This window comes from Megalobrama amblycephala, linkage group LG6 (assembly GCF_018812025.1).
Source record: "Megalobrama amblycephala isolate DHTTF-2021 linkage group LG6, ASM1881202v1, whole genome shotgun sequence".
NCBI classification, from domain to species: Eukaryota; Metazoa; Chordata; class Actinopteri; order Cypriniformes; family Xenocyprididae; genus Megalobrama; species Megalobrama amblycephala.
In genome coordinates, this window is record NC_063049.1 from 4,359,972 (window position 1) to 4,504,150 (window position 144,179).

A 144,179-nucleotide genomic window follows, 5' to 3' on the forward strand; every position below is an offset into this window, starting at 1 on the left:
GAGGAAATGCTTTAGATTTCATTACACTTGATATATTGACTTGATATAATTATAATATAATAACTCTATTTAACTCATGCACGTGCACACATTGAAAAAATACACGTGCTGAACACCCCAAAATGGCGATTGAAATTAGAATGCAACATACACGCAGCAATGCAATTCTAAAACACTTCTAAAACACTTTTCAACAATATGTGTCCTACATGAACTCAGTATTTTAGCCAGTTAAACATTTTTATAATATCATAAAACACAAACCATACATGTCACACGATCAAACTCATTATTTGGTTTTTATAATCCTCTGTGGATTAAAATACAATTATAAACACGCTCCAACTCTTTGTATAACACCTGCCAATTCACCCAAGTACCATAAAATTAATATTAATTAATATATATATAATTTATATTCATACCTGAGAGAAACATGAGAGAACCAAAGTTAGATGTGTTCACAGCGGCAGTCAGTTTATTACTGAGCGCGCCGAACAGGGGTAAGTAGCTCTCTCGCGTGTTTCAAGTGCACACAATGCACCATCTAGTGGTGTGGCGGCGTGATGACAGATGTTTTACTGAAAAGTTCTAATTTGTAAATGTAATAAAAAAAATAAACATAGGAAATGTATTCACATGTTAATAGGGGGGGTTCAAACTTATAAATTATTATTTTATTTTTTTTAACCCATTACATAAGCTCTGGCTTCGTGTGGACATAGCCTTAGACAGCTCACCCCTCCAAGATAACTCAAAGGTAAGACTTGAACCACTGGAGTGCGGTTCCCGAGATGCCCTTCGAAATGAGTGTTGACAGGAGGATCTGCTGGTTAACGGTGTCAAAAGCAGATCCAGCAAGATGAGTACTGATGACTTTGAAGTTGCTCTTTCCAGAATGTTTTTGCCAATAAAATAGTGATGATTGATCCTTGAGCTTTATTCATATTTTTATCATTATCATTATTTTATTACATTACTGGAATTTCTTTCTGTCATTGCTTTTATTGTGTGTTTGGCAATATCATGTCAATAAAGTACATTCATACTGACAATGTAAACACATAAAGTCATCTAAAACATGTATATTATATAATTACACCAGTAGATGGCGACCAATGACTGAATATGATGATCTGATTCAGCTGGAGGAGCACATCCTTCCTCTGACATCAAATCAGTGTCCAAATGACAATAATATATGGCTCTATGACATAAAAATGACAAGTTATACATTCAATGAACATTCAGTGGTCATCTCGAATCTGCTTTTCTCTAGTATGTATTGTAGGAACCGTGGATGAAGGATCCGGTAAGGACTGGTGGGAGAGGGTTGTATTGCTGGAATTTAGTGACCTGGAATAGAAACTAAACTTTCGCATGAGTCGCCGGTCATTCACACGTTTGTGTAGACTGGTAGAGGGATTTATGTCCCCAGAAAAAGAGACCGTCAGAAATCCAATTCCATTAATTATGCGTGTTTTATACAAACTCAGAAGCTGTGCGAATACTTCGCAAAGTAGCAGTGGAAATGCATGTCTATTTATACAGGAGTGTAACAGGAAGTAACCAACGAGCAAGAGTCCAAGTTAGTATTCAGGAGAGGGCTCCCTCCGGTGGCTGGATGAATGAGTACCAGCCTCCTCCATTACAGCAACATTCTTGCAAATTTTTTTTTAGTAAACTAATTCAGGTTTAGAGCATACACACAACTGAAGAATAATTTTGCCTTTCTCTGGTCCTCTTTTTAGTGTCTCAAGAACATCGAAGGAGAAGAAGTCAGGCTTCAAATTCTTGGTGACCCTGTCTACCCCCTCCTAGATTGGCCAATGAAAGACTTGATCAACTCTCCTAATTTGACCCCAGCACACAAGTCATTCAATGTGTACCTTAGCTCAGTCCAAGTGGGCATTGAAATGGCTTTTGGTATCCTTAATTCAAGATGGAGGGTGCTTCTTAAGAGGACTGACTTCCTCTTCACATTCACACCAGCTATGATTGCTACCTGTTGTGACTTACACAATTTCTGCCGAAAAAGAAGCAGATTTCTGTAACAGCAATGGTCTGGGTGAAGGAACTCAATGAGCCCACAGTAAAGTCAGCCAGTGCACTACCAGGAAACTGCTACTGGAAACACTGCAATGGAGGCTCTAACTAGATATATGGCCAAACACCTTCTGCTTCATAAGGCACCTTTTTTAACATATGTATGAAACACACCACATATAACACTTAGGTACATGTTTAATAAAATTCAGAATATTCAGAAATCTTCCATACAAAACAAAAAGGAACAAAAAAGTGGCAGTAACATTAAGGCATATGTGAAATTACATTCAAAATATTTCTGAATCTCAAATCTTAAGTTTTTAAACAAACTTAAGATTCTTTTAACAAAACTGTGCCTACTAGTACAAAATTTGGCATCAGAGAGCCTGTACTAGAAACAACAATCTATGTCTGCATTTGTGTGTATGGTTGAGGTAGAATGTGTGATTGTGTGTGTAGGCTATATGTGCACTTGGGTAAAGCAATTATACTCGCACATTCGGATATCCGTATTAAATAGCCTTGTTCACACTACATTGGACATTCACAAGTAAATATGCCATTACAGTATTTCACAATTGCTAAAACACATTTCTTGAAACCATCACTCATTTTCTCAAAACATTAAACACAAATCCAATCTTCAAACTAATTTCACAAAACTTCTGACTCTTATGGCAAAATCAAACAAAGCTTTCAGATCATACACACATTAAGCAAAATATAAACACATACAGATCATTCATTAGACACTACATTAAAAAATGGAAAACACAACATCCAGAACATGAGGTTACAGAAAAAAAAGTATATTGTAACACAGTAAACACATTTTGCCATTACATAAAATGTATAGAAATCACAAGTAATGTGAATTTAAAGTATACTACTGCAAGTAGAGTATTATATTCAATATTATATAGTATTGAATGTCTGTATATACAGTACTTACATACTGCAAACATACAGCAGTCTAAATGCAAATGACTAAAAGGTCAAAGAAAACTCTAAATGAAAAGCATGATACAGTACACACACACAAAAACAAAGTTCAGAGTCAGTGAGAGATTCATTCTGCTTCAGCATCACGTCTTCATGTTGGGTCCGGCCTAAATCAAGTCAAGTCACCTTTATTTCAATTGCAATTTATACTACACAGATACTAGTCTAGTCTAGTATAGTCTAATATAGTCATAGTATAGTATAGTATAGTATAGTATAGTATAGTATAGTCAAAGCAGCTTTACAGTGATAACAGGTACATGATGATCAGTAATGCAAAGAGGGTTCATTTTGGCTGTACAGCTCTAAAAGAAAATAGTGTCATTGTTCAGCTGAAGTCAGTTCAGTGTTGTTTCACTTACATTGTAAAGACCATCAATTATTATGTAAATGACTGTAATTATTTTCCTCTATAAAGCAGTTCTGCAGAAAACAGTGATGTCATCATCTAGGCTAGCTTAATTCAGTTCTCATCCTATAATGTCAGTACTGTCAGATCAATAATATTGTTGAATATTATTGAATATTGTTGAGGACATTTTCCACATCACAGGCAATGTCGTCTCTTGCCAGGCAAAGGGAAAAACCTGTACCGGATCCAGCCTTGACAGCCTTGTCTCCACACCCCTTGCTCTTTCTCCTCATCATCCTCTTACACATACTCTCCCTTCTCTACTTTTCAGATTGTTTTTCCCTCTATTGTTGGTATCATCATTCAGCACCTGTGTCACCTGTGCACTCTGAACTGACCTATATTTTATACAGTTGATTTGATCACATCATTAGAAATAAGTGTGAATAATTTTGAGTCATTGTGTTTAAAGGATGATAACTGTGCTGTAGTTGTGTTTAACTTTTGCCACATGTATTCACCATTTTGCAGCACAGTGCAGAATGTGTTTTAGTGAGTAAAAATGTGTTTAGAGTTTTGCAAAAAGAGTGGATGAGATTTGCAAACAGTGTCTTATCTACCTGAACTTGTTTAAGGTTTTGCCTACAAAGTGACTGATTCGACAAATGGGTTTAGGCCACTGAGCATTGGGTTCAGAGAATGGGGTTTAGTGTTTTAGCAATTGTGAAATACTGTAAAACAATACTTGCCTATTTTGATCAACTGTGAAAAATGTTGTAAGTTTACAATCGTTGGTTGTCAATATCATGTCGCTGCTTAAAATTCGTAAACATTAATTTATTGCACATTTATTGGAAAGTTTGAATTTATCAGAAGTCCGAATGTGCGAATATAAAACCAACTTTACCGAAGTTATATGTGCTTGTATGTTCATGCATGTGTGTTTGCGAGCAAATGTGTGTGTGTTTGCGAGCAAATGTATGTATGTGTGTGTGTGTGTGTGTGTGTGTGTGTGTGTGTGTGTGCATGGCTGTATGATTTTATGTGTTTTTGCATGTATGAATGTCAATGCATTAAGGCAAATGTAACAATGAACAATGTAACTCAGAAAAACATGTGAAAAATGTCATGCTGTTTGAAAGGCTTACTTGTAGCTGTGTTGTTTCACCTCGGCCCCTTCAGTTGTTGTATCAGTTAGCATGTTAGCATGTGGATATATTTTATCCAACAATACCATATCAGTTATATATTTGTAATAACATGCAGTCTTATTAAAAAGGTGCCGCTCTCCCGGTGCACTCTTAAAAACACGAGGTAAATTAATTTACAGTTTTTCATCAGTTACAAAAGTTATTTTGGACTGAAACACTAATTATAAATGTGTACGTTAAACAATCACTCATCAGTCTGTCTCTGTTGTATATTAACATCATTGCATGCATTTAAACGTGTTTTTCACTTATATTTCACGTCTCTACTTAAATGTGTATTTTATGTAGTATACATTTCTTTGCAATTTTGTGACCAGGGCTTTTATTTTGGTGTGGTGTTGTGACGTCATAAGGCTGCGCCACGCTATGCTGGGTCTGTTGTGAATCGGCTGAAGAAAGGTTTGTGGATTTAAACATATTTTTCATACAGATATTTCATACAGTATTCATACAGAGGCTGCAGTTTCAGGAGCAATACTGTTTTAAAGCACTTATTCAATTATATATTTGTATTCATTTTCAGTAATGATTTATTGATTTAATTGTTTAAATGTAATTTCTACAATTATATTTTCTCCTAACTCTAAACCTTTGGTAGCCCTTAAAAATAAAAATATTTAACCTCATTTGTCATGCAAAATGATATTAAAGCTCAAACCTTTTTAATATTATGCAAAGCTCAAACAAGTGTATTTCATGACAAAGATTGTCAGTCACTGAGTATGTACGTATTTTGAATAATGTTTTATGGTTTGATTTTCATGTTTAGCTGCGAACACACTCTGTTATGATTGGCTGTGATTTATGATTGATTTTGTCATCTTGTAGCTTTGTCACATCTGTTTAGAATGAATAAATCAATATTGTATAAACTATCAACATTACTTCTGAAGGAAAAATAGTATGGGTTTTCTGTCTTCAGTTTGCAGTAAAGGATAATTGGGAGATAATTGATCAATTAATTTCATGATAACGATATATATCTCCATATACGCTTTCCTTTTTAGTGTTGTGATGCACACAGCATGTGTTAAAGCAAAACATTAAAGGTAGTAAGGATTAAACCTCTTTTCATTACACAAACAATGAATGTATATATAGCTTGGCTAAAAGTTTTAAACAGCTCTGGAAATATTTCAGGATACTGAAATATAATTAATATAAATAGTACAAATAATCAAATGTAGAAATCTGTAACAATTAAAAGACTAACACTAAAAAGAAAATGAGAAGGCAAAACCTTATAATTTACTGCTATAAAGTTATTCAATCATTTAGACAAATTGCATTTATATTAAACAAGTTTTCTTTTTAAATCAAATTATAGGCATGTGGGTAGACAAAATGACCTCAAAAGTTGCTTATGGAAATCCTAAATAAAAATTTCAAAATTAAAACAAATTTGATTTTGGTTTTTAGACATTAGTTCTTAAAAATAAAATAAAATCCAACCACCTTAAGAACATTATTTAATTGAACCTGAATTTTTTAGATCATTAAGCTAAATAACTAAAATCACTTAAACAGTTGGAAATCAAGCCTAATGTTATTTGAATAATTAAAGGTGCCCTAGAATTGAAAATTGAATTTACCTCGACATATTTACATAATTAGAGTTCAGTACATGGAAATGACATACAGTGAGTCTCAAACTCCATTGTTTCCTCCATGTTGCTAATATACTGCTTAATGTGGTTAGAGTTCCCATTGTTTCTTACTGTATTAACGGAGATCAGAGTCATGTCGTTATTTTCATTTTTAAACACTTCCAGTCTGTATAATTTATCAACACAACTTCATTCTTTATAAATCTCTCCAACAGTGTGTAATGTTAGCTTTAGCCCCGTTAGCCACACATACTATCAAACTCATTCAGAATCAAATGTAAACATCCATATAATACATGCCATACTTACATGATCTGATATGCTGCATGACGAACACTTTGTAAAGATCCATTTTGAGAGTTATTTATACCAGTACGCTGACTACTGAACTTGGGAGCTGAATGATACGCACCCAGATACTTGCTTTGGAATTATTTTTCTTTGTGTTAATTATTCTCATCCTAAACATAACAAATTGTTCAAACACACAGGAACTCCTGGAGAAGCAGCTGAGATCTCGTGACACACTATTATAAAGATGGCGTTTATTAAAGAGGAGAGTGAAGACATAAAGATTGAAGAAGTGTTCAGCGTGAAACATGAAGATACTGAGGAACAAACAGGTTAGTTTCATTTGATCCTGGCCTTGGGGCCTGATGTTATAAGTATCGCTCACGCACAAAATGGGCATTAAAATGTGCGTATGCAATTTTCCACGCACATGTCAAGGTTTATAAGAAATGAAGTAGGTGTAAATACTGTATGTGCTCACCGTGCAGACACTTTAGATTAAAAAGTCAGGATGGACACCAATTCGTGCTTGAAGACAGGCTTTTATTCTGTTGACAACATTAAACAGCGGTGATCAGATTCGCAAATCACCCCCGTGCGTGTTCGCAGCCGTTCACTCTCTTGGCTGGCGCGAATCTAAATTACCCTACCGGAACCAGTTCGTTCTATGGGTGGAGTGTGCAGGTTGAGTGCAATTAAAGGGGCCATACATGAAAATGTGTAGCAAGTTGAAACACCTTTTTAACCCTGTTACATGTACACCTTTAACCCTTAAATGCATGACTGTTTCACCAATCATTATTAACTATTCGGGTCTTTAGTGACCCGGATCTACATCTAACACGAATAGATCTCTACCTGCCGCGATAATATAAAACTCCTCTGATATTAAAGTAACAATTAGGAAGAATAAAATAAAGCATATTTTGTAACCTTTCGGAGCTTAGAAGGGCTCATTTTGAGCAGATGTTTTATGTCATCATCACTGTCCTTTTCAGAGCTCATTTCCCAGTACTTTCAGCAAATTATAGCTTTGACAATATGTTTGAGATTGCGAACATGAGCCCATTCGCAATCTCAAAAAAACTACATGTTCAACATCTTCAAAATCAATATTTTGATACCAGATCAAAAGATCCAGATCCATCAAGTGACAGTGACACTAATATTTGATTGCTTTCAGTACTTGCACTGCAATAAATCGCTGAGCCATTTCAAGTTTCGCTAATGATACTTCCTATTCTCCTGTTTTCTGTCTGAATAAAATGTCACTTTATCATTGTATATCAGACATTGCAATGTGGAATAAAGGTGAATTCCACTTATTCCGTCATAAAATATTCAATTATTGTTGTGCAGAAAAAAATATACATACACTTATACGCAACTCGGGTCATTGGTGACCCTATACAATTTTTACAAAATATGAATGGGAAAACAGGCATTTTTTTATAATTTTATGATTTTTTTTTCTTGTTTTCTTATTATATTGTTTATAATTAATTGATTGAGGAATACTAAAAAAGTTGATGTCTATCTTTAAAAACTGAACGAGGAGGAGGGTAGTGAATGACGTTCCGGGTTGATAAAGACGCAAGGTATGCGGGTTAAATGCTCATGCTCCCCGCCCCCAAGCTTGCACCTCCCATTATACATTGCATAAACGAGGTTCACACAACGAAGATTCACTCTGCCAAAGCAGATCGCTTGACTACATAGACAGTATAATGATGGACACTGAAGGACTCGCTCAGTGATCGAACAGTCCATTGGATAGAAAGAATTTGAAGTAAATGTTAAGATAAGGACTTTTTATTTTTAGAGAAGATATAGGTTTTATTTTTAAAATGTTTCATCAGTGATGTTCTGAGTCAGACAATTATTTGAATAGCTCCAATGACACAGTAGACTACTGTACAACCTCTGGTAATGGTAACCCCTTTCATGGTTTTCCCAATGTTATGAAAAATTCCATTGTATTTGAAGGATAGAATTTGGAGGAAACGGTAAGATATCCACGTTTCATTTTTTAAATGTTTTGCCAGTGACGTGAGTCAGACAATTATTTACACTGCAAAAAGTAAGGTCTATCTGTACCATTAAAAATCTATAAATGTCCTAAAATACGTTTACCATATTGCCAAAAAGTATAAATTTGATTAGTGTAATTCAGTTAACATACTATTTGGCCAGTGGAAATGATGAAAATTTTCTTTGAAATGTATTTTATACAATTTTGATTGATCTATTCTAAAACAGGGCATGGATACTGAATGGGGCCCACCAACCACATTTAATATAAGCACCTTAAATACTGTTCGATCATGATCAACCCAAATATGAAATAAAGTTTGTACCAACACAGATAAATGCGTAATACCAGACTATTATTGAACAATATGAATGGGCAAAAACAACAATAGGCATAAAGGCAATCAACACTGCAACCAAACTGAATTTTGGAATGAAGAACCCTTATCTGTCCATTGTCCATCCAGACTCCCAACTGTCCTTGGGTGAATGTCCTTTGAACTTAATGATGACGATGATTTATAGTTCAGTGAGCCTCAAACAATAATCCAACCTGTTAACCATCCACCATGTGCTTCCCCACAAACGCTTCAGTCCTTGAGTAGCGAATAATCCCAAAAGATCCACTATAAGGTTCTGTGTAGTAGACCCCCAGTGGAAATGCTCCTCACATCACTGTTGTACATATTAGTAGTATTTAACTACCAAATATAAAGAGTCATGATTGAGCTTGAAACAATTGTTTCTCAATCTGGACTCTACTGTGTTGGGGATACTGGAAGAGAAAACCATGCTTTCTTTTCACCAAACAGATCTCCCTTCCTCTACTACCTCACCTGGATTTAAGCTAGTGGAGGAGAGCACTTAGTGGTACTGCAACCTTCTAAACCCATAGGAACAGAACTATGGACTGTTACATCGTAAACATAGAATTGGATGCACTTTGAAGTGGTAAAAGATGATCCAAAAAAAAAAACGTATGATGCAAGATGTGCCAACAGCTCATGTCCTACCGCTCAACAATGACAAACACTGCAAGCGGCGCAGTTCTGCCAGCCAACATTAACAAGCTTACTAATGTTAGCTGACTAGCGCCCTATTTAAAAAGACCCAAACGGACACAGGCAGATCGCGTGAAAGACTGTATTTTTATTTTTTTTTATCAGGTAGGGGAAAAGTGATTTCAAAACATTCCAGCCGGTTCTAATTTGATTTTTGGATGCTGTGAATGTTTAGCTAAAAGACTGCCACTCCAGTTTAGCGTTTATTGTCTCTGCAAAAGACAAAGTTGACAATTCTGGCTATACTTTTGTTATTTTAATAATTTCTTTAATTTTAATTTATTTATTGATCACTCTGGGTTATCTAATTTAACTATTTGTGGTTTGTGTTTTGAATATATGTTCCCCTGCTAAAGCTTGCTCGCGCAGACAATTTAGCCAATTTAATTTGATTTGTCGACATGTGAAATGCATATCTATCTGCAGTGTGGCCTTTCTGCAGTATATATATATTTAAGGTTTATTAAACCAAAATGTACATCGTGGCTGTGAATGTTTATCCACATTGCCTTTAATTTGTTTAAAAAAGATAAAATCATTGTCAGTTTCGTCTATCACTTGACAGGCAGTTTGGTTGCTTTATTAGAAAGTTGTTTCTCTGTTTTGTGTGTGAAAGAAAATAAAAGTTGTCTTAAGCCGCGGGTATAGGCTTCATTTTCCGTGTCCCGCTCCATCTCGTGCACAGTTCAGCACGTGAACCTTTCAAAGTCTGTGCGCAGACTCTGTTTTTCAAGCTCCCCCCCCCACCCCCCGCCCCCCAACATATATGATTCAACTATCAGTCGAATATAGGCAGTCTGATTCGAATCAGATTTGACTATGTAAATCCATAGTCGGGGAGTGTTGTCAGACGTATTTGTACGATAATTTTGACCTCTGTACGATGTACAAACAATAATTAAAAAAAACCCATGATGTATGATAATTTCAGTATTTTGTGACACTTCAAATGATGGTCGTCGTTATAAATCGGCTCATTGATCTAGCTGTGTGGATCCTCTACGTCAGGGATGGGCAACTGGCGGCATACGGCCCGCCATGTCTTTAAATACGGCCCGCTGAACCACTCGGGTGATCCATTTAAAACAAAGTAAGTAATGGAAAGACTGCGTTCAGCAAAAAATAATAATCATCATTTACTCACCCTCAGTTTGATCCATACCTGTATAAATTTCTTTGTTCTGTTGAACACAAAGGAAGATATTTTGAAGAATGTGGGAAACTGAACAGTTCTGGGGCACCATTGACTTCCATAGTATTAGTCCCCAAAGCAACCTGGTTACAAACATTCTTAAAAATATCTTCCTTTGGGTTCAACAGAACAAAGAAATTTATACAGGTTTGGAACAACCTGAGGGTGAGTAGACAGAATTTTCATTTTTGGATGAACTATCCCTTTAACATTGCTTGTCAACTGAAAACAATGTTTCCCCATTAGTATTTCAGTTCATAAAGTCTTTAAAACAAATTACATTAATTATACATTAATTTCCCTTAATAAAAAGTAAATGGAGTAAGACAGCGTAAAGGTGCAAGTTGCCCATCCCTGCTCTACGTCATGACTGTAAGGCCGGGTTCACACCGCAAGCAGCAGCAGAGCGGAAGCAGAGCGTTAGCAGCACGTGAGCATGAACTGCAGCTGCAGAGACGCGTGAGTATTCACACTGTAAGAGTTTGTACAGCGTCACAGCAGCGGCTCAAAGCTACATATAAAGTGAGCATTTCTTTACAAAGACAGCTATAAATTTGTTTTTATAATTGGTCATTGTTAAACTTGATAGTCTTGAAAGCTTGTTAACATGCAAGGTGTACAACACTCACATATAAACATAAAATAAATACAAAATAAATAAATAAAAGCCTTGTGTCATCCATTGCTGCACACAAATGAGGTAAGCTTTGTGTTTTACATCATCTGACGCATGAACATGTTTACAAGACTACAAACTCGGCGAAAAAGACAGCAAACTCGGGTTTGATTTGGGTATGCAAGAGCCTATATGGCTGTCTGTGTAATAACTAAAATAATGTTTATATATCATATTTTCTGGCTAGTTTAGTTTAGTTTTCTATAATATACCACACTTTAACCCAAACTGAATAATTTAAGACAAGTTTAAATGAGTAAATCTTCTATAAATGTTTTAATATTAATTTTCTTTCCTGACATACTTCAATTCTTGTTAAAACACACTAGATATGCTTATTTTGTGCATTTTGAGCACTTTTTGTGTGAAATCATATTTATTTTGTCCATCAAAGGTGTACTTTCACTTTAAAGGTGATAGAGAGGATTTTTTTCACCGACTGAGAAACCAAAGACTGTTACTGAGTTTTTGAAATGAGCGCATGCGTAAGAACAACCCCCCTCCTTCACAGCTCATTTTGAGGGAACGCCTCCCAAAACTCGTGCACGAGTGTTTACCACCGGCATTCGCTGTGTCGTGTTAGTGGATTCATTATGTCGGACTCACCGCAGGTAACTCATAATCTGCAGTTGTTACTCCTGTCTCCTGACAAAAACATTGCATGCGGCGCCTGTGGAGGGTGGAAAGTTACTGGAGCGCGCAGCCGCGCACGTCTCTCACAAGGAACGTCATGGCAGTGATTGACAAGCCAGAGGGCCAATCATCGCGTAAACGATTGGCTGATGTTTTTAAGGCCCTACCTCGTGCACAGATGATGTATATTAATATTATTCCTTTCAGTGCACCTAATAAATAGTCTTTTATCAGTTAGTAAAGACAGTTTCAAGTAATATTGCAAAAATGTATAAAACAAAACATCCTAGTTGGCACCTTTAATTGAGCGTTAGCAGCGCAGCAAAAATAGACCCAGCACCGAAACGATCGCGGAACTGCTTCTGCTCTGCTCCTGCTACACGCTGCTGCGCAGCCTCTACGTGTGGTGTGAATGCCCTCATCTGTTAACATGGGCACTGAAGAAAATACGCGCTGCTTCCGCTCTGCTGCCGCTTGCGGTGTGAACCCGGCCTAAGGAGAACGTTAACTTTGTTAGGCATGTCTTCCATCTCATCTCCGTTACGTCTTCTCGGCCAATCATCGTGGATAATGACTCTCTCTCACGAGCTCAAGTTAACGTTCCTTCCGCGGCACTTAGGTCAGTTGTTTCCCACTAAGGTACGCCTAATTATTTATGTATTGTGGTAATTTGCAGTTCATGAGTTGTTGGTCTATAGATAAATAGCTGTATTCTGTACATTTGACTCGTCATGTCACCCTTATTTATACAGCTCTTTTTAAAATGCAAATTGTGTCAAAGTATTGACCTTATTCCTGACTAGCCTAGCTGCGTTTCGAATTATGGGTTCCACTTCCAGTTTGGGGAACTTCCATTCAAAAAGACTGAAACTAATCGTTTCAAATCATAAGGTTGTTATCCGTCATTTTGACTGAATGAGCTGTCAATGTTTCTTTCATGTTTTATTTTCAGACATCATGAGAATAATGTAATGCTTGGTATTTTAACGTAACATGTTATAACAAGAATATCTATTTTCAGTCGCTGCTTTCTATCCTCGTCATTATTTTCCTTTGTCTTTTTGCATACCGCTGTGAAAAAGGACAACATATACTGCACATTTGTGGTCTTTTCTCCCAATATAATTTACGATATATCCCATTAATAATTCACTGGAATGCAAGAAGAATCTCTCGTTTTTCTCCTCAAAGCCTCACGTCTCTTTCCAGGTTTGTTTCACAGGTAAATACAATTTATTTTCTGTAAAAATGATGGAAATCACTTTGAAATAGTATCACGCAATGTTTATGAAAATTTTTATTAAGGAAACTTATATAATATAGATATAGTTATATTTAACTCGTACATTATTGCTGTGGAAAGAATCACACTTTTTCATGGTCTGTTGAAAGTACCTTGTTGATGTTTTTACACTTTTAAATGTCCTTTCAGTGTTCGTTGGCTGAAGGGCGAGTAGATAATGTCATCGCATTTTACCCAGTTTAAAAATAAAACGCATTACTGCGTTCATAGACCGAGTCTATCACTGACTGTTTACAGCTTAACGGAAGTTACTCCCATAATTCGCGCAAAGCGTCATGGGGCATTGGAATAAGGTGAATAGCTTTACAGAGATAGAGGGAACATAATTTTGGCAGCAGCTAAAATAGTTTGATTGTCCAGCTTATGTTAGTTCAGTATTGATTCTTTCCGTTGTAAAAATAAATAGTTATTAATTTAGTTAATTTACCTACACAAAAAAGTCGTGTACGATAATTTTGTTCCAAATACGATAATTTTGAGCTTCTGGTACAATAATTTGACATTTCCAATCTGGCAACACTGACCCCTATACTGAAGTAGCAATAACAAACTTGCATGGTTAGTTTGAATCTTGTAGTAAGAAAGAGTTCTTTCACTCTTCTGGAGGAGCACATGGCTGGGGTTGGTGGTTTAGGATTACAGGCCTGGCAGGCCCTTAGGCCTTGGCCTAAAGAGGTCACCCTACAGGGCGTCACTCCATCCAAAGAAGCAAGAGAGAGGGGAGGAGAACTGTGCGCTGGCTTTTAGCCTCTGGTATTGGACATTCCCCCTCTGGGTCAGTCAACCATTTTACATGAGCTCCTGACAGGAAAGTTTACAGTCCTTTGTGTTTCTAGCAGGGGATCTGCACATTAACTGGTTAAGTTGTTTTGGAGAAACTATTAAAGATTCTTGTAATACTGATATTAGGGCTGCACGATATTGGGAAAATGTGCGATATGCAATATTGTTGTTGAATATTGCGATAACGATATTTCTTGCGATATCACATTTCCCTAGAGAAATGCTAGATTTATTAGCTATTTAAAAAATTGTAATGTAATGATCATACTAAAATAAACAGGTAATAGATAATCTTCTGATCTAATTAAATGCACTGTGAACAAAGGCAATTAAACAGTCCCCATCTGGCTTTTAAAAAAAAAAAATATTTTTTTTTTTTTAACTGTCAAGGTGCAAACGTTTAGACTTTAAAACACTATGAATGACTGAAAACCTCAGCACATATTCTGATTTCTGGTTTGCCGTTACCATAGACCTGCAAACACAAAAAAAGTGCATTACTCTCAAACATTAGTTTTTTATTCACATGTAACCATTTGTTTCAGCATCTTGAAACAAAAAAAAGAGCATTTTAACAAAATATTCTCTTTCTTGCCTGTTTTTTTAAATAAAAATATACTATTAAACAAAGTGTACAGGCCTTAAATAAATTTGTATTTAGTGGAAATACTAACATCGTCAACATCCACAAGAATAAAATAATTAAGTATTAACACATATTTCAGGACAATGCAATGCCATATGTGCTTAACAGTGAAAGGAATTTTATTTCAGGTTTTTTGCCAGGAAAACTAGCATATTGACCTTGGTAGGTTTTAAACATGTGCGTTGGCATGTCACAACATTTCCTGCTGTACTAAAAAGTCTCTTTGAAGGTGAACTAGTTGCAGGTATACAGAGATACTTTCTGGCTAGTTTACTCAGGTGTGGGAAGTTGACCTGATGGAGTCGCCACCAAGTAGCTGTTCAGTTCCGCCTCCACAGCGTGCGATGGTACCATAGATGATGGAGCTGGAGATGTCTTGAAGAAACTGCCCAGAGATTTTTTGGCCTTCTTTGGGATGACATCTGATGGACCCATGCCCTGGTGATCTTGATTACTTAGGCTTTGCTCCTAAAATAGAGAAATAAAGTAAATATTGCAATCAAATCTAGTAATAGTGCATTATTATAACTTACTATTGTCATATAAACATTTACCTTTGACACAGTTGCTTCAATTTCAGACATCACCCTGGCACTGATGTCTGACACCTTGTCACTGCTGATGTAGCCGACCTTGAATCTGGGGTCCATAAAAGAGGTCATGTCCAGAAGTTCTTGAGTTGCTGGGTTGTCGTACTTACTGTTCATGTAGTCCAGAATCTTCATCTTTATGGACTTTGTTAAATCACTGTCTTCTTCCTTTGCAGCAAGAACTGAGGTGTTCATCAAGTGAAGTACAGGTTTCACATACGAAATGCTTACGTAACTTTCACCTGACAGAGCATCTGTAAATTCTTGCAGAGGCTGCAATGCCTGGTTTATAGACTCAAGTACATCTAGGTCCTGCCAAGAAGGAACCAAATGTCTTGACTTTCTGTTTGCTGACAGGACGTCGCTTATGGCCCGCTGCTGCTCCAGAACTCTCTGAATAATTTTTTGTCTCAAACCCCACCTTATAGGGCATTCTGTGATGAGGAAGTGTTCCGGGAGGTTGTGCTCTTTTTGTGCATTTTTCAGGGCCATCTTCTCCTTCCAGCTGTGGGAGAAATGTCCCACTAATCTTTTGCAAAGACCAACAGCTCGAGTAATGCGCTCATCACCTTTAACAGCATTTTCTGAAGAGAGAAGACAAAACATAACAAGAACATACAGGGTTAAATAACATGGCAATATTATAATTACAATTTTATATAACAGAATTTGAGATAGAAAACAGTCAGCTACAATTTACTATATATTTCCTAAATAAACATTTTCTTAAATATTATATTATAAAAAAAGAAATATTGGTAACACTTTAGAATAATGGTCATTAGTTAACATTAGTTCATGTATTAACTAACATGAACTAACCATGAGCAGTTCATTTGTTACTTAATTTGTTCATCTTTGTTAACGTTAGTTAATAAAAATACAGCTGTTCATGGTTTGTTCATGTTGGTTCACAGTGCATCAACTAATGTTAACAAGATGTATTAGTAAATGTTGAAATTAACAAAGATAAATAAATGCTTTATAAGTGCAGTTCATTATTAGTTCATGTTAACTAATGTAGTTAAGCAATGTTAACTAAAGACCATTATTCTAAAGTGTTACCGAAATATAATCTAAAATATAATACCATGCCTATATACTACATTCAACTATACAATACAAATAACTATACCTTTTTCTGTTTTCATTTAATTATTGCACATATAAACAAATACTCACCGATGGCCAAATGCAAGCGGTGACCAAAGCATTGTAGTTCGACCCAATTGTTAACTTCGGTAGCTTTCACCACATTAGCGCCGTTGTCTGTAGTAATGGACACTTGATTCTCTTCTTTTAAGTTCCAGCTGGCTAAAACTTCCCGCAGTCCATGGGCTATGTATTCACTGGTGTGGGATTCGGGGAAATATACAACACCCAGACAACGTGCTTTTAATTCAAAGTCTTGAGTAAGAAAGTGAACGGTAAAGCTTGTGTAGGGCTCAGTTGTACGACTGGACCACAGGTCAGTGGTGCTAGCGTAGAAGTCCACTTGACGCAGCTCGGCGCTCACTGTCTTCACGCATGTGTCGTACATCTGTGGAATTGCGACTTGAGAAAACAAATCTCTCTTTTTTTGCTAAAAAACGCGTGACAGCTTCTGTTAATTCCCTGTGGCGTTTCGACGTTTTTTCATAAGGAGTTACATTTGCAAAACTTTGATCAATGCTTGTCTGTGTGACTCTGTTTTTTTTACTTGGCATTTCTTTAGCAGATTTGCGCTTACTTTTGAAGTCATTATACAGCTCCCTGTGGTTGTGTTCCAGGTGACTGTGGAGATTAGTTGTATTTCCTCTCGACGTGGCCACAATTGTTCAGCATGACTTACACAGTACCTGCATTTGTGACACGTCTCCTCTCTCGAAGCCAAAATATTGCCATATTTCAGACGTACAGTTCTTTTTAGCCACAAGTTCTTCGCTGTCATTATTTTCCTCGCTCATCTCAACTCCCGCCATTAGTTTTAATTTTCCACCATCTGCTCTGAGCGCTCTGAGCCACTTGGTTCCTCTTACTGGGTAGGCGGGTATAAGGATAGTAAGGCCCCATCTGATTGGTCAATTTGGATAAACAGCCTATGCATGCAACGCACAAATGCTTGGCACATTTTTTTTATTATTATTTATCGCACCTCTCTGCGATACGGATATCGCATATACTATTATCGCGATAGCGATAATTTTTCGATATATCGTGCAGCCCTAACTGATATGTTGCACAGGTATTTGGTACATTTAGAAAGACAGTTTACAAATATCAATAAAAATATTATGATATCATGGATCATATCATTTATTTTTGCCCCATCTGCCAATTTTCACTATTGTCCTAACTTGCATCACAATACCTTCATAAAGTCTGATGATTCAGCTGTGCTGCTCCAGACGTTAATACTGGCTTGTCTAATGCCTTGAACATGAGCTGGCATATGCAAAAGTTGGGGGCGTACATATTAATGATCCAGACTGTTACGTAACAGTCTATGTTATGTTGAGATTCGCCTGTTCTCCAGAGGACTTTTGCACAAATCAAATTCACATAAGAAGGAGAAAACAATGGTGTTTGAGACTCACTGTATGTCATTTCCATGTACTGAACTATAATTATTTAACTATGCTGAGGTAAATTCAATTTTCAATTCTAGGGCACCTTTAACACACACCACATCAACATCAGTTTCCAACCAGATTAACATTAATTAAAATAAAATTTCCAGCCTGAATAGAGCCCCTCCATTTGAGCCAACCTATGGCCTATTTAGCTAAATTCTGCCCTTTTGTCAGCTTTGGCATTGGACAAGCAAGTTGGCTCTTTCAATTGATGCATCTTTCCTAGAGTTTGGGCCTAATGACAGTAAAATCCTCTTTAGACAATGAAGGGTTTTTTTGTGCCTAAGATGCTTTCCACAACCTTCAGAGCACAAGTCATAAGGCTCACTATTCTCCCTTCCATTGTGGTCTGGGCCCTTAGGGCATCTAGCCAGTTCTGGCAGTCAGAGCAGCTATTTGTGTGCTCTGGAGGCCATTCAAAGGGTCTGCTAGTTACAAAGCAGGGATTCTCTCATTTGAATAGTGGACGCAATAGAGCTGGCTTGGGCTTGCAGTGCCCTGCAGGGATAACAGGAATGAGTATTTGTTAACTTGCTGTGCAACTATGCTTGCACACGTGTCAGTGCTGGAATGGAAATGCAATGGAAATCAGCGTGGCTTGAATAGGCAGTCGGCCATGTCTGTTTTGTCAGGCCGAAATGCCATTTGTTTGTGCAGGTGCACAGACATTAACCAATGAGGCTTTAGTATTAAGATAGAAACTTATTTTTTTCCCCATAAGCATCAGTAGCTGACATAATACTTGTTTCCTGTTATAGTCAGGGAACCAACGTTTCACTACGAACCGGAACATTTTAATTGTTTTAAATCAAATTTATGCAGTTTGGCCTACAAGGTAAACAAATATTTTTAATAGAAACAGCTAGATCTACTTATTTTTTGACTCAGCACATCACTAACAAAACAACTTAAAAAATAAAAACCAAATATTATCTAAAAACTAAAGTCCATATTGTAACGAAGCGGGACTCAAGCAAAGATCCATTTGCAGCTTTATTGAAGTTAGAGTGGTCGTACAGGCAGGGTCAGACAGGAGCAAACAGGAATCTCAAGGAACAGGCAGAATCGTGGTCAGAATACAGGCAATGGTCAAAGGCAGGCAGATATCAATCACGGAACAGGATAACAAGGCAAGGGTCAAAGGCAGGAATAGGAACAGACAGGGAAAGAGGATAAACACAGGATAACGCTTGGAATTGACACACAGGGTAATCAAGACTTCGCCGTGAGGTGGTGTGAGTGAAAGTCCTTTATAGTCCTGGTAATGAGCTGCAGCTGGGTGTGGTGATTAGTGTGGAGTGTGTGAACGTGACTGGCAGAGAGGATGATGGGGAATGTAGACAGGAACAGACGGTAAACATAACACATATCTTAACCATTTCCTTCAAAATCTATCTTTTAAATTACAATGTTTTTTTTCATAATATTGGAAAGACCACAAAAGGGGTTATAATCAGGCTTATGTCTGTGTAAACCTGAATTTCTCCCTCTTACTTTTGATCTGATTGAATAAAAATACATCTTAATACAAGGTAAAAAATCGGTACTTGGTTGATTTAGATGTGTTGCTTTGTGCCAGTAAACTAGGGTTAACTTGTATTTGTTTCTGTTTTGCTTTAGACCTAATGCAGCTGAAAGAGGAGAGTCAAGAACTGAAGGAATTTGAAGTGAAAAATCATTATAAGAAAGATCATGATTTCAGAACTGGAGAAAAATCTTTTAATTGCTCTATCAGAAAGAAGGTTTCCTCAGGAAAGAGACATCTGAATACAAAAACTATTAGAGACTTTACCTGTCAACAGTGTGGAAATACTTTCAGTCAAAAACGAAACCTTGAAAGCCACATGAGAATTCACACTGGAGAGAAGCCTTACACCTGCCAACAGTGTGGAAATACTTTTAGTCAAAAACGAAACCTTGAAAACCACATGAGAGTTCACACTGGAGAGAAGCCTTACACCTGTCAACAGTGTGGAAATACTTTCAGTCAAAAAAAAAACTTCAATGTCCACATGAGAGTTCACACTGGGGAGAAGCCTTACACCTGCCAACAGTGTGGAAAGAGTTTCACTCAAAAATCAAGCCTTAATGTCCACATGAAAGTTCACACTGGAGAGAAGCCTTACACCTGCCAGCAGTGTGGAAAGAGTTTCACTCAAAAATCAAGCCTTAATGTCCACATGAGAGCTCACACTGGAGAAAACCCATTCACCTGCCTACAGTGTGGAAATACTTTCAGTCAAAAAAAAAACTTCAATGTCCACATGAGAATTCACACTGGGGAGAAGCCTTACACCTGCCAACAGTGTGGAAATGCTTTCAGACAAAAACAAAACCTTGAAGCCCACATGACAGTTCACACTGGAGAGAAGCCTTACACCTGCCAACAGTGTGGAAAGAGTTTCACTCAAAAATCAAGCCTTAATGTCCACATGAGAATTCATACTGGAGAAAACCCTTTCACCTGCCAACAGTGTGGACAGAGTTTCAGTCGAAAACAAAACTTCAATGTCCACATGAGAGTTCACACTGGAGAACTCTCTGCAATCTGTGTGGGAAGAGCTTCTCACGAAAAGGAAATCTACAGATTCACATGAGAATTCACACAGTAGAGAAGCCGTTCACTTGATCAGTGTGGAAAGACCTTCACAGACAGTAAATGCCTTAGGAAACATGAAATAACTCACACCAGAGAGAAGCTTCACATGTGCCTTCACTGTGGAATGACATGCATAAGCAATGCAAGACTGGATTCACATAAGAAGTCACACTGAAGAGAAGCCTTTCACATGTCTTCAGTGTGATGTGAGTGGAGCCTGGCCCATCACGGTTCTTGTTGTGGCAAATTCGATGTCTCTGTGTCCCTTCAGTTCTGGTCTCGAAATAAAACTCACAGAGTCGAAGTTCCAGGGGCCTCATGTACAAAGACTTGCGTTGAATTCATTCTAAAACATCGCGTACGGACAAAGCTGAAAATGTGCGTACGCACAAAAAAACCCAGATGTATGAATCTCTGCGTACGAAGGATCCCACGCATATTCTCTTTGTACATCCCAATTAACGTAAAATTGAGCGCACATGCACGAGCACAACACCCCACCCAGTCTCCTCCCTTAATTAAATCTATTTAAATATGTTAATGAGTCCACTTGGGCAAAAGAAAGCAGTAAGAAAATGGCTAAAGCAAGCGGCAAGAAACGAAACTTTACAGAAAGTGAATTGGAGGTGCTACTATCAGAGTATCTACTATCAGTAGAAACGAGAAAAAATATTTTATTTGGAACTTTGTCCTCCGGAATTAATAACAAAAGGAAAAAATATGAGTGGGAGAGTTTGGCTGATGCCGTCAATGCGGTGGGATCTGAAAGTCGCACTGTAAATGATCTTAAAAAGAAATGGTCTGATATAAAGGTGGACGTTAAACGGAGAACTGCTGCGCACCGACAAAGTGTGGGCAGAACAGGCGGTGGTAAAGGGGTCGATGAACTTACACCCTTTGAGCAGAGAGTTGCCTCTATTATAGGTGACACTTTACTCTCTGGAGTAGTATCTGCTGCTGTGGGAGACTCGGATTTACTGCAGGACTGCCACGAAGGTAACCAATTTCTCATTTGTTTTTACTTTTGGTACACATAGCTTACCTATTTAATTTTCAAATGCATGCAATGTAGCGGACCAAAAGTACACCAGAGATTTTACGTATCCATTGCATTTATGGCAAATGCGTGTACCCATTAATAAGGAACAGACTCAAATCACAGTTAACATGTGCCTGTGTTTATTTAGACTCATATGGTGCAACAGCCGGAACATCCATTGGCACGCACTCAGAATCCGCCCCTCCTGAGCAGCCAGCGTCTCCAGTGTTTCTGGAGTTTCCAGTGCTCCCCCCAGTGCTGAGGCCCGTACGTCTGGCCGTGTCTTGACGCATGCAGTTCTGGAGTCACAACAGCAAATCGTTATGGCCATTGGAGAAATTAACAGTCACCTGAAAAAGATCACTGACGCACTCACAGACATAAGCCACTCATTAAAGGAATTGGTCAAAAAACGAACTTCGTCTCCAGTTACCATTTATATTGTCGCAATCACATGTTGATGGACCTGAATGGCTTGTTGGTTGGGCTGCACATACATTGGTCCTGGGTCAGGGTCATCTCACCAAGTGGTATGCCATGCCTGTGTGCGACACTGTGCAGCACACCACAGGCCAGCACAATGCGGCATACCTTGTCAGGGCGGTATAACAGCATCCCCCCAGTCCTGTCAAGGCAGCGCCACCGACATTTCAGCTGCCCAATCGCCCGCTCTACAACTGACCGAGTGCGAGAATGGGCATCATTGTATCTGCGCTCTCGGTCAGTTTGTGGGTTGGTGAGGGGGGTTAACAGCCACGTCTTTAGTGGATAACCGCGGTCTCCTGAAGGGTTGTTGAATAATTAAATGCAAATAAATACAAATAAAAAAGTACTATTAGATAGAACCATAACTTTAAATGCATCACTCACCAAGAAGCCACCCATCGCGTACCCTGCCAGCTTGGAGCCTCATCCCAACCATGCTGTTTGTAAGGATGTATGAATCATGGGTTGACCCAGGCCACCTTGCCACAATATTTGTTAGGCGCATTTGTGCATCACATATTATCTGCACATTTATTGAATGGAAATGTTTCCGATTCACATATGCAAATTCATCTTCAGATGGCGCCTTTATAGCAATGTGTGTGCAGTCGATCGCTCCAATTACATTAGGGAAACCGGCTATCGCTGTAAATTGCGTTTTAATGTTTGGCTGGTCAACTGCATCATATGGGAACCTTATATACCTGGTAGACATGCAGATGATCCTGTCCCATACAGCTGGCATTGCGCGGCTCAAAGACGACTGGCTTATTCCTGAGCGGTCTGCCAGTTCCCTTTGGAAAGAACCAGTTGCAAGGAAACCAAGTGTTGTCAGCACCTGTAAGGGAACGGGTATTGCGTGGCTCCTCGCTGTCTCTCTCTCTAGATTCGGACCCAACTCAGCACAGAGTTCCAAGAGGATAGCCCTTGGAAATCTGAAACGGCTGATAAGCCAGTCATCATCCTGGGCCAGAAAATCATTGTGGTCCCTAAAAACTCGTTCTCTTCGGATTCTGCCATTAGCAATATCCTCTAATAAGGCCAAAGCTGCCATTGCCATAGACTAAGGGTTGTATCAATTTGCACATGCTTTTATATGTTCTTACTTAATTGCATAATTGATAGAATATTCCCATAAGGCTTGTGTGACAATATATGTCAATTATTTTATAAATTGCAAATTAATAGCAATGCTTCCCACAGGTGGTGGTGCGATAGACTTGTAGAACAATTCGTTGTGTAATGTTTGCAACTTCACTTCATTGCCTGTAAGAGTCGCCAACGGACAAAAACAATGAGAAATATACGTACGCCAGACATGAAATTGGCGTGGAGAAACGCACATTCTCGTGTTAATTTCAGTGTTAGTACATCCGACCGTGAGCGTGAAAGCTGGCATACGCAAAGTTTTTGTGCGTACGCAGAGTTGATACATGAGGCCCCAGGTCTCAGAAGTATTTAACTTTATTGTCAAGCATCAAAATGAGATGCCAGCTCCACATCTGAATCTCTCTTAGCTGGGTCACATTTTTATACATTTTTCTTATCTGTTACAGTGTGAGATCCACCCCTACAGTTATTTTCCATGATCTCATTTACGGGGGCTCTCCTCCCACACCTCTTTCCCATGTACTCCCCGACGTTTCTACCATAGTCATTTCACTAATATAATTGCAGGTGTTGCTTATGTAAGAGACATTTTTCTTAGTAAGGGTGACCACCTTCTAGAGCCCTGCGCGGGACTGATTTCCTTAACCCGCACCCGCCCGCTCCCCGCAACCCGCATGCTCCACTCCTGCCCGCGCCCGCAATGTTTGTGTCCACTCCCGCAGACTTTCTCTCAGAGCTTGTAAAAAACAGGCCTAAACAAATACTCTCAGACTAAATTCATGAACTTGATTGCGTTTAAATAAGATGAAGTAGCTGCAAAACCAGCGCACCACACGTGATAAAAACATTGTTTTTTTTTATTAGCGTTATAAAACATTAACCGTTAAAACAAATCCACAACTAGCGGCACCTCAGTTTTTAAATGCAGTTTACTGCATAGCCTATACTCACCGAACGATTAACTAAAAAGCAGTTTAAATAACAGTTTAAAGGTGCCCTAGAACGTTTTTTAAAAAGATGTAATATAAGTCTAAGGTGTTCCCTGAATGTGTCTGTGAAGTTTCAGTTCAAAATACCCCATAGATTTTTTTAATTAATTTTTTTAACTGCCTATTTTGGGGCATCATTAAAAAATGAGCCGATTCAGGGCTACTGGCCTTTTAATTCTCGTGCTCCATGCCCACGGAGCTCGTGCTTGCCTTGAACAGTGCATAAACAAAGTTTACACAGCTAATATAACCCTCAAATGGATCTTTATGAAGTGTTCGTCATGCATGCGGCCTGCATGCGTCGGATTATGTGAGTATTGTATACTGTTAACGGCTAATGCTACACTGTTGGAGAGATTTATAAAGAATGAAGTTGTGTTTATGAATTATACAGCCTGCAAGTGTTTAAAAATGAAAATAGCGACGGCTCTTGCCTCCGTGAATACAGTAAGAAATGATGGTAACTTTAACCACATTTAACAGTACATTAACAACATGCTAACAAAACATTTAGAAAGACAATTTACAAATATCACTAAAAATATCATGATATCATGGATCATGTCAGTTATTATTGCTCCATCTGCCATTTTTCGCTGTTGTTCTTGCTTGCTTACCTAGTCTGTTGATTCACCTGTGCAGATCCAGACGTTAATACTGCCTTCCCTTGTCTAATGCCATTCATAATGTTGGGAACATGGGCTGGCATATGGAAATATTGGGGGAGTACATATTAATGATCCCGACTGTTACGTAACAGTCTGTGTTATGTTGAGATTCGCCTGTTCTTCGGAGGTCTTTTAAACAAATGAGATTTATATAAGAAGGAGGAAACAATGGAGTTTGAGACTCACTGTATGTCATTTACATGTACTGAACTGTTGTTATTTGACTATGCCAAGGTAAATTCAATTTTTCATTCGAGGGCACCTTTAAGTAAATAAGCCAAAGGACAATACGAAATAACTTTAACTTATAAAATAAACACATAGGACTTCCAAAGTAGACTAGATACTTTAAACAAATTAAATAAAAAACGAAATAAATAATATAAATAATGCCTTGCTTAACAGGCTATTGCAAAAAAGAAAATAATACTTATAAATAAATAAAAATAACGTGGCCTACTTAAACAAACGAATGATCACCGGGCTGCATTGCTTAATCCATATTAGCCTACTATGAAGGAAATGTATATTGCTGACTGACTGTGGTCGCAGACTTGTGCATCTTTCTTCCATGATCCGCCCACACACACGAATGCCCTCTCTGACGGTGCACTAGATCGAGAATGCTCAAAATAAAACGTGCAAATTTTAGAATTGTTTCCAAGTGTCTGACTGTTCTTGCTTTGCTTTTGTCAAGTAAAGAGACGCTTTAATTTTCTTCTCAACTTCGTTTGTTGACTCCATCTCTAATACATGCCAAATCTTACCATTCCCCACGGGTCTCCCGCAAAGTTTTCTGACAGCCCACTCCTGCCCGCAGCAAAGGTAAAACCGCCCGCTCCCGCGAGATTTCCGTTGGGTCCCGTGGGAGCCCAAACCCAATGCAGCCCTCTACCACCTTTTAGCTACTGTATGTAGGAACCGTGGACGAACCAGACAAATGAATCATTCAGATGATTCTTTCAAAACATAATTCCAGAAACCCAAACTCGGTCTACAGGAAAACCCTTGCCAATTTCTTTTGACACCCATGTTTCCTGACAAAAGGAGAGGTGACCAACTGAAGCTATTTGTGACTAACTTTACAGAAAAACCCACAAAGACTGTTTCTACAACTAAAACTGCTCCAAACAATTTGAAATGGACTTATCAAACATCTTTTAACTGCATACATTTTATATCAAGTCCACACATACTACCTGTAACCAGTTATGCTTTAGAACACCCATAATTCATGTAAATTTGATTACTTTGAATGGCTGAATAAAAGCATTTAGTGTACAGCTTTGGCCAATACTGAGCCGGCATTCGGATGTAAACACAGAGGCCTTCACTGTGCTTACTGTGTCACCTGCATAAAGAGAACGACAGAGAAGACAGGAGATTGTTGAATAAAGAATACATTTTTGTTTTGTTTTTGCACACAAAATGTATTCTCCCCTTGGAAAAAAAACTTGCAATAGTTTTAGTTTTAGGTGGCTTTCACACTGGCAATTTAGTTCAAAAGGGGGTGCGGTTCGCATGAAAAATCGCTAATGTGAAAGCTGTCATGCAAACCCTGTCCTGAACCCGAGACTACACGAAGGAGGTGGCCTGAGTTCGGTTGCACTCAAACTGTGCTGCGGTTCTCATGAATGCAAAAGCAACTTACTCGGGTGCGCACTTGTTCAGGAAGTACAGTAACCTCTGCATGTGTTTTTGCAGATTGTAATGTATTTACTGAAATAAAACACACGTAAGAGATGATAGTGTTGATGATTTATCTTGGATTAGCGTAGGAGTAAGCCTGCAGTGTATTCGTGTTTTGCGAGTGCAATCAGAGCGGCAAATGAATGGAAATCAGTTGTCTCCTCAAAATAGGCTGCTTGCAAGCAGCGGAAAACCGTCTACATGTGACGCACATACAGTAAACTCAAGTGCTGTTTACTCAGCTGCACATAATAGCACCACATTAATAAAAAAAACAGTTTTCTGTCATACGTCTTGCACGTCTGTGATGATTTAAGATGAACGCAAACACACCAGGGTTCGATAGAATCAATTTGAGTATGAAACCAGACCAACACTGCGGGGGGGCACCGGGAACAATCGGCAAATGAGTTCAGTGTGAAAGCATTCTTACTTGCCTTGAAATGCAGATCAAACTAAATAACTGCAATTTTGCTACAACAATGTACTGTAAAACGCACTGATTTATTCCATGTAATTTAAAAAAGCTTATACACCAACCAGGCATACATTATGACCACCTTCCTAATATTGTGTTGGTCCCCATTTTGCTGCCAAAACAGCCCTGACCCGTCGTGGCATGGACTCCTCTAGACCCCTGAAGGTGTGCTGTGGTATCTGGACCAAGATGTTAGCAGCAGATCCTTTAAGTGCTGCAAGTTGTGAGGTGGAGCCTCCATGGATCAGACTTGTTTGTTCAGCACATCCCACAGATGCTTGATTGGACTGAGATCTGGGGAATTTGGAGGCCAAGTCAACACCTTAAACTCATTGTTGTGCTCCTCAAACCATTCCTGAACCATTTTTGCTTTGTGACAGGAGCATTATCCTGTTTAGGTAGATGCACTGTGTATTCTGACACCTTTCTGTCAGAACGGAATCTGCTTTTCTCTAGTATGTACTGTAGGAACTGTGGACGAACCAGACAAATGAATCATTCAGATGATTCTTTCAAAACATAATTCCAGAAACCCTCAGAGAATCTAATTTTTGGCTCCAGTCCGTCTACAGAACAACCCCTGTTAGGTACTTTTATGACTCCAGCCACGTTTACATGTACACTTTTTTGTCACTCCGATTAAAATCATTCCAATTGAAAGATTTGATGGACTGTTTACATGAGACGTTATCTAATCCAATATGTGTTTACGTGTACCGGCGCTTTCAGTCAGAATGACTTGTGACATGCACACATTAGCCCATGTCCTGTTTGCCGCCTTTTATTCCTGTCAACATGGAGTTCATTACTTCTTATGTATGCTATTTTTGTGTAAAGTGTTGCTCTTAATCAAGCAATAGCATGAATTTGTGGGCATTTTACTGTTGGAAGGACTGAGGAAAAGATGGGCACAGGAAGCTGACCTTTATGACGGCTGTGCATCTCTAATGCTGTGTTCACACCAAACGCGAATAGAGCGACAAAAACGCGTCTACCGCGTCTAGTTTGCCGCTTGAACATTTTGAATGCATTTGCGCGTCTAGAGCGAAATAGACGCGCGTAAAAAACAAGCGTTTGAAGCGGAATTGACGCGCGTCCGAGGCGAAATCCGCTTCTTGTGGGAGGGGCAAGTGCTAGGCGGTTGTCTGTTTGCAAGATGGCTGATGTTGATCGTGCGTTCATCGAGAGAGCTAACGCTTTGTATTCGCGGGTCGATAAACGTGTACGTGACTCAAAAGTGAAATGTGTATTCCACTTACCAGGTCGCCCAATCTCCTCACCGACACTCTTCCAAGCAAGGTCCTTTTTATTTCTGTCTCTATAGAAGTATGAACTTGTGTCATAAATCTCTGGGTGACTGCTCACTGATAATATCAGTCGTTCCTCCATTTTGAATGAGTGACTCCGGGCGGGCCTGCCGCCACAGCAGCAAGCAGGCTCCTGATTGGTTAACGTGGCGCGAATTTACGCCAAAGTTAAAATTTTTCAACTCGGGCATCAGACGCGAATTCGCGTCAAACGCGTAAACGCACAAAAAGCACCATTCGCGCGTAACGCTCAATTCGCATCATTCGCGCGAACGAGACGAATTCGCGTCTTCCACGCCGCGAGACCTCCAGACGCGCGTAAACGCGTCTTTACATTGACTTAACATTGAAATCATTCGCGCCAGACGCTCTATTCGCATTTGGTGTGAACACAGCATAAGGAGGATCTCAATACTACCCCTCCCTCCTCTGAAAAACAGAAGCGTGTGGATGAAGGTCCAGAGTAAGGACTGGTGGGAGAGGAATTTTGTATTGCTGGAATTTAGTGACCTGGAATAGAAACTAAACTTTTGCATGAGTCGCCGGTCATTCACACATTCACTCAGAAGAAGAGACCATCAGAAGTCCAATTGCCCTAATTATGCCTGTCCCGGTTGTTTTATACAAACTCAGAAGCTGTGCGGAATACCGTGTTGTGGCAAATCAATTCAGTGTTCACGAGCACAGTAATTTTGTGTTGTTACATTCATAGGGACACAAATCTGTATGATGTAAAGCTGAGTTCAGACTGCACGATTTTAGCACCGATTTTGGCTCGCCGACAGTTTTTGAGAAATCGCCAACAAATGCTCAATCACAGGCAAATCGGTGCTCGTTCACGTGGGCTGTCTGGCTGTCGTGTTGATGATGTCTTCACAATGGATGATCTAGTTGACTCGATCTCTGCTGATACTTCAGGGCTGCATTGTGGTCGTGTCAAGGTGCAGGTCCTTGGTCTCAGCTGGATACGGCCCGGATCCGGTTGACTACGGTAAACCTCGGGATAAACAGAAAGACTAATATTAGCATAGATGCCATTCTTTTTCTGATGTAACGAGTACATCTGGTGTTATAGGAAGTGTTCCCGGTTCCGGCTGACCTAATTTATGCAGCCTAATAATCCTTTAACGGATTTGAAAATATAAATTGATAATGTGTTATGTGTATGCCAGGTTAAAGAGATGTGTTTTTAGTCTAGATTTAAACTGACAGAGTGTGTCTGCATCCCGAACAATGCTAGGAAGATTGTTCCAGAGTTTAGGTGCAAAATAGGAGAAGGATCTACTGCCTGCGGTTGATTTTAATATTCTAGGTATTATCAGCTGGCCTGAATTCTGAGATCGCAATAAATGTGAAGGACTATAATGCATTAAGAGCTCGCTCAGGTACTGGGGAGCTAAACCATTTAGTGCTTTGTAAGTAATTAGCAAGATTTTAAAATCTATACAATGTTTAACAGGAAGCCAATGCAGTGATGACAGAACTGGGCTAATATGGTCATACTTCCTAGTTCTAGTAAGAACTCTAGCTGCTGCGTACGAGCCAATATAGTATTAGTAGTAATAGTAATAGTATTGGCCAGTATTTTGTACGAGCTGTAGTTTATTTATCAAGCGGGAGGAACACCCACCCAGTAGAGCGTTACAGTAATCTAGCCTTGAGGTCATGAACGCATGAACTAACTGTTCTGCATTTTTCATTGAGAGCATATGTCGTAGTTTAGATATATTTTTAAGATGGAAGAATGCGGTTTTGCAGATGCTAGTAACATGGCCTTCAAATGAAAGATTGGTATCAAAGAGCACACCCAGGTTCCTAGCTGACGATGAAGACTTAACAGAGCAGGCATCAAGTGTTAGACAGTATTCTAGGTTACTGCGTGAAGTAGTTTTTGGTCCAAAAATTAGAATCTCTGTTTTTTCTGAATTTAATAGTAGGAAATTACTGGTCATCAAGTTTTTTTATATCAGCTATACATTCTTTTAATTTAGCGAATTGGTAAGTTTCGTCAGGGCGTGAAGAAATATAGAGCTGAGTATCATCAGCGTAACAATGAAAACTAACGCCATGCTTCCTAATGATATCTCCCAAGGGTAGCATGTAGGTTAGGTTAGGTTAGGTATCCTTTATTGTCCCAATGGGAAATTTGTTTCAGGCTCACGAATACAACCACTGCATTGACAAAAAATATAAAACAACACATAACATAATAATAGAGAAGGAAAATACACAAAAAAAAAAAAAAAAAAAACCTGCGCTAATACCAAATTTAGAATAATAACTTCTACTTGATATTATTTAATAACTTAACAGCTGAAGGAATGAAAGAGTTCTTGAAACGGTTTAGTCTACAGCTAGGCATTCGTAATCTTCTCCCCGATGGCAACAATTCAAACTCTGAATACAGGGTATGTGTTGTGTCATGCACAATCTTATTTGCCTCCCTCAGTATAGATCTTTCATATAGGGTCTGGAGATAAAAAGGTTCTGTTCTGCCCATGATCTTCATGGCCGTTTTAATAAGACATCCAAGCCTAGATTTCAGATGTACTGATAAATTACCGTACCAAAGATGTATTCCAAATCTGATCACATTCTCCAATACAGCCTGGTAAAACATCATCATAATCTTACTACTGACACCGTAAAGTCTGAGCCTTCTCAAAAAATACATTCTTTGTTGTAGCCGAGTGCACAAAGTATCTATATGAACCTGCCATGTTAGAGAACAATCAATGTAAACACCAAGATATTTATATGAGGACACTTGTGTGACAGGAACATCATGAATATACAGTATATAGGGCTATGGTTTCCGATTGACTTTGGATCAAATATCATCTCTTCAATTTTCTTCACATTTACAATCAGGTAGTTGGCATCACACCACTCTATGAACTGGTTAATCTCAGAGCAGTAAGACGAAATGTCTTGATCTTTATATAGTAAGCTCAGAATCGCAGTATCATCACTAAATTTCACAATATAGTTGTTACTATTATTCCTCACACAACTGTTTGTGTACAGTGTGAAGAGAATTGGGGAGCTGACACACCCCTGCGGGGCTCCTATACTAATATCATGAGGGTCGGAAATCTTCTTGTTAACCTTAACCTGTTGTGTTCTATTCGATAGAAAAGAAAAATACCATTTAATAATAAAAGGATTTACATCCATCTCTTTTAATTTCTCCAATAATAAATAGGGTTGCAAAGTATTAAAAGCTGAACTAAAATCAATAAAAAGTAGGTGTGCGTATGCCTTTGAGTGGTCCAGATGTTTAGATACTAAATGGGTGATACTTCCTACTGCATCATCCGTACTCCTGCCCTGTCTTTATGCAAACTGCTAATTTAGATATTACTTCACTTTTCAATATGGACACAATGTACTTCTCAAAACATTTCACTACTATTGATGTCAATGCTACAGGTCTAAAATCATTATTCTCGGACGTGTGTGGCTTTTTCGGAATAGGAATGATCACAGCTTTTTTCCAAAGCGCAGGAACTATATGTGAGTCCAATGATCCCTGAAAGAGGGATCAAGTTCTGGAGTAAGTTCTGCAGAACAGGTTTTCAAAAGCTGGGCGGAGATCCCATCAGGTCCCTTAGATTTCCTTGTGCATAGCTGATGAAATAGCAGTTGCACCTTAGAACTGTCTACCTGTAATCTGCTGCCCATAACATCCATCAGAGAACCAATAACAGATCTACATTTATCAGAAGAATCATGAGTTTGAAACCGCAGGCAAAATTTATTAAGTTCATTAGCTTTTTGTAAATCATCACTCGTACTAATAAATGGTATATTTGATTCCATATTAGTAACAGCCTTCATTGTTCCACATTTTTTTCGAATTTGAAGTGGAAAACTGACGCTCAATAAGGTCTTTCTGTCGTCCCCTTGCTTCCTTTAACTGATGATTAAGCTCTTTTTGTGTTATTTTCAACCCAGCAAGATCATGTTTTTTAAACGCAATCCTTTTCCTCTTAATACAATTCTTAATTTCTTTAGTTATATAGGGTTTGTTGTTTGGATATATAATAACATTCTTTTTAGGTTGTACATTGTCCACACAAAAATGTTGTCTCAGTAGTTGTATCAATGTCCGGATCATAAAAAACATTCCAATCTGTGCAGAGTAAGCAACCTTTAAGTCTCTCTACGGCGTCGTCCGACCATACAGTTACTTCCCTCATACATGGTTTACTGCGCTTGAGCATAGTCCTGTATGTAGGAATTAGATGGATAGTGTTGTGATTGGAGTTAGCCAGCGGTGGTTTCGCTCTGGCCTCATAAGCCTTTTTAATGTTACCATAGCACTTGTCTAGAGTTCTGTCCTTTCTTGTCCCACATTTTATATATTGTTAAAAACCAGGCAAAAACAGTTCAAGCTTGCACTGGTTAAAATCACCTAAAATGAATACTGGAGCCTCTGGAGAGCACTGTAGTTGTTGGTGAACACAGTCCGCTATACATTCTGCTGCTCTTGCTGGATTTCCACTAGGAGGGACATAAACCGCACAAACAACGACGCTACCAAACTCCCTCTGTAAATAAAAAGGTCTCATTTTCAAACACAGAACTTCAGCATCCAGACAGCAGATTATGTCTTTAATAGTGTACTGTTTGCACCAAGCGTTACTCACATACACCGCCAGACCACCGCCTCTGATTTTCCCTTTCCTATCCGCCCGCACCAGCGAGAAACCTTCCAGCCCCAGAGCAGCGTCCGGAACATCGCGGTGTAGCCATGTTTCCGTAAACACCATCAAACTTGAAGTGCGGTATTCAAAACATGCTTTGGAGTTAGCTCGAAGTTCCTCCATTTTACCATGCAATGATCTGGCGTTGCACAGTATCATCGCTGGTAAGGGTGGTCTGTTTCCTCGTCGTCGAAGACGTTGCCGTATTCCGCCTCGTTGGCCCCGTCTCCTATGCCTTCAGATTAGGGCTGCACGATTAATCGCATGAGATTGTCATGCGTGTCTCATCAGTAAAGCCGGTTCTGTGATTAGCAGTAAATGTCCATCACCTGCTTTCAAATGGAGCGGCACTTAATATACAGAGCCGTAGTTCGCGGACAAGCTACGCAATATCGCGTTCATAATCGCAGATGAATCGGCTTCGATTATGAACGCGATATTGCGTAGCTTGTCCGCAAACTATGGCTCTGTATATTAAGTGCCACTCCATTTGAAAGCAGGTGATGGACATTTACCGCTAATCACAGAACCGGCTTTACTGATGAGACACGCATGACAATCTCATGCGATTAATCGTGCAGCCCTAGTTCAGATGACAGCCTCACGCAAACAGGCAGGTTCAAGGGAGGTGGCCCGTCATGGTGAAGCGCAAGCAATGCGTCTCTGTTGTAGCTGATTGGCGTCCATGTTGACACACCTGTATGCAGTGTTTGGCACTGTGCCAGATATCCCAGTACAGCAACTACTAGACACAGCTGAACGAACATAGTCGTACTTATATCGGCGTTAGAGCCGTCGCAATAAAAATAAAAAATAACTAAAAAAAAAAAGAAAAAAGAAAAAATGAACAAACAACAGACGAATGCAGTAGAGCAAGAGCCCGGGTCGCAAGCAGAGCAGCGCCACCGGAAATTCTGTTTAGAGTGTACAGAGTGAAAAGCAATGGTCCTAGTACTGAGCCTTGCGGTACTCCATATTTAACTTGTGATTGATATGACATCTCATCGTTTACTACTACAAACTGATAACGGTCAGATAAGTATGATTTGAACCATGCCAATGCAATTCCACTAATGCCAACATAGTTTTCGAGTCTATTTAGAAGAATATTGTGATCAATAGTGTCAAATGCAGCACTAAGATCCAGTAACACTAATAGAGAGATACAACCACAATCTGATGATAAGAGCAAATCATTAGTAACTCTAATGAGAGCAGTCTCAGTACTATGGTACGGTCTAAATCCTGACTGGAAATCCTCACAGATACTATTCCTTTCTAAAAAGGAACATAGTTGTGATGAAACTGCCTTTTCTAGTATTTTTGATAGAAAAGTGAGATTTGAAATCGGCCTGTAATTGACTAATTCTCTAGGATCAAGTTGTGTATTTTTAATAAGAGGTTTAATAACAGCCAGCTTAAAAGTTTTTGGTACGTATCCTAGTGATAAAGATGAATTAACAATATTAAGAAGAGGATCTATGACCTCCGGAAGCATCTGTTTCAATAGCTTAGTGGGTATAGGGTCTAACATACATGTTGATTTTGATGATTTAACAAGTTTAAACAATTCTTCCTCTCCTAAAGCAGAAAATGAATTGAATTTTTCTTCAGGGACACTACATTGCACTGTCTGACACAATACTGTAGTAGACGGTTGCATGGTTATAATTTTCTCTCTAATATTATCAATTTTGCAAGTAAAGAAGTTCATAAAGTCATTACTGCTATGCTCTTTGGAAACATCAGAAGTTGAAGGTTTATTTCTTGTTAATTTAGCCACTGTATCAAATAAATACCTAGGGTTGTGTTTATTTTCTTCTAAAAGTTTTGAAAAATAGGCAGATCTAGCAGTTTTTAAGGCCTTTCTGTACTCAATCATTTTCTCTCTCCACGAAATGCGAAATACTTCTAGTTTTGTTTTCTTCCAGCTGCGCTCCATTTTTCTAGCTGCTGTTTTTAGGGCCCGAGTGTGCTCATTGTACCATGGCGTTGGATTAATTTCCTTAATCTTTTTTAAACGCAAAGGAGCAACTGAGTCTAGTGTGCTGGAAAAGACAAAGGCAATAGCTTCTGTTGCAACATCGAGGTCTTCTAAGCTGTCTGGTATGCTAAGGTGATGAAACTGATCAGGAAGATTATTTATAAAGCGATCTTTAGTGGTAGAAGTGATGGTTCTACCATATTTATGGCAGGGAGGCAGTTTAACCTCTTTGACTAAATGTAGTATACACGAGACTAGATAATGATCTGAGATGTCGTCACTCTGCTGCAGAATTTCAACGGCATCAATATCGATTCCATGTGACAATATTAGATCTAAAGTATGATTACGACAATGAGAGGGTCCTGACACATGTTGGCTAACACCAATAGAGTTTAGAATGTCTGTAAATGCCAATCCCAATGAGTCTTTTTTATTATCTACATGGATATTAAAATCACCAACAACAAGGACTTTATCTGCAGCTAGTACTAATTCTGATAGAAAATCTGCAAATTCTTTGATAAAGTCTGTATGGTGTCCTGGTGGCCTGTATACAGTAGCCAGCACAAATGTCAACTTACATAATGTTACGTAAAGCACCATCACTTCGAAGGAATTATATTTGAAAGACTTCTGGCTGATACTGTAAATATTACTATAAATTACAGCAACACCTCCCCCTTTGCCTTTCTGACGAGGATTGTGTCGATAATCATAACCTTGAGGACTAGACTCATTTAAAGTAATGTAATCGTCCGGTTTTAGCAAGGTTTCTGTCAAACATAGCACATCTAGATTATTGTCTGTGATAATATCGTTTACAATAAGTGCTTTTGAAGAAAGTGATCTAATATTTAACAATCCAAGTTTTATCATTTGTTTATCATTATTATCTCTATTTTTTATTTGTTGAACATTAATTAAATTTTTACCATTAAATGGGTTTGGAAGTTTTTTGTTTTTACTAATTCGGGGTACAGACACAGTCTCTATGTGATAATATCTAGGTGTAAGAGTTTCTATGTATTGGGATTTATCTGACTTCTGTAACGTGAGGCAGCTAGCAGATGGTCGGTTTAGCCAGTATGTCTGCTTCCTGTCCTGGGCCCCAGTTTGTCATGTTTCAGCTCTAAGACTATGTGCCATATTACTAGAGAGAAGAGCAGCACCATCCCGGGACGGATGAATACCATCTCTTTTCAACAGGTCAGGTCTGCCCCAAAAACTTTTCCAATTGTCTATGAAACCTATATTATTCTGCGGACACCACTTAGACAGCCAGCCATTGAGTGATGATAATCTGCTAACTATCTCATCACTCCGACAAACAGGAAGGGGACCAGAGCAAATTACTTCTCCTGACAATGTATTTGTGAGTTCACACACCTCTTTAATGTTAATTTTAGTGATCTCCGACTGGCGAAGTCGAACATCATTTGTGCTGACGTGAATAATAATTTTAGAATATTTACGATTAGCATTAGCCAGCACTTTTAAATTTGCTTTGATGTCAGGTGCTCTGACTTCCGGCAAACATGTGACTATGGTGGCTGGTGTCTCTATTTTCACGTTCCGTGTAATAGAATCGCCAATAACTAGGGCACTTTCAACAGGATTCTCAGTGGGTGCGTCACTGAGTGGGGAGAACCTGTGTGATGTTCTTACTGGAACGGAAGAGTGGTGTTTTCCGTGGCTAGGCCGCCTCACCGTTACCCAAGTGCCCTGCTGCGCGGGCTCTACAGCCGGAACCGAACAATGTACAGAGTTCACTAAGCTAGTCGCATCCAAAACAGTATCTGAAGCCCCTGCATTCTTACTATCCTCGATTAAAGTTTGGATGCGTGTCTCTAATTCTGAGATTCTCTCTGTCAGCCTGACTATTTCCCTACATTTATGACATGTAAATCCCTCGTCGCTGACAGAGAGAGCTATACTGAACATGTGACAGATGGAACAGGAAACAATTCTGGGAGAGGATGCCATGACTCACCGTGTTTGTAGACTGATCCGATCCGAGTTGCCACAGCTGTTTGATGAACACGTTGAAAGAGGAGCGCGCGAGACTGATGACAAGTTAACAAGCTAGCGAGATGCAAACGCGTTGTAACAGCGATTTAAATTCAAAGATTACAAGCTAGCGACGTCAGATTAATGTGGTAGGCAATAATAATAATATAAGCAACAATGAATAAAAGTAAGAGATTCAATAAAAGAGAAAACAAAGCTATACGGAGATGCAAACCACCAGCAGCGAGGCAGCGAGGCAGACAGGAGCAGCCACATTCACTTTCATTATATACTGATTCACGACCTAGGGAGCTGATTGAGATGCAGGGCCAGTCTCACGTGAAAAGAACTACGGTCTTGAACGCGTGATATCATGTTGTTTCCTTGTCACATCTCGCGCATGTTTGGTTGTGAAACAGAGTTTGTGTGCCAGACAGAGTTGTCGGCGATTCTTCCTATTATAAAGTCATGCAGTGTGAAACCTTCTGTCGCCTATCCATCGTACAGTTTGAACACATCAGCGACTGAATGCTGGCCAAGATAGTCATGCAGTGTGAAAAGAACAGTGACCAGACTACTTTGAAAATCGTGCAGTCTGAACTCGGCATAACTTGCCATTGTGTTTACTTTGTTCTTTTCTCTCTTGCTCCTCCTGTTCTCTCTGCTTGACAGGCTAATGAGTGCCACCTGACTCCTGTTTGAGATCATTAGCTGGAGTATAACAGAACCTGCAGACTGGCAGTCCAGTGAGGTTGAGTACAGGCTGAGGTGTTCCATCCTTGCAACTGCCATCTTCCAGTCCCAGTGCTGTTGTGTACCTAAAGTTTTCGTTGATTGTTTTACCGGTAGTGTCAAGGTAAAGTTGTTAAGAGTGTGAATAGCAGAGTGTTTCAGCTATTGTTGTAACTGCCTGAGTGGAAAATGTTTGTGGGAAGGTGGGTTCCATTTATTTTTAAAATTACTTTTTCTCCAGTGTTTGAGTTAGAGAGGAAGTCAGGGAAGTGTCTCTGTACTTTATTTCAATTTCTTTTGATAGGTCATTTACTTCTTAAAACCCTAGTCAGGGGGAACTTTTTGTTTATTGTTTTGGCCTTTTCCCCTCCTGAAGCATTAACTTCAGTATCTTCTACCATTCTGTTAAATAAAATACCTTTGGTTTATTTGGTGTGGAGTCGGGGTTCACCCCCCGACTCTTAATGCATCGTGTTTCCTTCTGGAGCATCAGTGAATGTTTGAACCTTTTTTAATAGTTCAGTTTGAGTCCCTCAGTTGTCCTCAGCATGAAAAGATGAATCTCAAAATCATACAGTAACTGCTGAAAAGGGTTCAAATATGCAAAAAATGCTTGAAAACTGAAGAATCTGCAGGACCTGGAGGATTTTTCTGAAGAACAGAGCTCAGTTTAACTGCTCAGGACAAACAATAGACTCATGAACAACCATCACAAAACATAAAAACAGTCGTGGATCATCAGGTAACCACACACAGTATTAATGTCATGATCACCGTCTGTTCCTGTCACTTCCGGACTACATTCCCCATAATCCTCTCTGCCAGTCACATGCACACACTCCACACTAATCACCACACCCAGCTGCAGCTTATTACCAGGACTATAAAGGACTTTCACACACACCACCTCACCGCGAAGTCTTGATTACCCTGTGTGTCAATTCCAAGCATTATCCTGTTTTCCTGTCTGTTACTGTCTTTGACCCTTGCCTTGTTATCCTGTTCTGTGATTGATATCTGCCTGCCTTTGACCATTGCCTGTATTCTGACCACGATTCTGCCTGTTCCTTGTGATTCCTGTTTGCTCCTGTCTGACCCTGCCTGTATGACCACTCTAACTTCAATAAAGCTGCAAATGGATCTTTCCTTGAGTCCCGCTTTGTTACAATTAAGATCCAAGGGTTCCCAAACTTTTGAACGGGTTATTTTAATAAATTCAGCTATTTTTTTGCCTTGTGGACTATATTTTAAACATCTTTTATGAAAATATCTTAGTACAGAACAGTACTAAACAAAAAATAACATGCATTTTGTATGATCTCTCTTTGTTTTGTTAAAAATTTTCACAGATTCTGATAGGGGTTCCCAAACTTTCGATCCCCACTGTACATTGGTGACCCCTTCACCTTGACAGGCTGGCTCAATTTCATTGAGAAACTCAATAAGATGTGCAGCATTATAGGAGCCAAGTAATGGCCTACGTCACCATCTTCAGAGATAGCTGCGCACATGGAGACGTTTCCTCCACGTTTTGGCGAGGTTAAAGCCTACTTCATCAGCAAAAATGTACTTGTGATGGTTCACATCAGCGTCAAGCACCATAACATTCTAAAAAATATATTTTGGTTAGTTATTTTTACAGTGTTGTTCCAATATACATATGACGTAAGTGATGTATCAAATAGTAACAGTAATACAATATATAGTGCTGTACCTGAATATACTCAGCCCTTTCACCCAGTCATTGTTTCTCTCAAAATGCACCAGGTAAATGTGTTTCATTGATACCTGGTGCCTCTTTAAAAGGCGGGCTACTGTTGGTAGGCTGATGGATGCCGCATTGGCAAAGGTGTCATTGTTCTCTTCAATTGCTTGCTTTATTTCTGATAGCCGTATATCATTCCTGGCCCTCACCATTTCCACCACTGCCAACTCTTGTTGGTCGGTCAGCACATGGCCACGGCCACCACTATGGGGTTTTCTGTCAATTCTAAGCATAGAACAGAGTATACTGTCAATAGATCATACTGTACAAATACTGTAACATGTCTGATGAATTTACATGCATTACAATTTCCTGTGAATGTAATAGTATACATCCTCCACACTTACCAGTTGTCTTGGCGAAAGGTTCAAATCATAGAATTCACAGTTGATCTTTTTAGATTTGGATCAACTAATCTGGCAGCTTCTGCCATAGTAAGGCCTCAGTTCACCACATGATCAACGATGATGGCCCATTAGAGACAACAGTTCTGCCTCCCCCTCTCTCATGACCAACCCTTTGATGGGCCCCATGCCCACCTCTTTGACCTCTCTGTTGGTGCCCATGCCCACCTCTCTGACCTCTCTGTTGGTGCCCATGCCCACCTCTTTGACCTCTCTGTTGGTGCCCATGCCCACCTCTCTGACGGATCCCTTTTCCACGAGCTCTTCCTATTCCTTGCTGTCTATCCTGCTCCATGTTGAAAGACATTGCCAGTGTTTACACCCCCACTTTTATATCTAATGACCAATTGTGGTTACCCCTATCTGAAATCAATTAACAATAACGAGTATTCATCATGTGTGGTTAATTTATATATTCGTACAAACACATTTTATTTCTGTAGTTCTCAAAATCCATATACAGTAGTTTAGTTCATTTGGTCCGGACCAAAGAAGAAAAACAAACATTTAGTCCTGGTCCGATTAGTGTTCAGATTAGCAATTTTATCACTGAACCAAAAGATACCGAACCTAAAGGCATAGGGATACATTCACAATGTGATTGGTCGGATTTATGACGTATTGCCTATTTTGAGCAGAACTTACCGAACATCCAAAACAATGCTGTGTGCTGAGGTAAATGCACTCGTTGTGTGTGTGTAGCCTGCATGTGAAGGTATTTTGGCCAGCTGGGAACTCGTGAAGAGCTTATAAAATGTGTAAAGTAGTCAAAACAGAGGTGGGAATCCATCCGTCACACACACACATGATCAGCTGTATGGAAACGCGTCTCTGATGCCTGTCATGGGCAAACTCGCGACTATGACAAGAAAAACCGACATGCGTGAGGATTCTGTTCTTTTTAGGGTCTCGTCTTCCTGTTTTTGGTTTGTTTACATGTCTTTGGTCCATGTTGCTGTTATGTTGTTTTGACACTAGGTGTCACTAAGGGGTTAGAAAAGAAAAGAGGAACCAGTGTAGTAGTGCAGAGGTAGAGTGTATACATGGCTGTGCTGTTGCATGGAATTATTAAAAAAGGAATCCAACCTCATCTTACTTTCCTGTGACTAATTCATCTGTGCACGACACAACATAATTGGCGACGACGATGCTGATTGCTCAAGATTAACAATTGAAGAAGGATGTCTGCGGTAAATGCTCCATTTCCAAGCCCCTTCCTTCCATGCCCGGGGGAGCCAGCTATACCATTTACAACGTGGGAAAAAAAATGTTTCACAACTATCTACTAGTAATCAATGCAGCCGGTGAGGAGTGGCCCCAAGCGAGAAAAAGAGCTCTTCTGCTTCATTGTCTTGGAACTGAGGGGCAACAAATTTTCTACACACTGCCCGATACAGGTGACACACTTGACTCGGCAATTGCTGCTTTGCAGACATACTTTAACCCCAAAATCAACGTAGTTGCGGAGAGATACGCATTCCGCGGAGAGATACGCATTGTTACAACTCGCTCCCAGGAAGATGAAGAGGAATGTAGAAATCCAACAAGGTTTATTAACAAGGCTTAAAAGTAATCTAACAACGTAACAGTGTGCTACAAAACAGGTTTACTCAAGCTTTAACACAAACAATACCGGACAACCAAAGAGAGAAAAGGCAGGAACTTAAATACACAGCAAATGAGGGAACTAATAATGAACACCTGTGATGATTAAATGAATTACCATGACAACTAAAAGGTGGCGGGAAAACAGAACAAAGGAAGACATGTGACATGAAAACAAACTAAAAGTCCATGAAACAAAGATAAACAAGGCATAACTGTAACATTACGCCCCCTCTGAGTAGGCGCGTCCTCGCGCCGTAACAAAATAATAAACTAAAGAGGGAGGGTGGAGGCTTTGGAGGAGGGCGAGGATCTGGAGAAGGGCTGGTGTAAAGGAGCAAGCAGAGGGCTGGCAGAGACAGGCAGGCCAAGAGGCAGAGACTCCATGGAGGGATGGATGGAGGGAGCATCCATGGGGGCGGTAATGGGAGGAGTGGCCAGATGGAACCGACCCAGAGCACGGTGATGACAGCTCACAGCGGTGTCGAAGGAGGGAGGAGCCAAGGAGTAGGCGTGGTGGACGACCTCCGTGGGACGACCAATGGAGACTGAGCCGATGTCAGGGGATCCCCAGGCGATGACAGAGAGCTGATGGGACCGAGTGGCGGCGCTGGAACTGGAGACCTTGGCGGAGGCGCGGTGACGAACACCCGAGGTGACATTAGAGTTCCCGAAAACGGAAGCGGAGCCAGTGCGACCATGGACCTAGGCGAGTCCGGGGGGAAGGAGGATCCCACTGCAGCCGTAGGGGTGGAGAGCCGAAGCGCAGCGGAAGGCTCGTAAGTCCGAGGCGCAAGGGTGACGACTGACCAAGGGCGAGCCGACGGGACAGGGGAGCCTGGTGTAGTTTCATGGTGGAGGGTCTCTGATGGAGTCGAGGGTGGTAGGAAGCAAGGTGAAGCCAACCGGTCGACAGTCCGAGGTGTTACAAGGGAATCAGAGGCCGGAGGCTGAGCCACAGGATCCACTAGATCTGCCGATGCTGTAGAGTGCAGACATGGAGACTTCACCTTACAGTCAAAAAACACTGAGGAAGACGAGGGACTGCAGGAAGACAGGCGAAATGGCAGTGCTCAATGGTAGAGGTGAGAGAGGAGGGTGGGGCAGGGTGGGAAGCAGTACCTCTGTGTTCCAGTCTATTAGCCAATCTTCTCCAGTGTCGATCTCCACCAATGTCCCCACCGGGACGGCTGTTGCCAGCTCACACCCCTGGTCAGACTCACATGGGAACTTCGGCTCCGGGGCTCTAGTGGGCGCTGTGGTTGCAAGCTCCATCCTAGCGGCGGGCGGAAGCTCTTCTTCTGCGGGGGGCTCAGGCGTCATCGTCTCCACGGTGATGGGTGCTGGTGGGCTGTGCTCTGGGTCGGCTTGCAAGACGTCTGTGGGGTGTGGCTGGATGAGGCTGCTGGAATCCTCCGCTTTGCCCACTGTGAACTTGGATCCGCTCATCCACAGTGCGAAGTTGATGTAGCTTACTAGGGTCCACCTGGGATCACCGCGGGGCATGACGAAGCGGAGATCTTCGTCCAGACCACACCAAAATCCCTCCATTAAACAGATGTCATCGCAGGTGGCAAGATGGCAGATGTTGAGGAACTCCTCCACATAAAGCTCCACATCTCTGCCGCTCTGAAACACAAAAACAGTTCCTCCTTCCAAAAATAATTTGTTGCCCTTCATCGGGGCAACATTAATAGAGGCAATGTCCTTTGCTCTTTTCATTTTAGGTCCGGTATTCTGTTACAACTCGCTCCCAGGAAGACGAAGAGGAATGTAGAAATCCAACAAGGTTTATTAACAAGGCTTAAAAGTAATCTAACAACATAACAGTGTGCTACAAAACAGGTTTACTCAAGCTTTAACACAAACGATACCGGACAACCAAAGAGAGAAAAGGCAGGAACTTAAATACACAGCAAATGAGGGAACTAATAATGAACACCTGTGATGATTAAATGAATTACCATGACAACTGAAAGGTGGCGGGAAAACAGAACAAAAGGAAGACATGTGACATGAAAACAAACTAAAAGTCCATGAAACAAAGATAAACAAGGCATAACTGTAACACCAGTGAATCAGTACTACATTACATTGCAGCTTTAAGAGACTTATGTGTTGGCTGGTTTCGTACAGCCTGTTCTTTATCTTCACCGAACTGGAAAACTCTCCTGCCTCTGTTCCTCATAAGATCTGCAGTTTAGATAAAGTAACTAGAATTAGTAAAATATTTCCTAAATGTTGTATTGGATAACTTTAATAATTCATTCATGATTAGTTTAATTTAATTTTAAATTTAGTCACTTTTGATTTTAAATGTTTGTTTTTGTGAATTGTGGGGTCATTCCATAGGCGTAATGGTTTTTATACTGTACAAACTGTATTTTCTCTCCCCCTATACTACCCTTACCCCTAAACCCCTAAATCACAAGAAACTGCACACTTTTACTTTCTCACAAAAACACATTCTGTATGATTTATAAGCCTTTTGAAAAATGGGGAAATGGAGTAATGTCCCCATAAGTCACCTATATGTCATACCCATGTCATTATACACATTTGTGTCCTGATATGTCAGAAAACATGCACACACACACACAAAAAAAGAAAAAAGTAGATCATTTTGGCAGATTGATTATGTTTTAGCCTGTCAAAATAAAATATTATAGCAATACTTTTTTTTAGCCTCAATATTGAAGTTGGCTGAAATCACATGGTCACATATGATGTTGAAATGCTGGAAAGGCATTATTATCTGAGATATAAAGTTTTACTTATGCGTTCATATAAATCTATGAACTTATGGATAAAAAAAATATATGTATTTTCCCCATGCAGAATCAGTATATGCTTTGTGTTTTGTCTTAATAATTGCTTTACAATTGACATCCTATTATAACACTTTTTTTTTTCTTTGTCATACCTTAAAAGTTCAGTCTAAAAATTTGCATATCTTGTGTTTTATGTGACATGTTGCAGATGAAATTCTTATTGTCTTCAAAACACAGCACAGCAATGTATAAACATCCAGAGAGACTTCCACTCTTTAGGTGATACAAACTTTTTGATTTCTTATTTTAACCTCAGTACTATCAACCAAGAGTGTAATTGTGTTCATCCGAAAATATTTTGGGATGCATTAGTTAAAATTGGACTGAGCAATTTTCTGAACAGAAGTAAATCAATTTAAAGGAAATGTGTTAAAGAAAATGACACTTTATTTAGGCTAAGCATAAATACTACTGAATATACAAACCATATTTGTAAGTCTAAAGTTTAAAGTATACAGTAAATCGTAAAAAAAAAAAAAAAGGTCAATGACTGTCCGCTACGGCTGCCAAACAAAAACCTTAAAATATTCTAATTTAAATAAAGTGCAAAAAACTTGAACAGAAATTTTCTTTAAACTTTTATAAACAGTTATTTTACAGGTATTCCTTGTATTATTACAATAAAAAAAAAAAAACTTCACTGGAAAACATAATCTTAAAGGCTAATCCAGCAGCGTCACGCACACTTGGCTGGTACAACAACACCAAGAAAGCAGGAGAGGGAACTCATTGAGCCGTCTTCCCTCCAAGCTTTTTTATCCACTGAATGATCCTCGGCTTTGCCCACATGAACACCTGCACCTGTGTTCACACCAATAGGTTGTTTGCAATCACGTGGTTCTGGTGACACGCGAAATTCCGGTGGAGGGCAAGCAGTGGAAATTGGAATGGAAGAGATGGGGAAAAGTTCTTTCTTTGCTGGTTTAGAAAGGTATAAACAGAAAATCACAACATATGTTGGACGCGATCCTTATGTTATGAAGAGGAGCGACTTTTACACTGAATTAAAAGACTTTCCTGCCATTGAGGAGGCAGATATAGAGGATGTAAAGCTGCCGTCAAGCCGTGTTCAGTTCTAGTCTGTGTTTGTTTATATCGCGCTGCCTTTCTACTAGTGAAGTTAGAGCAGTATTTTGATTTTCTGTCGTGATTGTGAAAAATGTCGCCATTGTAGGTCATTTATGCTGAATCTGGAATTGTATCGTTCGTGGAAAAAAATGGACGGTAATACAATTTTCACCTTGGTTGAGAAGGTGAGGGAAGACGACTAGCAAATGTAATCATGTCACTAAATAAACCCACTGCCTTTCACTCAAAATAATCACATACTTTGCTGAGTTTTGTATTTGGTTTTTGTGTAATAATTAACATTAGGTTTTAGAATATGATCACTCGGCTTGTGAATGATTATAACTTGCACACAGCCACTTCAAAACTGTTCACGAGCTTCTATGGGTTTGATTTTGGTTGTCATTTGTTGAAATAAATACAAAAATACAGCGTGTCTGTGTCCTGAACGTGACCATCCGATTCTCCTCTGTGGTCATATGGGAAAGTGAATATTTACAAAAACAACATTAAAACTAGTTACATTTACACGCTTCCAACAAATAAATGGATCGACTTCTGTCAGCTTGTTGAACACATTTTATTTGAACATTTTCTACCATACGATGGCTGAAGCAGCAGCGCGTGACACTGTTCTCATGGTAACCAGATCAACATTGTGAACAGAATACTACAAAACTGAAGTGAAAACACCAAATTATAATTAAATAGGATAAAATATCTTCTCCTCCCTGCAAACGATAGCATGAAGAATGTGAATATTTAACCAAGTCAAAAAGGTAAGCAGGTATCCATATTCATTTAAGTAGGCTATCAGCAAACGCAAAACGCTATAAAAGGCGACAACTTTTAAAGATAAAAAACGAAATAAGTTATAAAAAACGGTATAAGTCATGTAAACGATATAAACACCTTCTGGGTTCTCGATTTTATCGATTTGAGCAACCATAAACGACGCAAAACATGCCAATTTTAAGTTTTTGATAGGATTCCTATATAGAAACATCACCCCTGCCCTCCAGACTCATTCGCGCTGCTGCTGTGACGTCATGTGCAAACAACCTATTAGCACAGAGCAACAGGGGGAGAGCGAGAGAGAGCACTTCACATACAACAATGTTACATGATATAAGTAAAACTCAATGACGTTCAGACACGTAACAGCTTGTAAACTGTTTTACATGTCCCTACAAACTTATTTTAAAAACTGAGGCTGATTTTCTAAATGTTATGATGTTCAAAAGGATATCAGGAGTGACCTGTAGCTACCACAGTTTGGGAAACACAGCTAGTGCGCTAGTATGGACTGATTTGACCTTCCAAAGTAAATAATCATAAACTTTAAACAATCATTAAAGTCAGTCAGCAGTCTGTCTCGTTGTATATTAACATCATTGCGTGTATTTAAACATGTATTTCACTTATATTTCACGTATGTGTCTTTGTATGTAGCCTAAATTTCTTTGCACTTTTGTGACCAGGGCTTTTATTTTGGTGTGGTGTTGTGACGTCATAAGGCTGCGCCACGCTATGATGGTTCTGTTGTGAATCGGCTGAAGAAAGGTTTGTGGATTTAAACATAATATTTTTCTAGTAGATATAGTGCGTTCATGTAATTTTATTGGTTTCACAAGCAGTGTGAAGTGATTATTAAATGTAAGTAAAGTAAGTAAAAATTCTGTGAGTAAAGCGCGTTCACACAGAAGATGTGCCTCTCATTTCGCGTCAGTTTATCATTAACACGAATTCAGTCTCTGGTAAATTGTGGTGAAGAAACGGAGCCTTTCAAAACTACGAGTCAAATGAACCAAAATGCTTGTCAAATGATTCACTCAGTGTTTCGAATCTGTTGAAAAGAGTAGCTTTATTCTGTGATACACAGGCTGCAGTTTCAGGACACTAGTTTTTTGTTTGTACTAGATGTTTTATAGCACTTACTGTTCAATTATATATTTGTATTTATTTTCAGTAATGACATATTAATTTAACTGATTAAATGTAATTGATATTTTCTCCTAACTCTAAACATATCCTTTGGTAACCCTTATGAAATCTTTATCCTAATTTGTTTCAGTTTATGAGCTCCTGAATTCTGGTTTTAAATTCAGATTTAATGGAAAGTAAGGCCTTGTTTATCAAAGCAGAAGTATTTTCTGTCTTCAGTTTGCAGTAAAGGATAATTATGAGATAATTGATCAATTAATTTCATGATAACGATATATATCTCAATATACACTTTCCTTTCTCAGTGTTTGTGATGCACACAGCATGTGTTAAATAAAAAGGATAAGATGTGTGTTTTCATTACACATGAGAGAAGATTGTTACAAATAACAAAGCAACGCATACAGCTTCGCTAAAAGTTTAAACAGCTCTTGAAATATTACAGGATATTAAAATAATTAATTTTAAATAATGCTAATAATCAAACATTGAACCCATATATTTTAATGCTATAAAGATATTTATTCATTTAGACATTTATCAGTAGAATATTAAACTAGTTTTCTTTTTAAATCAAATTATAGGCATGTGGGTAGACAGAAATCACCTCAAAAGTTGTGTAAGGACATCATAAAAAAAATCATTCAAATCATCAAAAATCAGAACCATCATTCAAAATTAAAACACATATGATTTTGTTTTTTAGACGCATTATTTCTTAAAAATAAAATAAAATGCAAAATAGGCAACCTGTTACACCTGCCGCTTGACTCCACCCTGCAAACAGAAAATACGAACACAGACACGACACCAGAGCCTACGACGCCACCTAACAGCTTCTGTTTAGGAAACGGGTGTTAAAACATAACAACCATAAGAACATTATTTAATTTAACCTTATTTATTAACATTAACATTATTTAAACCTGAATTTTCTAAATCATTAGGCTAAATAACTAAAATCACCTTAACAGTTGCATATGGAAATCAAGCTTAATGTAATCTGAATAATTAGTAAATGTTGAAATTAACATTAACAAATTATCCAAAAATAATCCAAAATAATAATATTAAAATATATTGCTATAATGGTTAGCTTATGGTTTCGAGAGAGTGATGTTGAGCTCCTTTTGCGCTTTCAAGAGTTCACATCTTCAGGGCCAACTCTACGAGAAAGCCCCATTAATGGCCCGGCATACACCAAATGCTCGGTCTGTACTGACCTTCTCCTTCTGAAGTCAGTTGTTTATGGCGATGTTTAGATTATGCCCAAAACAGTTGAGCCATGGCCAATTTAGCTGCCTGTAACGTAGTTCGTAAATATGGGAAGAAGGAGGCGGGAACCGGCGAACATTCAACGTAACTTTAATTCAAAATAAACAAAGAACAAAACGAAAGTAATGCCGGCAGACCCTCGCGGGCGTCTGCCGGCCACACAAACATAATAAAACATAAAATAAAGTCCAGGCCTGGTCCTCTCTCGTCCTTTTTTTTGCATCCCGTGCCTCGTTTCCCATTTCCGCGGTCGTTTCGGTTTTCGATTTCTCTAACCTACAATGTAAAACTCGGCGCTTAGCATCTACGTCACGGCTCTCAGCCCGCCCTCTGTTCGTTGATTGGCCCGGCTGTTTCCAGACCGGTGGCAAACAGAAAGCTCTGACGCTGTATCAGACTGAGTACAGAAGCGAAATGAAATTGAGCGGAAGTAGGAAGTCTGACGTAGTCAGGCTACTACACAGCGCCGTTTTTGTCCAAATATCAACAATTACAAATATATAAGTATAAATAATATACAGGGGCACTTTTGCCCCTTATCTTGAATTCTTGGTCATTCTAAAGGCATTTTAATAGACTAAAACACGCAGTGAAAGCATGCATCTGCGTGCACTGAATGTGTGTGTTTTTGTTTAGTTTGTAAATAGAGGGACATACTCAATAATTTCAGATCGTTAAATCAACAATTACGATATCATAGACGATATATATCGCACACCCTACAGCACTGGCCCGAGCCGTTCCGTCTACTGTCCCGAGCGTCGTTCACACTGGCCCCGGGCCATCGGGCAGTCCGTTTTGTCGAGCCTTGATCAATAGTGCTTTATATTTACATTCTAATGATAGATTTTTTTATACTGTGGTAATGATATATATATTGACTACTGAACTAGCGAGCTGATTGAGACACACTGATTGAGATTTACTTTGGATTTATTTTCTTTGTTATTTATTCTCATCCTAAACATGTCAAATTGTTCAAACACACAGGAAAACTCCTGGTTCATCTGAGATCTCGTGCCACACTATTATAAAGATGGCGTTTATTAAAGAGGAGAGTGAAGACATAAAGATTGAAGAAGTGTTCAGTGTGAAACATGAAGAAACTGAAGAACAAACAGGTTAGTTTCATTTGATCCTTTTTAAAACGTGGCCTCTACAGAAATAAGTGATATTTTTGAAGAATGTCAAATGAGTGTCAGTTTAAATCAGTTTTATTTGACATGGAGCGAGTCGCCTCATGTGGACAGACATGTCGAGATCACACGACCAGATACTGCGCATTCCTAATTACGACAATATTTATTATCTAACAATAGTATTTATTTTGCATAAATCAAACCGTGAAAGGTAAGTAATTGACATTTGTTGTTTATAAGAGTCATAAAGTTATAATGAAGGACTCGCTGCAGTGGACACTTTGTAATATACAAACTCCTCATAACTCACTCTGATCAATTACAACTTTTAAAAGGAAATAAGATTGAAAAACATTGCGGTGGCAGTGGGAGAGTTACTTATAAATGTTTCTTTAAAAAAATAAATGCATTAAATGCTGTTTTTATTTCTTTCACATTTGCTCATGTAAGTTAACAATATTCAGAACCTCATAAAATTCAGAGAAGAATGGTCATCATGGAGATAATGAAAATATCTGAAGACTGTTAGGAAAATTAAAACCTGAACACGTGATTAGAACACTGTTAGATTATGATTAAGATGCAGCAATGTAATTAATAAATAAGCATCTAAAAAGGAATATCTGCCCGAGGTGAAGTGACTTTACCGCCATACCGGTGCGGAGCTGAAACAGCTGCTGTATCTATTCAATAATCATGAAGCGCTATGTAGAGCGTATAAAAGTCTGCTCTCTATTAACTGCATACCCTTCTTACACTTGTGTAATAAAGTTTCCATAACAATAAATAACTCACAGAATTAACTCTTTAATACTGCAAATACCAAGCAGAGCCAAATGATTTCTGTGATACAGAAAACACGGATGAAATCACAGAATCCAGTCACAAATACTCTCACCTAAAGGATTATTAGGAACACCATACTAATACTGTGTTTGACCCCCTTTCTCCTTCAGAACTGCCTTAATTCTGCATGGCATTGATTCAACAAGGTGCTGAAAGCATTCTTTAGAAATGTTGGCCCATATTGATAGGATAGCATCTTGCAGTTGATGGAGATTTGTGGGATGCACATCCAGGGCACGAAGCTCCCGTTCCACCACATCCCAAAGCTGCTCTATTGGGTTGAGATCTGGTGACTCTGGGGGCCATTTTAGTACAGTGAACTCATTGTCATGTTCAAGAAACCAATTTGAAATGATTCGAGCTTTGTGACATGGTGCATTATCCTGCTGGAAGTAGCCATCAGAGGATGGGTACATGGTGGTCATAAAGGGAAGGACATGGTCAGAAACAATGCTCAGGTAGGCCGTGGCATTTAAACGATGCCCAATTGGCACTAAGGGGCCTAAAGTGTGCCAAGAAAACATCCCCCACACCATTACACCACCACCACCAGCCTGCACAATGGTAGCAAGGCATGATGGATCCATGTTCTCATTCTTTTTACGCCAAATTCTGACTCTACCATCTGAATGTCTCAACAGAAATCGAGACTCATCAGACCAGGCAACATTTTTCCAGTCTTCAACTGTCCAATTTTGGTGAGCTCGTGCAAATTGTAGCCTCTTTTTCCTATTTGTAGTGGAGATGAGTGGTGCCCTGTGGGGTCTTCTGCTGTTGTAGCCCATCCGCCGCAAGGTTGTGCGTGTTGTGGCTTCACAAATGCTTTGCTGTATACCTCTGTTGTAACGAGTGGTTATTTCAGTCAAAGTTGCTCTTCTATCAGCTTGAATCAGTCGGCCCATTCTCCTCTGACCTCTAGCATCAACAAGGCATTTTCGCCCACAGGACTGCTCTATACTGGATGTTTTTCCCTTTTCACTCCATTCTTTGTAAACCCTAGAAATGGTTGTGCGTGAAAATCCCAGTCACTGAGCAGATTGTGAAATACTCGGACCAGCCTGTCTGGCACCAACAACTATGCCACGCTCAAAATTGCTTAAATCACCTTTCTTTCCCATTCTGACATTCAGTTTGGAGTTCAGGAGATTGTCTTGACCAGGACCACACCCCTAAATGCATTGAAGCAACTGCCATGTGATTGGTTGATTAGATAATTGCATTAATGAGAAATTTAACAGGTGTTCCTAATAATCCTTGAGGTGAGTGTAGAACTTCCTTTATAAAGCGGAACATCAAAGAACTTTAGAAATGTTTGGATGAATAAATCAAAAGTCAGGCTGTACAATGGATCATATCAATACGGACTAGTGTCTGTGAATATTCAAGCTAAAAATGACTGCTATTGAAATCTGAAGTCTGTATGAAAGAGCACCCTCTACTACTACACATACTCTGCTGTCTCACTCACTTTACAAGAACTTCATGCAGAGCTGCTCCTAGTAATTTTATGAATATTTCACTGTTTAATTTGATAAAACTTCCAAATATTCAGGCAAGCATGTTTGGGGTGGTGAATCTGAAGAGCGTGCAGCGGATGTCGATGGCTCTGTGGTATCTCAGACAAGTTCAGAAATCAGTTGTTCTCTGAACAATTTCTGGGACAGAGGGGGGTTGTTCTTGGGTTTTGAGAGTTCACAGTGCAGAATAAAGCTGTTCACCACAGTAATATTGATAAAATGGAAGAAGTAAGTTTTGTACCATTTCTTTGTTTTATGAAGTACATTATAGTAACTAATAAGAGCATCTGAAAGGTCAACACCACCCATGTATTTGTTATTAGTGATCGACCGATATTGATTTTTTATAACCGATACCGATTATTTGCATGTTTATGTACCCGATAACCGATATGCAGAACCGATATTTATTTACTGTTATACTTCTGTTTTTGACAATTATTACAACACAAATGAGCTGAACAAACCATTTTATTTATAACAATCACTCCCTCCTTGCATACAAAAAAAACTTTATATTTATACACAAATAAATAGAGGGGTCTGAGTCCAAAAAATTAAAGTGCAATTAACTAAATAATGGTTATGTAGTAAATCAAATGATTATATAATCTAGGGTGTTTAAACGAGATAATCTTGTCAAAAATTTCATGCAGTGGCCGTACTTGAGGCTTCCTGATCATCAACCCATTCAGGTGCTGAGCAATATGAACAAACTTTTTTTTCCGAGACTATATAAAGTTAAACAGCACTTGTCAGTTGGCATTTTATGATCTAAATTTAATCTAACGTTAAATCATGAAATGCCAACTGACAAAGTGCTGTTTGACTATAACTTAATCAACCGTGATCGCGCATGGAGATAATAAATAATTAATTTCCACAAAGCGGTAGGCTATATTTATATGTGTATTAGCGAAATAATTGTTATGTAGTAAATGATAATATAATCTAGGGTGTTTAAACAAGATAATCTTGTCAAAAGTTTCATTCAGTGGCCGTGCTTAAGCCTCCTGATCATCCGTCAGTTGCTAAGCAATATGAACGAACTTTTTCTTCTAGACTAATGGTGAGCAAATACAACAGATAGAGAATTAAATTCAGCGCTTTTATTTTCAACATGCACTCATTCATGTCTGTTTTATTTAATTCATGTAAAGTTACGTCTTTATTAGGGCAGGACATGACGAATTACACTACGTGACTCAATGAGTTCGTCTCAATTGTTTAGAAACAAGCTGCATGAATTAACTATATCAGGAATTTATGTCTCAGATCTCATTTGTACATATCTGTTATGTTAAATAAAGTTGATTAATTAAAGCAAACCAAGTAGAACATATACTTTACCTGTGCACTGAGTTGTTGTTGACTGATCTCCTCAGACGCCCGGGCTGCAATGGCGGAAATCTCAAAACGGCCACAAGATGGCGCCGTAAAATCGGCAAATCCGATATTACAAAACCGATACCCGATTATGGAAAAATGCTTAAATATCGGGAAAAATATCGGTAAACAGATATATCGGTCGATCGCTATTTGTTATATTCAAGCACTGCTGCTGGGATAGCAATGCAATCTCTTCTCCAGACACCCTCATCACTCTAGATGCGTCAGTTTACCGTGTCATTACTGTAAGCTGTGTGAATTGTTGAGCACATTGTCACTTCTCTAGTGTCCTTTCCATGTCGGATCCAACGAATGTCTCCTCTTTTGGCCTTCTTGCTTAGGTCGTTGGTCTTGGTTTTTGGAAAGCCCTGTCTCTTAGGGTGTATGGTGCCACATGCCAGAGTCTGTTTGAGCAGCAAATCCAGAAAAAGGCTTGGGCTGGTATAAAAATTGTCCATAAAGATGTGATAGCCCTGTCCAAGCAGACAAAATTCCAAAAGCTGATTCATAACTGAGGCCTTTACCTGTGTTCATGAATGATTTTCCCTCATAAACAAAAAAGTTCCAGGTGTAACCAGACAATGAATCCGCAAGGATGAACAATTTGTATCCCCATTTTGTTGGTTTGTCCTTCATATACTGTTTGAGTCCAGTTCTTACTTTTGATGCAACCATTCGCTCATCCACTGCCAGCTGCTTTTGTGGGTGAAAGTATGCCTTGCATGCTGAAACAATGCTGGTATAGAGGGGTTTTAATTTGCAAAGTTTGTCATGGTCAGGAGTTCCCCTTTTTCTTGCATTCTCTTCATCATCTTTTACCACAAAGATGAAGATTCCACAATATGGCACAAAACTGCCTTCTGGACATCACAAACTGAGGAAAGGGAAAACTATAAATGTCCTTCCTTGCCCAGTAATCCACAACAGATTTTGCATTTACCAATCCCATATAGATAACAATACCTATGTAGGTCAAAAAGTCTTTCACATCAAGTGGTTTCCAGGTGAATTTCTTTCCAGCCTCAGCCCTCTTCTCAGCAAAAGCGTTTGTGCTCCTTATGATCATGTTAATAACAGATGTGGTAAAAAAGTAGCTGAAAAGCTCAAGTGGTGAATATGTTGCACTCGTAATGAACTTAAGTCCTGGTGGTCTTTTTGGAGCAAACACGAATAAAACTGGGTCCTCATCTGCATCTGTAACATCATGCCAGCTTTCTTCTTCACCAGAAGACTATGGTGGAGCACTCCTTCCCTGTAGTGAAGATCTAGCTCTTGCTCTGCCTCTACTTCTACCTCTACTTCTTGTATGTGAAGAAGTGGGAGTGGGAGTGGGGGTGGGTGAGGGGCTGGTTCCAGGTGTGCTTGAGGTCGGCAAACATGAGGGATGTGGCCGCTTTGCTTGAACTGGAGGAACCCACTCATCATCAGATGAACTTGTAACACAAATAAACACAGTTTATTTGAATGCTTTCATTTATAAATAATAAACTAATAAACATCTGAGAAATGGTGTCCTATTATTCCAGTTACGACCAACATGAACCACTATCGCAGCCATGGCACATTGGAGAACAGACCGCGTTGGTATTGCAAACACAATCACAATAATAAATATAATACAATGAATAACTTTACAAAACGTTTATGTAAGTCTAGAAACACTATCAAAGAACATGACAGTTTGGATTAGGTAAGTTTAGGAACATTTACTTACTTATCCAGATCAGGATCCTCTCCTTCAATAAAGGCTGCTTCGCACACTGAGTCGTAGCTCGCATTGCTTTCAGATTCAGAGTCACTAAATCGATCAGTTTCTTGCAAAACAGCCTCCATGCAGAAAAAACCTTCTTCTGTGGCTCTTTTGGCTTTTTAGATGCCATTTCTTGAGGAAATAAACAAATCCGTGCGCGCAGTTGCTTGGTGTGAGGCGTCCCTGTGTGTTTTGCACGTCATCTAGCTTTGTTGTCATCTCCTCTCTTCTCGTTTACAGTGCAATATCACAGCCCCTGATTGGCCTTTTAGATCTCTTGCCGTAAAGCTGAGATTAAGCTTTACGGTAGTATGTGTCTTATCCAGATCGGATGATGTTTACATATTTTCATGAATTTTTGAATATCATAACATTACTTGGTTGTGTTTGGCACACGCGAGACATACTTGATAGTCCACTCCAGCCTACAAGCCCGCTTCAGTCCCAGAGCCCACTCCAGCCCACAAGCCTGCTCCAAACCCTGCTCTAGTCCCAGAGTCCTCTACAGACTCCGCTCCAGCCTGCGAGCCTGCTCCAGACCCCGCTCCAGCCTGGAGACCCATAGCTCCTCCCAAGAATTTTTTTGGGGGTGCCATATACCCCTGCTCATAGGGGCAGAGGCCACAGAGACCACACCGCCATGATGCCCTGAACCTCCTGATCTGCCATGGCTTCCCAAACAGCCTGAACTGCCATGGTCTCCTGGGCTGCCCAAGCCGCCTGAACTGCCATGGCCACCTGAGCTGCCCGTGCCATCATGGACCCTGAGTTCCTGGCTCTGTCCTGGCAGGAGAGTGGCGGTGGCAATGCAGGTAGCTGTGGCCCCTGTGTTCCTGGCTCCATCCTGGAGGTCACGTGGATGCCTGCATCGTCACCATTGCTCTCCTGCTGTGACTCCAGGACACCCGCCCTCCCTCCCCGGTTGTTCAATCTACAGCGCGAGGATGCGCCTATTAGGAGGGGGGGGAGTAATGTCACGGTTCACTATCTGTCTCACCGTGCCTGAACTCCATTTCCCAGCATCCCTCCTGATCCACACCTGCACCCAGTCAGCTCATCATCTCCTTGTTGCATGGATTCCCTGCACCTGCACATCATTACCTGCACTCACTATATATATTCTCTACTCCTGCACTCCCTTGTCTGGTCTCGTCAACCGTACCATGTTTTCTCACCTGACCCCCTTAACTGTGATCTACTTACCTGTTGTTCCTGTGCTCACTCCTTGTTCTCCAACCCACTTTCATCTCAGAAAATATATGCACGTTTATGGCCAGTTTTGTTCTTTACTACAGCTGAAACATTAATCGGCTTTTTTTGTGTTTGGCAGCCCATATCCTGACTGGGGCTAGAGTAGTTGATCAAATAATTCCTGTTTTGGAACCTCTGCACTGGCTCCAGTCCGCCTCAGTACCCGACCATTTCATGAGAGTGGCATATTGATTCTGAATGTGTATATCAAATGTAAAACGGTTTAAATCGTTCCGTTTACTTTATCACTTCGCCCACTCCAGTAAAAGGTGTAACGTGTCCGTACAGTGCACACAAATTTACACCTAGTTTATTTTTTTTATAAATCCTGATATGTGTGTAAAAAATTGTGTACACACATTTCTATGCTAATTTTATGTACGCAACATTTATACATCAGGCCCTAGGTGTAAATATTAATGTCTCCCTCATTTACTTCTGATCCAATCAACCAAAATGCATCTTAATACCAGATGTAAATGGTTTAGATGTGTTGCTTTGTGCCATTAAACTAGGTTTAACTTGTATTTGTTTTTGTTTCTGTTTTGCATTAGACCTGATGCAGCAGATAGAGGGCCGTCAAGAACTGGATGAATTTGTCCACATGAGAATTCACACCGGAGAGAAGCCTTACACCTGCCTACAGTGTGGAAAGATTTTCAGTAAAAAAAAAAAACTTAAAATCCACATGAGAGTTCACACTGGAGAGAAGCCTTACACTTGCCAACAGTGTGGAAAGAGTTTCAGTCAAAAAAGAAACCTTAAAATCCACATGAGAGTTCACACCGGAGAGAAGCCTTTCACCTGCCATCAGTGTGGAAACAGGTTCACTCAAAAATCAGGCCTTAATGCCCACATGAGAATTCACACTGGAGAGACTCCATTCACCTGCCAAAAGTGTGGGAACAGTTACAGTCATAAATCAAGCCTTAATGTCCACATGAAAATTCACACCAGAGAGAACCCAAGGTTTTCTAAAACCATGTGTATACCAGAACCGGCACAAAATTCTCTTTATAAAACCCAGCCAGCGGAAGATTGTGAGTACATGCATCTCTACCCCATCTCCTTCATTAAAAATAAACATGGAGCTTACAACACCTAATTTTATAATGCCTAACTTCACCAGCATAACATTTCTATATGCTTATTCTAATCCACATTATGCATGTTTGATACAAGACATTAGAAAAATTTGAGATACTGACTACGAATGCCACTATGACTGCTTGAGCACGTTTGACCCCCAAAGCCCGGTTTGTTTGACTAGTGTGATCGCTCCGTACCGTGGCCGGGCGCAGTTTGTTTAGCTGTCCCTGCACAGGTCAGTTGGACTCAAGCGCAGTACACATGCAGTGTAAGTGCTAACTGTGACGGAGCATGGAAGAGTTACTACTTTTGTGTGCACTACTGTCATCATTACGACGACAAATCGACGATCTTTATTACTACTTGGACAGTACACGTTTAAATTAATGAAGTTAATTTGCATGTATTTGGATTTATAGCAGGTCTGGTTCTCACCTTATTGATGAACCGTAATTGTAGTTTGCGAGTAAAGCTGCAAATTTCTCCATTAACATTAGTTGCCTTTGTAATAATCCTCTGATACATGCTAATGAAAAATGTTGCACTGCATAGTAGGCAGTATCTTAGTGAAACTTGCACTGTATATGACGCAGGGGAGTGGGAGGGTGGACAATCACGCTAGAGCTTGGTTCAAGGCAACCGTGCCTAGTGTGAGTACACCCTTAGAATAAATATCAAAATTGTGTCAATTCCAATTCCCTTTTATTGTCATTGCACATAATACAATAAATTTAGTTAGCGAACCTTACGGTGGATCCACGCATAACACAACAACAATAATTAAGACAATACATATAACAACAATACAGGAACTTGACAGTTCCGTGTAAAGGCAGTGCACATTATAATCACAAAGTGACCTTAACTGTAGTTATAATTAGTGGAATTGAAGCATTAACTATTTAAGGCGTAATTCAAAATTTAGTGTTCAGCAGAATCATTCAGTTCTCTAATGGCTCTTGGGTAAAAACTGTTCTTAAATCTATTAGTCTGTGATGCAGTGATCACACTGATATACACTGATCAGGCATAATATTATGAGCACCGACAGGTGAAGTCAATAACACTGATTAACTTTTCATCAAGGCACCTGAGTTAGTGGGTGGGATATATCAAGCAGCAAGTGAACATTTTGTTCTCAAAGTTGTTGTGTTAGAAGTGGGAAAATTGAGCAAACATAAGGATTTGAGTGAGTTTGACGAGCCAAATTGTGATGGCTAGATGACTGGGTCAGAGCATCTTCGAAACTGCAGTTCTTGTGGGGTGTTTCCGGTCTGCAGTGGTCAGTATCTATCAAAAGTGGTCCAAGGAAGGGACGGTGAACCAGTGAATTGATGCACGTGAGGAGCGAAGGCTGGCCTGTTTGGTCCGATCCAACAGATGAGCTTTTGTAGCTCAAATTGCACAAGAAGTTAATGCTGGTTCTGATAGCAAGGTGTCAGAATACACAGTGCATCTCAGTTTGTTGCGTATGGAGCTGCATAGCTGCAGACCAGTCAGGGTGCCCATGCTGACCTCTATCCACCGCCGAAAGAGCCAACAGTGGACACGTGAGCATCAGAACTGGACCACGGAGCAATGGAAGAAGCTGGCCTGGTCTAATGAATTATATTTTCTTTTACTTCACGTGGATGGCTGGATTTGTATGCCTCACTTGCTTGTGGAACACATGGCACCAGGATGCACTATGGGAAGAAGGCAAGCTGGCAGAGGCAGCGTGATGCTTTGGGCAATGTTCTACTGGGAAACCTTGCATCCTGCCATCCATGTGGATGTTATTTTGACACATACCACCTACCTAAGCATTGTTGCAGACCATGTACACCCTTTCATTGAAAAGATATTCCCTGGTGGCTGTGGCCTCTTTCAGCAGGATAATGTGCCCTACCACAAAGCAAAAATGGTTCAGAAATGGTGTGAGGAGCACAACAACGAGTTTGAGGAGTTGACTTGGCTTCCAGATTCCCCAGATCTCAATTCAATTGAGCATCTGTGGGATGTGCTGAACAAACAAGTCCGATCCATGGAGGCTCCACCTCGCAACTTGCAGGACTAAAAGGATCTGCTACTAACATCACATACCACAGCACACCTTCAGGGGTCTAGTGGAGTCCATGCCTCGATGGGTCAGGGTTGTTTTGGCAGCAAAAGTGGGGCCAACACAATATTAGGAAGGTGGTCATAATGTGCCTAGGAACTCGAAAACAGGGACAGATTCTACACAGTCCCCATTTATGTATAAAGGCGTTTTGACTACACTGCTCTTTCTGAAATTTATTATGAGTGCTTTTGTTTTTAAGCAGTTCAGTCTGAGATTGTCTGAACACCACACTGCCAATCTTTGGACTTTGTCCCTATAAGCAGTCTCATCCTCTACTGAAACGAGTCCAACCACAGTTGTATTGTCGGAAAACTTGTTGTTTGTAGGGTGAGTGGGGACAAAGTCATAAGTATAGAGAGTATAAATAAGAGGACTCGGAACACAACCTTGTGGGACGCCTGTGCTGAGGGTGGAGACCAAGTCTAATAGTCTGAGGGCGATTTGTCAAAAAGTCCTTGATCCAATGAGAGATGGATTGGGAAAAGCTCACATCTGCAAGCTTTGTGACCAATCTGCCCAGAATTGTATTAAAGGCAGAGCTAAAGTCTATAAAGAACATCCTTGCACAATTACCTAGATGTTTCAGCTGGCCCAGCGTAGTGTGACGAGCAGTAACGACAGCATCCTCAGTAGATCTATTATTCTTTAAGGGAACTGGAATGGATCAAAAGTAGGTAGGAGACTGTCTTTAATATGTTGTAGGACCAGCTTCTCAAAGTATTTCAAATTGACTGGTGTTAGTCTTCAGTAGCTTAAATGGTTATTTTTCCAATTACACTGTCTTTTTTGGCAGTGGGATAATTGTGGATTGTGTGGCGAGAGACTGATTTGTGCAAGATTTTTGTGAAAACCATGGGCAGCTGATCTGCGCATGAGTTCAACACTCTTTCTGTCACACCATCAGGGCCGACCACCTTCTTTGGGTCAATCACCCCAAGAACTGGTCTCACATAATGCTCTTCAGAGAAATATTCTTACTCTTACAAATACTCTTCACTAAAATATAGTAGTCAACATTTAAAGTGGATCAACAAAGTTCATCAAAGTTGTCCTAAGAAGAAGGTTTTAGGACAACTTTGAAAGGTTTTGATCCAATTCAAATGTTGACTACTGTATTTTCTCAGAACAATGAGATCTGCTATTTAAAGTGGAATTATGCACCAAGAAAACCGTGCTGTAGTTAAAACATTAGGAGACTCAGAGACTTGAATTTGTCTCCCTCATTAACTTCTGAACTGATCGACCAAAACACATCTTAATACGTGTAAACAGGGCCTTTGTTGGTTTAGATGTGTTGTTTTGTGCCACTAAACTAAGGTTAACTTGTATTTTTTTTTTTCTTTAGACCTGATGCAGCTGAAAGAGGAGAGTCAAGAACTGGAGGAAATGGAAGAGAAAAATCAGCATATGGAAGATCATGATTTCAGAACTGAAGAAAAATCTTTAAGTTGCTTTATGACAAAAAAAGTCTCTTCACAAAAAAAACCTCTGAATACAGAAACTAGAAGTGATTTCACCTGCCAACAATGTGGAAAAAGTTTCTCTAGAAAATCAAGTCTTAAGGGCCACATAAGAATTCACACTGGAGAAAAGCCCTTCACCTGCCAACGGTGTGGAAAGAGTTTCACACATAAATCAAACTTTTATCTCCACATGAGAATTCACACTGGAGAAAACTCATTCACCTGCCAACAGTGTGGAAAGAATTTCAGTCAAAAACGAAACCTTAGTGTCCACATGAAAGTTCACACTGGAGAGAAGCCTTTCACCTGCCAACAGTGTGGAAAGAGTTTCACTCAAAAATCAAACCTTAATGTCCACATGAGAATTCACACTGGAGAGACCCCATTCACCTGCCAACAGTGTGGGAACTGTTACACTCATAAATCAAGCCTTAATGTCCACATGAAAATTCACTCTAGAGAGCCAAATGTGTGGAAGGGGTTTCACTCAAAAATCATATGAACATATGAAAGTTCACACTTGAGAGAAACCGTTCACATGATCAGTGTGGAAGGAGTTTCAGATGTAATGTAACTCCTAAAACCAACATTAATTTAAACAAGAGTAAAGGAAGAAACTGGCAGTAGAATATCAATATCAAAAGCTGTCACATTTGTCTGTCTTCCCTGATAATGTGGTATCTTCCATTGTGAATCATTGATTCTCCAAAGTGGGTGGAAGTTCACCTCCTGCAGGTAACGCAGCCCTTCCTTGAGTAAGGGGTGACTGTGCAAGTTTATATTTCCAGTGCAGACCTGATTTCTGAACAGTTAAAAGAACAGTTTTTATTTTTACATCAGCAGGACTTCTCCTAGGAAGAACATGATTAAGTCAGAGAGTCTCAGTTTGAGAGTGTTGCCATCAGATTCCATCTCATTTGTTTTAGGAAGTTTGTGCATTGCTGCAGGATATGTTGGAGGTTGGTATCATTCAAAAGAGCTGTAGTATATGGGCCTCAACAATAGGTTTGGAAAAAAAGAAAGATGGTTTTTGTTTAGATTACAGCAAACTGAACAAGGTAGCACATAAAGATGCATTTCCTCTACCCCAGGGATGGACAGCTTCATCTCCTGCAGAGTTTAGCTCCTATCCTTTAGCTTTCTAATAATCCTAAAGAAATTGATTAGCTTGTTTAGGTGTTTTTGATTAGGGTTAAAGCTGAACTCTGCAGGACAATGGCCCTCCAGGACCGAAGATCTCTGCTCTGCCCCATATAGAAGAGTCACTGACCATGTTGTCCAAAGCTTTTTTCCTTTTTTTTTTCAACTTTGTATCTTGCAAGTTATTGACAGGCCAATCATCGGGATGTTACCAGGACCTAAGACAACATTTATTACACCTGAGTTATATGAATTTAATCAGATGCCCTTTGGGCTTTGTAATGCACCAGGGACCTTTCAACATTTAGCCCTCTGGGGTCGGCAGAGGTGCCAGTGCAATCACTTGCATTTTTTCCTAACAAATAATACATAATTTGAAACTGTATTTTTATTTGCATACACAATAACAAAACTTTGTGCTTTTTTAAAATAAAGAAAACAAATGGTGCTCTTTCTGATGTCCATCTGTGAACTTTCTGAAAAGCATCACATAAATGAAGAGAAACTCAACGAATACTTACTACACAGACATGAGAGATGTGTCTTTAGAAAGCTTGAAGTGTCTTCTTTCCCAGGTATAAAACGCATACTTGAATGCACTTGAAAAATATATATATACAATTGTGTTAAATACAATCAAGTACATTTGTAGAACATTCTTATTTTTTGTACTAAATAAAATTGTAAAATTTATACACTATAAACACTAATTAAAAGTATATATCTACTTCACTTGTACTTCAGTGCACTTGAATAAGTATACTAAATACCACTATGCTTTATTTCGGTTTGCTTTTCCACTGTAGTTTAGTTGCGGCACCTCTACTGCCATGGATCCGCTCCTTGTCTACTGACCACAATACAGCCTTTTTTTTTTTCAAGTTTGCGTGCGAAAGTCATTTAAGTATAGTATGGAAGTGTACTGAAATAAGGTGTATTTTAGTGCACTTTTTCCCCCTGGGTTTAAATTGTCATATTGAAAACAAATATTTCCTGTTTATGTAATCTATATGAAACCAACGAGAGGTACAATCTTTCCATCTGAGCTCATTATTTTTAATGTGGCCACACCCACGCTATACACGGTAATCATCCACGTGAGCCATTTGAACCTGTAAATGATCCTATCACCTGGATAAACAAAGCATCAAGCTTCATCAGATTCCTCTGCTTTTTATTGAGTTTGAAAGAAGACTCGCTCTGAGGAATAAGCCTTAAATTTATATTAGTTAACGTGTTATTGTTATATAAACTTTTACACATTTAACTAGTTGAACTGTTGGCATACAATAGTAGTAATATTTAAGAATATCTGCTTAAACTTAGATGTTTATTATGTGTTAAAAAGTTATATGTTATATAGGTATACGTAGAATTATATATAGGTTATACGATTAAATATTTCTTTTTGATATATGAACTATTTGTTCATATATGTTTACATATGTAGCACCATGCTCCAGTGAATTTGATTAGATTGTGCACTATATTGTAAATTAACTCCAAAACAAAACACTATCTTTTAATCTCCTCACATTCTTTCTTCAGGCTGCCTTACACCATTCCACCTTGATGGTTAATTTGGGTAGGGTTAGAAAGGGGCCTTTGTCTTCCCAGGTGTGTTACATCAATATTCAGGGTCATACAGCCTTTCTAACACAATACATGTTTCACAAAAGTACAAATATATATAATGAATATATTGTTTTTGTGAATGAGTGGACAGGGTGATTTTCACACAATTTTGTAATAATTCCTTACATTTATAATTCCTTATAGTATATTCCTTATATTTGCAGTATAAATCCTAGGGTACAAGATCCAGTTCTCAGAAGTCTAGTGAACAAATATTCAGAATGGGTTTTATGGCCTTATTTTGGTGAGAAAAAAGAGAAAAGTTACTAACCACTCATAATCTTCACTTTTAAAAAATGCAAATGGAAACACCTCAAGACACTTTTGCTTGGCCAATCAAAGAAGGTCTTGCGGAGAGCTATATTTTTTTAAGGGAATTGACACCAGCATGTGAGCAGACATTCTTTCGACTGAAGACACTGCAACAAGCACCTGTCTTGGCTTTTGCAGTTAATTCCTTATACAGATTGGAGTAATCATGCGTTGCAGGATGGTAGCAAAAGAGTTATAGCCTATGCTAGTTGAAACCTACATTCTTCTGAGTAGAGCTGTCAAAATTAGTCTGTTTAAACTTACGTTGTTGGCCTTAAAATGGGCCATTACATAAAATTTTCATAAGTTCTTGTTAGGTGCAGAATTTACAGTTAATACTAATCCTCTTTCTCATCTTTAGAGAGTTCTTCTTGGAAGTCTTGAACAGCGCTAGAATTTGTGGTTAGCTAGTTATCACCTCCAAATTAAACACTATGCTGGAAAGTCTAACACCAATGTGGATGCCCTCAAGCATGCCAGTAGGGGTTTGGGAGCTAGTTGATGAGCTGGATGGAGGTGTGTGCCTGGCGAAAAATGCTTTTCACTGACGAATTGTGATTTTGTGTCACCAGGGGTGATGGATGAATGGTGTTTTTTGTCAAAGGAATGAGCATTACACTGAGGCCTGTACTCTGGAGTGGGATCATTTGGAGGTAAGGGTTCGTCATGGAGCTTGTTGTCATTGCAGGTAATCGCAATGCTGTGTGTTACAGGGAAGACATCCTCCTCTCTCATGTGGTACCCTTCCTGCAGGCTTATCCTGGCATGACTATGACTATGACAAGCCATACTGCTTGTTCTGTGTGTGGTTTCTTGCAAGACAGGAATGTCAGTGTTCTACCATGGCCAGTGAAAAGCCTGGGACTAAGTACCAATGAGCATGTCTTGGATCTAATCTTTTTTCTAATCTAATCTTGTTTTGTGATATAATATGATTTCAGAATCCTTTTTTTCCTTTTGAACAACCCATTTTCAAGATTTGATCCAATTTAATAGGACCAATCCGATTTTGAACAACCGGCAGAACTCAGAATTATAAATACTGTACCTATGCTGTGGGACTGGGTTTATCTAATGCAGTGTGAATGTTGCTGGGGTTTTTTTTTGTGTGTGTGACAGAATAATTTTCAAATAGCTGCTTTAGTTTAGAGGTGAACCAGGCACTGGTTTGCAGGAATTGTAAGAGGCTCAGTGCTGAACACCAGTGCAGAACTTATCAAATCGGGATTGATTGGATAAGGGGAAAAGGCAAGGGGAAATGTGGCACAAAACACAGAAAAATATCACCACGCTGAGTCACATGGTTTAAAGGTGGATTTAACCATCCCGTCTCATTAGATTTCTGGCCTCTGACAGATATAATGAGGCGTTGTACCAAAAAGTCCACAGACCCTGAAGGTATCTCTGCTTTATTGCTAAAATGTTGTTTAGAGTAATTTACTGCTGCATGGCATCCTATTTTTCAACAATCAGTGGACTCTCATATTATACCTGCTCTCTGGAAAAAGCAGTTGTTCCATTACCAAAGAAACCAGGTTTGAGTGAGAACACGTAGTAGTATGGGTTCTCAATTCTGGCCCTCAAAGTCCACTTTCCTGTAGAGTTTAGCCCCAACCCTGATCAGACTCACCTGCTTGTAATTTTCTAGTTATCCTGAAGACTTTAATTAGCTTGTTCGGGTGTGTTTGATTAGGGTTAGAGCAAAACTCTGCAAGACTGCTTATCTCAATAGCCACAGTTCAGAATCCATAGGGTATAACATTACGAGAGAGAGCGTGTGATTAATTGTGTCTGTTATAACTTCCATTCTCTGGTCAGTATTTCTCAAACCTGTCCTAGCCCTGCACATTTTGTAGGTCTCCTTTTATCAGACACAAACATTTCAGGTCTTGAAGTCTACTAACGTGCTCATGAGTTGACTCAGGGGTGATAGATGAGGGAGACGTACAAAATGTGCAGGGCTGGTGGTACTCCAGGGATGTGCTTCCCAAAGCCAACTATGGTCGCAAGTTCTGTCATAACCAATAGAGTTCAATGTAACTTGCGACTATAGTTGGCTAACAACCACCCCTGGACAGGTTTGAGAATCACTGCTCTAGGTCATTTCATAAATTAGTGAAAATCAGTTTGCATTCATGTGTGCTGATGAAAGAGATATATTTCTTGTATATCCTTTCAAGACTTAAGGGGATTTCACGTCATTTCAGTGTTGGCCATTGCCAGTATCTATGAAATAAAGTGTCAAATTTAATTTAACACAACCCCATGCTGCATTGCAATGTTGGTTTAGCCTTGTAAGGTGGTGTGTAATGTTAAAAATTATCTCCTTATGCATAACAATGTGACTGCATTGAAGTCACCGAAAAATCAGCAACACTAATACATAGACGTTTCTTAATACCAAGTATTTATACAAAATATTTTTATTAAACAGTAATATTTAATGAACAAAAATAGCCATTATATAAGATATTTGTACAATAGAAAATATACATGTAAACAATTCAGTCAAAAGTAGGCAACAAAGGCAGTGGCACTTGTATGACATTTCAGTTAAATAAAATATAAAATTATAAAACTTAATTTTGACCTCAGTCAAAATAATTTTCCCAGGAACAAATAATAGATTGATGAGACCAAAGATTGGCTGTTGTATCCAAAAAGAATTATATCTCATGTTTAACCACAGCAGATACATCAGAGTCAGCGGCGAATGTCAGAAGGACTTGCCGAGATAAGGCTGTTGTTGACGGGTTCATGAGTGCTCTGTGATCAGCCCGACCTCACAATTCCGAAAACTTTTCAGCAATTTTTTTTTTAAAATAGGCTCTATCTTTATAAATAAACCAAATTTGATATTAAACACTATGTTCTTGCCTGAAAAACCTGTAAAACTACACTCTATGAAAATTCCCAGCATGTCATCTTAAAATAGATTATTTTACACATGAATCTAAAAAACCTACATCCCTTCACAAAATAAAATCATATTATCTTCTGTTTCTTATCGACTTGCAATGTATTACCAGTATTATCACCAACATGTTGTTGCATCTTTGTTCTTCATTTAAATCTGATCATTTCATATCAGACTTTCAGTAAATTATGCAATGGTAATAACAATTATCAGCTTAATTATATGATACCCTGAGGCAAGTTCATTAAATTCTGAAAGTCTTTACATGAATATTCTTGTCTTTACCGTGTTAAATAGTCTGCGTCACAATCCGTCTCTTCTGACATGGACCTATTTTGTTCATTCATGTTTCCTGTATGGGTCACCATATATCCTGATGTTGCCTCCTCTTCCACATCTGATGTCATTTCTGTCTGTATGGGTACACAAAGCTGTCTGTGCATCTCTTTTTCCTCAAGTAGGATATCTTCTGTCTGTTCTTCCAGTACAGAGGTGTGAGATGTAGATAAATCTAGGACTGTTTTGGGTAGCAGAGGTTTACACACCTCTTCCTCATCCAAATCATCCTGTGGTCCCAGAGCCCTCAAAGTGACTGAAAACAAGTTAATGTTCCCTGAACCTTCTTCATTCTCTTTTGATTCTAAATTATTTTTGACTTCAAGATGTCGGTTTCTATCTTCAAACACTTCTGATATAAAGTCCTTTTTACACCCAAGTATTTCTTCCATGGCTGCTTTCTTTGCATGGTAGATCCCAGCACTGTTATGGAGAGGCGAAGTTGAAACTACAGCCTTCTCTTTGCTTTTATTAGTTTCTGAACCACTGTTATTAATCACACAACCCATGTAGTTGCCTTCATCCTCTTCATCAGAGTCTTCCTCGTCCTCTGTGTCAGCCTGTGAGAACAACAGTAGATGAACTTTCAATAAACAGGTTCCATGGTGGCAGTGTAAAACAAAACAAAAAAAACGAACAAAATTATAATAAAATGCCATTATAAAGCTTGGATGTGTCAGGATATTTAATAATATAACTCGGATTGTTCATCAGAAAGAAGAAAGTCATATACACCTAGGATGGCTTGAGGGTGAGTAAATCATGTGGTAATATTCATTTTAAAGTGAACTAATCCTTTAAAATCACATGTTTTCAAACTTTTAAAAACTCTGAACAAATCATGTTAATTCAATAGACTTCAGAAATGAAAGAAAAATTCATTTATAGTGGCGAGCTACCCAAGTGATCAGCATCAGGACTATATATATTTACACACATCCCATCACAAAGCTTTAAAACAAATATACATGTTATTCTAAATGAATAAAATAGCAATTAAGACATTAAGGAATGAAGTTCACAGTTGTTAAATTCATATCGTATTTTTTGATTAATTGGATTTTTATTTAAAAGAAACAGACCTTGTTGACATAGTTTTCCTCATGTTGCTGGTTTTCTGAATCTTCCTCCACATTCAGTAGGTTGTTTCTGGTGGGATACTTTTTAGATGGACTATTTGACTGAGCCTCAGTTGATGACACTCTCTCATATATTGTCTGTTCAGGAATCAGATACTGGGCTTGAACCATGTTACTCTAAATGAGAAGAAACAGCAAAACAGAAAGAGTTGAACAGTCATTATTTGTGGCAGGAGGATACATGAGACAAACTCACGGCTCTTGCTCCAACTCTACTAGTCAAAGGTTTGGACACACTTGAACGATTCACACTTGTATGATTCTCGTTATATACACTTTTGCTCAAATATTAGCACAGTTTATGCTAAATACATTGCTATGTTCTAAGTAACTTAAATAAGCACAAATGTCAGGGCATGTCAAAACTCTCCAGGGTAAAAAACAAACAAAAAAACAGCTCAGACTCCGGAGGGGACTTATCCCCGCTATTATCATGAATCTGAATGCTTAACTTGACAACTGTGATGGTGTGATGGATATAAGTGTTGAGTAATCTTATTATCTTGATAACCTACTTGCCTTCATGTTGTTTTTTTACAAAAGAGGCACTGAAGTGTTGAGATCAGCAAGAAACACAGGGCCCTATTTTAATGATCTGAGCGCAGGTCTCAAGTGCAGGTGCACTTAGGGTGTGTCCGAATCTACTTTTGCTAGTTTAACGATGGAAAAAATGGTCGGTGCACATGGTCCAAAAGAGTTGTACCTACTCTCTTAATGAGTCATGGGTGTGTTTCTGGCGTAATGTGGAATAAACCAATCAGAGTCTCACCTTCCATTCCCTTTAAAATGCAGTTGTGCTTGCACCATGGCGGATTCGCTATTTACATGGCAGAATTTGCAAGCGGAAAGACTGAATGCTTCATCAGAGAGGAATCCTTTCTTGTTTGTGTGCTGCTGTGTGTAACAAGCGTTATGCGCCCGCCTATAGGAGCATATTACTAAGGCACCCTTTAAATAAAAAAAATACTGAGCCATTGACTTTAGACTAGGTTTTAGTTGGTCAGTGGTGCAGTCGTTTTCAGTAACCTCAAAATAGCAACACGCCAACAATGTGCCTGAACACACCTTGTTTTCAGACCAGTAGGCTGAAACTAGCAAAAAACACGCATCATGCCTGGCGTTGCATTGCACCGGGTGTATGATAGGGCCCTACGTGTCACTTCTGAGCAAGGGACAGTTAATGGGCCTTCAACCAGCCTGGGGCAAGTTTCCCAAAAGCATCATTAGCAAACTATGGTGGCAAGCTCCATCGTTACCAACACAGTTCATCAATTCAGTGTTTCACAAAGCCACAGTTTCAACAAACATTCACTAACAGCACTGCAAAGTTGTGTTCTTGGAACTGCAGCTCTCGACTTGTGGTTAGAAGGTTCAGTTCACTTGGTTATTAATAATATTGATTTTATACAACAGTTCAATAGCAGTATTATTGATGTGACTGCACTGACATGATTGGATGAGAACCAAACATAACCAGTTCTTAAAACAAAAGTACTTTAAGGTAAGAAAAACTAATGATTTAAATGAAAATGTATAAAAACTTCCTGATGAAATGTAGAAAATTTTGCATTTGAATGCAGACAGGATCTTACCAGGGATGCAGGAAGAGGGGTCTTCAGCTTACATAGAGACCCAGTGTAAAGCAGACTCAACGCCAACACCAGCACACATAAACCTGACACTGCTGCTCCCAGTGACCAACTCATTAAATATAACGCTGCAGAGAGACAAAGATACAAAACAAATCTAATTTAGTCATTTGAGCAGATGCTTGCAATGTAATGTGACTTTTACAAAAACATGCATACTGTAGCTCTACTGTATTTTGGACTGATTGTTCTTCTGGATAAGAGTCCACAGCGGCCCATAGAACCATATGATAAAAATTTGGCACACTTATTGGAGTGCGTCTCAACAGATCGGCGTTTTGGTGTTTCTCATTGAAACCATATAACCAGGGGTGCACATGAGTGGTGTACAGGTCTGTATGCGTAGTAAAAATAAATGATGCACACCAGAAAACCTGGAGGGAAGTGCTTTTGAGTACCAACATTTTTGGGGACTGGTTCACAGGGATACGTTTACTTACTGGAGCAGGATTTTTCTCCATCTCTGGTAAGATAAAAGGAAGTGTGTTCTTTAATTATTAGGTGTGCAACGGATTGCAGTTATTCTGTGATCCGTACGGATGAGGTCCAACAGTTCAGCACACGCTGCACGCATTCGTGGATTAACTGCTATCATAGACCATTAACCATCATAGAGTGAAAGTTTATCATTTGGACGTGCCAATTAACACATTCAAATGATTTTAAAAGCGGAACAAGAGGCAAAAATCGGGACTCATGAGCTGTTATCTGTGCCACAACTGAATTGTGGGTATAAATCACTATAAAGAAGACAGTGAGGAGAGCAGTGTGTGAGTACCAAGCAACATTATTTCTTGTTTTTTTAATACTATAGTGAGCTGTTCAGTGTTACAAATCCAATTCATGAGCTCGACAAGTGAATTTCTACTCCGAATTTCTAATCCATATGTAGAACACTTAGTCATCAACAAATGTCATGACATCTCGCTTCTAAAAACTATCAATTTACATTATTGAGCTTTGCAACTTGCATTTTTATATTAAAACACACATGCACAGCAGAACTGATTATTAGGGCTACACGATTAATCAAAATTAAACTCAACTCGCGATTTGTCAGTGTGATTCTGAAATCTCAACGGCTGTTAGTGAAGAGTGTCTGTGATCAGTAGTAAATGCCGCTCCATCTCTGAAAGCACTGTGAGTTGGAGTCACTTATAACAGGCAATTATGAAGAAGCAACATGCATCAAACATCTTGCCAAATTTGTAATGCGAAGCATAAACCTGTTGTCCAACAAAAGACAATGCTTAAAAGTTTTTACTCAATATTGTCAGTGGAGTGTTTGAAATTTCCTTTTGTGAGAATGAGGCAGACAATATATAATTATATAGTATTCTATATAGTGATGAATGCTGTCGTTTAACATTGCATTAAAATGCAGTTGTGCGTTTACTGTCTTCATGTTTAATCAAAGCATTTAGGGAAGAAATTAGGGATTTCTTGGAACATCATTATATTACTTCTCTGATGCATATTTGGAGTTTCTGCATGAGACGTGCTCTGGCTTCCAGTATGAAGGAAACAAACGTGTGTTTAGCACTCAGTAATGCTCACTCCATCCCATTTTGGGTAAAAAAAAAAAAGGAATAATAACACTTTTCCCTAAAGAAATTTATATGATAATCAATATGTTTTTATGTACAGGAGTTTTTTTCCCATTTCCTTTTTTTCCCATTTCCTATTAAATACATGGACTCCTCCTGTTAACTCCTTACAAAAATATTTTATAATAATTTCTTAAACCTTTCTACTGATTTATAGTCATAGGTTGCCTGCATGTTAACAGGTAATCCTGTAGTTTTTAGTAAAAAATTAGTTCTCTGTAAAATAAAAAATATTATTTTTTATCTTATTATTATATTATGTATATTTTAATAATGAAAATATTATTGCAATAGTAATATTTCTTATTTAGATTTTTTTTCCCCAAATCGTGCATCCCTACTGATAATACACCTTTTCTCTTTTCAAATCCCTCATGGTTCTTTCTAATTCTTTTGCCGTAATCCATCACACTCTTGGAAGATGACACTTTCTTTTGGAAAGTTGTGGAATCACCATAGTGATTATTGTAGATCTCTTCATTTACATTTTTACTAATAATAATCAATTTAATGATATCTGTAATTACACTGACAACTCAATTTCACTTGTAGAGAATTTTAAAATTATTACTAGTTCCCATTTTATTCTCATTAGAGTAAAGATGATCCCTACAGAAAACACTTTGAGAGATTATTTGTAACTTTAATTTGATATCCCTCAATGTAATTCTGAATGGTCAAAAGTGAATTATTACTAGTCATAATTGTAATTACAGAGATCTACTTCAAATTGAATTACACTACATCAATTGAATTGAACTACATGTTATTTTTAGACATCTGAAATATATGATAAACATGAACTCTTCATTAGAGAGCCTTTAAATTAGACTTTTTACTAATAAGAACTCAACAGTAGATCTAAAAAAATGTGTCAATGGAGATAAATGAAATACTCAATATACTATTATTTCATATATCTCCATTGACAATTTTTTAAGATCTACTGTTGAGTTCTTATTAGTAAAAAGTCTAATCTTTGTCAGCTGACCTAATTCCTTAGCAAAACTGTTAAAAGGTATTCCCTTACCTCCTCTGGGCTCCTCTTTACTGGTGTATTCACACTGCCAATCAGAAGGTCGAGTGTTGGTGTTGGAGCTGGTTTGGGGAAGAACTCTTACACAGTACTGATCACCAGGCTGAAGATTCTGCAGGACATGCTGGTTACTCGATACAGAGATACGGCTGACCTAGGTTTAACAAGACAACAGTAAAAGACTTGAGAAATTCAGCTGATGTGACTTTACAAATATAGTTTTAAACACAATCAACAAGTGCGAGCATTCATTTATCAACAGTCATTAAATTATAAAAAAAATAAATCTAGATTTAAAGATATTACAAAATAATCTAACAATTTAATAATTCAACAGTTTAAGTAAGAGTAATCTTTATTCTTTACAAAGTGATCTCAACCAGCCTAGAGCTCATAATTGGGTGAATCTCACAAAACCTGTAAAACAGTAAAATAATTTCTAAATAAATAAACGCTGGATCAAACACAGTGATTAGGAGGTGCGGTGATCGATGCTGACTGTACAACCATAACTTTCCCTGGAACACAACATCAATAAAAGAGAGTTTTGTCACCTGACCTATCTGAAGGATTCATGAGAGACTGAATCTGTTGTAGAGCCACTTTCTTTATTATCAACCAAAGTAAAATGAAAATCTGAAAAAAACTGAAAATGTGATGTTTATCTGCTTACCCAGAGCATCCAAGATGTAGGTGACTTTGTTTCTTCAGTAGATCACAAATGATGATTTTTAACTCCAGCCGTTGCCGTCTGACGGCTGTATAATGTGTGTCAATGGGAACTCCATCTATAAGAGTCAAAAAAACATGCACGGACAAATCCAAATTAAACCCCGCGGCTCGTGACGACACATTGATGGCGGTTTCTCGCACAAACCGATCGTTTCGTGTCTTAGGACATCAATGTGTCGTCACGAGCCGCGGGGTTTAATTTGGATTTGTCCGTGCATGTTTTTTGACTCTTATAGATGGAGTTCCCATTGACACACATTATACAGCCGTCAGACGGCAACGGCTGGAGTTAAAAATCATCATTTGTGTTCTACTGAAGAAACAAAGTCACCTACATCTTGGATGCCCTGGGAGTAAGCAGATAAACATCACATTTTCAGTTTTGGGTGAACTATCCCTTTAACAAAAAGAAAACTAACCAGTAACTAACATCTATTAGTTGGACAACATGAATAGATAAAAAAATAAAGATGGATAAATGCAAGTGACTGAGTTGGACATTGACTTGGCAGATTCACCTGCTGAACCCACAGGAACTCACCTCAGTCTGTCCAGCTTTCTTCCAACTTATGTTGAAGGTCATAGAATTATGAAACTGACGCATTTGTTCTGTTATCTTTGGTCCCTCAATGGGTAGAGAGATGGTGATGTTCAGACAGTCTCCACAGCCAGACAGAGATATAACGGGTGGACCTATGATTGCTGAACAAAGAAAAATCAAAGCCATTTTAAAAGACTAACAACTCTAGATCTCGACAGACATGTACAGGAAAACTGAAACGGAAAATATGACTCACATCACACCTTACATCACTGGCATCCCCCAGAAAGTACTTACTGTCTTCATATGGTGTAATACTTTTATTAACTTCTGATGACACTGTGTTGTCAAGCGATGCCCAAACATAGAAAGTGCAAGATGTATAGATGTCCTTCAATGATTTAGAGACATCTACGGTTGTATTTCTGATGTTCAGCCGCACTGTTGACTTTCCCTTGCATCTATAAAAATAATGAAATCAGTCTATTTAAAGATAGTAAAAATAGGACAAAATGTAAGAAAATGCACTGGGAAAAACCACCTTGGATTTGTGTGATACTGACAAAAGTTTAAAAGGACAGTTGTCTTTTACAGTAACATTTTAGTTACAGTGGGATCAGGAAGTGTTCACATCTTTAGAAATGCCTGAGTGTGTAAGTGATAGTTTGTATTTCTCCTCTAGAGGCCGCTCTCGTACTGTGTAATGACAGCGGACCCTTCTTAGCTGCTCCAGCAACAGACACGACACAAAAAAAGTTTTTTTTTGTGCTAAAACTGATCAATCAGTTGACTTCTAATCATGACACTAAATGCAAGATCTGAAACTCTCCAAGGACGCTTCAAATTTGGCTTTAACCAAGTTGCAACCCCTGATAGTAATATTGCCACTAAGGCTGCACAATACATTGAAATAAAATCGATATCGTGATATGCTTTACTACAATGCTGTGCTTTACAACGATACCAAACTTGTGCTGAGGGAAGCACCAGTCATTGAGAAGCGATCAGAGAAAAACTGCATTTTTGGTCAAAGGAAAGGTACTAGCCTCAGAAAACGCCAAATAAAGATACTTTTAGATGTTTAATTGTTATTTGGAGCATTGGGATCACTAGACGAGGGCTTAATAAACTCATTTTTGTGAAAACCTAAATTTCAACCCAAATTGACATTTTTGACTTGTTTTGCCTGTAGTCCGAAATTCATGTTATATATAGCATTATAAATGTATTTTAATGTATTCATTATGCACCTTATAATGCATTTTATGGTCACATGAATAACTGTAACCCTAGTTATAATACATTATAACACTTATCTATTCACTGAACAGAGCTTTAGAAAATATAACGCATTAAAACATGAAAAACAACCAATTTTAGATTTAACAAGGAATTTGCAAACAATAAAATGCATTTTAACTTTGGTTATAATTTATTATTGAAAATATAAAATGCATTACAATGTACATTATGAATACCTTTATGATGCATTACACATCAAGGCTTAAAATAAAGAGTTACCCAGATGTTTCACTTACTTCTTGTCTGAACTGTTTCCAGACTTGACTTATTGTTCGTTGAGAAGACTCACCTTTTTCTAAAATTGAACACCGTCCGTGGAGGAGAATTTATCCCAGGACTCCACTGTAAGATGTGCCTGAAGTTGTGAGACACTATTGTGACGTTGGCGGGAGCAGGGATTGTGTGGAGCGCTAGAAGGAGAAAACCATAATGAAACATGAAATCACAAATAATCAATGTGCATCTTTTACTTTTAGTCAAACTAAGCAGGAACATGGTCACAAATAAAATAGTTCATATAATTCAAAAAACAAAACAGGAAAAGAAATGGTGGGAAATGAGCAGATTTTATAGTTGTAATTCCTCATTTCATTCACCAACCTTGTGAATTTTGTTAGATATAATTTTTGATCATGTGGTTTAATTCTCAAGAAAATACATTTTGTTTTAAAGATATTTGCAGTGTGTTTGTGTTTCAAACACAGTATTAGCTTATTATGTAAAAATATATATAAATATTAAATAGTTATCAAGAATATTACTCTGGTCAGTTCAATATCATTATAGGTACATGTGCTAACAATAAAAAAGAAGTAAATATATTAGTTCCCAGATTCAGTGTTTTAAGTCCCCAAACCTAAGTACCCATGGCCAGTTGCATAAGCTGCTTAGACTAGTCCTCAAAGTTAAAATCAGAAGTCTAATTGTTTTCTTAAAGGTGCCTTAGAACCAGTTTTAACAAGAAGTAATATAAGTCTAAGGTGTCCCCTGAATGTGTCTGTGAAGTTTCAGCTTAAAATACCCCATAGATTTTTTTTTATTAATTTTTTTAACTGCCTATTTTGGGGCATCATTATATATGTGCCGATTCAGTGCGCCGCCCCTTTAAATCTCGCGCTCCCCGCCCCTGAGCTCTCTACTCTATATACATTGCATAAACAAAGTTCACACAGCTAATATAACCCTCAAATGGATCTTTACAAAGTGTTCGTCATGCATACTGGATGCATGCGTCGGATCATGTGATTATAGTATTTATTAGGGATGCACCGAATATTCGGCCACCGAAAAAAAAGACTTTTATCACCGAAACAATACGACCGAAATGTTGTGATGACGCAAACAGAAACCACGAGATCAGCTCCTCTGATGCATCTGTAGCGGACGTTATTCCTTTAATCGCAGCACTAAAGCGTCTCCTAATCAAAGTGGTTGAGACGGACCACGGAGTGAAAACAATGAAAAGTACACTCTTAGAGTCTGTCAGCACACGTTTCACTGATATCTATTCAGATCCTCTGCACTTCGTCGCGACTGTACTTGATCTGCGTTATAAAGACCATTACTTTGATGCGGAAATAAAGCAGCGCGCACGAGAAATGATCCAGGCCGCGATGGATGCGGAGAACCCGCGTGGAGACAGAGACGGAGCAGCGCCCAGCGCAGAAGAACGAGATCAGAGCGCAGAAAAAAAGACTTGTTTCTCTGCACCAGATGAGGGCCATGCACCCTCGTTGTCTGATACGTTCAGTGAAATCCTGCAAGAAATATTTACTAAAATGTTTAACTTGACCCCACTCATGTGTACATTAAATAATAATGTACAGGACATTAGGCTATTATTTAATGTACACATGAGTGAGGTCAAGTTAAACATTTTAGTTTGAATTTTATTTTATACTGTGCATTGTTGCAATGTGCTAAATAAATATTTGCATAATTTGTAATTGATTTATTCTTTGAAACTTTAATATTAATTTATGCAATTGCAATGCCTTGATTTTAGTAAAGTTAGTACACAGTCATAGCCATAAATGCAGTGGTACTAATAATTGGCATAATTTCTTTCTGTGTTTCGGTTTTCGGCCTTGGTTTCCTCTTTTTCGGTTTTCGGTTTCGGCCAATAATTTTCATTTCGGTGCATCCCTAGTATTTATTTGGATGTTTACATTTGATTCTGAATGAGTTTGATAGTGCTCCGTGGCTAAAGCTAACATTACACACTGTTGGAGAGATTTATAAAGAATGAAGTTGTGTTTATGAATTATACAGACTGCAAGTGTTTAAAAATGAAAATAGCGACGGCTCTTGTCTCCGTGAATACAGTAAGAAACGATGGTAACTTTAACCACATTTAACAGTACATTAGCAACATGCTAACGAAACATTTAGAAAGACAATTTACAAATATCACTAAAAATATCATGATATCATGGATCATGTCAGTTATTATTGCTCCATCTGCCATTTTTCGCTATTGTCCTTGCTTGCTTACCTAGTCTGATGATTCAGCTGTGCACAGATCCAGACGTTAATACTGGCTTGTCTAATGCCTTGAACATGGGCTGGCATATGCAAATATTGGGGGCGTACATATTAATGATCCCGACTGTTACGTAACAGTCAGTGTTATGTTGAGATTCGCCTGTTCTTCGGAGGTCTTTTAAACAAATGAGATTTATATAAGAAGGAGGAAACAATGGTGTTTGAGACTCACTGTATGTCATTTCCATGCACTGAACTCTTGTTATTCAACTATGCCAAGATAAATTCAATTTTTCATTCGATGGCACCTTTAAAGACTGATTCTAACTTTTTAAGCCTAAAAAAGGTAAGACCATAAAGAGACATATGAAAATAAATGTATTGCTATTTTCCATTTGATTAGGGCACAAATAATACACTTTCTGATTTGATTTGATTTGATTTAAACAAAACTTCTTATGTTTCTATCCCCCAGTTGCCCCTTTGGGGGTATAAATTCAGAAACTGAATGCTTTTTACAACATTTCTTATAAATTTTATTCTGTCATAACTTAAAGTAAACATTCTTTGTAAAATTATGTTAAACATTACCTATTATGAATATATTAGCCTATGGTATCATATTTAATATGCAAACTTAAAGGGCCTATCAACATGAACAAAATGTTGATGAAAATCCTGTTGCACACGATATACTTCAAGCCCTCTTTCCTCTGATTGACAGTTCATACCATTTTTTAATCAAGTAAAGCCTTTTTTGCTCTGAAATCTTTTATAGTTTTTATAAAGTAAATTTAAGATGAACATTTACTGGACTGAAGCAACTTGAGTTTGCTTGTTTATTCATACACCATGTTTAATCTTTAAAAAAAAATATTATTATTATTTATTTATTTACATTTTTCATGTTAAATGTAAATGTCAAACATGACACAACAGGCTTATTTTTCCATCTCTCAATTATCATTGAATTGCATATATGAGCCATAAGAGCCTGATGTATGAAATATGATACTCAACGATGCAGATCTATACACACACACGTTTGCATGTGTGTTTTTTGTTGAGTATCATATTTCATACACACACACACTCTTTTGTTGACCTAAAACTGAATTCAGCATAGCTAACAAAAATGATTGGTCTAATTTGAATCAGAAAGTGTCTGTCTGCTCTTGTTGGTCAAATTAGTTCTTGCGGTCCTAACATGGAGGCTCAGTTCATGTTGATTTTCTCAGATCATTCTGTACCTGTGATGTAGAGAGACATGAGGAACAGATGGCCCACGTATGCTGTAGTCATTATGACTGTCAATCATAATTCACGAACGCAGCGACCTCACACTGAAATAAAAACAGAAATGATTAAGATACAGTGGAAGCATTAATACGTTTGATCAGAAAGCGATAACATAAGCAGGGGGCAGTAAAACAAAACTGTTCCTAAATCAGAGTAAAACAGGAACACTTCAGCTGTACTGAACACACATTCAGTGATGGGTCAATGACAAATAAGAGTGACAAAAAAAATCTTGTCAACTTAGAAATATACTCTTTGTGTATGATATGGATTTGGAAAAGTTTAAATGAATGACTAAAAATGGCATGTAGTGTAACAATCAAGTGAAACATTTTCCTTTTTTTTCATGCAGTGTTTCTGAATCCTGGTCCTGTGATCTTTCATGTATAAGTTTACATGTGAATAAAAACCTAAATTAAATCTGATAATCATATGAAGCGATGGAGTCTCTTCAGAAACCTTATTCATATGGATTTATTTTACATCTTTAGGAGTTTTGGGTGAATAAACTTTCAATGGAGGGACAGAAATATCGCTGATTTCATTAAAAACATCTTCATTTGTGTTTCACAGATGAAGGAAAGTCTTACTGGTTTGGAAAGATTTGAGATATTTAAAATACTGCCAGGTAAAAAATAAAAATAAAATGATGTAAATCAAGTGAAACCTGTACCTTTGTGTATTGAAATTAACTTCAGGTTTACATGTTCACTTCACAGCAAAAGAATGATATATAATAAACATTCAGATGATGATCTTACATCAATAAATAACACTGCCCTGATGTCACAAATCTGCCCATTATAAGACAATAAACCAAACTCACATCACATATAAACACCTTTAGCACAATGTGGATGAGGTCTTGATCCAGTCCAGTCAACTCTGAAGTCACTGGTGACTGACCAGACCTGAGGAAAGATGAAAACACAATACATACACTTGAAGAAATGAATGGTTTGAATATGTGGCATGTTGGTATTCTTTTAAGTCATTTGTATGTCATGTAAAATCATGATAAATGTATATCGACATCGTGTACATCATATTAAAGGACCATTATACCATCACCTGACCACATTGCTTTAGAAAAGCTAATATCAGTTTAATAAACGCGTCAAACATAAACACTGAGTTACTGCTCGCGACGGGCTCAACACATGAATCAAAGTCCAGTTGTTCATGAACTCTCGCTAAAGTTCTTCACAGTACCTGTAAACCCATGATCTTCTCTCCTATCCGTTTATCATGTGAGAGAGGACGTTATTCGCGTTTAATACCGCATATATTTTTAGATGAGGGTTCCTGAATCTGTTTCCAAACGTCACTGGCGGACACGCGCTTCAGGCAGCGGCGGGTCACGTGATTTTCACTGAAACACAAACAGCTTCACGAGAAAGGAGGGACTTGTGTGTGTGTGAACAATATAAATATCATATTGGCCTGCAGACTCTAAAGTGTTTTGGCGCTTTTGTTCACTGTTTTAATGTTAAGTTTGCCTCAGATTATGTCGGAATGATGAAGTCAGTGTTATATTATATTCCAGCTGGTTCGAGAGTAGGCGGACACGAGATCACAGGCAGATCTCGCGTGATTTGCGCTCGTTTTTTGTTGCTAATACATTGAATATATGCTAATACATTGAAAATTTCAATTCTGCTACTTTACATGAAAATAATTATGATTATCGAGACACCAAAATGTCAACAATCACATATCCCACACAGATCACATGGTGAGTATTATTATATTCACACATAAAACATAAAAAAATAAAACATTTTACGACAACAGGAACATGCAAACTTCCCAGGTGAAAAATACTATAGTAATTTATAGTAAATACTATAGTGTTTTTGAAACATACTATAGTAAAGTACTTAAATTAATGTGTTGTGATAATTCTGCGGTAACATAACAAATTACTTAATTACCCAATTATACCCAACTATAGGCAGGGGTTAAATTGGGATTTGTTATGTGGGGGGGTCTGTGGTTTATAAATTGACAAGCTAAAATATAACAAGTTGCTATGAACACTAAAATGCTGATCAAAATCATTCTATAGATGCTGGTAGTGTGCAAAGCTACATCTGATGACAATAAAATATGTCTGTAGGCCTGTGCCTTCTCCTTTGTGTCAGTATCAAATATAGGAGTGATGCTACCATTAAAGGAGAGAATATAAATACAAAATACAGTGCTCGACATTAAGCCTTGTTTTGTGCTTGTCCTTTGGACAACTAAAATGGTAATTTACTTGTCAGAGTAAAAAAGTAGCTTGTCTGGGAAAACAAAATAGGATTTTTTGTGTGTGTGTGTTGTAAATATAATTTATTCTGAAACAAGCAACATTCTCATCAGTGTTTTATCAGCAGTGACTTATATAAATCTGCTTATTTATGTTATTTACCCTGGGGGCATTTTATTTACCTTTATAAAGGGCATTTCCACCCAATCTAATTAAATTTATGTTTCATCTTTTATTTCAAATTCTTACATTTGATGAATTAAAATAGACACTATAGGGCTGTTACCAAATTAAATAATTTACACTGAAAAAGAACAACTGCATTCAATAATGTTATGAGATTCTTTAAATATTTTTGAATTTACAAATAATAGATGTTGGTGGGAAATTTATACTTTTAAACATGAAATTAAACCGCCAGTAGATGGCGGCAAGTGACTGTCTTAATGAGGGAGCCACTGAGTCATTTATTCAAACGATTCATTCAAAAGGCTGAATCAAGAATGAAGCAGTTGTTTATGATTGGGCCATTGAATCTTCACTCAGCCGATTCGTTCAAAGCACTGAATCATTGGAAACGTCTGAGCGAAGCTGTGAGATGCGCTGGTTCTGCTTTGCTTGGAACTATTTTTGCTGCTACAATAGAACAAAAACAGGCAATATTGCACATAAAACGTAAGTGATTAATCAAGGTGATATTCAGGAATTCAGCACTTTCGGTCGTGTGATGCTTAAAGGGTTAGTTCAACCAAAAATGAAAATTAGGTCATTAATGACTCACCCTCATGCCGATCCAAACCCGTAAGACCTCCGTTCATCTTCGGAACACAGTTTAAGATATTTTAGAATTTAGTCTGAGAGCTTTTACATTTTACATTTTTACGAGAGCTTTTTACATTTTCAATGTATGTACGGTAGACTGTCCATGTCCAGAAAGGTAATAAAAACATCATAAAAGTAGTCCATGTGACATCAGTGGGTTAGTTAGAAGTTTTTGAAGCATCGAAAATACATTTTGGTCCAAAAATAACAAAAACTACGACTTTATTCAGCATTGTCTTCTCTTCCGGGTCTGTTGTCAATCCGCGTTCACGACTCCGCAGTGACACTGCTGACGTAAAAGAGCAAAAGTAATTAATTTCCCAGCTGTTGAGGAATCACAGGAGATTGCACATTATTTCCTTTTTGATTAATAGTGGACGACCACGAGGAGAGGACTTGTTCAAACAGGTATAATATTTTATAACCACTTAAATTTACCAATTTTCATGTTTAGTTTACGTTTCTCACCATTCATAATAATATTAGTATGTTTCTCAACATTGCATTGAGTTCTAACATTATTTCTTTTCAGATAACGCGACAGACCACCGACAGGATCTCGAGGCCATTTAACTTTGCCACTTGTTAGCTAGCAAATTGAGGTAAGAATGGCATTGTTTATGTTAGTTAGCAGTTTTAAAGGCAAGTTTTCTTATATTTTAGAATGGGGTACATGAACAGGGTAATTTTTGTGATTTGTGTAACTTAATTGTTTAATGAGTTTAGATAAACAAAAATAACGCAGCATCCATATTCCCCTTCTTGGGGCTCACGTTATTTGTGTTGCCAAAGACATTTTTGTCTCCAATATTTTAGTATAACTGCATTGTTCCACAAATCCCTGTTTAAGTGAGCAGCAATCACTAACGCACGCTTCTTTTTCTTTTTCTTTTTTTGAAAGCACAGCTTCGGATGGTCCAATGAATTTACATGAAGTATATCGCAGTTACTCTTGTTTGCAAAGTAAAAGGCAGCGAACATAAATGATCAGATAATCAAGCAAGAAGCGTTTAGCTGAACTTATATTTTCTGCCAGCGTATGACTATGAACTAATTTGCTCATCATATGAGACACGTGTTTGATATGCGCATGCTTCATCTGCAATAGTAAATACCAATTAACTTGCTGCAATTTCACTTTAATGTAAGGTTAACATTTGTAGGGTAACAAATGGAGCTTCTGACAACAGCGGCTCACTGGATTTTCTTTAATATTAACAACGTCATAATTTGCATTTTTCTTGACCAACAGCTTTTCGTCATATTGGTTAAAGTTCAGTATCAAGGCGTGAAGAAATGTGTAAAACTGCACAGCGATGGTACGTTCCAAGACTTTATCACTGAAGGTAAGCTAAGAGTCTTTCTGCTGCTTGGATATATACTTGAACTGTGCTTGAGGTATAAGCCCACGGGGCTTGTGTATGTTAACAATTTACAATAAGGTCTCGTTTGTTAACATTAATCAATATGCAAACTATCAATTACTAACTTTAATATTAGTTAAAAAAAGTAGGAGCTGTTTGTTCATTTTAGTTCATAGTGCATTAATGTTAACAGATACAACTTTTGATTTTTATAATGTATTAGCAAATGTTGAGATTAACATTAACTAAGATTATTAAATGCTGTAGAAGTATTGTGCATTCTTAGTCCATGTTAACTGAATTACCTTATTGTAAAGCTTATATATATATATATATATCTGTGTATTATTACTTAAATGTGTTTTTTCATGCTATTGTTAAAATTACTTTTCAGTTAAGAGCAAATTTGCTTTAGCAACAACCGCAGCTCTTGAAGTCTTTGATGATACAGACACAACTGTGGAAGAGGACATCTTCCATGAATTGATTGAAGGCAGTCCACATTTATGCCTAACTGTAAGATGTCCAGAAGATAATATTTCTGCTGGTTTATATAATAACACTTAAGATATTATTTCAAGGACTCCAGTGTAATAATCCTGGAGACAAAATGCATTTTGGTCAGATGAACACATTTACCGTTAGCAGATGCTTTTATCTAAATTTACTTAAATTAGGAATACAACAAGTGATTCATCATGAGGCAATAACATAAGAAGTGATAATAATAATTTAAACATCATCTAAAATAGTCCAGGCTACTACATTAGCAGGATACGATTAAGGGTGCGTTCACGGGCGATCATGTGGGTGATGAAATCAAGAACGTGATCTTTTAAAGATCATTCGTGCAGCTTTGGGTACGTCTCTCTCTCTCTGCATTGAAATCTTACGTAGCCTTATATGAGAAACGCTGCACGAGGGCTTTTCAGTGCATTCATTACTATAATATTAATGATTTGAGATGTCTCTATTAAAGGATACGCTCCCCGCACTTCGGCCATCCATCACACCAGAACCGTTTTCAGAACCGAAACTTAGAAATCTTGCACGGTTCCGGTTCTTTTCAAAAAACACTACCGGTTCCGAAAACATCTATGTATGGAGACAACTTGGGCATGCACTCAATCCTTGACAGAGTCATTTAGTGGACATTACTCCTGTCGTCTGTGTTTGACTGAAAAAGCTGATATCCAGTTAGTTTACAGCGAGGATGATTTTAGGGTTATTTTGCGTGATTGTACAGTTTATGAACAGCACTGCAGTGAGTTGGAATCTGACCCTCAACTGAAGTCAACACATGGCCTCAAAAGACTCACATGGCCTCAAAAGAACTCAACACTCAATAGTCTGCAGTATTTTCACATGTGCCACAACTACTCTCTAGATGTGATGCATGACCTCCTAGAAGGAGTTGTGCCGTTTGAAACGAAACTACTGTTTGAGTATCTTTCAGAAAAATGTGTTACATGGAGTGAATTGCTCTCCAGAATATATTCATTTGATTATGGATATTTGGAGAGAAAAAATCGGCCTACAAAGATTAATCTAGAGCACAGTGGAAATGGTGTAGAGTTCAACTCCATCCAGGCACTTTGTTTTATCAAAAACATCCCATTACTGTTTGGTGATATTGTACCCTTGGGTGACAAAAATTGGCTCCTGTTCTTACTTCACATTATAAACCTGGTGTTTTCCCCTTGTATTTCTAAAGGCATGACTGTCCATCTTAAGCATTTAATAATTGAGCACCATGAATTATTTAAAGAGTTGCATCCACACAAAAGTTTGCTCCCCAAACACCATTTTATGGTTTATTATCCGGCCTGTATTCGTAAAATTGGACCATTAGTGCACATGTGGAGCATGAGATTCGAGGCCAAGCATAAAGTTTTTAAGAATACTCTGAAGAATTTTAATAATATCACCAAATCTTTGGCAAAAAGTCATCAGATGTCAGTTGGCTATCTTTGGGAAACAAAATTGAGTCAAGTTGAGTGTGGACCAATGAAAACAATCTGTTGGAATGATGTGGACAATGGTGAAACGTTGGCAGGAATGGTACAAAATCCCATACAGACAAGCATGCATTGCATGAACTGGGTCAAAATGGATGGGACAGAATATAGACAAGACCTCATTGTATGCAATTTTTTGATCTGCAGTGTTTATATGGGTCAGATGATGGTGAATACCTTCTTTTGTGTTGATGTAATTGTTACATCTGTGTTGTTAAAAAAATATTTCAAACTGATGTAACGTGTTTTGTTTTTAACTGAACGCACATATATTTTTAGTCGAATACAGATTACATTTAATGACAAATCAGGGTTTTTATGAACACGATATTAGTGTGGAAATAACTCTTGGTGTAGACACATCTAGTGTAGTTTTAACACTAGCAGTGTAAATGAGGGGGAAAAAACACCAATAATTGTGTTAATTATGGACACTTACAGTGTTGTTTTAACTCCATAGAAATGTTTCAAAAAGTAACACTCTTTAAAGTGTTAGTTTAACTCTATTTAGTGTGGACCTATATAAACCCCGAAAAAGTAGGAGGTGATTTCAAACACAGTCTGCGAGTGGGACAGAGTCCAGAGTGTGCATGTGACAGAACCCGACCCTTTAGGAGCAGATTCCAGATGCTCCAAAACACATTCAACAATCCATAATCCGGGAGGGTGATGAAGCAGAGGTGGACATGGGTCTAGAATCCAAGGCGGAGCAGGTACAGCAGGGGCCCAGGGCGAAACAGGTACACCAAAAAATACTGAATTAAACAAATTTGGGTCAACCCAGCGTTGGGTTCATCCCTTTTTGACCAGGAGCTTTTGACCCAACTATTGGTTAAAGTTACTACACTGCTGGGTTGAATGTAACACAAAATTGGTTGGAAATTTAATTTAGAAATGTTAGTAATTAAAATAACACACAAAACTACAGTAATACAGACTTCAGTAATCAGAATATGAAATTGACATTTTGAAAACATTTTGACATTGACAATACACAAGTATAAATGATGTGTCCGTATGTGAATATGAATTTAAGACATTTTAAAACATATTTTCCCATCACCCCCTCTGCATTATGATGGAATTCATTAAAAATGCATCAATGATTGCTCACTGAACTCTTATTGCTGGCGTTTCATCCACAGGAATCCATACACCACAGTCTGTAGAAACCGCCACACTGGTGAACACTGCGTAGGCTAGTTTATGTCAGAGATGTAGAATGCGTTAAAGCAAACATCTACTGCAGCCAGCAATGTACTTTGATCAACAAACATAAACAGAAGCTCATCCGTACTTGCGTGATGCGTGAGAACAAACCTCATTGGTTCATGCTGAAGCTCAAACGTGCAAGAATGAACCTCACTTGTTTGTGCTGGAATACACTTGTGACTTGTTGAAAATCACATATATATTGTTGAAAAAGAAATATGTACTTGCCTTGACAGATTTATTAAATAAGGCATTTTGCATTTAGTTACATTCAAATTGGCATAAAGTAGTTAGATGGAAAAATTGGGACTAAACTGTGACATTGTAAATGGACATAAATTTTTTTTTTAATTGTCATAATACATCTGCATATACCAATGTACACAAAGCTTTAAAACAAACATGCATGCTATTCTAAATTCATAAATGAACAGTGAACATAAATTAAGAAATTAAGTTCACAATTGTAAAGTTCATATTGTAGCTCTTTATCAATTGGATTTTTTTTAAAGAAACAGACCTTGTTGAACATAGTTTCCCTCATGTTGCATGTTTCCTAAATCTTCCTCCACATTCGGTAGGTTGTTGTTTTTGGTGGGATCATTTTTAGATGCACTATTTGACTGAGCCTCAGTTGATGACACTCTCTCATGTAATGTCTGTTCAGGAATCAGATAGTGGACTTGAACCGTGTTACTCTAAATGAGAAGAAACAACAACAGCAAAACAGAGAAAGAGTTGAACAGTCATTATATGTGGCAGCAGGATACATTAGACTTAAGGCGGGCACACACTGTACAATTTTGGCCATGATTTGGTTGTCTGAGACAAATTTTGAAAATCCTAAAAGATTCCTTGCATCCTAGGCTAAAATGTGTATTCTTTGATCGTTAGTTTGACATGTTTACCGACAGCCGGTTAATGACTGTTACGATCAGATTTTTACCTCAGATGAAATTCTGATTTGGCGCACAGTCCTGCAGTGTGACTACGACAAATGTTTTTCAAGACAAGCCGTGATCAAAATTAACGCTAGAGATTTCTTTGTTAGCCACCATGTCAGTCCCGCATGTAACGCAGCTCACAGTCACTGAACGAGAATGAGTTGATGTGAAACTCCAGACAGTTTTTCATGCACGCGTTCGTTTTTAACACATCTTGACTGTCGTACAGTCTGACATTAATGACATCTGAGATCCCACCGTGTGACATGAGGATCATGTTCATACAGTCTGAAAAACAACAATCATAAAGGACTATTATAAATCGTACAATGTGCACCTGGATTTAGTCAAACTCATGGCTCTTGCTCCAACAAATCAAAAATTTTGGACACACTTGAACCGTTGTATGATTCTCATTATGTACATACACATTTGCTCACATATTATTGTATCAGTTCATTTTAAATACACTGTATTTAGCATCAGACTTTTTTTTTTACATCAGACTTAAGCCACTGATATCTTCTAAGTAACTGAAATAAGCACAAATATCAGATAATGTCAAAAAACATCTTTTAAAGGGGACTTATCCCCACTATTGACATGGATTTGCATGATCAACTTGACAACTGTGATGGCGTATAAGTGAAGTGAACACTGGATATAAGTGATGGTGAGTAATGTTATTATCTTGCTAACCTTCTTGCCTCCATGTTGAGTTTCTTTCACAAAAGAGACACAGAAGTGTTGAGATCATCAAAACACCTTGTGTCACTTCTGAGCAAGGAACAGTTAATGGGCCTTCAACCAGCCTGGGGTGAGTTTCCCAAAAGCATCATTAGCAAACTATGGTGGCAAGCTCCATCGTTACCAACACAGTTCATCAATTCAGTGTTTCCCAAAGCCACAGTTTCAACAAACATTCACAAACAGCACTGCAAAGTTGTGTTCTTGGAACTGCAGCTCTCGACTTGTGGTTAGAAGCTTCACTCTATTATTAATAATACATTCTTTGGCAGTGGCTTTTTCCTGAAGATCAGCACAAATGTAAATGTGATGTAGATTTTATACATGAAGTAGACACAGTTAAGTACATTTTGAAGCAGAGCAAGTGTGGATTAAATGAAAGAACCAGGTGCTGATGAGCCGCAGGTGGACGTGATTAGGGTGATTGAGTGACTTATGATCGTGGCTGGGGTCTTGAGCTTGCAGTGCTTGTTTTTCTGTTCAGCACTACTTTCTATTGAGTAGTTATAGTATGCAAAATATCCCAAGTAATTAATTTCCCAGCTGTTGAGGAATCGCAGGAGATTGGAGATGGATTTGCACAACTCGCAGGATCTGCAATGGAAGCTGCCTCTAGATGGCAATGGTGGATATCTTCCTAAAAACCAGCATATGAAAAAATATAACACGAATAAAATATCTGTCCATAACACAAAACTATTCTTTATCGTATAACTATATATAACTTACTTTATTCTGTGTCATAGAAATGAAATAGTTATTGTGTTATATTTCTTCAGCTTCTGTTTAAGTGACTGAGAGAAACAAATAAACAAATGATTGTCTGTTAAACATTACCGTTTGTCATTGTTGTTATAAACTGATTTCACTGCCTAAAATACTTGTAATAACAGACAACAGACTTCGAGCTCCTTTTGGTGCTGCTGGTATGGTGTGCCGGTTGTGAGAAAAATGCATTCAGACTAGAGGTCTTAACGGGTCTACTTGGATCTGAAAACCCGAGAACCGAGCAGGTTTGGGTCTAAAACTTCGAAAAGTGACTCAGACACGAGTCGGGATTGGTATTAGAGGTGTAAGTAAATTAGCTCAAAAGACATATGAATAATGAATCATAACTCATTAGGATTAATTATAAATATTTGAATCAGTTAATCAAATTAACTTAATGTAGCTGAATTAATATTACAATCAATTAATCTGTTCAGCCAGCAAACACAGTATTGATCGTCTATCAACTTTTCGAAAAGGCCACAGAAACACATCGCTTTCTTAGCATGAAGCTGTGATCTTAATCGTTATCAGGGACATTGGTTTGATAAGCAGACCAGAATCAGAATCACCCCAGTTTTATTTAACTAAATCACAAACACACAACTACACTAACAAACACACACAACTTCTTCCCTCTGGAGTCACAGTTTCTCGTGCCACTTTGGAGAGGTGCGTTACTTGAAACGAGCCTTTATGTAAAGTTAAGCAGGCTATTGCTAAGGCGTTTGCTTGTGGAGCATCCACTGGACAGATGATTTCCGGAAGGTCAGCTACACATGCATCACTCTCCTTTACGATGAACACTGGCTAATATGCACCAGTGCTTTCCCATTTGACTCAAAAACAGCCACAAACATAAAAACAGATCTGTTGAAAAAGTTGCATGACTTCGGACTGAAATAGACAAACTAATATACAGGCTGCTCTCAGCAGCTGCAAACACAGAAGCTGTAATGCGCACGTTCTCAACACTGTGCTGAAACACACTTTCAAGAAGGGAAATGAAGAAGATGAGAAAGAGTCACTACAACCTGTCAGAGCATGTATTAATCAGTGTAAGTCACTGACGAAGTATTTCAAGCATTCTGGTGTGCAGCTTCACCTGACGCCCTCAAACAGGAGCGTGAGAGTCGCTGGAGCACTAAACTCACAATGGTGGAATCAGTACTCAGTGCTTTCGATCATGTGCAAAGACTTCTTATGACAAGAGGAGACCTACACAAAATGAGTCACATCTCAAAAGATGTTCTTGAAATGCTAGTTCAATTTTTTTTTCTTCTTAAAGACAACACACACGCATAATGCCACCTAAAGAGTTGGTGTACAGGATAAATAACTCATAAAACTTTTACTGCTTGAAATTACACCACCGCCCACCCCCCATACACACATTGCAATAATTGTAGAAGGATATTTCACATGCTTTACAAACAAAAACCTTTTGTACATGAGCAACAGAGCGAGCTAGTTCAATTTTTGACCACATTCAAATTGGCAAGCGATGAACTGAGCGCATCAAACTACCCTACAATCCATTTGCCGGCTTTATAGAAATCGACACTGCTTGAGCACTGTGTGGTTACGCCGGCCGACCCGAGAGCACTGGAGATTCTGAAACGCAGAGACAAAGACCTTCTGAGTGAACGAATTATACTCGACCACCATGAGAGGCTTGCAGTGCTCTTGTGGACTAAGTTTAAACAGCTATGCATGTTCACAAATGAGGACAGAGATGAAATATACCAAAGTGCCCGGAGCAAGTTGGACAGGCTTCCCGGTCCAACAGACATGGTCCCATTTCACATTCCAGTTCCAGATATTAGCGTCACAGAATGTGCCGCAGTGGCTGGTCCGTTGGTGAAGCTCAACCAGTGTGAGGATGTGGGTGACCGAGACATGTGGATGAGCTGAATGACTTGAATAAAAAAATGGTCGTGCACAATCTTGACAGTGGTTGAACATTTTAGGTGTATGGGAAAACACTGAACATCTCTTCCCAAAGATGGCAACTCTTGCATGGAAGATTCTGTGTGTTCCAGCCTCCAGCGTTAGCTGTGAATGTGCTTTCAGTGTGTCTGGATGTTCTCTGGAGAACCGACGTACTTCGTGCAGAAAGTGTCGATGATTTGCTTTTCCTGAACAGCAACGACAAGTACAGATGAGAATTGTACACTGTAACATTTAACTAACTGGACAGCTGACTTTATTTCAAAACCTATAGGATAAAGCAGTTAAATGTTCTGTTCTGCAGAAATCTGCCTGTAAATTGAGGCAAATATATTGTTTTTGATGCTTTAAACATAACAGTTAGATTTCCGACATTGTCACTGAGGTGAAATGTGTATATAGTACTGCAACCATATAGGTCTTTGATGTAAAAAAAAAAAAAAAAAGACTGTTTTGGAAGATAGAAGATACATGTCTGTTTTGCATATATGTTGGCATATTTATTTGCATATATATGATCACAAAGGTTTTGTGTAGATGGAAATTTTCAGTAATATATCCCTGTTCATTTTGAAATGAAATAAACAAATGATGTAGGGTGCCTGCATTTTCACTTTCTGTGACCTGCGATGAATAATGAGCTTTTTTTGTACAATGAAAGTTTTGTTTTAACTTCTAATTCATCCCAACTCCTTCCATGTGTCATCATCAGTTTGGCTCTGAGGATAAAAAAGCACAGCTTGGTTTGTGAACTTCCCTGAAGAAAAACTGCTTAATTATTTGTATAATTACCTAGAATATTTAGAAAAATAAACTTTAATCATCTTATGGTCAGATAAATAACATTATGCCAAAAATTATAGGATGTAATGAGGTTACAGTGATGAGTGATTGACAGTGCGTTCATGTCAAGTGCATTTTTGAGAAATAACACACATTGAATAGCTGCATGCTGCACACACCTCAATGCCGTTTACGTTCAGGTCCAGTCGGGTTCGAAAGTAAATGCAGCTTTTAATATTAATTTTATCGGGTCTTTCTCATGTCGGGTTTTTGTTTTTAAAATTTATTTATGCACGTTGGGTTCGGTTAAGAAGTGATTCGGGTCAATTCGGGTTGGGTACAGGTTTTAGGACCCGAGAAGACCTCGAGTTCAGACTCTTGAGGATGTGATAAAACATAGTTGCAGTAAGATTTACCTTGCAGGCATCAACCAAAAGTAAATTTATCTTATGGGCCATAAAGTGAATGTACAGTTTCTGCTGAACTCTGTTTACATGTCCGGACATGACAGCCGCTCCTTCATAACTTTGTGCATATTGTGCAAGTGTATATTCCACACGCATCCAGAAAGTGCTTTACATGTCCATGAATTCCAGTAGCACCAGCTCTTTCAGAACAGTCCACAAATCCTAGAAATCTTTATCTCCAGCTTCTCCGTGTACCTCACACACATGGCCATTTGTTCCTCTTTAAAACCGTGCACTTCGTCCACTAGAAGAGTAAAAACATATTTAATATCCAATAAAAGCAGGATCTCAACTGCACTGAAACAATCTACATGGGAAGCAGATCTGCCTCTCTGCTGTATTCAATTCATGTTTATGTGGAACAGGTAAAGAAATTATACTGTTAAATATATATATTATGTAGAATTCACACAATAATTCTTCATAAACATATACCTGATGTGGCTGCCTGATCAAAATGAGTGCTTTCCCTTTAATTGTTGTGATGTCATGTATCAACATCCTGTCTCCTCCTCTTCCCTTTTGCATCCTAACTGCATGGAAGAGGTAGGTTTCTTTTGACTTCTGTATAATCTTGTTTAATCTTTATTGTAATTATTGCTTTTATATCTATATTTTCACTCCAATTCATGTGTATAATGTTATTTTACTTACCTGTGTGATTATTTTTGTCATTTTACCATTTTTGAAGCATATTTTTGTCTTTGGTTTGAGTGAGAAAGTTCCACAGTGAATTGTATATAGCTAATCACAAGTTCATGGTCACTTTATCACACATCTAATATACTGATACACACATGCGTTCTCATTCTCAACTGTTTCACTAAAGACAAAACCGAATGTGTTTACTGGAATATTCACCAAGACGGTAATTTTGTTCATATATTTGTGTGTATTTGACCATTTAAGTGCAATTAGCCATGGAAAGAACTCAATGTGGTACTCGTGAGCTGTTTGTGAGGCGGCTTTATGTGTGCGCATGTAACCCCGATAAGAGAACCGTGTCAAAGTTATAGGCTTTATATGTGTGTGGGTTCTTTAAGAGCTATCCAATCAGAGCTGCAGTTGAGTTAAGCCCCGCCCCTGCACGAGTTGGATCGGTGATGAAAACGTGATTAAAGCGAATCGTTAATTTAAGAGGAAAAGAAAGCTTGTTTTGTTTAAAGAAGAGTTTCTTACCTGTTTTATTTTCTTCTTTTCACTGGACACGCTCAGGATCTGTTTTGTCACATTTGATTGGTGAGTACTGTAGTGATAATTGTGTTATCGAGCACATGGTGTGTTGTAATAATGTCTTTATATGCTAATCAGTGTCAAATTGAGATGATTACTGATTTAAAGTGACTGAGTGTAGTTAAATATTGATGTGTATTATTAAAATGTTTGCTATGTTGATAGAAAAGGTTAATATTTGAGCTAAAGTCCAATATAAGGCAGTTTATTGGGTTCAAGACGATTTTATGACGTATGCTAATTGCATATGTGCAATATTTGAATATTTTCATTGTCAGCTTTGTTACCTTTGTGAATATAAGGTGTATTGGTGAATTATCAATATGTCAGAATGAAATGTGAGGTGAATTTGATTTATTTAAAATGGTAAATCATTGTAAGAATTTAAAGAGAATGTTTATACATGGAGAAAATGTGTGTGTAATATGTGTATATACTGTATGTATATTTATACAATATGCATAGTGATAAGACATTTGAATAGCATTATGTAAAAGAGATGTTAATCAAATTGAACCTGTTTTATTTATGCAGGTTAGGGTTTTTTATTCCCTTATTGATGCATCACTGGATTTCTTCAGTTTTTGAGATGGGACTCAACCCCATGAAAGAACAAAGACGAGATTGAAGAGTGATTCATGCACGTTCTCAATCAGAGTGTAGGATTACACTTGGATTTGTTTTAATAAGGACTGAACTCTCTTGATTTCCTCAACAAGAGGGAAAGAGGACTTAAATTGCATTCCCACAACAGGCCTGAAACCTGAGAATATAACCAACTTTAGTGGACATTTATCTTGGAGGAAGTGGTACACTCTCTTTTGATAATTGTATGTTGGTTGTTTGATTGATTTTATTGTTTATTTTGTTTTGTCAGAAAAGCCGGCTTAATTTCTTTAATCATCCCATTTCTGTGATTTTTTTTTTTTTTTTTTTTTTTTTGACATAACACTCCATCTCCTTAGCCGAACCGAACAACACTGATCCAGATTAATACAGTAAGTTACTTTAGTAACTGAGTAACAGTTAAAGAGGGTGTTTCACACACAAGTGCTGAATGGTTTCAAAACATTCGAATGTTTAAACTGGCAAGACTTAATAAATGTGCAAATTATGAATTTCAGTGACGATTCTATCAGCTGTGCAGATGTGATGTGAAGCCATTTGTGCTGAGTCACTCTCGCTGTTTGTGAAATCACTTCTCACAGAAAGTTTTAAAAAAGTTATTTAATAAAGATGCATGAAATGTACCTCACCTTCAGCATTATGATTATTTTACCTGCTCCGAACAGGGATTGAGGTGGCACCGCTGAAAGCAGGTCATATAGACGTACCTCTCACTGCAGGTGCGGCAGTTTTCTGAGAATCGTCCTTCAATTTGATGCTTTACTTTGCTGAATATAGCAAATGACGATAAAATGAACATGTTAAACAAGAAAAATGTGCAAAAAGTGTGCAATTAATAGCAATTAAAAACTTTAATCTATTGATCAGTATAGACAGGGTTCCCAAGTTCCTTGAAAGTACACATGGATTTCAAAGTACTTGAAAACAATATTGGTCCTTGAAAGTGCTTTAATTAAATTTGAAATAAATTTTGTGAAAATTTATTATAAGATGCCCCTCTTAGTCCTAGTATATTTGCTTTGGAATATTATTTTACAATCAGTTTCTGAGTGTTTTCCATTGCGGTACTTCCCCTTGCTTGTTATTAGGCGGTGTTTGGACACTTGCTGTGTCCGAAATGAACATTCCTATAGCTGTGTGCGATTTTGATCGTTGATTAAAAGGTCTCCATGATCTGCTTTGAAGAAATATTGTTGTATGAAATTCAATAACTTCACTGTAATACACTGTACTGTCACCAAATTCAGCTCTCACATCACTGATGTCCTGATAGTTAAACTACAACACTAATTTTGAGAAACCTTGCTTTTTGATTATTTTTATTGTTTGCATTATGAACAATATACAACAATATGCATTACACAGTGATGTAAACTTCAGTGTGTACATCAGCTTTTGTCAAACATATGTAATCCTGCTGCTTATAAGAGCTATTACCGACTCTATGGTCTCTGTACTTTCTTTAGCTCAATGCACAATACCAAGGGATATGTCCTCTCGGTATCTGTGCTTCTGTCATCCCAAGGCATTTTATGTGGAACCATCTTGTGCAGGTTCCACACTGAATCTATAAGGGGGAAAATATGTAAATTATATCTATAAAATATTTGCTTTAGGAATCCTGTAATGCATAATTATTTTAAATTTATCATAGATGACTTCAACTTTCAAATTATCCACTACAATGTCTACTGTACAGTTTTAAACAATTAAAGTATAAATCTCACCCAAACAGCAGCCACAGCTTTTGGTAGGTCCTTGTTTCCACAAAAGGAGCAGAAATCTGTGTTTGGAACTGGAAAAAAAAAAAAAAAACCTGAACATGTTTTGCTTTAGTGACAATCTGACATAATGAAGATTTAAACTATAGTGAATAAACTGCAATAATGAATAAAATGTATAAGGTGTCCAAATAAATGTGGGTTTGACTGTATATACAGTATATACACAGACGCTCGCACACAACCTGTTAAGTTTGAAGGAAGTATACGGAAATTTTAAATATAATAATACCTGATCCTTTTAGAATGACTTCAGCCATGTCTCTTCTTTGCTTATGAAGTGATTCTTGTGACGGGTCAATTTCAAACATTTGTGGAATGTTTGGGAATTCTTTCACTGTCCTCTTGGCCATCTGTACGGATAACACACGTACTGTCTCTTATACAGTAAAAATACAGTGCATGTTGTCACATCGATCTAAATTTTAATATGTTTCTTAGAATTACCTCCATTACAAAGACTCCACAGTTGGTGGTATCTTTTTGAAAGGTGTGGACAATCTTTCCGGGCTTCCACCTGATGTCCATCCAGTCCTCCTTTCCGAGTCGGTTTCTACGCATCTTGAAATACTCTCTAAAATATAAAATTCCCCCAAAAAGACATTTCCCCCAAATAAGTGTTTTAGTATAACTATCAGGACATCAGTGATGTGTGAGCTGAATTTGGTGACAGTCCAGTGTATTACAGTGAAGTTATTGACTGTTTTTGTAATATTCGCTTTTCGGGTTTTGCACTTTACAGACGGTCCCTTGGAATCTGTCTCTCAGTCGTCCGCACATAGAGAATGTATTTTGTCCACCGCGGAGGAAAGCTGATTTTGAGGAAAATCGGGTTGTAGCTGCCTCTCTACATTACTACGATAGAAAAGAGGTGTTATTTGTGTAGTAACAGTGTTTAGCTCAGGAGTTATTGACTCTGGAAATTCGAATCTGTGAATATGCGACCAACTTTAACGTTAACTTACTTAAGTCTTTCACGAGCCGAAGCATGCACTCTAAAATCCTGTCAAACACTGCATTTGCTTGACAAAGTTATCATTCGCATCTTATTCTGCTAATATAGTCAATACACACAAGGTTTACACCATCGGTTAAGTGTAAAGTTCAACAGTTGAGAGAAAATCGACGTGTCAATATATTAAATGCGCGCAAGAGCCTTAAAGGGACAGACAACAAATGCTGCAACTTGTCCTTAAAGGGACAGTTCAACCAAAAATGAAAATTCTGTCACTCTAAAGTTGATCCAAACCTGTATTTGTCTTGTGCTGAACACAAACGAACATATTTTGAAGAACGTGGGTAACCAAACATTTGCTAGTGCCCACTGACATCCATAGTATTTTCTTTCCTACTATGGAATTCACTGGGGACCAGCTGTTTGTTTACCCACTTTCTTCAAAAAAACAAAAAAAAACTTGTAAGTTCAACAGAAGAAATTTATTTGGGTTGTAAACAACTTCTACGGTGAGTAAATAATGACAGAATTTCCTTTTTTTTCCAATTTCTTTTAAATTTTTTCAATTTCAATTACAGTAGCTTTAAAGGGTTAGTTCACCCAAAAAAATACATTTTGGTCCAAAAATAACAAAAACTACGACTTTATTCAGCATGGTATTCTCTTCCGGGTCTGTTGTAAATCCGCGTTCACGACTCCGCAGTGTTATCCGGTGCGCCCGAGCTTCGTTTACAGTCTGAGGGAGACGCACGCTGTATTCAAGCTATTCTACATTGTTTGTATTTTGTTATTGCTATATTTTTTAAAATGGTGTGTAAGTGTGCATGTCGCGGATGTCCTAATCGCCAAAAACAACCACGTAAAAGTGCATTACCAACGCCGACAGATGAAAGGATTCAATGGAATCAGTTCAATGGAATCAGTTCAATGGAATCAATTTAATAGAAAGGATTCCGGAAGAGAAGACAATGGTGAATAAAGTCGTAGTTTTTATTATTTTTGGACCAAAATGTATTTTAGATGCTTCAAAAACTTCTAACTAACCCACTGATGTCACATGGACTGCTTTGATGATGTTTTTATTACCTTTCTGGACATGGACAGTCTACCGTACATACATTTTCAATGGAGGGGCAGAAAGCTCTCGGACTAAATCTAAAATATCTTAAACTGTGTTCAGAAGATGAACGGAGGTCTTACGGGTTTGGATCGACATGAGGGTGAGTCATTAATGACATAATTTTCATTTTTGGGTGAACTAACCCTTTAAACTTTAGGAAATTTAGTTTATAAAATAACATATAAGCTAAAACTATATTAGAAATCATGTAAACTCATATCTCAACTTTCACAGCTGATTTTCATTTTTGGGTGAACTAACCCTTTAACAAGAAACTCATAAGAATTGTGATATATAAATTGCAATTCTGATTTTTTTTCTCAGAATTGCAAGCTTATATATGATGTTTTATTAACAAAGTTCGGGAGGAGCAAGTTCAGATAATGAACCTAATTAGCACAGGTGGAGAGCATTCAATTAATGTCAAGAGGTATAAGTTCAGCAGACTTGCCTCTGTTCATCTGAGAGTTTATCAGCATCCCTCCTCCACCCCATCTCCTCACTTCTACTTCTATCTTCTTTTACCACACTGGGTGGAGTACTCTGGGTTCGGGCCACAATTTCGAGCTCGGAGCCCTCTCCCCGGACAGCACGCCAAATACACATAACTTTACTCTATTTAATTATATGGATATGTGAACTCGTGAACTATAATATATTGTATATATTCTGACTTTAAGCCATAATTACGATCCATATAATCCTTTTTTTTTCTTCACTCAATTGCAAAATGTATTTTTATAATATTCTCTCTATATTAAAATGTTTCTACTGAAGTAATGATTGATAAAAAATGAAAACCAAAACTAGTATGGAATAGTTGTTAACATTAGGGATAAGAAAGCTGCAAACAGTTTTAATATATTTCCAAAATCAATGTACAAATGATTCTGTTCCTCTTCTGGGTTAAAATAGATGCAAATGCAATAGGATGATTAAAATGTTAAGTACTGTAGAGGTCTTTCATGATGTGAATTTGATAGGTGCTTGATATAAAATAAACGGTGCTTGAAAAAGTCCTTGAATCTGGTGTTTATGAAAGAGTGGGAACCCTGAATAGAGCTATTCAAGTGGAATTATTTTTTTCATATCACAGTATATAATTGTAGAAAAGCAAAATATTGTGATGTCAGTTTTGTCAAATATCATGCAGCCCTAGTATGTGTCATAATGGCATTACTGACCAACTTGGCACTTGATTAACAGGACAATTAAAGGTGCAATATGTAAGAATTTTGCAGTAAAATATCCAAAAACCACTAGGCCAGTGTTATATATTTTGTTCACTTGAGAACTTACAATATCCCAAATGTTTGCAACTATTTGTAAATCGTGAGAAAATCGCAATTTTAACCAAGGCTCTGGGACGTGTGAGGAGTCGCCTGTCAATTGCGTCATACCCGCGTTACCCTCGGTTTCCGGTTTATTTTGTAGAAACCATGGAAACACCAAAGATGCTTTAATATTTACATGTTTTAATAGACAAGGGAACAACTGTTTTGATATATTTATAGACAGAAAACTAATGTTATATAGCTCAACACGTTTAGTCTTATTGTTTTAATCTAATTTTCATGATTTTTTGCGAGTACCATGCTTTACCATGCCTCAGAGAAAAACACTATTTTGTGAAGTAGCTAACATAGCATAATCAGATGCAGCTTTATTTTTAGTAACAGTAATACAGCATTTTCTCCATCATACAATATGTTTTAAAATTAATTGCATGTCATTTATCAACACAAGCCATCCAGCATTTAATATGATATTGTAAAATCGATCTATCTTACTGCAGTGTGTAACAGTGTCTCACAGCAGCCGCCGAGTGAACGCACAGAGTAACATTATAACATCATTTTCAACACTCTCAAATGTATCTAATATGATAAACAGAGCTGCGTTACCTCATACTCATAACCGGAAGAGCGGAAGAAGCGCCGGCGACTGTGTCATAATAAAAGTCCCGCTGCTCGCGGTGTGTTGATCAATCGCTCCAGCTCCTCGTTCAGCTCCACAACACTCGCTCCTGCTCTGCTTCATACTACAGTAACGTTAATAATCACATCCATGAACATGATTTCTTCCCGAGTCCAATCCCGATTGTTTCGACCGGCTGTGAGGTAAAAACCACATGTCCCAAGATTCCGCGCTCAAACTTGGCGTCATCATGGAAAAACTACATAGTGCACCTTTAATGGTCATTTTCTGCTAATTTTGACTAAGCTGTTATTTTTCAGTGAGACTTAACAAAATTAATATGATGTCATCAAATTGAGAAACCCTCTCCATGTACTGCGATGTGCCCATGATGACTTCATTAATATTGTGATAGAATATTGTTTACAACTACAAGAGGTAGTATTTGGTAGTGGCTGTAGACAAGCATCATTGCTACAATAGCCTTTATCTCAGAGAAATGTAATGATCATTCTCATTGTCCTCAAAGGAGGGTTGAGATCATCAACAGAATGAATGTCCACCAAATCAAGCGCAGGATAAGACTCAAGGGTCATGAAACCCCAAAACACTTCCTTTGAGATGTAAACAGATATGTATAGGCTGCACATCATTGAAAACACTAAAGGTGCTCATTAATGTTATTCATAAGTGAAAAAAAAAAATTGTTATTGTTGCATTTTTCAGAGCGATTTCTGTCTTCCGGTTTGAAAAGCTGAGTCAGAGCAACGTCACAAAATCTGACTTCATCGTGTACTTTCTGCCCAAGTATGGGCTGGTCGAACATGCTGACGTAGACCGTTTCGAGCAATTCTCAACATATATTCATGACATAAAGCTCATTTAATCCAATCACTGCACTGTAGTATGCATAAAATATAATTTAGTTATTATGCATGAGACAGTCACTTCTGTCAGGTTCGTCGTCCATCATTATTGTTGAGACATGGGTCGTAAGTGCTTGTTTCCTCTGTGCCACAACACAAAAGAGCTATCAGAGCTGAAGTTTGGGCGAGGGCGGCTGGCCTGCTGTGGCCTCAGAAGAGAACGAATGTTTGTTCAGACTGTATGTTTGTTGCAAACATTTTGTACCGGAGAACTTTGTAAATCTGGGACAGGTGGAATCCAGCTTTGCTAATTGCCTTATTTTAAAGCAAGACGCTGTACCAATTCCCATCTCCAAAACTGTGGTAAGTGTTTTTCTGTGCGGTGTGAATTGGTCATTAGGAGCAGACATAGTCAATGTTAACCAATAACAGATTTTTTTTTCCTTCAGTGCTTTGGGTTATTTTTGTATTGTGAATATAATGCTTGCGTGTTGTACTTTGTTTAGGTTGTAAATCAGATGCAGTTTTCCTCTGAGCCCTTGTGTGGTGAGGTGGGGTGCCAGACAGAAAAGATGCTGTAACTGCTGCTGTCGGTATCGCTATCCATGTCACCTGTGTCTGTGTGTGTGCATTGCCGGTTTGCAAATTAGCTAATTTTAATGTGCCTAATGACACTCCCCTATTTATGCAAATCATTCCCTCTTTCCACACCATCTGGAAAGAGATGGTCCCACCTTTTCGCAGTCGAACACGTCCCTTTTTGGAAGCCTTTTCGAATGGAAGGAGTGAAAAAACACTGCTGCAGCGGGGGAGTTTCATGACCCTTTAAAGACACAAAATGTTAGTTTTCTCCACCAGAGGTCACGTTTTTAAAACAATAACAAAAGCGAAGCTTGATGATGCTGTGAAGGAGAGTAGAACGAAGGAAATGTCCTTTTCACCATGCAGAGAAGTATGAATCATGTTCACAGATGAGGTCATGAATTAGTTTTTGTAATCTGTATGTTTGATCACACTATTTTATGTCATCATAATGAATTCGCTTCAAGCAGCATGAAATTCAATGCTATATTAGCCTGTTACTGATATTAGATTATTTGACAAATGATTTGGTGGGTGAATGCTGTGCAGTTTTACGAGTTTAAACATAAATGTTTTTGTGCACCACATACTGTAAAAAGTTAATTTCACAACCATAGACGTGGTCACCAAAGCGCTACTGAAGTACAAACAAAGTGCGATATTACTGTATGTGTAATTTCATCAACATAACCCACAGAATTATGTACAATTATGAACACTTGATAGTTTTTCAAGTTAATCTACCTTTGCATTATCAGTGGCCTGTTGCACAAAGCCGATTTCAGTTTCTACACAGGAAAGTTCAAGATTAGTTTGAGCAAACTCATGACGGTGGATTGGTTTTTAGTGGGGTTCATTGCTATGGTAACTTATGCTACATGGCTAACCTGCTCCGGAGCAGCTTTTATTCTGAGTTAGAGATCACAAACCCAAACTCGATCAATCAGCTGTGAGTAAAGTGACATAAATCTGTCACATCTCAGTTAACCCTTTACAGTTTGTAGCGATGGCTTCACCGTTTTTGAAAAACCCCGTGGAGATCGGAGATAATAAGAAGGGCACTTTTAAGGACAGGCATAATCCCCTTGCTTTTCACAATGAACATCTGTACGAAAGGTATTGATTTTCAAGCCGCACATTAAAAATATCACTCGCAGAAGCTACGCGCTTAATGTACCGCAAATTATATGTATTGCTTTGCTGGTGGTACATATTTGCATGCAGTGGGTGATGTTGAAAACATAAGCATGTATACTGCCCGCAGAGCAATATGTAAAGTGGTCATTGCATTGCAGGAATACATTGATGTATTCATCATTTTTCCTGGCCACTTAGAGACACTTGCTATGAAAGACAATTTCAAATGCTGCCTACCTATTGAGATTCATCTTATGTTAAAGCTCTTAAAGTTGCATATCCCATGTTTTTTAAAAGGATTTCCTAGGGTTATTTGTGCAATAGATTTCACATATATTGCAATTTCTGCAGCCCTAGGTGAGCATGAGGAAATTCACTCCCTCAATGTTCAGGTACAGTCCAAGATGCCTTCTCATTTCTCTTCAACTGATTAGACTCTTATCAAATCCTATATGCTTTTTTTTACCTATGGTCATGCCATCTGTTTCACTGACATCCCTGTTAATTGCAGATGACTTGTGACCATCAATACTTGATCACATGTTTGGATGCTAGATGGCCTGGCTCAGTACATGACTCCAGAATCTGTGTTAGGTCAGCGCTTTGAGGAAGGTATAAAGAGAGGAGGAAATCACATGAAGTCAGTCATAAGTGCTCGCATTTATACCATATGTGCACATTTGTTATGAATATTTGTACTGTATGTGGATATTTGTGTTTTGAATTTAACATGTATTTTAATTTATGTATATTGTATGTGTACATTTGTTTTAGATTTAATGTGTATTTTGAATTCAATATATGCAAATAATTGTGCATATTTATATTAAATACTGGGCTCACCAATATTGAGCACAGTTGTCATTTAAAACTTAAAACCTGTTTTTAAAAAAGATTTATTGTTTTCCTACTTGAATAAACAGTCTGTATTTGAAAACAGTGTGTTTTATTCATTAAATTAATCTCATGAATAAAAGTAAATAGTTAACCCAACTGGTTTTTAACCCAATCATTGGGTTAAAAAATAACCCATAGTTGGGTTATTTAAAGGAAGGTATAAAGAGAGGGGGGAATCCACACATACTTACAATGGAACTATATTGTACACTTCTATAATTTCTTTTATGCTTATTAACAGGGATGTTCGATGGCCTGTTGGTTGGAGACAGGGGTTATGCTTGTTTTTAATGACCCCTGACCCTGACACAAGGCCACAGCAGCAATTCAATGTGGCCCACAACAAAACCAGGGTCAGAACTGAGAATACCTTTGGCATTCTGAAGGCACGATTTTTATTGTCTATGTGGCCTGAGAGCATCACCACAGAAAGCATCCTAGATAGTGACTGCATGTGCAATACTGCACAATATAGCCACTATAAGAAAAGAGCAAGTGCCACCACCAAACCACTAAACTCCCCCCTGATGAAACTGATCCCATTACATTGTACTGTCAATCTGGCAGAGCACTGAGAGATGCAATAACAGCACAGTATATCAGTTGATTTCTAATAAAAAGTACAGTACACATACTCGAGAGTCAATGTGTTTTATTGATTTTCACGTTGCTTAAACAAAAAAAGATAAAAATAGTGCATTCTTAAAACAGTCTTTTAATTCAGAACTATTGCTTCACATATCAACATATTGTATTCCAACTCCTCAATCTGTAGTTTCAGCTTCTTTTTTTCAAGTAATTTTATGTCACAGTCCAGCTCCAAATTTCTTTTATAGAGGGCTCTGATGGTCTCTGTTTCCTGCTAATGTAGTAACAGACTGGTTATGATTTTATAGTGTTGTAACTTTATATGGAAAGATACATTACTCTTTTGCTCTGGTCCGGGAAGCTGCGTGAAGAAGAGGCCTCATGAAGAGGATGCAGTGAGTAATCCTATAATACAATAGACATGAGAAACTTTATCTTCTTCATTAACAGGTGTTCTAACAAAGCACATTTACCTCTGCAGTGGTCTCTGAGCACACAGATATTGTCTCCTCACAAGCTTCACCGGTATCCAAATAAAGCCATGCAATAAATTTATTGCCAATAGCATGTTCTCATGGTGTGTTTTGTGCTGGATACTACCTCTGTATGAGACCCTGTAGGCGGGTGTGCTGGCTCCAACAAGGTAACTGAACTTCCTCCAGCTGAAAAACACATTGAGTAAGTCATAAGTGCTTGCATTTTAGAGATAATTTTTAAAAAGGATCAAAACTTTATGTACACATACCCTGTATAAGTGTATCCTGTTTGGAGGAGGCAGCACCTGGATCTGAGGATGCACTCCCATCAATGCCATCCATCATGGGTCGACCCTGGTTACTGGACAGGGCCAACTCCTCTGCAGTGGTCTATTTTTGAGGAGGTGGCCCTCCCCCCGTTTTCTTACTTTCTTACATTTTTTTTTCTTGGCTACATAGGATACACTTTATTATAATACGCACACAAGAACAATAAAAAACACATTGAAAAAATGTGTGTAAAAACACAGTGTCATTCCTGACCTGTGGGTAGTTCCCTTGCATTTAATCAAAAATTGTAAATAGACATATGCCTAGACATAGACAATTGAATTCCCTCAAAACCACATTTCACTCTCTCAAAACCCTCTATAGATCCCAGGAGTGTGGCGTATCCAGGACTCACTTCAATGTCATGTGAGAACATCTTCACAGAGAGCAGGGTGTAGCACAACATCATCTGGTGTCAGAAAGCCTGTGTTTTACAAATGTTGCAGAAATTGCAGGTTATATGACGTAGTCTTTCAAAAACAACAACAACAAAAAACCAAAGGTCCAAGTTTCCTGATGGTCCCAGGATAATGAATCATAAAGTGGTGTTTTGGCTTCAAATGCCTGTCTGGATAAAGCTCCAAAAACAGTCTATGGTGTTCCTCGATCAGATTCTCCAAAAACATATCCGCGTCTGCAGTCAAGGCTGGAGAGAAAATCAACTCCCTACAGCCCAGTAATGAAAGTAGTAGTTGCCAGGGTTGATCCCAGTTCCTCTTGGAATAAAGTCTCGTGTCATAAGAGGGTTTTTTAAGATCCTGAGGTTAGATAGCAGATGGCTTGTTGTGACTATCAGAAAAACTATAGTCAAAGCTTGTCAGTCTATTATTCAGTTTTTGTTCAATCAGAGAATTGAGAACAAGCTCGGTTTCGTAACCTCCAACCCCTTCCAGAACGTCATGCATGACATCTGGACTTTCATTGTCAGTTACATGGTAGAACTGAAGTTTATTTAGTGAACACTCTCTTCTGATCCAGGTTCAGTTACTCTGAAGTAGAGTGGTAGTTATCCCAGTTGCACTTCATTGACAGATCCTCAACTGTCTGTCCTCTTATAACCTCTCTATGTACCCGACACCATCGACACACAGCTTACCCTGAGAAGCTCTCTGTGTATAGCCTAGGATGGCATTAAGACTCAGGTTATCCTCACAAACTTGTCCGCTTCCTGCTTTGACAGTGCCCTTGAAATGATTTGTGTCAACCTGAGTTCCCTCCAATTCCAGATCCTTAATTGCTCACACAGTTGGATTTAAGACAGCATTTATTCCATAGGTTTTTACATCATCCATACACTGCCAACAAGAAGTGAGAGTTTAGGCCAGAAAGATACTCAGGTCACAAGCATTTAAGAGTAAGATGGATCAAAAACCTCAGTTCACAAGCTAGGATTGGTTTATGTGGATTGACCTTCTCACATTCATCATTGTAAAGCACAAGTGGAATGGACAACTGTTTAGAAATGACTCTCTCTGTGGATTATCTCCCTGAAAAAGATACTGTTTTTCTCTGTAGAGATCCAACCTCACTGATAAGGATAGATGTGTGATCTACCACAAAATTAACAGCACTCAACATCTGAAAACACTACTGCTAAAAACACTACTGTCTTGTATATTTTCTTCCTCTATCTCACCACAGTCTTCATCACACTGCTCAACAGTGTCTAAAACTGAATTTGAAGAATTGTTATCAACCAAAGTGGTTTCCTTTTTAAACAATTTTAAACAAAGTCCAATAATAGGGATAAGAGAGGGAGAGGACAGTGTGACATTTAAATCTTCTGAGACATCTTCTCAGCTGTAAGAGAGAAAAAAAAAATACAGAACATAAAAGTATTTTGATGGAGATGATGAAACAGAGCAAACTGCAGAAATTGCATTCATGTACATTCACTCTGCATTTGTGTTAAGCACAAGGAAGTGTAATAGAGCTTCAAAACATGATTGCCCAAAGGAGTGACATTTTTGTCTGTTTCTCACTGCTAAATGTGAAATTATTTATGCATTAGAAGGAAGTAATGAAAATAATGCGTAACTGGTGTGTTCCCAAATTTTAATTTTAGTTCGATTGGTGCTTTGTCAAAGCAATGGTGCAAAAAGCAACATCAGAGATCTTCAGTATTTTGTTGGCTACGAATGATGGGAATGCTGTTGCTTTGGTCCTTCAGATCTTAGCTCAGCATTTGATATGGTTGATCATAAAATTCTTCAGTCTGGACTGGAAAATTGTGTAAGCATTGTTTTAAAATGGTTTTAGCCTTAACCAATAGGAAGTTTTCTGTCTGTATCGGACAGCATTGGACTCCTGTGGTGTTCTGCAGGGATCTATCCTTGCACCAATTTTGTTTTCCTTATAGATGCTGCCCTTGGGTTCCAGCGTACATAAATATGGGTTATTTTTTCATTTATACGCTGATGATACCCAATTGTTCCTTCCATTAAACGTAATGATAAACACTCTACAGGGTCGCTGACAGCTTGTTTACAGGAACTGAAACTACGGCTAAAACAAAACGTTTTGTCCTCGAATGAGAATAAAACAGAAGTGGTACTGTTTGGACCAAGTGATTCATATGACACCTGTAATATGGGCCTTGGCATGTGCGAAAAAACCTAGGCTTTTATTTGATTCCAGACGTAAGTTTGATAAACAAATGAATTCTTTGGTTAATTGTAATTTTTGTTTTTAAATCACTAAATAGCCTAGCGCCTGGATATCTTTCTGATATGCTGTGTCCTCACAATCCATTGAGATCGCTTAGGTCCGGGGATCTTGGATTGATCTCTGTCCGTAGGTCTAGATTGGACTGAGCTTTTGCTATAGTAGTCCCTAAACTTAGGAATAGCCTTCCGGTATCTATCAGGACGGCGTTATCTCTTTAAGACTTCATGAATCTATTAGTTTTGAGTATTCTATTTCTTATGTATTGTTACGTGTTTGTCTTTATTTATTGATTATATTGTTCTGTACAACACTTTGGTCAACCTTGTGTTGTTTATTAAATGTGCTTTATAAATAGTGAATAAATGAATAAATAATTGAAATGCTGATGTACGTGATTATGGTGATTGCAGGTGACTGTGAGTCTGAGCCAGTCTGAGTTCTCAGATGTGATTTCAGACACAGATTCTCTGTCCTGCAGAGTTTAGCTACATAGACAGTATCTGTGTATGTGAACTTGATTTGCTTTTATTTCTTTATTGTGGCAATGAGAACATCTGCCTGCTGATAGATAATAATTACATTTCCTGTTTTATGTTAGGTCTCTTCAGGCTGGGAGTTACTTGGTATGGATATGACTGAGCCACTTCCCAAAACAGTAAATGGCAATGTCTTCATATTAACAATTACAGACTACTTCTCAAGTGGGTTGAAGCATTTCCACTGAAGGTAAAGTCAGCCAAGGAAGTAGCAAGAAACTTCTGTTATTTACAGACAAAGTTGCCGAATGAGTTTTGACTGATCAAGGCAGAGAGTTTAATATGGTGAATTATTGGGATTTCCTTCCCAAGCACCAGAAGAATGACCAGAAGAAAGTGTTTTTATGAATTAAGTTCTGAGAATTTGAATTAAGTCTGGATTAATCACAACTGTTCACAATATAAAGTCAGCTTAATTAAAGCTGCGTCTATATCACTTTATTTTTTGACTAGTAGAAATGCCTAATTACATGATGCTTTCCCTCTTTTTCTGTAGCTTTCACTAATTGTTCTCCCTATTCATGGTGACAACATGAAATTGGATGAACATGGATCAAAACAGACAGACATTCAAAAAGAAAGGGCAAGTAATAAAAAAACCAAGTCTTTCAAAGCAGATCTGTCTTTACTTCTGTTGTCTGGTACTTTCTCTTTTCAGAACTGTGGTTTTTCCCAAGACTTTCCTGTTCTTTCACTCTTCCCTCCAGTTCTTTCTGTTTCTGTTCAATTTTACAGCAGGTATTTTGGTGCAACAAAGTCATGTCATGAGTTGAATGCACATGACCGCCACCACAAAGTCGTAATTATTAGTAAAATTACTCAAATATAAACAAATATATCTATGGCTACAACATAAACCATCACATGCGTCATCATTTTCACAGTCCAGTCACTCTACAATGTGAAAACAGCATTTTCAGATGTATCTAATAAGGAGAGCTTCTTCAAAAAGCTGTTTTGGTAGGACAAAAAAATGCCCTCTCAGTGTGGACGGAAGGCCAAAACTTACAGAAAAAGATGCGTTTTCAAGTGTGGATTAGAGTAGATGTAGCCTCAGTACATTCTCTCTCCCAGTAAAGGCTTTTGCTTCACTTGAAATGGGCCTTGCAACAGAAGGGGCCTCCGCTCGCAAAAGAGCCCGCCATCTGGTCTTGGGGCAGAAGTGCCACCAAAATTAATAATAATAATAATAATAATAATAAAATACCACCAAATTCAAGATATGGGGAAAATGTTCCTGTAAGGATATAGTTAAGCAATAAAAGAGTTCTGTTTTCCCGAATATAAGGACGGATGCAATTGTGATATTGATGTTATGCAACAGATCAATAAACAAGAAGTTTATTAGGTGACTGCGAGGATGAAAAATGGAGAGAGCATACATAGATCACGGTTAATGTACTCAAAATGATCAGATTCAATCTTCTGTTTTGGTTGTACATTATTTGGTCTTGCAAACACTGGCTTTACGCTGTGGGAGTTTAATGAGCATGAGAGTTCAAATGCGCTTGAAAACTCATAGCTAGGAGAATAATCCTGGAAATCAAAAACATTCATTTCTCCCTCCCTCCCTCATTCCAGATGAAATGAGTATATTTGTTAATGTGTTTATCATTGCTACTACTGCTAATACTATCTTTACTATTTGTCATTTCTTATTAATTGAATTTATTATTATTTTTTTGTTATTATTATTATTATTATTAATATTGCTATTACTATCACCTTTCTCATCCCCCATTTTCCAACTCTGGTTATGTCTGTTGTACTTCCCTACATGCTCCTTTATTCATATATTTCCACTCCCACACCCAGTTACACTTACAGTTACACACACATACTCATATCGTACTGGCTGTTATGTATGTTTTGTTGGTCTTTGTTTTTGTATTTTGCATTTAATTTCTAATCTGTAAATTTTGTAACTATATGTCTTGCATAATAAAAAAATAAAAATAAAAATAAAAAAAACCCTTCATTTCTTTTCCACTGAAGAAAGAAAGACATGAACATCTTGAATGACATGGGGGTGAGTAAATGATCAGGAAATTTCATTTGAAAGTGAACTAATCCTTTAACACCAGGGGTTCCTTTAAGAGAAAGTTTCCAAATGACTAGCAAGATTTTTGTTTCAGACAAAATGTCAGTGAAATCTATCATTAATTCAATGGGTAATGAACACTGACATGAGAGGAAATTACTGAGGAATTAGAGTTAGGTTTTTATTTTATTTCAGTAAAACATTATGAACAACTACTGAGAGATGTGAAAGATACTTTACAGTTCATTATCATTATTATTAGATATTTTACATATGATTTTCTGTTTCTTTTCCACCAGATTTCTGTAACTTGGGTAAAGTTGGTTTTATATTCGCACATTCGGACATCCGTATTCAATAGCCTTTTTAATCACACTACATTGGACATTCATTGGACATTCACAAGTAAATATGCCATTAAAACAATACTTGCCTATTTTGATCGACTGTGAAAAATGTTGTAAGTTGACAATCGTTGGTTGTCAATATCATGTCGCTGCTTAAAATTCGCAAACATTAATTTATTGCACATTTATTGGAAAGTCTGGATTTATCAGAAGTCCGAATGTGCGAATATAAAACCAACTTTACCCAAGTATTACTGTGCCTCAATTTTAAATGTTTTAAATTTGATCTTAAACAGAAAAATATAATTTATTTCTAATATTTTTTTTTTTTTTGCACATTGAGTTCGAAATTTCGGACTCAGTGTGCAAAGGCCTTAACACATAATTTAGAGGTAAATATTGTTTAGTTGCACAAAATCCCCTCAAAATACAAAATAATAAAGTAAAAAAAAAAAAAAAAAAAAAAATATATATATATATATATATATATATATATATATATATATATAGTTACACTTAGTAAAGTAAAGTTTTAAATGACTAAATGAAGCTCAGGTCAGAGGTGATGTTCTGCAGGAACACATTCATTCTTCCTGAACACTCTTTATCAAGATCCCATTACACTTTATATATTGTGTATATTGTGAAAATGCAGCCTATAATAAATTATTGCGCTTATTTCTCGCGTCTTTGGTGATTAAGATGTACGTTATACGCTTTTATCACACACATAGTCATGTTCTGTCCAGTAAGTTTCGATATTGATCAATATTCTTCCTCCAACGCATAAGCGAAAATGAAATGATCTCCAGTAATTCAGTGAACTGCGTAATTCCCCTGCCATAAAATGTCCGCATGTGGACAAACTCTGTATTTGGCGCCCTGGATGTGTATGTTTAGTGCACTAGTTAGGGAGCACAAACCTTTCGCTTCAGGCCAGTTCAGTCTCTGAGATAAACCACACAATCCAGTGTTTGGAGCAGAGTTAGGGATTTATGTGCATTGTCTTGTTATTCACCGTGAAGTTTGCTCGGACAGAGCCTGTGTGAGTGTCACGCCGAATGCTGCGCATGCTCCCTGACGAGCAGAACAAGCCACGCCCACCGACAAGCCTTGAAACGAGTCAAAACCGGAAATAGTACAAAGAAAATGAAAGTATCTGGAATCCACTGTCAAACATTTCTCTTCTTCAGTGTCAGTAGAAGCACATAATGCTGCGGTATTCAAACAGAGCAGTGTGAGAAAGTGGAGGAGATCCTGAGGAAGATAAATCACGGGATGTCTCTGGGAGAACATGAGGAAAGACTGGACTGATGTGAAGCCGACAGACACGCGATGTCTGTGATAACAAGGACACTGACAGCTCTTGCTCTGCTTCAGCTGGGTAAGAGTGCATGACTTATGCTGATCAAACCTGACCTGACCTGTGCTGATAGACAAACTCTCTCAAGTACAGTAAATGGACATGTGAATCTGACAGGGATTTTCCATGTCCAATTAAAATAAATTATAATAAAAAACTTCCCAAGCTGATTATTTTAATCTGCTAATACTTGCCTGCTAATATTAGGATAACTCTTGAAAATCAAGATTTTTAAATTGTTTTATGAGAATAAACAATGTTTAGTACAACCAACATGATTTTGTTGATATTAACTGAATGACTCAGTTTAAGCTATTCTTCTTTATTTTGCTTCCACTCTACTCAATGTTTATGCAAATTATAACCTTGTTATTTAAAGTATTAAGTGTTTGCACTAAAAACTAAAACTGAATGAGATTTGAGCTGTTAACTGTCTGTGTTTTCCCTCGTTCACATTAGTAATCATCGTAAATTAGTGTCAGTCGAAAGCTTAAACTCTCAGTATTCATCCTGTGAAAACTTTTTTAATAAAGAAAACAAGTAAAAGAGCTAGACTTAATAGTTTTATTTTAGACATCCACTTTCAATCATATGTGAATATTGATGAGTTTGGCGTTAAAGCACTGGATCACTGAAACAGACTTCTCTAAAGCTGAGATATAAACTGCACTCTATGTGCATCAGATTTTGTTTAGTTTGATTTCATTAACAGCCCTTGGTTTGGTAGGCCTGTCGTTGATCCTCTTCAAGCAAACGAGCCGACAGCCATGTTCTTATGCTTCTGCTTTACATCAAAGCTTTAAAACGGTCGTTTGATAACTCTGTGAAAGAGTCTGTGGTGGCAGTGGCACAGTGAGCTGCTCCTGTGGTGAAGACGACAGGAAACCTGCATCACTGCATCAAGACTGTAGGGCGAAATAAAGACCCTTATCAGGTGTAGACTTTATAACAGCAGTTCATCTGGGGTGTTTGTGCAAATCTTAATTTTACTTGTAATATATTGTTTTATTCCTGCTCAACTTCCTAGTTTTAGATACACTTCTAATGGAGAGACGTGAATTTCACGAGTCCAGCATTGACACGTGTGAAAACATGCGTTAACATCCTTTTCATTCGGAAAGTTCACTTTGGCGAATGGTTTTAAACTCCCGAAATGAGCACCAAACGAGCTTCGTTTTGGCCTGATCTCATTCAAAATTACATCACACTAGTTCGTTCTTCGATTTCGCTTTTTGGGGCCTAAAGTTTGAAAACAATTTTCATTTGTCCAGGATGTCAAGGCCCTTTGTCGATATCTTTTACTGCAGAGATGCTCGTTTCATTTCAACTCGACCAACACACATTTGATACCAATCGTGTCAAACTTATTTGCATCCTGATTCACAGTGCAGAAAAGAAAAAAAGATTAACATCCTCACATTTTTTTGTCTTTAACCATATATGGTGCATTGTGTCCACTAAATGTATTGTTAAAGGGGAAAATGTGAAGATGTAAAGAGAAGGAAATCACTTGAATATTTAATTCTAGGGCTGGGTATTGACACAATTTTCACAATTCGATTCGATTACTATTCACTTACTTTCGATTATGATTTCGATTCGATTTCGATTATTTTGGATGTAGTATTTCAGTTACAGTACATGGCAAATTTTCTAGAGGAAAAAAATCTCTCGGCTAATGCTGTAAACTACACATGAAAGTCAGTTGGTACTACTATATTAATATTGACGGTTAAATTAACTTTTAACCATTTTACAACCAAATTTACATACAAACACTTAAATTATACGCAATTATGTTTTCATTATAAATAAAGTTTAGAATTACATAATCATATTTCTACTCCAATTCGTTTTTTGAAATATAAACATTTAAATCGCGGCTGTCATAACTGATTTATAATCAAACATGCATTAAATATTGAAGAACATTAAATGATAATGAATATGTAACGGTGCATAGCTATATTTATCTTTCTAGAGCACTTTTCTAGCTGACTAATGAGTTTATGGTCACTGAATGTGTTTTTCTGAGGTAAATGTGACGTTACGTGACATTGTTTGCAAGCTTTTATTGACGTCTTTCCGAGGTTGAAGCACTGATTGAGCGATTACACGAGACATGATACGGATTTCAGTAAGTTGTACTGTATATTTTAACATACCTTCAGATGTTCATGCATGTTTATTTCGCTGTAACTGGTATTAAAGCGGAGGAGAGGATGATCACATGCTTCTCTTTAACTGAGGCGCTGAAGCGATCTGTCACGCCACATTAAACAGCGCCAAAACGGTATTTATTTTCTGAATCTCATAATAAGATGGACGTCATTTGAAATCGGAGACTTTGCTTCATATCAAAAGTAACAAAGCTCAAAGATTATTGCGATTTATTGGATGGGAGGCGCTACATATTCTGCTCATTCATCAACTGAAAACACACTAGACTAATCGATTCTTGGGATTTAAGAATCGATATCAGTTCGTAAAAATGAGAATCGATTAAAATCGAGAAATCAATATTTTTTTACCCAGCCCTAATTAATACTGAGGCCTGTTTTAAATTGTTTACCAACTGAGCAAGTGATCAAGGAATGGCACAGAAAAATCACAAGTTTATACACAAGATTCAATTAAAAAATTGTTGTGCATATCAATCAAAGCTTAATTTCATTTGGTGTGTTTGACATGAAGTCACCTGTTTGATAAGTTTCTGTGATCCAGAGAGCGTGCACTAATTTCTAGTGTTGCTTTAACACCGACACAGGAAATATTTGCTCCTCCCCGTCCAACCGACACCAAATATTTCAGAACACTCAGTGGGACATGGCTAAGCTCGTTAGACACTTCCCTGAGCACTTCCTCTCACGGAATCCCATGCGCTCCACTTCGTCAAACGGATGAGGAAATGGACAGACTGAGGGAACGGGGCCGCGTTCCTCTTCCTAAGTTACCTTCTGATTTATTATTTGAGTCAGTGACGTGACGGGTCTTTTTTTTTGTTGAAAGGCCTTAATAATAAAAAACAAAGATATGACATTCAAAGTATGTAACATAGTACAGCTAGATCTCTTTTATTGAATCCAAAAGGTTTTAATTATATTTCGCTACATATAAAGATATTTTAAAGATTTTGAAGTGTCAGAAGGTCATTCGGTTCAACCGTCCAAAGGCCAATACAGCTATTTAATTTGTGATTAAAATATTTAAAATGTAATAAATGTATATATTTTTTCATTCTAGCATGATTTTATAACATCATATATCATCAAAGTGCAAAATGGTATTACAATTATGTGAAGTCATTGCTTTGTTATGAGAAATAATGTCCGGAAAAATTAATTTCATTGATAAAATTCGGAGTAACCAAAGGTTACCATAAAGGGACCATTTTGGATCAAGTCATGCGGTCAGTTTCATGTGACAGGATGTGACATCATTCAGACACCTGCAAAGGACCACATGGTCGTGAAGCAAAATAACTAACTCTCTCTTAACTATTCGATAAATTCATGTTTTCACTTGTTCATACGCATGTCCCAAAACATCAGGTCATTCAGTGCAACCGCTATAAAACATGGAAAACCTAATATTTTAAAAACTTGTGCTAAATATAAAATGTTTGATTGTCTTTTTGCTAGCTAGCTAGATTTCAGTCAGTTAGCATTGTTTGAAAATATTGTCATTTGGTATAACCAAAATTTTGGTTAAACCGAATGACTTTTTTGGTGACCAATTTTGTCCATCTTGTAAAAAAAAAAAAATGACAAAAGCAGTGTTAATTGATAATAAAACTAAAAATGAGATTGTGTTTTTTATAAAGTGTTAACAATTAATTACATCTCTATTATGTTTTTTTACACTTTTAAAAACCTTATTCATCAATGACCCAATTACATTTTATTCCTGTTTAATGCATCATTCTGTAGCTTGGGCTGTTGGAGAAAACATAAAATTGCACAAACAAATAAAATATCAATGCTGTAAACTATGACAAACAGTCAGTTTAAGGTAGCAACAAGTATCATGTGGTTTAATCTCAAAATAATTCATATATCATACACTAGAGGGGTAAGTTAAGATCTGAAGTAACGTCACAATTACGGTTCTACGGCCAAAAAGTTCAGTCTTGGTCTCATCAGACCATAACACATTTTTCCAGAAGGTTTTGGAAGACTGAATATATGTTTTTGCAAAGTTTAGCCAGGCTTGGATGTTTTTAGTCTCATAGCACAAACAGATGGAAAATACAGGAGTCACATGTAGGGAACAAACAGTACTTGCCAGAAAGATCTGCTACTTTTCATGTCGCTGTCGGCCTCTTGACAGCCTTACTGTCCAGTCTTCTCTTTGTCTTCTCATCAGTTTTAGAGGGACGCCTTGTTCTTGATAACATCACTGTTGTGAAATACTTTCCCCAGTTGCTGATGACTGTCTTCACTGTGTCCCATGGGATAACTAATGCCTTGGAAATTTTGGGGAAAATTTTGCCTGATTTGAGCGATGCCTTTCAGCGCTGAGATCTTGCTGATGTTTTGTAAGCTCTTTGTGGCCCATGGCTCTTGCAGTAGCATGAAGATGTCAGAAAAGTGGAGATTTATTTGTAGTTGTGCACTGTTTCACATGAGCGTAATGATTAGATCATTCTGAACACAGCCACATACTTATAAAAGGGTGTGCACTCATACAGTGTTTATTTTATCATTTCTTTTGATTTTGGGGTGAAATGTTATAAGGTCAGGTTCATGGTAGGAAAAATGGTTATTTTATTTTTTTATTTTTATTTTAATTACATTTTATGAATTCATTTATGCAATCATTTAAGACATTTCTCCTTGTGCAGAACCTTTTTGGCATAAAGGGTTCTTTAAAGTGGACCTATAATGCCCTTTTAAGTCTCTTGTGTCCCCAGAATGTGTCTGTGAAGTTTCAGCTCAAAATACCCCACAGATCATTTATGAGAGCTTGTCAAATTTGCCCCTATTTGGGTATAAGCGCCGTTTTTGTGTGTGTCCCTTTAAATGCAAATGAGCTGCTGCTCCCGCCCCCTTTCCAGAAGAGGGCGGAGCTTTAACAGCTCAACAACAACAAAGCTGGAGAATCTCGCGCAGCCAAAAATGACGAAAGTGTTCAGCCTTACATTGTTCAAACCGGAGTCGACACTGATGGAGAGACTCAGGAAGAAGTTACAACTTTTAGTCGTTTCTGAATGGTTAGTGGATAAATTTATGTAGTTGCTGTGGAGTTGATTCAACTCATCCACTAGCATGTGTCGTCATGTTCATCTTTTGTGTTGAATTGACCTCGTTTGTGAAGCAGTCCGGTGTAAAATGACGGCATGTCAACAACACTCCACTACAACAACTCTTCCTCTTCTCTAAACAGCCCAACATGGCCCCGCCCCCTTTGTTGTGTGTTCTCGGGGGTGGGGTTTATGTAAATTTTAGGGTTTGTGATATCACTAACCCGGGAAGAAGCTCGTTGTAGTCCCTACCAGCCGTTTGTTGTAGTCCTTAAACAGCGATTTCTGTAAATGAAAATATCTCCCTTTGCATTGAACTTTGAGCGTTGTAACTTTTCAGATGTTGTTTATGATCAAACAGCAACATTACACACTAACTAAAGTTAAAAAGGTCAAATCATAATCAACCACCCCTTAAAAATTGAGTCCGGATCTAACTTTGAGTCATTGAACCTTTTTATGTAAGAGTGTAGAATTGAAAACTTGACTAAATCATAACTTTATCTAATTTTTTTTTCCCTTCTGAAGCATTATGCATGGACATACCTGCCCCGGTAAATCTGAACCTATCCTCTCAGTATTTCGTCCACACATTGTCCTGGGAAATGGGGCCCGGCTCTCCTGATGGTGTCGTCTACACAGTCCGAATACAGACACTCAAGTATGTACTGCCTCTGTCACACAGCAAAAGCAAACATATAGACTCAGCCATTCCTTAAAACAATTGTTTAATAACATACTGTTAGAAATTGAATAACTAAGTGACTCTACAACAGTATTATTAATGCATAACAATAAATCCAATAAAGATGACATGGTGACAGCCTGTTTAGGATATTAGTATTATATAGTATAGTATTTGAACAGCTATTCACATGAGGTGCGAACATTCACCCTACAACAAAACAACATGTTTCTGTCTCTTTGGATAGAGTGTCCATTTATTTTAGGATGGATGCTTATTCTAAGTGTAATTCTGCTCTGTGTTGCAGAAGGGGAGAGGTGGTGGTGAATGAGTGCGTGAACGTGACGTCTCCTCTGCGATGTGACCTCACAGAAGCCTTATCTGATGTGGAGGAAACCTATTTCATCAGTGTGTTTGCTGCTCTGGGCAGCCAGAAGTCACTAGAATCACACTGCAAAGAATTCAAACCCATTCGTGGCAGTAAGAGAGAGAGACATCTTTATTTATAGACCTACATGAACTACAAAACATGCTCCATGGATAATGCATATAGCAGCTATTGTGTGGACAATCCTATGTTCAGTGTTGGGGAAAGTTACTTTTAAAAGTAGTGCATTACAATTTTGTGTTTCTCCCTAAAAAGTAACTAATTACATTACTTTCAAATTTACTGTTTTGGCATGTTTCATTGCTTGATCATAAATAAAATAATTGACTCCAAGTACAACCACACAATATGCTTACAAAATCTCTAACACATTTTTTGGAATATTTGAATAAGGGGTGAAGATGTCAATTTTCTTACTCTTACAAAAAAGTTCATTCAAGTGTGTTATTAGTATTCTTCTTTTAAACTAAAACATAAGCAAGTATACTTTCATTCTACTTTTACTTCAGAGAAATACTTCAAATTAAACTCAAGCATACTTGACTTATACTGACAGAAGATTCTAAGGGCCCTATTTTAACGATCTGAGCACATGGTCTAAAGCGTGCATGTTCTCAAAATAGGTGTATATTACTGACGTGCTCTTTAAACATCAAAAAAATACTGCAGCATTGACTTTAGACCAGGTTTCCTCAAAATAGCCACACGCCAACAGCGCACCTGAACACACTTCGTCTTTAGACATAGGCGCACAAATAGGTGCAAATAATTTGCTATTTAAACAATGTGGCGCAGGACGTGAAAATGATAACTGCGCCAGGCTGAAACTAGCAAAAATTTATTTTTGGCCTATACTTATTCTCAGTCTTAGTTGTTTACTCTTCTGATTGAGTAGACTGTTATATACTTTTTTCACATAGTTTTACACACTGTCTTATGAACTTACATTGTTTGAAAATATTGATTTATAAAGAAAACAGACATGTTCCTTATTCTGAATATTTGTGTAGTCAGTCCACTGGTAGTGTACATACTGTGGGAATTTACTTAAAATCGACTTAAAGTACAGTTAAATGCATATTTCAAGTATCAAATTAATACCTAAACAGGAACATAGTCATATACTTAAATTGCAAAAATAATATAGAAATAGTAAACTATAAGTGTGATGTTACGTTCACACAGAAGTAACCTTGCAGTAGTTTACTTAAAATACACTTCAAAGCATACTTTCATAAACTACAAAATGTGCTACAAGTGACTAGTAAATGCTGCAGTACAAATGAAAAATGTAGTTGTGTAGTAAACTAGTTGTGTACTCAAGTTTACACTTAAAGTATACTTAAAAATATATTTCTATACACTAAAAAGTGGGCCAATTTAGTCCCAAATAGTATTGAAATAGCACACTTAAAAGTTTACTACTAGTGCATTGATTTTAGTATATCTACCACATAAAATATACTTGAACGTTACTTAAGTATACTTAATCTGAAGATACTTGTGTTTTGTAAGGGTACACTACTGTATAATGTGGTACCTGTGTAGAATGCCTCGTACAACATGTCTTCTTTCTGTTTTTCTCCTGAAGCTACGTTTGAGGCGCCGCTGCTGACAGTCACAGCATGTAATCGTTCGCTCTGTGTGGTTCTCAGCGCTCCAGCTGAGAGACTCCACGAAGTTTACAATTCACACAGGTTTCGCTATAAACTGTCGGCCAACAGTGAAGATGGGACAGAGGTGAGAGAACTGACATGACACTCATTTAGGGTGAATTTGGGTCAGCTGAGCAGTTGCATCAGAGGAGGTGTATTAAGTATAATTGTTTCCAGGCCTATTAAATATCAGTAAAAGGGAAAATAGCAGTATTTTCTTTGCACTATGTGTAAATAGTTGTTAGATGCTATTTGTACTTAGTGTAAATTGTGGCAGTTACTGTTATTGCACACTGTTTATATTACTAAAGAGAATGCAATGATAACATATTGAAAGTAATGATTATATTTATAAATGGATGCTGCGTTATTGGGACAATAAAGCCTTCCCCTACACTACTCCTAACTTACCTCATGAACACTTTATTTTAACTATTAAAGGATTGAAATTTTTTTGAAGGATGAAATTTTCCTGTTAATTTACTCACCCCCATGTCATCCAAGATGTTCATGTTTTCGACTGAAGAAAGAAAAAGAAATGAAGGAAAACTTTTTTGAGGAAAACATTCCAGGATTTTTCTCTGTCATTTTCTAAAAAAAAATTATATACTTTTTAACCACAAATGCTCATTTGTAGTTAAAAATTATATTAGAAAATGTTTCTCTAGATGAGACTCTTATTCCTCATCTGGGATCATGTAGAGCTCTTTGAAGCTGCACTGAAACTGACATTTTGACCTTCAACCCGTTGAACCCCAGTGAAGTCCACTATATGGAGAAAAATCCTGGAATGTTTTCCTCAAAAACCTTCATTTCATTTCCACTGAAGAAGAAAGACATGAACATCTTGGATGACATGGAGGTGAGTAAATTATCAGGAAAAGTTTAATTCTGAAGTGAACTAATCCATTAAAGACCTGCAAGGCACTTTTTTTCCACTTTTAAATATTTTTTTCATTTTTATAATAAAATAAACACCTTTCTCATCTGATGGGAAAAGGGTGAAGACAGGTTTCTTGTCATTTTTTCTGTCAGATTAATGGTAATTGTGGAGTTAGTGTAAAACACCTCTGCCAACAAGACAGTTGCTGCATCCCAATTCGCCTACTTATACTACACCCTAAAAGTATGTACTGTTTTTGTAAAGAAAAAGTACATACTTTTGAGTGTGTAGCAGAAGAGTATGCAAGCTTTTGTGTCTTTAACGGACGTTCTGTCGCTTAGTTACGCAACCTGTAACTGTTTAAACTGTCCTGTCAATCATCTTGTCACAGTTAAAATCCTCCACATTCAATTAAATTAAATTTCCTAGCATTTCGGAGAGAAATGTAGTCACACGTTTATCTGCCAGTCGGGTCTCTCCTCGTCTTTGCATAATGATGCATTTAAAAGTTAATGACCAAACGCATCGTTATAAAAGTTCACAATGCCTTTGCAGATGAAATATAATGTGGATAACATTTAATATATTTTCATCAGGTTAGATACTGATTATTAATCACTCAAGCCCCTTTATCTTAACCGCTCTTCTTAACCGTCGGTCTCGCACATCCGTCATGTTTGTAGTTTTTTAACACTTTTTATTCGTATTTGTAGTTCTAATCGAATTCTCGTCCACAGCGCAATGCGTTATGGGCAATATTAGCCGTTAGAAGTGTGCACGGATCTGCACTTCGAATTCTAACTGGAAAAAGTAGACCATCCGGGTATCTTTGGAATACTCATTTCAACATACTACGATTTGGGACACACTAATTCTTATTTCGAATACTATTTAGGACTATTTATGTGTTGTCTGATCTGATCAAAACGTGGTGGTTCTTTAGAAACACCGTTAACAGTTCCAGGAAGTTTATGTGTGCGTTCTGTAGCGAGACGGGCCATTTCCCTTTCGCTATCCTGCCCTCGCACACTGCACCCCAACCTGTGAGCGACACATCCGTTGCGACCACCTTTCTCAGATTTAGTCCGAGAGCTTTCTGTCCCTCCATTGAAAATGTCCTGCACCCCAACCTGTGAGCGACACCTCCGTTGCGACCACCTTTCTCAGATTTAGTCCGAGAGCTTTCTGTCCCTCCATTGAAAATGTCCTGCACCCCAACCTGTGAGCGACACCTCCGTTGCGACCACCTTTCTCAGATTTAGTCCGAGAGCTTTCTGTCCCTCCATTGAAAATGTCCTGCACCCCAACCTGTGAGCGACACATCCGTTGCGACCACCTTTCTCAGATTTAGTCCGAGAGCTTTCTGTCCCTCCATTGAAAATGTCCTGCACCCCAACCTGTGAGCGACACCTCCGTTGGGACCACCTTTCTCAGAGAAACTGCTCCCAGCGGAGTGCCTGACTCGAGAAAAACACGATCTCTGCAATGATGGAGAGCGCGCATGCTAAGTGATGTTACTATCACTTTGCGGTTTAGGTGGCGTTTTGGACACAAACGCTGCATCGCTGTCCAGTGCTGGAAATCCCTCATTCGCAACAGTCCAGTGGAATGACTGAAACTGTCGAGGCCATCAGACCCAGAAGACGTAAACACAGTCTGAATTGAACTCTGTTTCCTTTCTGGAAAGGGGACAAACAGCCCCGAATTGACCTGATGCGACAGAAACGTTTGATACAGGTCTGAGTTCGGTCTGAGACCCAGGTAAATGATCTCTTGTGTGGGCACCAAGCAGCTTTTTGTCTCGTTTATCCTGAAGCCTAGGCTCTCCAAATGAGATACGACAATTTTTGTCTCTCTCTCTGCCTGCTGCGGCGACGAAAAGGCTGCTCTGCGGTTAGGGTTGAGATGATGTGCCACTGACAGCTCAACATGAGGGGGATTTGACATCCCTAACTCCTCCATGTTATTAACATCCAGCCTAGAAAATCCTTTTACAGGAACCCTGTGTGAAAAGGGTTCATCCCAGAAACACACGCTGGGACCACTGGAATGAGCCGTTTAACAGGTTGGGCACGTGACGGTAGTCTCTTGCCGTCATAGAGATCTCTCTCCGTCCCCTGGCATGTCTGGAGAGTTCTGCCCTCCGGCTCATTTCGAGAAGGGTGAGCTCCGCCTGAGCTGGGGAGGGAGACCCTTCGCTTAACGCACTGCCCAGCCGGGAGGGATTTGGCGGGAGGATCGTGTCGTTGTCATCATCCTCCTCTCTGTCCTCCTCCAACAGACAAGTGATAGCTTCGTCATCATCATCGTCTTTCTCCCTTACATCCGTAAAGGATCCAAATTGGGAGGTAGGTCGGGGGAGTCTTCATCCATAAATTCGCCCCAGCTGCACGACGCAGGGGGCTGTTTAGTTTCCTCCACGGGCAGTGGAGAAAGGCAGGGGTCTCCTTTGTTGGCGGCCGCGACCCGCACTCTTCTCTCTAGCACCCTTGACGGGAAGAGAGAACAGTGAGGACAGCATTCAGGGTTCGTGAGGGCTGCATGAGCGTCTCACCCCCAGGCATACGATGCATAAAGGATGAGGATCCTTGCCTGAGATCATTGACCCGCACAGGCGTAAGGTCTCCGATTTCGGTCCGCTGCTTACAGAACTAGCAGTTGCCATAACTAAATTAATAATAAGCTCACCACAACGAATATCTAAGATAATTCGCCGTACCGCGTTAATTTTCTTAATATACACGAAGCAAATAAATTACCGCTACAGTGAAACAGACCCGCTAGCAAAACAGCTGCGTTCGGTGACGTACCTTGACGGCTTGTCTCAGAACAGTTAAACAACTATTTGAAAGAAAGGATAGCTTCCAGTTTGATCTTCACGGGGAAGAGATCGAGAATGAAGTAGGGACCACTGGCAGTGGTATATATTAGGGAGGCGGGACTCCCTGACAGACGTGGTGTAATTGGTGCTTCCAGGATCTGTCACTCCCAGAGGCGTTCCCTTTGTAGGATACTGAGCGAATGTTTGAAAGAGAACCCTCTGCTCTAGTATAACCTCATTATAAATCAGTTAAATGTGTGCATTAATTTAATACTTTATTTACGATGTCAAATGTTGTATTTGCTGCTCTTTGTGTTGACTTCTAGGTTACTCAGTACACTGAAGGTTTAGGGAACAAGACCATTCCCGACCTGGCCCCTGGCCGAACGTACTGCGTGAATGTCTCTATCGATGATTACCACGCACCCCACGGCACATCCCAGAGACCGCCCGTGTGTGCCTCCATCCCTCCATCCCCACAAACTTCAAATCACTCAGGTATCCAGTTTTCTTCAATATGTAACAGTGTAACACCTATCCTGTTAACTTTTATTGAAGTGCTACGTAAAATAAGGGACCAACCAGACCAATCTTACTCATGAGTCAAGTGTATTAAACATAGTTACACAAAACATTCATAATTCAACATGACACCAATAGCTGACGGTCAAACAGTTGGAACGAAAGGATAAAAAACTTAGTCCATCACATAAAGCATAGTCTTTAGTTTCTCATCAGTTAGGACCATAAGCTTTGCTCAGTCTTTGTTGAATATGAATAGAGAAAACCGTACTTAAATGGCAAGATGATCCACAGCAGAGTTCAATCCTCAGAGAGCTTTGTCCATGTTTGAAGTAAGACGTTATTTAGCAACCGATAACAGTCAAGTAGTAAATAGAAATCAACTCTTAGTCCCAATCTTCTCAGTTGTTTAAGCCCCCAAGTAATCCATATAGGCTCAAACACAAACCCTCTGCAAACAAAATTCAAACAAACCATAACCATGTGCTATGAACATGAATGTTAACAAACCAAAATAGAAACAATGACAATTACTTACAGATGAGCTTATAGCTCTAAAGTTCCTCAACCTGGGTAAAAAGCCCACAACCACCATGAGGTAAGCCTGTCTCTGCAGGTAGAGGATCAACTTCCTGCCATTTCTCCTTCTTTGTTCCCTTAAATAGGGCAACTCATACACCTCAAATAGCTCAGGTGAGTAATAACAGTAAATCCACTGGAGAAAACTGCTGGTATATATTAGTAACAGGAAAACTGTTACAACAGACTCCAACTGTATTAGATTGACACTAAAGAAGTGCTCATGTGATTTGTGTAACTGCGATCATAAAGGCCCAGTTGTTCAAAAAGTTTAATCTGGATCAGAGTGGATTTGTAAATCCCATGTTTTTTGAAATCCCATGCCCTCATCTGACAAATATGCATTCAATGAGGAGTGCAGTTGTTAGAAACCACTTTTGACTGGTTCATCTCATAATTAATATACTGTGATAAATGACAGATAAATAAACCATTATTTTTGACAGCTGTTTGGGGATAATTTTGTGTAGGGAAAAATAAAGCTTTTTTATACTAGGCTTAAAAGATACTCATCTACTTTATCTACTTTATCACTGTTATGGCCAAACAAATCAAGTGCAAAATATAAATGTGTGTATATATATTACATGTGTGACAGTAAAGGAAGAAAGAAGGATCTAAATGCAGCAATATTATTTCTTAATAACAAAAAACAAAGATAACCCAAACAGGAGCAAACGAGTGGCTGTGCAAACAACACAAGACAAAGAACTGAATACACCGAGGGCTAAAAACACACAGACACACAGTGAATGATAATAAACATCAGAACAGGGAACAGGTGTGTAGCTCAGTTGGAAACATGGCAAGAATGAATGAGAACTAAGGAAAACAGGAACAAGGAAAACCCAGCTAAAACACAAAGAAACTCAGGGAACGTTTACACAACAACAATGGACTAAAAACGAACAGTTTTTCCTTTGTGTTTTTCGTATAGAATGATTCCTGTTCACACTGATTTGAAAAATGTCTAAAATGCTGAATTCTGCTGCCAGACCAGTAGTTGGCGATGTAACTTTGTAAAGAAACACGTAACACGCATGTGCGTGATGTCACCGTTTTCACAAAATTAGCAGTGAGGTGAGAACTGTATTGTGTTTTTAGGCCTCCAAAACACCATTGTTGTGTAAATGAACGGCCAAAACACACTGAACGTTTTGTGTTTTAGCTGAAAACGGTGTCGTGTAAACAGACCCTGACATACTCAATGCAACACAACGCAAACATTGTATACATTCTGAATCCACCCTTATTCTTGGATCAGGATAATCCTGATTTTTTTTATTTTTATTTTATTTTATTTTTTTGCCTCAGAAGTATCCCACTAAAACATTTTGAACAACACATACTGGAGGTTTGATCCAGATCAGACCCAAGATTTTAATCAGACTTGAATCTAATTTGATTTCAGAAATATCTGTTTACAATGGTAAAGAGCTGCTGCTAATTCTCACATTGATGCAAACATACTGTGAAAATGTTTGCCCAAAAATACAGTGTAAACTAAAGCAGGGGGAAGTGGGGAGTAATTAAGATCTGGTTTGGACCCAGCAATGGAATCAAGTGTGAACACACTGAAAGTAAGAGATTACATGCTGAAATACTGAAGACTTGAGTCCAGTGTTGTGTGTGTGTTTCAGATGCAGTGCTCTCTGTCGTCCTGTTTCTTCTGCTGATGCTGCTGTTACTGATTTTCACCCCCAGACTGGTTATTCGTTACTTCTGCTCAAAACCCCTTCCTGCAGTCCTGGTAAGAGAAACACACTTTAACAGGATGTGCAAACTCAAAATATCATGCAAATGATGCAAGAGGGTTTTGATTTGATGAAGTGATACGAGAGACTCGACTTCTGAGTCTGTCTAAAGTGCAGAAATATACTGTGCAGTAAAATACACTTCAGCTTTGCACTGAAAAAGAAAGAAAGAAATAGTACAGAAAAAAAATCTGAAAAACAACCATCTTCATCATTAGTTTAATAACATTTAAATAGATTTTGTCAAGGAAAAAGTATTGTTTTCAAATACTATGAATTAATCATAAATGTTATGAAGTTGTAAGGAAAACATTAAAAAGCATCATATGAACTCTTAAATTGGTTGCACTTTATTTTAGTAGTCCACTTTAGACATTGTACTAACTGTGAATTAGAGTATCTGTAGACTGTTAGGTTAGAGTTCGAGTTAGTGGAACAAGCTGACATGGAGTTGCAAAGTTACTTATAGTTAGTAGCAGGGCCTAAAACTAACTTTTAGCCACACCTGCCAATGGCCTGTGACTTAAGAAAGTTTACCAGCTATTAAACTGTTTGTGCAAAAACAGGCAGGTAGAAACTGCTATAAACACAGCTGAAACTACTAGCCTAACTAATGTAAGTTTAAAACATTATTAAAGACGAGGAAAACGGTCAGTAATAAAATAACAAATAATCAAATTACAAGCAAAAGTACAAATAAACACAATAAAACTACGATACAAATGAAATAAACAGTGTTTTTCAGGTAGGTCTGACTAGTAGTTTTAGGATGCTGTCACTCTGTTCAAGCACAAGATGTGAAAGAGACCTCAGTGTAGTATTCGTGCGCTGTCTGACGTGGCTTTCTGGGTGCGCTTCGGATGTTTGCACACACACAACTTGAAACACACTTCGTGACATTGCAGCACTGGCCTGTTGACTGTCCAGAGCGTCGTTCACATTTGTTCACATTCTCACAACTTTTCACTGACTATATTTACTTGTGCACCAATATGCTATTATTTCTCATAATCAGAGTTAGGGATGTAACGAGTACAGATTTTACGATAAATCATGATGAAATTCCCCACGGTTAGTATTACTGTTTCATGTTTAAATTATCATTAAAACCATATTCAGTTACCACGATTTGAACAACTCATGATAAATAAACACTGTCCAGCATTAAGCGAAGTTTTAAGCAACAGAATGAAATAATTTTATGAATATACCTCTAAAGGTTCTGACTGTCTTCAGAAAAGTTTCGATGGCATTTTGTTTTCATCTTCGCTCATGTAAAGCCTATAAAGTAGTGTTTATAATCTCAATGCTTCTTTGTTTACGGAGGTTACCGGGAATCGTCTCTATTTCTGAGTTGTGGCTAGAAGGGATACAGCTAAATCCAGAAGTGACGCAAAATCTCGCCTTAAAGTAACAATAGATTAAATTTGCTACTTATCAGATTTTGTTCTATTAAAGTCTGCACCTACCCCAATCCTAAACCCACCCTTACAATAATGCAAATACAGTAATTAACTGTTGTTCAGTGTAACAAAAATGACGAAATATTGATGTGCGCGTGCCCAGTAGGACAGTCTGGCCGTAGCTGTATCCCTTCATGCTCTAACCCTATTTCTGCAGCTCCATGAGCGCCACCTAGTGTCAGAGAGTGGATTTACAGGGTTACATTCACATTCAGCCTGTGTGTTTTGTCTGGCCAAAAAAAAACAGAATTCACATGAACCACTATAAACTTTAACCGGTTGATGAAAAACAAGCTTATGTGGATTCTACAATTTTAAACACTTTGGATAAGGCATCAGAATTATTTATGGAGCAGATAAAATACCTATAATCATTTATTATCATTTCGACGTGACCCTTTTCTTTATTTAAAGGCTGAAATGTTTTTCAAAGCTTTATTTGATCATTTCATACATGTTATTAGATTGTCATTTGAAATCAGGACATTGATAATGTTTTTAGTGTTTTAAACAAATAAGACAATTTTATTTGTTTTTTGTTGATTTTAAATGTAAAACTTAGTGAAATGATTTACGTGTCAGTACTTTTTGAACATTTCCAGCACATTTTAACAAAACCGTGATAATATTGATAACCGATATAATTTTAGTCACTATAATCGTGATAAGAAATTTTCATGCGGTTTCATCTCATAATCAGAGTAAGGTCTTAATCACAAAAAGATGTTTTCATGACACGAGCAGAATACATTCACATGCAGTTTTCATTCCTCCAATTATTCGCTAATACGTATGGTTATACCACACACAGACAGGCATACAGTACGCATGTTACCGGCCATTGTTTCAATCTACTTACGGAGCGGAGATTGCGCAGCGAGTCGTGTTGACAGGGTTTAGCGATTTGTTGGAGAGAAAACTTCAGATTAATGTCATGGAGTTCATTCATGAAGTTGTGTGAACAACACGGCATCCGTGTACGTCCGAGCACACGCACACTTTGGTCAAAGCAGGAATAATGCGATTAAGGTGTTTACATGCCTGTATATTGTGATTAAAATTGGCGTACACCATCTAGTTTAATGCAATTATGGTTACTACAATAATCATATTCGTTTGATTGAAATATTGCGTTTACATGAGGTAAAGTTTAATTGCCAAAATCCCATTATAATCGCATTATGGGAGTGCATGTACTGTATACTGGCGATTGACACTGTTTCATATACTCGCCAACAATGATTTACTCTCATTAGGCGCTCAGCAAGTTTTAACTTAAGCTCTGGTCAGTACAATGTCTGTTGAGGAGCATCACTATAAAGTGTAGGCAGATATCAGGTGGAGAGTCTCCTAATGCTCTAATAAAGTGTAACACTTTAAATAAATGGTAAGACTCTAAGTCAAAGTTCTTTATTGCATGATACTGCATAAAACTTCTGTCAATCCTCAATCATTTTTTGGGATTTTTTACAGTGCACAAAACCTCTCTCATCATCTCCAGCTCTGTCTCATCAACTCAGTTTCTGTCATTTTGGCTCTGTGTAACTAATGCCTGTTGTTTTCCAGCGTTCGGTTGTGAGTGTGAAGGAAGTTCTTCTCATCACTGCTGCCGAGCCCGTTAACACTATCTATGAGGACCGAGACTTCGTCCAGAAGATCAAGAGAAACGGCGAGGAAACAGACACGGAAGAAGAGACAGAGGAGACTGTGAAATATGAGAGAATAGTGGCACAATATCTGGACGCTCAAGATTCCTCGCCGATCATTTGTCCAGCATCATCCAGCTCGGATCTGCTTATGATTCAGAGTCCCGATGCCGACCCGAGCCTCACCTCTTCCACAGACGCTCAGAGTCTGAATGTGTTTGAGGAAACCACTGAGCCAACAGCCTCTCCTCAGGAAACATGTCCACTTCTCAGCATAAGCCTGGTTTCGCCCACACATGTGGAGGATGAGGAGGAGAGCGGGACGGATGTGAACCTGTTCTCAGTGAAGTTAGGAGGAGTTTCGGCAGAACCGCACAAAGCTGAACCTGATCAAATCCTCAGTATTAAAGATGAGCCGGGATCATATCCTCAGAGCCTGTTACAGACGGACTCACAGTCCCAAACCTCCATTGGGAAGTACATCCCAGAGGGAGACGAGGAAGATGAGGAGTGTTCAGACTACTTGAGTCGAAATTAGATTCCTGGAGAAATTTACTAAATCCTTGGCATTATTTCAGAGTAGATGTGAGAATATTAACGTACACGCAAGCATATAAAGATGTATTTTTATACTGAATTGATTTTTTTATTATTTGTTAAAGTGTTTTTATTTTTTGTATATCAGTCTGATGGAGATGAAGATATACTGACGTTATTTCTGGATGAGGAACAGAACAGTGTTTATGTCAGGGTCAACTTTAGCCCAGAGTCTGAATTCGTTGTATCATCACCATTACCATTTCATTTATTTAGTCATGTTCCCATCACTTTCTGGATATGTTTCGATCTCGAGTCCCGTTTGCACCAATGATAATAACTATAAAGTTAAAATACTTGTTATAATTCGATGAGAATTTGCAGAATTCACATCATAAGTATAACTATACTGATAATGAATCACAATTTCTTTTCCAGCCGATGAATGTTAAAAACATCAACAGCCAATCAGAAAAGTGCACAAGTTTAAAACGGCAGATTACAAAACATATTTTATAGCTATGGTGTACGGGCCTTAAATCTTGTGCTGCTGTTTGCTACGAACAAAGAAAACATCTGTCTGTTACTGACGATATTAATAATATTAGTTAAAGGCTCCATGAACTCAAAATGGACAGTTCTTATTTTTTTATTAAATATTTACAGTGTTTATAAAGAATTTACTTTTTTTTTTTTTTTTTACAACCAGTGATTCCCCGCGGTTCATTCACATAAAGCCATATATACTATAGAACAAAGCTGAACTGGTTGTTTACATCATTGCCAAAAGAAGTTTATTTCCCAGCGCTGTGAACTTCATTACATCCCACATTTCTGTACGGCTGCTTTGAAACAATGTGTATTGTGAAAGGCACTAAACAAATAAAATGTACTTGACTTGTGAACAGTACTGCAGAAATAAAACACATTACCATATGACTTCAGAAAGGTGCAAATCTCTACATCTCATCATGATGGCCAAACTGGAGATCAGGAATCTCATCGCCACCAACATCTGCAGCCATGACAACCCAAGAGCAAATACAGACGAATGATTTGTAGATGACATGCGTACATCAGTCTGCAAAATAAAGACCAACAAGAATGATACATTTTGACTTGCAACACTAGACGTTAAACTTGGGTCATGCAGCTTTGCATTGTTAGCTGCACATCTGCTGTTGCTGTTGGAGGAAGGCAGTCACATGGCAATGACTCGTGGTCATGCTGCTGAAGCCAAGCCTTCGACATTTGATGAACATTTGATGAAATCAGTAATTGCGACTTTATCTCAGAATTCTGGCTGAATTCTGATAAATAAACTCACAATTGCGTGATATAAAGTCACAATTCTGACTTTTTTCTCACAATTCTGACTTTTTTCTCACAATTCTGACTTTTTTCTCGCAATTCTGACTTTTTTCTCACAATTCTGACTTTTTTTCTCACAATTCTGACTTTTTCTCGCAATTCTGACTTTTTTCTCACAATTCTGACTTTTTCTCGCAATTCTGACTTTTTCTCGCAATTCTGACTTTTTTCTCACAATTCTGACTTTTTCTCACAATTCTGACTTTTTTCTCACAATTCTGACTTTTTCTCGCAATTCTGACTTTTTCTCGCAATTCTGACTTTTTTCTCACAATTGTGAGTCATACAGTCACAATTCTGAGATATAAACTCACAAATGTGTCCTTGCAATTCTGACTTTATATCACGCAATTGTTAGAAAAAAGGTCAGAATTGCGAGTTATAAAGTCAGAATTCTGAGATAATCGCAATTACTGTTTTTTTTTTTTTTTGATTATTTAGTGGCGGCATTTTTTTTGTTTGTTTCATTTCATATTGTGTTAATAAACTTTTTTTTTTTTTTTTTGCCTATTTTGGTCTATTTTAGTCCAGTAAACATTAATTGATACACTTTTGTTTTCCATTACAAAGCCTTTTGAGAATGCAATCCCTTTAAGACATCAGATACATGGCAATACGTGTATAAAAATCTTTCATTTGGGCATGTTGCCTGTAAAAAATTACATTGTGATCTGAGAAATTATATTTTACATATAAAATTTTCAACTATAAAACATTTAGTTCCAGTCCTTGATGCTGATTGGTCAATAGCAGTGTTTTATTCATGATAAAGCAAGACTTCACCCAACGGTTCTGTGTATCACTGCGCAACACCCTTAACAACATAAACATGGCAGGAACTAAAAGGTCAATTTTGTGAATAAGTCATAGCTGAAGGGGAAGTGTTTGGTGTAGTGACTAACAGCAGCCTTCAGCTGTGACTCACTCATGAAATTTACTTGAGATTATTTGGCAACCCAGAGCTGGGTCAAAATTGGACAAAACCAGCGTTGGGCTAAATATTTGACCGAACATGTTGGCTAAAAATGAACCCAAAATACATTGGAAATTAAAATTACACACAGAATTACTAAAAACACAGGCAAGTGTAATCATTTATTCATTATTTATTAATACATTTATTCATTTATCAATAAGCAAGAACATGGATAAAAGGCAGGAGTATAGACAAAAGAAATATATTTTCATTCTCAATAAACAATAAAACAGCATGTAAAATTCCAATTTCTGTTCATAAATATCAACCGAGCATGAAATTGCATTAATACCTTTGTTTTAACATTAACATTTAATTAATAAGGTGACACAGGAACACAAGTGAAATGCTTGTAAGCTTATTGGAACATCAAATAAATATATATTTAAACAAATAAATAAATAAAAACCAAACACACACACAAGGCTTATTGGAGCATGAAATAAATAAATATTTCTATAAATAATAAACAAACAAAAACAAAGAAACACAAGGCTTATTGGGACATCAAATAAATAAATAAATGTATTTATTTGTTTAAATAAACACACACACAAAGAATATAAACTCGTAACATTTTAGAAAGGGTCAGAAAAGGTTTAAACCTTACAATCGGAGGAAAGTTTTAATCTTATTGACTGTGATAATAGTCTGAATACAATCGGATTGTTTTCTGCAGAGCTGAACTGAACTGACAGTGACACTGTTGTCTTTGTAGAGCGCTTTACAGCAGAATTGAGCTCTGTGTGCATCACTGATCATTATTTTCCAGTCTGTCACTGTGAAGCTGCTTTAACAGTCTGTATCATATACAGTGCCATATAAATAAAGGTGATTTGATGTGACACTCCTGAAATGAATGAGGATGACACAGCAAACTAACAACTAAGAAACTATAGTTGTGTCCCAGATGACGTACTATACACTATGCACTTATACTTGTGCACTATGTCAGGGGTGTCCAAACTCGGTCCTGCAGGGTCTCTGTCCTGCAGAGTTTAGCTCCAACTGTCCTCAACACACTGTCTGGAAGTTTCTAGTATGCCTGATAAGAGCTCGATTAGCTGGTTCAAGAGTGTTTAATCTGCAGGACCAAGTTTGGGCACCCCTGCACATGTACTCAACCATTCTGTGCAAGAGTTTAAAGGGTTATTCTGTCATTCATCATCAGCGCCTGACAGCCTCTCTTCTTTGGGTGCTAAAGGCATATCAGACACCGTTGTTGCCTTTATATCCCAGAATGGCCTGCAGATCAAACACATAATGGGCATTTCCACAGATGATGCCAGCGTAATAGTTGGAAAACACTTCTGTTAACCTACTTAAACAAACACCTCTCCCCTTTAAATACAGTATATGAGACTATTAATAACGGAGGCTGCCCTTTTAAAAAAAATGAATAAGTCTAAGCTGAACCCGTTGGCTTGAGATGGCTGACTGCACTGAGCGTATTGTGGAACAAAAAGATGCTCTCATACTGAACTTTAACATGGCTTCATGTACACAATATACTGCTTGTCTTTTAAAGGAGATGTACAATGACCAAACTAATCTCCTTTACATGTACTTTCTCCAACCTGTTCTGATGGAAATCAAAGCTGTGAATAAATGCATTCAGTTGGAAACAGGAAGCACTCTCTGTGAGTTTAGAGACCTGGAAAGACTGTACATGGCAACTGTTAGACGCAATCTCGAACTGAGCATGTTGTGCATGAGTAATGACAAGACACTTGACCTCACACAGTCTAGCATATTCCTCTCGCCTCTCGGACCCGAGTACCACATTTATGGACCAACTGGAGGGAAGTAGGATAACCCCCTAATCTGGGTAAACCCAGCCTGATCTGCCGGCGATTTGATTTCGCTGGGCAACTCAGTCTGGAAACCCGTGCATTCACTTCTGCTGCGCTGTTACACTTTTGCGGGAACCAATCACAGACTGGCTTATCCACCTTGCTCGCTATTGGCGGGTATAACACGATGACGATAGAGAAGCGACGGCAAGCAGCTTTCAAACTCTATCTGATCTACCCGTCTCTCGCACAACCGTCACTCCAAAATAACAATGCACAATCACAGTGACGCCGATTGAGTTAAGCATTTACCTTATCTGAGAGAAATGTAGCAGAGCGTTGATCCGACAGTCTCTTCATAGGAAGATTACAAACGGCGATTAATGACACACAATGATTCTCTGCTGTTATTTTGGTGGTTTGCTTCACGATGTGAGTACAGGACTCTTTTACTTCAATGCCCCTTGATGGTAGACAATATTTTTATTATTTGCTCTGGGTGTAAATACCGTTCACTTTCATGTTTTTTTGCACAACCTGCAAAAATCGCTCGATGCCATTGCTGCTTCTGCAAACCGCGGATCAATGCTACAAAACAATACAAACTAAACCTGCGTCTCAATCAGCTCCCTAGTTCCCTAGTTCGTGAATCAGTATATCATGAAAGTGAATGTGGCTGATTCCCTGATCAGTGCCCTGACTACTGAACTAGGGAGCTGATTGAGACACACGGTAAACCTGTCTGGAGTTTTCGCATCGCTCTGCAAAGTACGTCACCCGGATCGTTGATCTGATTGGTTGAAGGACTATCCAATTGCGTGACTAATGTTCGTTGATCACGCCTCTTGCGCAGTAGGAAATACATAGCAAACTCCCCAGACCAATGTTCAATTTTAAATTGAGCTTGGTCTGGTGATAGCCAGACTAATAGCCCCCAACTTGAAGGAGAGAATCATTTTGTGTTGTATGGATTTTCTGAAAGAGCATGTACAGCAGTACAGCAATTGACCCTTCACCAGCAGTTTGATTGACAGGTGATCTGACCAGTCATAACAATGATATTATGTGCCCCTATGATTATGCACCATTTTGTCTGATGAACAAACCAGTCCAACAAACCAGGCGTATTAGAGTAACACTGGCGATTAACCTGAAGAAACTGGTGAAAAGGTGCTAGGGGACTTGCAACGCAGACAGCTGGACAATGTACAATTTCACCCGTTCCCTAAACCTGCCAGAGACCTGGAGGATTGTATGAAATGGATACGCTTGTGTGGACGGCCTCACCAGCAGCTGAGTTTGGACAAGATCATTCCACATCTGTGTGTTCAAAGGTAACACAATTGTACATGCTGCACCTTTTTAACTGTGAAGCAGTGTTTGCTTTATTTTAAACATGTTTTACAAGTTGTCGTAACCGGAGAAATGTATTGTTAAAAGCGTAACTGGGATAGTTAGCCAAACATTAGCGAGCATAAAACATTTTTGCAAGACATTTCTGCCCTCTGTCCTGTATGAATTTCCTTGTAAGATACTTGAGGCGTAATTTAGGATGAGTAAGTCCATTCCTCTGTCATTACACTCTTCACTGACGGACGTCTAAACCTGCTCACCCTGATCCTCTGCCAGCACTGACATATGACCGTAGTAACCTGTGAGACGTCTTTTGTCTGGTTTCTTTCTCCTCTGATTCACACTTTGAGGTCATCATGGTGTGGTATCATTGCATCAGGTCTATTGTTAGGACTGTACAGAAAGGGCTCGGCTGTGGTGGCAAAGGGAATACTGGGAAATCATCAGTAGGGTTTGATAGGGAGGATCTTGGCCAAGTGTTGTCTAATAATAGGAGCTACACACACAAGAAAAGAAAATATTGCAATGTTTGTAAGTTATTTACAAAAACAGGAGGAACTGGAAAGACTGAAGACTCTTAATACTTAAAAAGAAAAAGAAAAAGAAAATGTCCACAAACTTGTCAGCCTCTTTACCCACAAACACCAGAGACTATAAATAACAGCAGTGTCCAGAACTACTACAGATACTGCACTGGCTTCACTTGAATTTAACAAACTGCAGATTTTTCAGATAATTAAACAGTCCTACATACACATATCCCCTTTACAAATGATAAATTGAACAGGTACATCTGTCATATGCCTTTACATCAACTATTTCTACTTGTACTTATGAGACTAAGACCTCATTTGACCTCAAAGAGCTAGTTTTCTAAGTGTTAGCTCTTTATTCAGTTCATGAATTGACTTGTATGGCAGGCTAGATATTGTGTCTGTTTGGCCACACAGGGTCATCATCACAGAAAACAAGCCTGACATCTACAAAGCAGAGTTTGCAACATCTTTTGCAGTTCTTGATTGCACAGAGATAAAGACAGAGAAACTCAGCTCACTGTTAGTGCAAAGTCAGATTTATTCTAACTATAAGTCTACACATCTACACTTAAAAGTGCATCTACACTTTACACGGGATCCATTTCTGACCAAGAGCTATTTATTATATAGTATTAGTTATTTAGTGCAAAATCAAAGATTTACTGAAAGGTCTGCTTCAGCTTCCTAAAGAGAGGTGATGGGCTCATGGTGGATAAGCGGTTTCTCATTAAGAAAGATGTGAAGGAGCTTAGCCTTAAACTAAACATTCCTCCATTTGCAAAGTCAAATCTTCAAATGCCAGTCCCAGATGGTGAGATTACAAAGAAAATAGCCAAACACTGAGTGCATGTAGAAAGAGCAATAGCCAAAGTCAAAAAAATTAAAATAGCATCTGTTCGGATCCCTAATTCCACGTTAGGAAATATAAATCAGATGTGGTTTGTGGTGTGTATGTTGTCTAGTTTGTCCAACACATCATTCAGGCATAGTCTGCAGAAGAAACCCTACAGGGACACCAAAGTGCAGCAGTTTACTCATGTTAATGATCTCTCTCTGCCTGTTACACAAGTTATTAGAATGAATTTGCATTTTAACCTTTCAAATTCTTGTGTTATATTGTGAATGTATTTCTTTTGTAATAAACTGCAGCTGCCCACAAATGACAATGAATGAATCTTACTGTATCACTGCTTTACCTGGAGCTCAAACCTCTTCCAAGAGAGTATTTTTCCTGACCTGCTGCCAGTGTTGGGAGTGACTAGTTACATGTAAGGGTGTTACGTGATTTAACTACAAAATAAATGTTACTTTAATTCAATACAGTTACTAAGAAAGAATGTGTAATTAGTTACTTATGAAAATGAAAATGTGAACGATTACAAATGGGTTACATCTGTATATTTTCTGTAAAAAGCAAGAATATGTTGCAGTATATGATCACGCTATCATTCATTCAAGGGCTATTAAACCATTCAAGCGCGATAAGACGCAAAAATAAGAACTTAAAATCTGTACTGGCACATGTCTGTGAATCTCCTGCCTGTGTTTACACTGGCACAAAAAATGTTTTTTTGCTCACATCTGACACAGATCAGGTTTACATTCTACAACAGGTTTACATTGATCAAAGGTAAAAAAAAATAAATAAAAAAAAATTAACTAAAACTCTTTCATTTTCTCACAATATACACTGCATATCACCTCATTTCTCAAAAAATATAAAAAAAAGTACTCGTTTGAAGATCAGGGGCCTCATTAATAAAACTTTGCGTAGATTTCATCCTAAAAGTATGCACAAAAAAATCAGATTTATAAAACCATGCGTATGCCAGAACCTGCACACAAATCCCTTTATAAATCCCAGTCAGCGGAAGATTGTGCGTACGTGCATCTCCACCCTGTCTCCTCCCCGAAATCACCATATATGGAGCTTATGACGCCTAGTGTTCCTATGCATAACCTCATCTGCATGCATGTTCCCATCCACGTGACACTATGGTTAACACCGTCAAAGGTACAAGACATTGGAAAATATTAGATATGGACTATAAATGCCATTTGTGCAATACACTACACTGATAAAAATCACCCAATATCCTCTTTATGTTTTAGAATAAATATATCAAAATATGCATAAAAACAAAATTGTATAAAATACTTAAGATAAAGGTTTTAGAATAGAGCTGATTCATTCATTTCCACTAACCAAATAGTATTTTAATAGTTTTAAACAATTAAAATCAAATTTAAGCAGTTTTGCTGATGAGGTGAACATATCTTTTAGGAAGTTTATAGGCTATTTTTTAGTGGAAACAGATCAGCCTTCTTATTTATTGTAGTGTAAATACAATTGTCTATCTCGGCGCGTCACTGACTAAGTATTTTAAAAAAGAAAACATGCAAATCTTACAGTTTTCCTCAAATTGTATCCTTCAAATACAGTGGTTTTCCACGTAGAAGGCGACTTCTCAGGACCTTGCGCAATGTTCCCTAAAAGTTCTCTAAAGGTGACGAAAATTCCGAACCTTTACAGAACATTCGGGACGTTCCTAAAATGTCCTTTTTTGGTAATGAAAGTGCTGCAGCTCAAGGTTCCTTATATGACTTTAGGGGGACGTTCCATATTAGTTAAAGCCATGCTGAAGTGCATAAAACAATTCTCAGGTTACTATGGCTGTGACAAATGCACCCAAAAGGGCGGCTGGGAGGGGCGCATGACGTATCAACAAGTGCATGACCTCACTTTGAGGGATGATGTCTCATTCAGAGAGCAACACCAGACAGAACACCATCAGGAAAATGCTGTGTCCCCTTTTAGCAATCTCCAAATTGACATGGTCAAGTCTTACATGCACCAGTGCTGCCTGGGAGTGATGAGAAAAATGCTTCTACTATGGTCACGGGGCATCAGCTATCGCCAGCTCAGCTGAGGGAGGTCAATCAGAGGCTAAGGAATTTGAGAAGTGACATACCCCATATTTTCGCCAGGAAGCTATGCAGTCTGGAGGAACTGGAGAGGTGGAAGGCAACTGAATTTAGACAGTTTATGCTCTACACAGGCAAAGTTGTTCTGCAGGGAATCCTGCCAGAAATCCTGTACTGTCATTTCATGGCCTTTAGTGTGGCTATGTGTATACTATGTGTACTATATGTGAATATGGTTAGATCAGGAAACCATGTTCTAATCCAAGCAGCAAAAAGGCTCCAAGAACGTTCACAGATTCCAATAGAAACAATTGAAGAGAGACCAATACATATGAAACATCCTAATAATGTTCACATTGTTAGCCCAACATCCTGCTGTGAACTTCTAGAGAGGACCTACTCTGGAAAGCTCTTACGTAGAGTCGTTTCACACTTGACACCATACCTTTGTGAGCCATGTGATTCAAGGATCTATGGAGCCTTTGTATGTGGTCCATCAAAGATGGAGATTCTGGACAAGACAAATTTACAAGGAAGGGCAATGATCCTTGAGGATGGGCACGGCCGCCGAGTTGTCCTGTTTCTCCGCACTGATCTTGATTAACAAAGAAAAGAATATATGTACATAGTATTATTTTTTTCTGTCATATTTCTTGGCCCTCATTTCTAAGGATTCCATGTTCTTCTGTTTGTAATATAGGGTGGATTCTACGTAGTTGTTTTTGATAAGGAAAACTCAATTGCTGTGGCACCTGCATCGTGGGTAGAGGAGGTGAATGGGTGAGGGTACACACACAAACGTAACAAATCCATAGTTTGGAAAAAGTGAGATGTCATGAACTTTTTCCTGAAATGTTTAGGTTCTGATTTGCTACTGGCCCCGTAGGAGCGCAGATGCCATGGCAAAGGTCTCCCACATGCCAGATAAGGAGCTCTGGAGTCAGTATAAAATAAGAATACTCTCAGAGGCTGGTGAGAAACTCTTTACATATTTAAAAATTATTACAAAACTGTAAAGAGAACACAGATTTACTCTGTCCTTAGACAACTACAAGACAGCCTGAGAGCGAGCCAAAAGAGCAATTGAAACTTCTTATGTGGACAGTGAGGAGAAGGAGATGTAATGTTGTTGTAATTTCTTGTGTTGTGTTGACTTGGTGGTGCTGTGTCCAGTGTGAGAGTCAATTAGTGAACAGACAAAAAAGTGCAGTGCCAGCTGGCATGAACAGAGCTTTCTAAACAGATTTGTATTGTGCTCGGGAGCTTGCGCTCCTGTGGTGTCTGAGTCTGCCGTTGCTAAGCAATCATGAAACCAGTGTTCGAATTGACCTCCCATAAGCATTAAGGGACCCACCCCGATAAGGCCCCCAAACACCGCTCATTAATTTCAAAATGTTTGAGATGACCAATCAAATCAAAGTAGGTTGGCTTTATGTTCACAGAAGCTGCTGAATGATGATCATGAATTCCAGCGGGACACTTCATAAAGTGTGAGATAAAGAAACTCATCATTTAATATTATATTTGTCAGCTGTTTTACAATAAAAATGTTCAATTCGTAACTGTCAATGTGATGATATAAGAAATATTAACAAAGCCGTTCAGCATTAGATTAATAATGAATATGTATGCATTTGCGCACTCAATCAAGCCCAACAGGGATGAGAAGGATGGCAACGGAACAAATGAAGGAGATGCACATAACATTCACTCTCCGACAGTAGATGGCGCTACTGTCAACAGAAATGCAGCCGTTACCCTGGCAACCCCGTAAACAAAGCAGCTGCTGTACTTTCTGTTTCTGAACAGAATATTTAATTTTAATATTTCAAACAGCCACTCAGAATTGTGTATTCGCGTTGGTGTTCATCACAGCACCAAATACTTAACAGGCTACTTAAAGACTTAAGTTGCGTCCCAAACGACGCACTATACACTATGTACTTATGCACTATGTACTCATCCATGTAGTGCGTGAATTGTATAAGGTTATTTTGTCATTTAACAACGTTTGTCATTTAACATTCCACACTTCGTTTTTTCCGTTAATTTAGTGCACCATCCGGGTATTTAAAGTGCACTTTTTCTTTTTGAAATTTTTAGTGTGAACGCACTACTTGCACTATTTATACTTAAAAACGTCATAGAATAGTGCACAAGTACGCGAATTGGGAAGCACCTTTAAGCTATTTATTTTTAATTATTATTTTAATTATTTTTTTACCCCCTAGCTAACTCTATTTTGTGACTTCAGTAACCCTCCATACATGTTCTGAAACTCACAAAAAACATGTGCACTTGCAGCAGTCTGAAAGTTGAGATTATTTCATCTCGCTGCGGCGTAGACGCATGACCATTGCAACGCCATCGCTCTCTATATTTGAGCAAGCTTGTCCGTGTGTCTACATTTAAATCAGGATCTTAGTTGTAGACACGGTTTTATGCATTATAGCTACTATATCTACACTATACTCTATCTGTTTGAACGCGTCAAGTAATATATTAACGATGTTGGTGGTGGTTGGGGTGTAGGGGGCGCGAGTGAAATGTCTAAAAAGACTGAAAACCCCTGATCTAATGGAATGTGAGACAAACTAAACAATTAAATTACACTTCAAATATTTTTTTTAAAGATGGTTTCTGTCATTTTATGTAGTTTTTATCACACTGATGTAAATTCAAGTGTTTTTTGTTGTTTTTTTTTTTTAAAAAAGGTTTTTGTTAGTTATTTGATGCTCTAATAACAGGAGTATGACGTCATGATTGACAGCTGTGATTGACAGATTTTGAGCGAACTGAGTTGCCAACAGACTTTTTTTGGGATCTTTGTGAAATCAGGTGAAAACTTTACTATGTCAATCACGAGACTGGTTATTCAAGTCCTGTTTTAAGTAAATTGCACATATAACATGTTTTAGTGCCTTTCTCATACATTTACGTAATGTTACGCTGGCCCTTTAAGAAACGTGACTGTCTGTAAGTGTCGCGAGAGTTGACTGAGAGCAGCGCGATTTACAACGCGGTTTGGATGGTGCACAGTTTTTGTGTTTTTCACAGAAGCAGGAGAGAAGTGCTCCGTCGAGTTCAGCATATGCAGTGTTAATGTGTACATGATGAACACACGAGAGGCTGCTACCGTTGTCTATGTTAGTTAGTTAGTTTATATTTTTGTATTCATTTATATTCTTCATCCCGTGTCCACTGTTATCACTAACTCATATCATGGGGATATTTGGGAGGAGACTGGATAGGTATGTGACAATACTAGAAAATTAATATATAATCATAACCATATGATAGATAATAAAAATACCTTTAAAATGTTTTTTAAATTATTAAAATCGGATAATTATTAAGAAAGTTATGGAATTTTTAAATTCGGAAATTAGGGGTCATTTTTGTACCTAATTAAAACAATAAAACAATGAAAAACTGTGACCTCTTCCGCTTGACCAAACACTTCAAAATATCATAACTTCCTTATTTCTTGGTCTATTTGCATAATTCAAACACCACAGTGTAGGTAATTAAAAGCCCAACAAGATTAAGATGACCTCTTTTTAAAAGGTATATATAAAAAAAATATTATTTCTAATTAACCACTAATTAATGAAACCGAGAGCATCAATCCACGCATATATTTCCATATGAAATCAAAATCCTCTCAAATAAAAGCTTTATTCACATATTTATTGTATTAAACAGACAATTGGCATTGCCACATGAATTTCATTGTTTCTTTAGTATTTCTTAATTGACTAATAATGCTGGCAAGCAATTTAAATTGTCAAATATTAATACATCTTAATCTACAACTACAAAGCAATTTTACTTCTGCTTACATATTAGATTAGATAGAGATTAGTTTACATGACAAGATCTAAAGAGACAGGGTTTTCGTCAAAAAATACAAACTTTTATTTAAATTCTGGCTCAAAATCAGACAATTCTGTCAACAAAACGATTACTAAAATAGTTGACGATTATTTTAATAATTGATTAGTCGTCGATTAATCGTTTCAGCTCTAGGATAATGTTAGATCTTGGCATATAAAGTCTGCTGCTAATTCATACACGACACTTCAAAGTCTACAGCATCATCATACGATTCATTCTCACCCCAATAGGCAGTTACATAAGTTCCTTTTTTCTTTTTTTTCAGTTTCTCGACACGTCCTGAGTAAACAGTCTTCTTCCCAGAATCACTATTAAAGGTCCCGTTCTTCGTGATCCCATGTTTCAAACTTTAGTTAGTGTGTAATGTTGTTGTTAGAGTATAAATAAAATCTGTAAAATTTTAAAGCTCAAAGTTCAATGCCAAGCGAGATATTTTATTTAACAGAAGTCGCCTACATCGAACGGCCAGTTTGGACTACATCCCTCTACTTCCTTCTTTAATGACGTCACTAAAACAGTTTTTTGACTAACCTCCGCCCACAGGAATACACAAGAGTTGCGTTTGTAGAGTGTGTTTGTCGCCATGTCGTCGAAACGCTGTTATTTTCATCCCGCAGTCCAATCACCGGGTCTGATTCCGGCTCAAATTGATAGGGTAAAATTAAAGACATGTTTACAATAACACTGAGCGCGTGCATCTCCACGTTATGGTAAGAGGCGTGACCTTTCCGGGCAAGATGCGCTCAGAGCTGTCGAATCACAACACAGGAACCGCTGGCACAATCAGAACTCGTTACGTATTTCTGAAGGAGGGACTTCATAGAACAAGGAAGTCATCAGCCCGTTTTTATGACAGTGGAAACAGCGGTATACAGATAAGTAAATTATGTGAAAAATACTGTTTTTTTACACGCGAAACATGAACACATGTTATATTGCACACTATAAACACAATCAAA

The 144,179-nt window shown here is 38.1% G+C and overlaps 3 protein-coding genes, 1 long non-coding RNA gene and 1 pseudogene across 4 annotated transcripts; 3 read left to right on the top strand and 2 right to left on the bottom strand.

Annotated features, from left to right (window-relative positions):
• Window positions 1–4,839: 4,839 nt before the first annotated feature.
• On the top strand, window positions 4,840–22,094 carry LOC125269721 (annotated as a pseudogene).
• Window positions 22,095–46,990: 24,896 nt separating this feature from the next.
• LOC125269717 (gastrula zinc finger protein XlCGF57.1-like) lies at window positions 46,991–67,065 on the top strand. Its single transcript, XM_048192670.1, has 4 exons — window positions 46,991–47,075; window positions 49,722–49,852; window positions 57,178–57,663; window positions 61,159–67,065. Exons 2-4 carry the CDS (start codon window positions 49,768–49,770, stop codon window positions 61,776–61,778), a joined length of 1,191 nt encoding a protein of 396 aa, XP_048048627.1. The 5' UTR covers window positions 46,991–47,075; window positions 49,722–49,767; the 3' UTR covers window positions 61,779–67,065.
• crfb1 (cytokine receptor family member b1) lies at window positions 66,769–80,768 on the bottom strand. The gene is made up of 10 exons (XM_048192656.1): window positions 80,618–80,768; window positions 80,232–80,316; window positions 79,357–79,449; window positions 75,912–76,032; window positions 74,618–74,781; window positions 74,321–74,481; window positions 73,042–73,201; window positions 70,348–70,472; window positions 68,699–68,872; window positions 66,769–68,176 (listed from the first exon to the last, which is right to left on the bottom strand). Exons 3-10 carry the CDS (start codon window positions 79,406–79,408, stop codon window positions 67,562–67,564), a joined length of 1,572 nt encoding a protein of 523 aa, XP_048048613.1. The 5' UTR covers window positions 79,409–79,449; window positions 80,232–80,316; window positions 80,618–80,768; the 3' UTR covers window positions 66,769–67,561.
• A 23,725-nt stretch (window positions 80,769–104,493) lies between these two features.
• On the bottom strand, window positions 104,494–111,898 carry LOC125269730. The gene is made up of 3 exons (XR_007185185.1): window positions 111,755–111,898; window positions 105,180–107,040; window positions 104,494–105,096 (listed from the first exon to the last, which is right to left on the bottom strand). It is a non-coding gene; the product is annotated as an uncharacterized LOC125269730 (long non-coding RNA).
• Window positions 111,899–111,964: 66 nt separating this feature from the next.
• Window positions 111,965–131,313, top strand: crfb2 (cytokine receptor family member b2). The gene is made up of 7 exons (XM_048192664.1): window positions 111,965–112,215; window positions 117,965–118,097; window positions 118,429–118,601; window positions 120,101–120,249; window positions 124,195–124,366; window positions 126,610–126,719; window positions 129,753–131,313. Exons 1-7 carry the CDS (start codon window positions 112,167–112,169, stop codon window positions 130,368–130,370), a joined length of 1,404 nt encoding a protein of 467 aa, XP_048048621.1. The 5' UTR covers window positions 111,965–112,166; the 3' UTR covers window positions 130,371–131,313.
• The last annotated feature ends 12,866 nt before the right edge of the window (window positions 131,314–144,179 follow it).

Excerpts from the sequence above, each read along its gene's own strand:
- LOC125269717 (XM_048192670.1), top strand. The coding sequence starts at position 49,768 with ATGGCGTTTATTAAAGAGGAGAGTGAAGACATAAAGATTGAAGAAGTG. Across the intron at positions 49,853-57,177 it reads AGAAACTGAAGAACAAACAG|ACCTGATGCAGCAGATAGAG; the intron begins GTTAGTTTCATT and ends GTTTTGCATTAG. Across the intron at positions 57,664-61,158 it reads AACCCAGCCAGCGGAAGATT|ACCTGATGCAGCTGAAAGAG; the intron begins GTGAGTACATGC and ends TTTTTTCTTTAG.
- crfb1 (XM_048192656.1), bottom strand. The coding sequence starts at position 79,408 with ATGACTACAGCATACGTGGGCCATCTGTTCCTCATGTCTCTCTACATC. Across the intron at positions 76,033-79,356 it reads CATGTCTCTCTACATCACAG|CGCTCCACACAATCCCTGCT; the intron begins GTACAGAATGAT and ends TTCTCCTTCTAG. Across the intron at positions 68,873-70,347 it reads CCCCTCTTCCTGCATCCCTG|AGTAACATGGTTCAAGCCCA; the intron begins GTAAGATCCTGT and ends CTTCTCATTTAG.
- crfb2 (XM_048192664.1), top strand. The coding sequence starts at position 112,167 with ATGTCTGTGATAACAAGGACACTGACAGCTCTTGCTCTGCTTCAGCTG. Across the intron at positions 112,216-117,964 it reads TCTTGCTCTGCTTCAGCTGG|CATTATGCATGGACATACCT; the intron begins GTAAGAGTGCAT and ends TCCCTTCTGAAG. Across the intron at positions 118,602-120,100 it reads ATTCAAACCCATTCGTGGCA|CTACGTTTGAGGCGCCGCTG; the intron begins GTAAGAGAGAGA and ends TTTCTCCTGAAG.